Here is a 144,179-nt window from a genome sequence, read left to right as displayed (position 1 = left end):
TGGAGAAAAGGGAACCCTCATACACTGTTGGTGGGAATGTAAATTACTACAGCCACTATGGAGAACATTATGGAAGTTTCTCAAAAAACTAAAAATAAAACTAAGATACAGTCCAGCAGCCCACTGCTAGGTATGTACCCAGAATAAATAAATTCAGTATATCCTTTGCTGTACTCTCATGTTTATTGCAGAACTATTCATGGAAGCCAATATTTGGAATAAACCTAAGTGTCCATCAACTAATGCATGTATTACGAAAATATGATATGTATACACAGCAGAGTTCTATGCACCCTCCCCAAAAATAAAAATGAGATCGTGTCATTTACAACATAGATATGGAGCACCCTATCTTAAGTGAAATAAACCAGGCACTGAAAGACAAACTTTGCATGTTCTCAGTCATGTGCGGGAACTAAAAATTAAAACATTTGAATTCAAGGCCATAGAGAATTCAAAAAGGATGTGAGAAGGCTAGTGGGAAGGGGGCAGGAGGTGGTGATGATTAATGTGTACAAGAATATAATTAGATAGAATGAATAAGATCTAGTACTTGATAGCACAACAAGGTGACCACAGTCAACAACGATTTATTACAGGGTTAAAAATAATTAAAAGTATAATTAAAATGCTCATAACACAAAGAAATGAAAGTTGCTTGAGGTGATGGATACGCCATTTACCCTGATATAATTATTATACATTGATGCCCGTATTAAAGTATCTCATGTACCCCATAAATATATATGCCTACTATGTACCCATAAAAAAGAACCAAAAAAACAAAATAACCAGATTATTATTTGGTTCAGAGAACATTATTAGTTGGAAAATACTTCAACAAATGGTAATTTCAAAGGCTTAAATGGGTTGAATAGGTAGTTTAGAGAACTTTTTGAAAACAGACGAAGCAAAAATATTTATAACATTGATTAAGTCATCTTTCATGATACTATGATCACATAATTGCTAATATATGTAGGTATAATAAAACATTAATATTCAAATAATAATAAATAAAAAGTGGTAGATAAGTTCTATTTCTGAGAAAGATACAGCAAATCCTAGCAGGCTATCTAAAAAAAAATTATCTTTAAAGACATTGGAGAGCTGTGAAAAAAAATGAGGAAAATAAGTAAATTTAATGAAAAAAATGACTGTTCTGAGATAAGCTTTTTAGTGCAAGCCACTTTTCCCTACAGACACTGTCTTTTGTCTCTGCAGGCTTGGGAGAGGATTTGGTCTAGAAAGGGTAAATAGAAATCATTAGCACGAGCAGTTTTCTCCACTGAATATCTGCTATGTGTTAGTGCTTCATAGGAAATAAGTGGGCTCAGTCAAGAGATTCTACAGGAAGAGTGAAATATCCTTTAGGTTCATATGCATCAAAAATAGCACATACATACATGTCTTTTATTGAACCTTAAGAACATTTAAAAATATATAGGACAGTCGGGAGCAGTGGCTCATGCCTGTAATCCCAGCACTTTGGGAGGCCGAGGCAGGCGGATCACCTGACAGGCTGGTTTGACAGACTAGCCTGTCAAACATGGAGAAACCCCATCTCTACTAAAAGTGCAAAATTAGCTGGGTGTGGTGGTGCATGCCTTTAATCCCCACTATTTGGGAGGCTGAGGCAGGACAATAGCTTGAACCTGGAAAGTGGAGGTTGCAGTGAGCCAAGATTGCACCATTACACTCCAGCTGGGCAACAAGAGCAAAATTCCATCTCTCTCTCTCTCTCTCTCTCTCTCTCTATATATATATATAATTTATTTATTTATATTTGTATACACACATATATAACAATATCTTAAATGATTTTGAGTAAGTACAATTTCTAAATATTTTAGTGAATTAAAAGTTAGGTGTGGGAATAAATATAATGAGTCTTTATCTACGTATATTATTAAAAATAGTTTTCATATCTAGAGAAAAAATGTTTAGTTTTAAATTCTGTATCCAGTCAAAATTTATCGACTGAAGACATTTTAAGATCTACAAGAACTCAGAAAATTTGTTAACAGAAGCCTCCTAGATCATAAGTAAAAGATGTATTCTTGTAAAGACAAAATTAAACCCAAAAGGAATTTGTTAGAGCAAAAGCAAGACTCAGAAGAGGTTAAATTTCCGTATGTGAAGGAATAAAGAAGTCGGCAATCCTATCACACACAAAAACGGGGGTGGGGAAGGAGAGAAAAACATACACACAAAAGAAAACAGAAGTGTAAAATGGAACAGAATTTCTGATTACAACAATTTCAAGTTTCTAAAAATTAATGAAAGGCAAACAATAAACTTAGAAGTATTTTTAAATAAACTGGTAATTCTTAGGGTAAGAGAAAATGGGAATCTGCTCATTCATTGCTTGGGCTTGTTACTATTCTTGATCCTTACACCAAATTGTGAAGAACTACAGTTTTACCAGAGCAGATTTGGCTGCAAAAGCAAGCAGCTGTGCCGCCAGAGTGTGCAGATTCAATTTGGCATGAGGGTTGTAGGCAAAAGCCCAAGGTTTAGTCAACTAAAAGTGGTAGAAAGTATATGGGGAAAACACCTTGCTTCTAGTATCCAGAGTTATGACCTTGATTAGGATAAACAGTGGACTAACCTGGACAGACAGAGATCTTGGAAAAAAGAAAGAGCCATAGTGTATCAGATTGAATTGTATCCTCCCAAAATTTATATTTTAAAGTCCTGACTTTTAATACATCTCAGAATGTGATTGTATTTGAATATACGGTCTTTAAAGAGATGATCACTGTTAAATAAGGTCATACAGGTGGGCCGTGATTCAATAAGATTAATGTCCATATAAAGGGGAGAGAGACATAGAGGATGTGTTCACACAGAGAAAGGGCCATGTGAGCACACAGCAAGAAGGCAGCAACCTGCAAGCCAAGGAGAAAGGCCTCAGGAGGCAATAAACAAACAAACATAACAATACTTTGACTTTGGACTTCTAGCCCCCAGAACTGTGAGAAAATAAATGTCTGATCTTTAAGCCACTCGGTGTATTATTTCTCTATGGTAGCTCTAAAAAACTAATATATACTGAATTAAATAAGCTCTAAGACATCTCTGGTTTTTTGAAAACTATACTGCTACAAAGGGAAGACACTAAAGAGAACAGTGAACACTGAAGTCAAATAAGTTTTAAAGAACTGGATGAATTTTGAATATGTTTCTCAACCCACAGATATATCAATCAGCATTGGATAGAAGCCTCTCAGGTTTGATGAGCTTGAACAAAACTTCAGCTGAAAGCATTAGCTGACAACTAAGTAATGTGATATATTGGGTGCTGCTTCACAAGTTGGGCTAAGAGATAAAAATAAAAAGCAATAATAATAATAAATAGCAGGGGCTATCTTTTTTGGAGAGGAGGAAGAGTTTGCAGCTTAAGTCCAGGCAAATTACTTAAGAAATAAAAATAACTGAAAAAACAATTTAAAATACGGAGTTGCTTTAATGGATTATCTAAAATGTCCAGTTTATGAGAAATGGGCAGTATGGTTGAATGGGAGATTTTAGCCTCATATCCCAAAGGAATCAATTTTGACAACCAGCCATTGAGAAGAATAACTTTGTGGACTCTGGGTTCTAGCTTAGAGGTTTTAAGCACCACAGTGGAATCAAAAATCTGAGTAAATACATAACAAAGGTATTAACAGAGCAGTTTCATTTTACTCACATTACTCCTCCCCCAAGGTGGTAGAGTTTGATGCTGAGAGAGACCCCTCTGGCCTGCAATTTCTCCCACAGGCAAAGATGAGTGCAAAATGAGCACCCAGCTCACCCAGTCTTTTGGGAAACTGTCCAGGAGGCCCACTTCTGTCTCTTCCCCACATGGAACACTGAGAGAATCAGCAAAGTTGAATGTCTAAGGGATGGCAATTTCCTGAGGTTAGGAAGAGACAGAATGGGTGGGAGTACACAGCAGGCAGTGTGCAGTTGTAAACAGCAGGCCACAGATTCTGCTAACTGGGTCACAGACACCAAGAGGTGTCACCTACAGTGGACTGTTCTCCACATATTCCTGTGTACAACCTATATGAAGTTCCACAGATAGCACATAAATATCAGGAGCAGAAAGGAGAAGATTCACCACCTTAAACATTTCAGGGCACTGACTCAGGAAAAATAAACGGAAGACTGACAGCACTGGGCCTAATATTGTGTTCCAGAGAGCCACACAATCCTAAAACTTCCCCCTAGAAGAAAACAAGAAAAGTAGGGTGGGTGCAACCATAGAAAAGATCTAAGAGACCTCAAGAATCTCTTGCTGGGATCACTAGTGAAGACCTTTCTCTCTCAAAGTCAGTCAGTAAAAACTGCAGGATGTGACTGCTTTTTCAAATACAAAGACAGAAATGAAAGGAACGTGAAGTAGCAAGAAAATATTACACCAACAAATGAACAAGATAAAGCTCCAGTGGTTGGTTTCAAATAGGTGGGAGTCTACAAATTGCCTAAGCATGAATTTAAAATAGTAGTCTTAAGGAAACTCATATAGACAACTAAATATATCAGAAAAAAAAAGAGATAAAAAGAGATGCTCAATGAAGAGATAGAAACCATAAGAAAAAAATGAAACATATATTCTATAGATAAGGAATATAATGTTTCAACAGAAAATTTAATAGAGAGCTTCAACATTAGATTTGACTAAGCAAAAGAAAAATATCAGAGACAGACTGTGTGAAATAAACCAGTGAGAGGAACCAAAAGAGACCAAAAACAGTGAAGCAAACATGCAGGAATGATGAGATATCATCAAGCAAATCAATATGCGCATTATGTGAATCTCAGAAGGAACAGAGACAGTCAAAGGGCAAGAATGCTTACGTAAAGAAATACATAAGGCAGAAAACTTTCCAAATATGAGAAAAGATATGAATATATAGTTACATAAAGCTTGTAAGTTTCAAATGGTCAAACTAAAAGTGGCTTTCACTAAGACACATTATAATCAAATTATCAAATTCAAAGTCAAAGAGAATTTTGAGAACGGCAATTGAACAGTGATTCATCATATAAAAGTGAACCCATGTGGCCAGGTGAGGTGGCTCATGCCTGTAATCCCAGCACTTTGGGAGGCCGAGAGGTGTATCACAAGGTCAGGAGTTCGACACCAGCCTGGCCAACATGGTGAAACCCCGTCTTTACTAAAAAATACAGAAATTAGCTGGGCATGGTGGTACGTGCCTGTAATCCCAGCTACTCGGGAGGCTGAGGCAGGAGATTTGCTAGAACTAGGATCTGGGAGATTGAGGTAGCAGTGAGTGAGATCATGCCACTGCACTCCACTGTTCTCCAGCCTAGGCTACAGAGCGAGACTCTGTCTCTCAAAAAAAAAAAAAAGAAAAAAAGTCAACCCATGCAACAAAAACTTTGCAGGCCAGGAGAAAATGAAATGCTTCATTCAAAGTTCTGTAAACCCAAGAATACAAAAAACAAAACTGTCAAACAAGAACACTATACCTAGCAGAGCTGTTTTTCAGAAATGAAAGAAAAAAAATATTCCAAGGCAAACAAAAGATGAGGCAATTCATCACTACTAGATCTACCTTACAAGAAATAAGGAAGACAATTCTTCAAGTAGAAACCAAAGGACACTGATTATAAATAGATATATGATGAGCCGGGCATGGTGGCTCATGCCTGTAATCCCAGCACTTTGGGAAGCCAAGGTGGGTGGATCACCTGAGAACAGGAGTTTGAGACTAGCCTGGCCAACATGATAAAACCCAGTCTCCACAAAAAATACAAAAATTAGCCAGGCATGGTGGCACACACTTGTAATCCCAGCTACTTAGGAGGCTTAGGCAGGAGAATTGCTTGAACCGAGGAAGCAGAGGTTGCAGTGAGCTGTGATCATGCCATTGCACTCCAGCCTGGGCAACAAGAGTGAGAGTGAGAGTGAGAGAGAGAGAGAGAGAGAGAGAGAGAGAGAGAGAGAGAGAGACTCACGGATAAAGTGAGAAAAAACTCACTGATAAAGGTAAATATATAATTAAATTTAGAATATTTGAAGAGACTCATGCAGGTGGGTTCTCAAATGGTGCTCTTTTATCCAGGCCTCTGATGGCTGCTGGGAACAGTAGCTACTAGCTAATTTGGTAGTTTCATTAAAAACAAAAATCAGTAAGAAAACATTGGGCTTAAACAACACTTTAAATCAAATGGACCTAAAAAACATATATAGAACAATCCACTCAACAGCAGCAGAATATAGATTCTTCTCAAGCACACATGGAACATTTTCATGGATGGGTTTTATGTTAGGCCACAAAAGTAGTCTCAGCAAACTTAAGAATATTGAAAACATATCAGGTATTTTTTCCAATCACAACAAACAAAAGTAAAAATCAATAACAGGAAGAAAGTTAAATAAATCATAAATATATGAAAATTAAGCAACATATCTCTAAGCAGTCATTAGGCCAAGAAGAAAATCAAAAGGGAAATTACAGAATATGCTGAAGCAAATGAAAATGTAAACACATAATACCTAAACTTATGGGATGCAGCAAAAGTAATTATAGGAGGAAAGTTCATAGCAATAAACACCTACATTAAGAAAAATAAGATCTCAAATAAACCAGCAGTCTCCAACCGTTTTAGCACCAGGGACCAGTTTCATGGAAGACAGTTTTTCCACGATCTGCGGGGATGGTTTTGGGATGAAACTGTTCCACCTCAGGCATTAGATTCTCATAGGAGTATGCAACCTAGATCCCTTGCATGCACAGTTCACAACAGAGTTTGCCCTCCTATGAGAATCTAATGCTGGTCCATGGCCCAGGTGTTCAGGACCCCTGAATAAACAACCTATATTCGTAACTCAAGGAACTAGAAAAGGAAAAAAAAAAAAAAAAAAAAAAAAAACTAAGCTTTGTGTTAGCAGAAAAAAGGAAACAACAAAAGTTAAAGCAGAATTAAATGAAGTACAGACTAGGAAAACAATAAAAGAGATAAAATTAAGTATTTTTTGAAATCAAATGGATCAGTTAAGAAAAAATAGAGAAGATTCAAATAAATAAAATCAGAAATGAAAGAGGAGATATTGCCACAGTACCATAGAACTACAAAGGATCATAAGAAATGATTATAAACAATTATACACCAAAAAATTGTATAACCTAAAAGAAATAAATAAACTTCTAGAAACAAACAACTTACCAAGATTGAAATATGAAGAAACTGATCATCTGAATAGACAAATAATGATTAAGGATATTGAACCACTAATCAAAACCCTCCCAACAAAGAAGAGTTCAGACTAAAATTTTAAAAATAAAAATTTTATTTTTCTAATGAAAATTTTAAAAATTAACACAAATCTTTTTGAAAGTCTTCCAAAAACTTAAAGAGGAAAAAATACTTTCACACTCATTTTATAAAGCCAGCATTACCCTAATTATAAAGCCAGATGAAGACACTATAAGAAAAAAAAAGTGCTATAAGTCAATATCCCAGATGAACATAAATGCAAAAATCACTAACAAAATACTAGCAAACCAAATTCAAAGCATGTGAAAAAGGGTCATTTACCACAGTTAAGTGTGATTTATCTCTGAAATGCAAGGATGGTTCAACATAAATCAATAAATGTGTTATACCACATAAACAGAAATAATAGCCTGAGTACAGTGGCTTATATCTGTAATTCCAGCTACTCAGGAGACTGAAGTGGAAGGACACTGCACTGCAGCCTGGGCAACAAAGTGAGACCCTGTCTCAAAAAACAAAGAAAAATGAAGAAGAAATATCATATAGTCATCTCTTTAGATCAGAAAAAGCATTTGAAAAAATCAACATTCTTTCATAAAAGAAAAAACTTTAAAAATTAGGTATAAAAGAAATGTATCCCAACCCAATAAAAGTTATATGAGTCAAACCCATAGCTAATGTACTCAGCAGTGATTGGGAACAAGGTAAGGAGGGTAACTCTTGGCACTTCTATTTGACATATGACTCATAGTGTTAGTGCTTACAGTTAGAGCAATTAGGCAAGAGAAATAAATAAAAGGCATTCATATCTGAAAGGAAAAGTTAAAATGTCTCTGTTTGCAGATGACATGATCTGCTATATTGAAATCCTAAAAACTCCACCAAAAAATATCTTGGAACTAATTAACTAACTCATTAAGGGAACAGAACACAAAATGAACACGTAAAAATCAGTTATATATCTATATCCTATTAATGAACCATAAAAAAAAAGAAACTAAGTAAGCAATTCCATTTACAACAGCTATGAAAACATAAAATAAAATATTTGAAAATATGTTTATACAAGGAAGTGAAAGATTTATAAACAGAAAACTGTAAAACATTAATTTTAGAAATTAAAGATGGCATAAATAAGTGGAAATATATTCTGTGTTCATGGATTAAAAGAATGAATATTATCAAAGTAGCCATATTACCTAAAGCAATCTACATATTGAATGCAATTCCTATCAAAATTCCAATGATAGTTTTCTAAGAAATAGAAAAATCAATCCTACATTTTTTATGGAATCAGAATGACTAAATACCTGAAGAACTAAATAATTAAGCAATCTTGAGCAAGAAGAACCAAGCTGGAGAAATATTGCTTTCTGATTTCAAACTACATTACAAAGCTATAGTAATCATTTCAGTATGGTATTGGCATAAAAATGGACACATAGACCAACAGAACACAGTAGAAAGCCAAGAAATAAGCCCACCATATTGGGAAAGTAATATTTGATAAAGTTGCCACAAATACTTAATGGAGAAATAATAATTTCTTCAATAAATGGTTTTAGGAAAACTGGATATCCAAATGCCAAAAAATATATAATTAGATCCTTATCTTGCACCATAAAATATTAACTACAAAAGGATTGAAGAATTGAATATAAGAATTGAAAATTATATTTAATAAAAATTTTATATATTTATTGTGGACAATTGTGTTTTGAAATATGTACACATTGTGGAATGGCTAGATTGAGTTAATTAACATAGGTATCACCTCACATATTTATTGTTTCAGTAAGATCATTTAAAATATACTCTATTTGTGACTTTCAAGAATACATTGTTATTAAATATAGTTGCCATGTTGAAATAAAACCGATAAGATTAAAAAATAGTAACAGCATTACATATCTTTTAAGTTTATTCCTCCTATCTGACTAAAATTTTCTGGGTTTTCTCATTAATCTCCCTAACACCACAGTCTACACCTAGGAACAATCATTATACTCTGTTTCTCAGTTTAAGTTTTTACGTTCCACATGTAAGAGAGATCATACCATATTTGTCTTTCTGTGCCTGAATCATTTCAATTAAAATGATATCCTACAGGCTCATACATATTGTAAATGACATAATTTCCTTCTTTTTTAAGGCTATAATTTTTCTATTAGTATATGTACCACATTTTCTTCATTTATTCACTAATGAATACTTGGGTTGATTATTTAACTTTTTGCTGCAATGAACATAAGAATGCAAAACCCTCTAACATAGTAATTTAAGCTCCTCTAGGTTAATAAACATTAGTGGGATTTCCAGATCCTGTGGTGGTATTTTTAATTTTTTTTGAAAAACCTCATACCATTTTCCACGATAGCTGTATCAATTTTCATTCTCAAGAACAGTGTGAAAGGATTTACATTTCTCCACATCCTCAACAACACGTGTTACCTTTTATCTGTTTGATAATAGCAGTTTCAGCAGGTGCAAAGTGCTATCTCATTGTGGTTTTCATTTGCATTTCCCTCATAATTAGTGATGTTGAGCATTTTTTCATATACCAGTTGGCCTTTTGTGTTTTCTTTAGAGAAATATCTGTTAGGTACTTTGCCCATTTCTTTTAATTAGGTTGTTTTCTTATTATTGACTTGTCTGGGTTTCTTATGTTTTTTGGATATTAACTCTTCATCAGATGTATGGCTTGCAAACATTTTTTTCTATTCTGTAACTTGCTTCTTAACTCTGGTCATTGTTTTCTTTGCTGTGCAGAAACCTTTTAGTGTGATGTAACCCCTTGGTTTGTTTTCACTTTTGTTCCCTATGCTTTGAGATTCACATAAAATTTTTTCCTCAGATTTATCTGATGGAGCTTTGCCCCTATGTTTTGTTCTAGTAATTTTACAGTTTCAAATCTTACCCTTAAGTCTTTAATCCATTTTGAGTTAATTTTTGTAAGTGGTATGAGATAAGAACAAGATCTGAAACTTTCAAACTCTTAGAAGGAAACATAGAGGAAATACTACATAAAAATGTTCTTGGCAATGACTTTTTGAATATGACATCAAAGGCATAGGCAGCAAAAGCTACAATAAACAGTAGTACTATATGAAATTAAAATGATTTTGCACAGCAAATAATTTAAAAAATGAAAAGGCAACCTACGGAATAGAAGAAAATATTTGCAAATGATATACCTGATAAGGAGTTAATATCCAAAATACATAGCCAAAAATCTCAATAGCTAAAAAAAGAAACAAAACAAAATGAAAGCCTATCACCTAATTAAAAATGTGAAGAGGACCTGAAGAGACTTTTTTCAAAGCCAGCATACGAATAGTCAGCAGGGCAATAAACAAGTGGTCGGCACCGCTAATCATCAGGAAAACGACCACGTAGCTCACAATGAGACATCACTGCGCAGCTGTTATGATGGTTACTATCAGAAAGTCAAAAGATAACAAGTGTTGTCAAGGATGTGGAGAAAAGGAAATCCTTCTGTACTGTGGATTGGGAGTGGCTGTTGGTACATCCATTATGGAAGAACAAGATAGAGGTTCCTCAAAAAATTAAAAACTACCATATGACCTACTACTGGGTATATATCAAAAGGAAATGAAATAAGTATGTCAAAGAGAAATCTTCATTCTCTTGTTTATTGCAGTATTATTCATAATAGCCTAGATATGAAGTCAACTTTTGTCCACTGGCAGATAAATGCATAGAGAAAATGTAAAAAAAAATGTATCATGCATACATAGCATATTATACAGCTACAAAAAGGGCAAAAAATTCTGCCTGTTGCAACAACACAGAGAAGCCAGGAGAATGTTAAGCTAAGTGAAATTAGCAAGACACAGAAAGACAAATATTACATTATCTCACTTGTATGTGGAATCTAAAAAAAAAAAAAAGAAAAAAAAAGAAAAGAAAACCTCAAACCCACAGAAACAGAGAGTATAAGGTGCTTACCAGAAGTCACGGGTTGAGGTAAATGAGTAGATGTTGGTAAATAGTTTTAGACTACCATTTCTAAAATGAGTAAGTTCTGGAGAGCTAATTTATAGCATGGTGACTATAGTTAAAAATAATGTGTTTTATACTTTTAATTTGATGAGAGCAAATCGTTGTTTTGTTTTGTTTTTGTTTTTGTTTGTTTGTTTGTTTTTTTCTTTTGAGATGGAGTTTCATTCTTGTTGCCCAGGCTGGAGTTCAGAGGCACGATCATGGCTCACCGCAAACTCTGCCTCCTGGGTTCAAGCGATTCTCCTGCTTCAGCCTCCTGAGTAGCTGGGATTACAGGCGTGTGCCACCACATTCAGCTAATTTTGTATTTTTAGTAGAGACGGGGTTTCTCCATGTTGGTCAGGCTGTTCTCAAACTTCTGACCTCAGGTGATCTGCTTGCCTTGGCCTCCCAAAGTGCTGGGATTACAGGATTGAGCCACTGCGCCCAGCCCTGAGAGCAAATCTTAAGCATACTCACCACAAAAAAAGTAACTAAATGAGTTAATGGATATGTTTCTTAGCTTGATTTTGGTAATTATATTTCAGTGTTAAAGTATATCAAGACAGTAAGATGTATACCTAAACTATGTATATTTTTAATTTTTCAATTATATCTCAATAAAGCTGGGGGGAAATCTTTGCTTTTGCTAAAAAAATTTCAACAATCAAGAAATATATAATAGGAAAGAATAGTCAATTTACAATAACAACCAAAACCTGAAGAAACTATGAATTAACTTAATACCTTTGAAGAACTTGTAAAAATATACTGAAAGATGTAATAAAGTTCCTCAGGTACATTTACAGCTTGTCCATGGATCCGCTCAATTCTGTGAATCTTTCAGTACTATTATATTGTAAATTTTGCCCCAATTAATCAGCCAGTGCAATGTTATTTCCATAAAAATCTAGGTTGAATTTTCTTTTTTTCTGAGACAGAGTCTAGCTCTGTCACCCAGGCTGGAGTGCCGTGGCACAATCTCGGCTAACTGCACCCTCCGCCTCATGGGTTCAAGCAATTCTCCTGCTTCAGCCTCCCAAGTAGGTGGGATTACAGGCATGTATCACCACACCTGGCTAATTTTGTATTTTTAGTAGAGATGGGGTACTCCATGTTGGTCAGGCTGGTCTCGAACTCCTGACCTCAGGTGATCTGCCTGACTTGGCCTCCGAAAGTGCTGGGATAACAGGCATGAGTCACCATGCCAAGTCCATGTTGAATATTTTTGTATCTTACCAAGTTAATGCTAAAATGTATATGAAAAACATATTCAAGAATCATAATAATTTAGAAAAACAAGAATAAAGATACGGGAGTTGTTTTTCTATTGAGATGCCAAAGCATCTATTAATCTATGAAAATAATACAGTGTATATTGGTACAGGACTAGATAAATGAGCAGAACATAAAAACAAGAGTTTAGAGAGTTCAAAAATAGGTACTTATGAGAGGTGAAGCCAGCTGGACTTCCTGGATTGTGTGGGGACTTGGAGAGCTTTTCTGTCTAGCTAGAGGATTGCAAATGCACCAGTCAACACTCTGTGTCTAGCTAAAGGATTGTAAATACACCAATCAGCACTCTGTAAAAATGCACCAATCAGGACTCTGTGTCTAGCTAAAGGATTGTAAATGTATCAATCAGCACTCTGTAAAAACTCACAAATCAGCGCTCTGTATCTACTTAAAGGATTATAAAATGGACCAATCACCACTCTGTAAAATGGACCAATCAGTGCTCTGTAAAATGGATAAATCAGCAGGACATGGGCTGGAACAAATAAGGAAATAAAAGCTTGCCACCCCAGCCAGCAACGGCAACCTGCTCTGGTTCCCTTCCATGCTGTGGAAGCTTTGTTCTTTGGCTCTTCACAGTATATCTTGCTGCTGCTCATTCTGTGGGTCTGCCCCACCTTTAAGAGCTGTAACACTCACTGCAAAGGTCTCTGGTTTCATTCTTCAAGTCAGTGAGACCATGAACCCACTGGAAGGAAGAAACTCCAGACACATCTGAACATCTGCAGGAATAAACTCCGGACACACCATCTTAAAGAGCTGTAACACTCACTGCGAAGATCCGCAACTTCATTCTTAAACTCAGCAAAACCAAGAACCCACCAGAAGGAATAAATTCTGGACAGATTTTGGTGACCACGAAGGGACTATCACCTATTGCCAAGCAGTGAGTACCACTGGACACCTTTCGCTCACTATTCTGCCCTATTTTTCCTTAGAATTCAGGGGCTAAATATCGGGCACCTGTCGGATAGTTAAAAGTGACTAGTGTGGCCACCATACTAAAGACACAGGTGTCAGGCTTTCTGGGAAAGGGTTCTCAAACAACCCCCGACTTTGGAGTTAGGAGTGTTGGTTTGCCTGGAACCACCTTCCACTTTCCCCGTACTTCCGGGCTGAGCTGAGGGTGGACAGAGAGAAAAGCCATTCAGCTCCGGGGTCCTGACAACAAGTTGGTTAACTCGGCGGCCATGAGTGGAACTCTCAAAGTCACGTCACCCAAGCAAGACTCACCTATCTATCCTATCTGTCCTGACCCTTGCCCCCTGTGTCATAACGCCTGTCAGAAAAACTTCATCTCACCTCTCTTCTCTGAGGCTAGTCCCACTTCTAGAAACCACTCCCTGTCTCTCGTACTTTTCTAGCTTCTCCTATAAGGGAATTCTTGTAGAAGCAGTTAGGACAATTGCCTAATAATTGGTCTGCTCAAACGTGGGAGCTGTTTGCACTCAGCCAAGCCTTAAAGTACTTACAGAATCAGGGAGGAGCCACCTATTACCAATTCTAAGTTAATATGGACTGAACGAAGTCTTATTAATAGCAAATAATAATTAAAATCCCAAATTTACAAGGTTTTCAACAAAAGTAAAGTTTGCTAAAAGCTAACAGTGTAACGTGTATTATCCTACTACCACACACTCTCAAAGCATTTCTCAGTTTGTAAGAAACAACAAAATCTATCCTTACTCTACAATCCTGAATAGACTCTTTGGCAGCAATGACTCTCCAAAACCACGGAGACCTAGACCTCCTCACTGCTGAGAAAGGAGGACTTTGCACCTTCTTAGGGGATGAGTGTTGCTTTTACATTAACCAGTCAAGGATAGTATGAGACACTGTCTGACATTTACAGGAAAAGGCTTCTGAAATCAGACAATGCCTTTTAAACTCTTATACCAACCTCTGGAGTTGGGCGACATGGGTTCTCGCCTTTCTAGGTCCTGTGACGGTCATCTTGCTATTACTTGCCTTTGGGCCCTGTATTTTTAACCTCCTTGTCAAATTTCTTTCCTCTAGGATCGAGGCCATCAAGCTACAGATGCTCTTACAAATGGAATCCCAAATGAGCTCAACTAACAACCTCTACTGAGGAGCCCTGGACCAACCCACTGGCCCTTTGACTGGCCTAAAGAGTTCCCCACTGGAGGACACTACAACTGCAGGGCCCCTTCTTCACCCCTATCCAGCAGGAAGTAGCTAGAGCGGTCATCACTCAATTCCCAACAGCAGTTGGGGTGTCCTGTTTAGAGGGGGAATTGAGAGGTGAAACCAGCTGGACTTCCTGGGTCAAGTGGGGACTTAGGGAACTTTTCTGTCTAGCTAGAGGATTGTAAACACACCAATCAGCACTCGGTAAAAACGCACCAATCATCTATCTGTGTCGAGCTAAAGGATTGTGAAATGGACTAATCAGCACTCTGTAAAATGGACCAAAGAGCACTGTGTAAAATGGACCAATCAGCAGGACGTGGGTGGGGACAAATAAGGGAATAAAAGCTGGCCAACCCCAGCCATCAGCGGCAACCTGCTCAGGTCCCTTTCCATGCTATGGAAGCTTTGTTCTTTCACTCTTCACAAGAAATCTTGCTGCTGCTCACTATTTGGGTCTGCACCACCTTAAAGAGCTGTAACACTCACCGCGAAAGTTCACAGCTTCATTCTTGAAGTTAGCGAGACCAAAAACCCACCGGAAGGAAGAAACTCTAGACACATCTGAACATCTGAAGGAATAAACTCTGGACACAACAAATTTAACAGCTGTAACACTCACCACAAAGTTCCACAGCTTCATTCTTGAAGTCAGCAAGAGCAAGAACCCACCGGAAGGAATAAATTCCAGATACACATATACATATTGATATGCAGTGTATTGTAAAAATTTGCATACATAGCACAAAGATGAATTCTTTATTTTGATATTTTGAGAAAAACTAAATTATTTCAATTTATTACTATTTATACAACAACTAAACTTCAAATGTATTATAAGACACAAAAATGTGTTTATAACCCTCTGATTGATAGAACATACCCAGTTGACCTTGACATGAATCTTTTGTCATGTGCTGACCTTGTATCAACACAACACAGTTTCCAGAAACACAGAGTAACTTTAAAGGCATTGGAAAATAAAAATAACATCTGATCTTTAAAAACATAAAATGGGAATAGGAACAGCTCCAGTCTCCAACTCCCAGCGCGAGTAACACAGAAGACCGGTGATTTCTGCATTTTCAACTGAGGTACTGGGGTCATCTCTCTAGGGAGTGCCGGACAATCGGTGCTGGTCAGCTGCTGCAGCCTGACCAGCGTGAGCTGAAGCAGGGCAAGGCATCGCCTCACCTGGAAGCGCAAGGGGAAGGAAATCCGTTTTCCTAGCCAGGGGACTGAGACACATAACACCTGGAAAATTGCGTAACTCCACCCCAATACTGCGCTTTAAGGAAACAGGCACACCAGGAGAATATATCCCACACCTGGCCGGGAGGGTCCCACGCCCAGGGAGCCTCCCTCACTGCTAACACAGCCGTCTGCGGCGATCTATACGCAAGGCAGCAGCGAGGCTGGGGGAGGGGCGCCCACCATTGCTGAGGCTTAAGTAGGTAAACAAAGCCGCTGGGAAGCTCGAACTGGGTGGAGCTCACAGCAGCTCAAGGAACCTGCCTGTCTCTGTAGACTCCACCTCTGGGGACAGCCCACAGCTGAGGTCCAATAGGGAAAGCAGCGGGGGCGGTGCAGGCGAAGGACTCTGTCTGACAGCTTTGGGGAGAGCCGGATCTCCCAACGCGGAGGTTGAGATCCGAGAACGGACAGACTGCCTGCTCAGGTGGGTCCCTGACCCCTGAGTAGCCTAACTGGGAGACATCCCCCACTAGGGGCAGTCTGACACCCCACACCTCACAGGGTGGTCATCCCTGAGAGGAAACTTCCAAAGGAAGAATCAGACAGGTACACTCGCTGCTCAGCAATATTCTATCTGGCAACCTCTGCTGCTGATACCCAGGCAAACAGGGTCTGGAGTGGACCTCAAGCAATCTCCAACAGACCAACAGACAGTCCTTCTGACTGTCAGACGAAAACTATCAAACAGGAAGGACACCTATACCAAAACCCCATCAGTACGTCACCATCATCAAAGACCAGAGACAGATAAAACCACAAAGATGGGGAAAAAGCAGGGCAGAAAAGCTGGAAATTCAAAAATAAGAGCGCATCTCCCCCTGCAAAGGAGCGCAGCCCATCGCCAGCAACGGATCAAAGCTGGTCAGAGAATGACTTTGACGAGATGAGAGAAGAAGGCTTCAGTCCATCAAACTTCTCAGAGCTAAAGGAGGAATTACGTACCCAGCGCAAAGAAACTAAAAATCTTGAAAAAAAAGTGGAAGAATTGACAGCTAGACTAATTAATGCAGAGAAGATCATAAACGAAATGACAGAGATGAAAACCATGACACGAGAAATACGTGACAAATGCACAAGCTTCAGTAACCGACTCGATCAACTGGAAGAAAGAGTATCAGCGATTGAGGATCAAATGAATGAAATGAACGAGAAGAGAACCAAAAGAAAAAAGAAGAAAAGAAATGAACAAAGCCTGCAAGAAGTATGGGATTATGTAAAAAGACAAATCTACGTCTGATTGGGGTGCCTGAAAGTGAGGGGGAAAATGGAACCAAGTTGGAAAACACTCTTCAGGATATCATCCAGGAGAACTTCCCCAACCTAGTAGGGCAGGCCAACATTCAAATTCAGGAATACAGAGAACGCCACAAAGATACTCCTCCAGAAGAGCAACTCCAAGACACATAATTGCCAGATTCACCAAGTTGAAATGAAGGAAAAAATCTTAAGGGCAGCCAGAGAGAAAGGTCGGGTTACCCACAAAGGGAAGCCCATCAGACTAACAGCAGATCTCTCGGCAGAAACTCTACAAGCCAGAAGAGAGTGGGGGCCAATATTCAACGTTCTTAAAGAAAAGAATTTTCAACCCAGAATTTCATATCCAGCCAAACTAAGTTTCATCAGTGAAGGAGAAATAAAATCCTTTACAGATAAGCAAATGCTTAGAGATTTTGTCACCACCAGGCCTGCCTTACAAGAGACCCTGAAGGAAGCCCTAACATGGAAAGGAACAACCGGTAACCGCCATTGCAAAAACATGCCAAAATGTAAAGACCATCGAGGCTAGGAAGAAACTGCATCAACTAATGAGCAAAATAACCAGTTAATATCATAATGACAGGATCAAGTTCACACATAACAATATTAACCTTAAATGTAAATGGACTAAATGCTCCAATGAAAAGACACAGACTGGCAAACTGGATAAAGAGTCAAGACCCATCAGTCTGCTGTATTCAGGAGACCCATCTCACATGCAGAGACATACATAGGCTCAAAATAAGAGATGGAGAAAGATCTACCAAGCAAATGGAGAACAAAAAAAAGCAGGGGTTGCAATCCTAGTCTCTGATAAAACAGACTTTAAACATCAAAGATCAAAAGAGACAAAGAAGGCCATTACATAATGGTAAAGGGATCAATTCAACAGGAAGAGCTAACTCTCCTAAATATATATGCACCCAATACAGGAGCACCCAGATTCATAAAGCAAGTCCTTAGAGACCTACAAGAGACTTAGACTCCCATACAATAATAATGGGAGATTCAACACTCCACTGTCAACATTAGACAGATCAACGAGACAGAAAGTTAACAAGGATATCCAGGAATTGAACTCAGCTCTGCACCAAGCGGACCTAATAGACATCTATAGAACTCTCCACCCCAAATCAACAGAATATACATTCTTCTCAGCACCACATCGCACTTATTCCAAAATTGACCACATAATTGGAAGTAAAGCACTCCTCAGCAAATGTACAAGAACAGAAATTATAACAAACTGTCTCTCAGACCACAGTGCAATCAAACTAGAACTCAGGACTAAGAAACTCAATCAAAACCGCTCAACTACATGGAAACTGAATAACCTGCTCCTGAATGACTACTGGGTACATAACGAAATGAAAGCAGAAATAAAGATGTTCTTTGAAACCAATGAGAACAAAGATACAACATACCAGAATCTCTGGGACACATTTAAAGCAGTGTGTAGAGGGAAATTTATAGCACTAAATGCCCACAAGAGAAAGCAGGAAAGATCTAAAATTGACACTTTAACATCACAATTAAAAGAACTAGAGAGGCAAGAGCAAACACATTCAAAAGCTAGCAGAAGGCAAGAAATAACTAAGATCAGAGCAGAACTGAAGGAGATAGAGTCACAAAAAACCTCCAAAAAATCAATGAATCCAGGAGTTGGTTTTTTGAAAAGATCAACAAAATTGACAGACCGCTAGCAAGACTAATAAAGAAGAAAGAGAGAGGAATCAAATAGATGCAATAAAAAATGATAAAGGGGATATCACCACCAACCCCACAGAAATACAAACAACTATCAGAGAATACTATAAATGCCTCTACGCAAATCGACTAGAAAATCTAGAAGAAATGGATAATTTCCTGGACACTTACACTCTCCCAAGACTGAACCAGGAAGAAGTTGAATCCCTGAATAGACCAATAACAGGCTCTGAAATTGAGGCAACAATTAATAGCCTACCCATGAAAAAAAGTCCAGGACCAGATGGATTCACAGCTGAATTCTACCAGAGGTACAAGGAGGAGCTGGTACCATTCCTTCTGAAACTATTCCAATCAATAGAAAAAGAGGGAATCCTCCCTAACTCATTTTATGAGGCCAACATCATCCTGATACCAAAGCCTGGCAGAGACACAACAAAAAAAGAGAATTTTAGACCAATATCCTGATGAACATCGATGCAAAAATTCTCAATAAAATACTGGCAAACCGGATTCAGCAGCACATCAAAAAGCTTATCCACCATGATCAAGTGGGCTTCATCCTGGGATGCAAGGCTGGTTCAACATTCGCAAATCAATAAACGTAATCCAGCATATAAACAGAACCAAAGACAAGAACCACATGATTATCTCAATAGATGCAGAAAAGGCTTTTGACAAAATTCAACAGCCCTTTATGCTAAAAACGCTCAATAAATTCGGTATTGATGGAACGTACCTCAAAATAATAAGAGCTATTTACGACAAACCACAGCTAATATCATACTGAATGGGCAAAAATTGGAAAATTCCTTTGAAAACTGGCACAAGACAGGGATGCCCTCTCTCACCACTCCTATTCAACATAGTGTTGGAAGTTCTGGCTAGGGCAATCAGGCAAGAGAAAGAAATCAAGGGTATCCAGTTAGGAAAAGAAGAAGTCAAATTGTCCCTGTTTGCAGATGACATGATTTTATATTAGAAAACCCCATCGTCTCAGCCAAAATCTCCTTAAGCTGATAAGCAACTTCAGCAAAGTCTCAGGATACAAAATTAATGTGCAAAAATCCCAAGCATTCTTATACACCAGTAACAGACAAGCGAGAGCCAAATCAGGAATGAACTTCCATTCACAATTGCTTCAAAGAGAATAAAATACCTAGGAATCCAGCTTACAAGGGATGTAAAGGACCTCTTCAAGGAGAACTACAAACCACTGCTCAGTGAAATCAAAGAGGACACAAACAAATGGAAGAACATACCATGCTCATGGATAGGAAGAATCAATATCGTGAAAATGGCCATACTGCCCAAGGTTATTTATAGATTCAATGCCATCCCCATCAAGCTACCAATGACTTTCTTCACAGAATTGGAAAAAACTGCTTTAAAGTTCATATGGAACCAAAAAAGAGCCCGCATTGCCAAGACAATCCTAGGTCAAAAAGACAAAGCTGGAGGCGTCACGCTACCTGACTTCAAACTATACTACAAGGCTACAGTAACCAAAACAGCATGGTACTGGTACCACAACAGAGAAATAGACCAGTGGAACAGAACAGAGTCCTCAGAAATAATACCACACATCTACAGCCATCTGATCTTTGACAAACCTGACAAAAACAAGAAATGGGGAAAGGGTTCCCTATTTAATAAATGGTGCTGGGAAAATTGGCTAGCCACAAGTAGAAAGCTGAAACTGGATCCTTTCCTTACCCCTTATACGAAAATTAATTCAAGATGGATTAGAGACTTAAATGTTAGACCTAATACCATAAAAACCCTAGAAGAAAATCTAGGTAGTACCATTCAGGACATAGGCATGGGCAAGGACTTCATGTCTAAAACACCAAAAGCAACGGCAGCAAAAGCCAAAATTGACAATTGGATCTCATTAAACTAAAGAGCTTTTGCACAGCAAAAGAAACTACCATCAGAGTGAACAGGCAACCTACAGAATGGGAGAAAATTTTTGCAACCTACTCATCTGACAAAGGGCTAATATCCAGAATCTACAAAGAACTCAAACAAATATACAAGAAAAAAACAAACAACCCCATCAAAAAGTGGGAAAGGATATGAACAGACATTTCTCAAAAGAAGACATCCATACAGCCAACAGACACATGAAAAAATGCTCGTCATCACTCGCCATCAGAGAAATGCAAATCAAAACCACAATGAGATACCATCTCACACCAGTTAGAATGGCAATCATTAAGAAGTCAGGAAACAATAGATGTTGGAGAGGATGTGGAGAAATAGGAACACTTTTACACTGTTGGTGGGATTGTAAACTAGTTCAACCATTATGGAAAACAGTATGGCGATTCCTCAAGGATCTAGAACTAGATGTACCATATGACCCAGCCATCCCACTACTGGGTATATACCCAAAGGATTATAAATTACTCTACTACAAAGACACATGCACACGTATGTTTATTGTGGCACTATTCACAATAGCAAAGACTTGGAATCAACCCAAATGTCCATCTGTGACAGACTGGATTAAGAAAATGTGGCACATATACACCATGGAATACTATGCAGCCATCAAAAAGGATGAGTTTGCGTCCTTTGTAGGGACATGGATGCAGCTGGAAACCATCATTCTTAGCAAACTATCACAAGAGAGAAAACCAAACACCGCATGTTCTCACTCATAGGTGGGAACTGAACAATGAGATCACTTGGACTTGGGAAGGGGAACATCACACACTGGGGCCTATCATGGGGAGGGGGAGGAGGGGGGGATTGCTTTGGGGAGTTATACATGATATAAACGTTATGCACATGTACCCTAGAACTTAAAGTATAATAAAAATAAAAATAAAAAAAAAATAAAAAAAAACAGAGGCTTACTCTGTTGCCACGCTGGAGTGCAGTGGTGTGATCATGGCTCACTGCAGCCTTGAACTCATGGCAAAAGCGATATTCTACCTTAGCCTCCCAAGTAGCTGAGACTACGGTGCATGCTGCACACGTAGCTAATTTTAAATTATTTGTAGAGATGGGGTCTCACTTTTCTGCCCAGGATGGTCTTGAACTCTTGACCTCAAGTGATCCTCCTACCTCAGCCTACCAAACTACTGAGGTTACAAGCATAAACCACAGCCCCAACCTTGCTTGTAATTTTTAATCATGGTTAGGTTTAGTGTTAGATTAGATGCATGAAAAAAAAAAAAAAAAAACATAAAATGAAATTGAAAAAATAATAACAAAATAAGAATTAATTAGCTGTGGTCTTGATACCAAATATGAATTAAATATTTTACATGAGTTGTTAAGATTGTTTTATTTTTATTTTATTTAATTTGATCAAAATAAAAACAAGACATGCATAATGCATAGAAATTTGTCATGTGGTAAATCTAAGCTTTGTCAATCTAAATAACACAGAGAGACTCTCTAACAGAAAATGGCATTTACCTGCGAATGGTCATTGCAATGGAAATATATGTGCCATAGTAAACTATGTGCATTTCAAAGAGGTAAAGGAAAACTAAGATGTTTAAAAGAAAAATGAGCAGGATTTCAAAATTATTGAAGTTATTGTCATTGGATACAGTGGTCAGTAGCAAGGCTGGTATGAGTCCAAGGTTGAACAGGTAGTTGCTGGGAAGATGTTCCTGTAGAAATATAATTTTTGGCCGGGCGCGGGGCTCAAGCCTGTAATCCAGCACTTTGGGAGGCCGAGACGGGCGGATCACGAGGTCAGGAGATCGAGACCATCCTGGCTAACACTGTGAACCCCGTCTTACTAAAAAAAAAAAAATACAAAAAACTAGCCGGGCGAGGTGGCGGGCGCCTGTAGTCCCAGCTACTCGGGAGGCTGAGGCAGGAGAATGGCGTGAACCGGGAGGCGGAGCTTGCAGTGAGCTGAGATCCGGCCACTGCACTCCAGCCGGGCGACAGAGCGAGACCCGTCTCATAAAAAAAAAAAAAAAAAAAAAAAAAAAAAAAAAAAAAAAAAAAAAAAAAAAAAAAAGAAAATATATTTTTATGTAATGTTGTGTGGCCTTTGTACAACGTTGTGATTTTTGCAGAGATTTTAGTGATAGTTGTTATCAGGCATTTGTGCATGAGAACCCCGCCTTCACATCCTTCCCTTGCTTTATTTGTCAGGGTCTTTTACACAGTTAATTCTGAAAACCTTCACAGTCTCTTATATGTTCTCTTAATTATTTTGGAATAAGTAAAAGTATTGTGTTATAGTTTTTTTGTTGTTGATAGTTTTTATTTGTTTCTGCTACTTTTTCTACTAAGAGAATTATCTTTTAAAAAAAAAAAAAAAAGGAATATTTGAGATAGTTTTATAAGCTCAGGCCAGCTTTTGCCAAACCATGTTTACATCATCTCTCAATAGGTTAATTTGGAAAACATACTCAATGGTAAAAGGTTGAGAACCTTGGGGTTAAATGTAGTTTAAATCAATGTTAATGAGCATTGTAAATCTTTTTAATTATTTTTTTTTAGGGTTTCCCAAACTTACTTACCATTGAAACTTATTTTATAAAATGTATTTTATGGAGCATATTTTGAGAATATGCAATTTATTGCTAAACACTGTTAGTGTGTTTAATAGTGTAAAATAATTAGATGCTCAAAACACAATTTGTAAAAACAATCAGGAGCCCCAGGAATTAGTTATTAAGTAGATATGAATTATTTATTCTAGAACTAGAAAGGATTTCAAAGTTTACTTCTTTAGATACTATTTCCCTCTCTTTTAAGTTCTATATAGTCATTCATTTTCATTTCTATAATGAATCTTCTCAAGTAAATAACAGGCATTATTAGATGAAAGAAATCTAGTTTTAAGAAGCTATGGCTCTTCAGTTTATCAAATTAATGAACATTAATTTCAGCATTTCCAATTAACCTTCTCTATCCCCAATGTCCCCTAGAGTTCCCAGTTGTCACTACATATTAATCTTCCCCAGCTATGACTAGAATCATACTTTTGGTAATGCGCCATCCTCTGTGACAGTGATTAGTTGGAAAGGGGCATCTCATTAAGAGGTTGAATTTCAAAGTACCACCAGATATAACAGTCATCTGTCAGTTCATCTGGCAAAAAATTATATCCTTGAATCCACAGAAAAATAACGCAGGCTCACCAACACCAAGAACTCCACTTCGCTTGTTGTATTCATTACAGATCAAACTTTCTGCATAGATGGAAAGTACTTTATTCCCTAGTTCCTGACATCTCTCCATAAAATTAAAATAAGTATAAGATAACATCATATTAGAGGATGAAATCTTAATGTAAGATACAATTTCATTTGAAAATAAATGATAAAGTACAGTGTAGTCATTAATATCAAACCTGAATTTTTTTAAAAATTAATAATGTCAAATATGAAAAATAATAATTAAATATTGCATGCAGGTACAAAAACTCCTTTCATAGGAAAAAAACTCATAAAACCCATAATTTTGATTTCCATGATGAAATGCTGTGTATTGACACCTAATTATCTTTTAAACAGATGAAAGTGATAATAGTAGTAAAACTTCATCAGTAAAAATTGATTCATTAAGTATGATCACTATAGTTCTTACTTCTTAAAAAAATATGATTTTGTCTGTAATCCCAGCACTTTGGGAGGCTGAGGCGAGCTGATCATCTGAGGTCAAGAGTTCAAGACCAGCCTAGCCAACATGATGAAATCCTGCCTCTACTAAAAATACAAAAATTAGCTGAGTGTGGTGGTGCACCACTGTAATCCCAGCTACTCGGGAAGCTGAGGCATGAGAATTGCTTGAACCCAGCAGGTGGACGTTACAGTGAGTCAAGATCATGCCACTGTACTCCAACTTGGGCTACAGAGCAAGACTTGGTCTCCAAGGGAAAAAAAATAATATTTGCAATGATTGTTCACATTTAAATCATACTACCATATTAAATGATGAATTACATCATTGATAAATTATTTTTGCTTAATATATCTTTATTTCAAAACCTTAGTAAAGATAATATTGTGCTTTTTTTTTTTTTGAGACAGAGTCTCACCTTGTTGGCCCAGGCTGGAGTACAGTGGCATGATCTCAACTCACTGCAAGCTCCGCCTCCCAGGTTCACACCATTCTCCTGCCTCAGCCTCCCGAGTAGCTGGGACTACAGGCACCTGCCACCACGCCTGTTTTTTTTTTTTTTTATTTTTGTATTTTTTGTATTTTTAGTAGAGACGGGGTTTCACCGTGTTAGAACTCCTAACTTCACGATCTGCCTGTCTCGGCCTCCCAAAGTTGTGCTGTCTTTTTAATGAGGAAAAATCCCTACTGACTGTCCAACTGTCCTTTCTTTTAATAGGAATACTAAACATTATTTCAACTTTTTGATATCTACTAAATCCATGTGGCTCTCTAGAATGGAAAATGGCAGACTGTGTTATATTCTGTTGTGAAAACTTTTAGTATAGATATCCATGGCATACCAAGGAGTTTTCATACAACTGCTCAGTACTTAGTGGCTTCCTAAAAATATTTCAAGGCTTGCCACTGCACATATGATCAAAAAAGGATCATTTCCACAAACTGTCTCACGGAAAGTAAAAATGGTGACTTTGAACCTTCTTATTTTCTTTTGTAAAAACAGCATTTGGTCCCTCTCATTTAAGACTGAATAGAAGGCTCAGGGACACAGAAAAATACGACACTTTTTTTTGTTTGTTTGTTTGTTTGTTTTTGAATTGGAGTCTTGCTCTGTTACCCAGGCTGGAGTGCAGTGGCGCGATCTGGACTCACTGTAAGCTCCGCCTCCTGGGTTCACGCCATTCTCCCGCCTCAGCCTCCGGAGTAGCTGGGACTACAGGCGCCTGCCACCATGCTGGGCTAAGTTTTTTGTATCTTTAGTAGAGACGGGGTTTCACAGTGTTATTCAGGATGGTCTTAATCTCCTGACCTCGTGATCCACCTGCCTTGGCTTCCCAAAGTGCTGGGATTACAGGCGTGAGCCACTGTGCCTGGCCATGATGCTGTTTTAAAGAAGTCTGTGCTCAATATTTACTAAAGATGAATTTTATGAAACTGTTTTTAGAATCTAATAAAATAACAAGTAATTTCAAAAATATGTCTTGTTCTGTTAAGATTCACAAGGCAGTTATATTTTAATGTTAAAAAAATGTACTAATGCAGCTATACAAATGTTGAAATCTCAAGCAGATATTTGTTTCATGGTTATTATATACTACTTATTTAAACAGAACAATATATTCCTTTATCTGTTTCTAATCAAATTAAAAATCAACTAATCAAAAATATAAATTATGCCCTAGATTAGAGCAACCTGCATCCAAATACTCAAATAATCCCATTACAAAGTTGGAATGGACATCAGTCTGTCCATAGCCAGTGAAAATAATGTAATGTAGAATTTCGTTAGAATAGGAAATGTTTTACTTTCAACTTGCATAACTACAAATCAGTTACCTAACTTTTCCGAAGCTTAGTTGTCTTATCTGTAAATTGTAGTTCCAGTGTGACTGATGAGAGTTCATGTTTTCTTCAAAGCATTTAGAATGGGACTTAGAGAGAAAAGAAAGCAGTATTTGAAAGCATGAACTTTGGAGGCTGATTGCCTTGTTTGACTCCAGCTCTACCAGTTATTGACTATGTAACTTAGGGCAAGTTACTCAATGTGCCTCAGTTTCCTAATCTATATAATGGTGATAATATTTGTACATATCACATAAGGTAATTGCAAAGAATGAATGTCAATATATGTAAAGCATTTAAAATCAAGGTTAGTGCACAAGAAATGCATGTGCTTTTTTATGAATAGTGGCTATATTCTGACATATGTAACAAGTGAATATCACTTTTGACAATCTAGATACTAATGGGGATCAATAATATAGTGTTAGTAACTAAAGAATTTCGTGTATCTTTTTCTTTAAAATATTGAACCATTTCGTTTTGTATTTAGGAAATATGGCAGTGCACTAATTGTTAACACAAAGATTATCTAAAGAGGCCCGAGAGACAGCGAGAGAGAGCGAGAGAGAGAATTATGCAAGATTTCTTCCACAACAAAATTCTAATCAAACCAATTTGATTAGTGTTGAGTTGGAAAAATGAAGGGACAAAAATTATTTGTACAATTTTTCTCAAACTGTTATTCATTGTTAAATTAAGGACTAATTTAACAGTTTGGGCACGGTGGCATTGTTAAATTAAGGACTAATTTAACAGTTTGGGCACGGTGGCTCATGCCTGTAATCCCAGCATTTTGGGAACCCGAGGCGGGCAGATCATGAGGTCAGGAGGTCAAGATCATCCTGGCTAGCACGGTTAAAACCCGTCTCTACTAAAAATAAAAAAAAAGAAAAAAGAGAAAATTACCCGGGAGTGTTGGTGGGCATCTACAGTCCCAGCTACTCGGGAGGCTGAGGCAGGAGAATGACGTGAACCCGGGAAGCGGAGCTTGCAGTGAGACAAGATCTCGCCACTGCACTCCAGGTTGGGCCACAGAGTGAGACTCTGTCTCAAAAAAAAAAAAAAAAAAAAAAAAAAAAAAAAACTATCTTCCACTTTAAAATACATTTCTCTTTAGTCAAATTTTTTGTTGGGTGGGAGTAAATAAGGAAAAAAGAATTCTGATTAGGGTAGCTAATTACCTAAGTATATGTGGTTATCGGACCTTCACATGTAACTAAATTCATAGGCGTGTCTTGAAGCTGTACAGCTTCTAGTTTAATTTGTCAAATATAAAATAGATTTTTTTTAATCTATCAGAACTCACCTCAGAACAACAAAGAGAAAAAGAACCAGAAAAGCAACTGCCATTGTCCACAAAAGTAAGCAGCTTCTGTAACACAAAAAGGGATAGAAAAAAAAAAAATTCTAAATGCAGCGAAGCTCAAACACAGGGGAGAAAAGATATTCAGAAAAAATGATTGTAGTGCAGACCTCAGACCAAGTCAGTTCTTCAGAAAAGATGCTGGTCCTTTGTTTATAACAAAAAGAAAGGGATTCACAGGCTGGCAATGGATCCTCCTCTTGAGTTTGTTTTGAAAGCAAGGTTGAACAAAAAACCATGAAGACGTATAATCTTGGAAGCTAATAAAGAGCAGGTATGTTACTAGTGCAGAAAGGGGTTATGAAGCAATACACTCTCTATAAAACAGATATTTAAAGATATCATTATTGGAGTAGTGTTTATAATAGAAGAAAATCTAGAATCACAAAAACATTCTTCCAAAGAGCATTTGATAAATGAATTTGATACATCATAGGAGGAAAATTTTATTCAGCTCTTAATGAACAAAGAGAAGCTTTATAAATAATGATATAGATAATGCTTTAAATATAGAGTTAATTGATATAGCATTGCCCAGTTATCGTTTTAAAAATTACTGATAATGAGGTGGGCGCTGTGCTCATGCCTGTAATCCAGCACTTTGAGAGGCCAAGGTGGGTGGATCAACTGAGGTCAGGAGTTTGAGACTAGCCTGGCCAAGATGGCAAAATCCAGTCTCTACTAAAAGTAGAAAAATTAGCTGGGCATGGTGGTGGACATCTCTAATCCTAGCTACTCGGGAGACTGAGACAGGAGAATCGCTTGAACCCGGGAGGTGGAGGTTTCAGTGAGTTGAGATAGTGCCACTGCACTCCAGCCTGGGCAACAGAGCGAGACTCCGCCTCAGAAAAAAAAAAAAAAAATTACTGATAATGACAAAAATTAAGATGAACATTAAACCTGGGAGTCATACCTAGGCTTACAGCATAACACTGAGGAAGGGCTCTCAAATTGAGTGAAGGTAAAGAAGGAGTGCAGGGAGATATTAAGCCAGGGCAGAAAAAGAGCATAAGTTGATTTGGGGTCTCAGACAAATAGCATAGCATATGCATTTAAAGTAGGGGCAAATAAACTCTTTTTTGTAATAATAGGAGCAACCAACAAAGCTTACCTACAAAGCAGGAATTTTAGTAAACACAACGGGCATCATAGGGAAATACAAAAGACAGAAACACACACGCGCGTGTGCACACACACACACAGTCTTTCAAGCATGTTGGAGGGAAAGAGGAGGCTCTGTATTTTGAAAAGACCTGAAGTTTCTAATCTCTGTAGAGTAGGAAGATGCAAAATAACTTAGATGCTCATAAAATTCATTGTGAATCAGAGATAATTATTTCTAACACAAACAACAGCTGGTAAAAGAAGTATCAGCCTCATTAAAAGTCAGTTATTAATGTAAAAATAATCAAAATTTATAAAAGAAGCCAGTGGATGGAGGGGAAAAAAAAAGATAAATCAACAAGTCAGTTATCCAAATGTTTTCATAAAGCTGGTGAAAATTGTTAACAAAATTTTCGCAATAATTTAATGTAACAAAAAACATGCATTATCTCATAGTTTCTGTGGGTCAGGTGTTCAGAAGCTTAGCTGGGTGGTCTGGCTCGAGGTTTCACTTAGGATTGTTATCATTATGTCTGCCTGTAGCACAGTCTTCTGAAGGCCTGACAGGAGTTGCGGATCCACTTCCCTGTGCATTCATGTGACAGATGTCAGATTGTCTCAGTTGCTCACCACTTGGGCTGCTTCACAGGGCTGCTCGCCAGGCAGCTTACATCCCCCAGAGTGAGTGATGTGAGAGAGTTAGAGAGTTCAAGAGAGAAATGCTAATAATAGTGCCTGTTGTGATCTAGTGTTTAGAGTTGCATGCTGTCACTTCCACTTTATTGTATTTGTTAAAAACAAGTCACTAAGTTTAGCAAATTGCCAAAAAGAGGGGGTTAGGTCCACCTTTTGAAGAAAGAAGTATCAAAAATGTGTGACTATATTTACAAAACCAGCACATTACCTATTTTAAATCTAAACTCAAAACACAATGTAAGAGTCCAGAAAAGATACAGGGAGATAAAGATTAACATGGTAAATCTCAAAAAATTTGAGAGAAAAATTTTATAGAAATAAAAGCTAAATTGAAAACAAGACAGAAGTGCTAGGTACTGATAAATACATAGTAAAAGCCCATGGAGGACCTGGTACTGAGAAAAATAAAATGCAAATTATTAGATATTTTATAGTATTAAAGAGGAAATGATTTTGATTTTCATTAAAGATGTTTAAAACTATTGGCATTCTCACTCTGTGTAAATCATAGGCTTCATTTCTCCTCAAATAAAACTCAGGTATGAGCCTGTTACTTCCTGTCGTCAGCGAAATATGAACCAAAGTGATACATACCCTTCTGTATACATGCCATCTTCAAAAAGATAAAGATTTTTTGGGGCAGCAAGGTGAAAAAATACATATATATATATATATATAGTTTTAAGATATGAGAAATATCTGAATGCTGATGGGAAAATCTATTAGAGAAAATTTAATCAAAAAGAGAGAGAAAACCTATAGGGGCAATGATCTCTATTAACCTAAATATTTGAAATCTAGGCACCAGTGAAAGAGAAAGAGTTTAGCAAAAGGGCAAAATACACAACTATATATGCCAGGAGGTGGGAGCATGGTGAATGCAGTATATGCAGATTCTCTACTCATTGTTCTAAGTTTTTCATAAGAAAGTAAGAAAAGTCCTTAACTAAGAGTGAAGATAGATGAGGGGTTCTTGCAAGTTTTAGGATTAAGGAGAAAAAATGAGTGGTCATCAAGGAACATAAGAAAGTGAGTGAATTAGAGAAATATAGTGTAATTGCTAAGTAGACTTAAGAGTCAATCTGAGGCAATATTAAGAGCTCATTTGACATTTAGATTGGAAGTTTCTGGCTTATCTTCTATAATGCCTGTCCACATCTCTCCTAGACATCATCTGTTTTGCCTTTTAAGGTCCATTTCTCACCCTTCTCTACCACCCTTCTCCACTCTACTCTTTTCCCTGGAAAGGTGACCAGTACCAGCTCCATCAAAAGGCTTCCTTGCCTTCAGATTTGTGGTTCGCATTCAACAGTAGGAGGCATAGCCAGGAAATAGGAGGCATAGCCAGGTATAGCCAGGTATATAAATACATATATATATTTATACACACACACACACACACACACACACATATGTTTTTTTCCTCTGTCCGTAGTAACTTTCTGCTCATTCCCTTTCAATCCTAGAAATCCAAACAGTGTCTCTGCCATTTCTAGTCTCAAGATACGGCAATAAACCTTGGTATTTTTCCTAAACCCTGTCCACAACTTTGTAAATAGACCCTTTATTGAACAATCTTTAATTACTCAGTGTGAGTGTTTTATCTGTTTCTGACAGGGACTCTGCCTGAAGCACTTTTAATGACCTGCTTTTCTTTTGAAATTTCTATTACTTTTCTTAATTTGTAGGACTTCCTGTCATATTTTAGACATTAATGCCTTGTGAATTTTAGATATCACAAAGATAGTTTTTAGTTTCTGATTTTCTGTTAGTGTTATCTATGAAGTCCTTCACTGAAGAGAAGTACATAATTTTATGTTGATTTTTCAAAGTGATAACTTCTGTAAATAATGACACTATTATTTTCTCCTCACCAATTCCTAAAACTCTTGTGAACATTTTCTTCCCTGTGTTCTTGACTATACCATCCAGTATCAAGTCAAAACGTTGGGCTTCCCTGAATGTACTGGTTCTTGCAATTGGACATGCCCCATACTGGAAGGCTAAAATTTATGCTCATGGGCTGTTATAATAAATAATGGTTCCGTTTTTAAAATGTATGACTTTTGAGCAGGGTGGCTTTCATAGCCACGTTGTAATATAGTTGCTATACTAGTGAGTATGTTACTGAGTTTCCCGAGGTATAAGTGTGTGGAAAAGGGCAAGAAATTCGCCCCTTGACTGAAATGGGAACTCCCATTTTGGAGATGCACCTGATGCAATCTTGCTGGCAAGCAGTTTTTCTGCCCTGATTCTTGGGGCCTGCTATGACTTCTTGAGCATCTCTTGAATGTCTCATTAATGCTAATACTTCAAAGTTTGTATAGTGCAGTGTCCAAAATGGGATGCTCTTCATAACCTGTAACTCAAGAATATGCAGTAAAAAGCACAAGTAAAGAGATGTCAAAGGGAAATCAATGCCACAGTGAGAGATTAAACCTACCTCTGATTGATAGTGAAAGGTGTCTATAGCAAATAACAGAGGATAAATCTCCTTCGTCTCAGTAAATAAAGTCTGTAGGGAGGCAGGATCATTGTGGAGGAATACTGCCTTCTGCCTTCACTGACCAGATATAAACTTGCTCAAACACTCAGGTGTAACTAGGTGGTTTATAATGAGCTTGTCCTTAGTGTGATTAATGTCTTTGTACTAAATGCCATTTGTAGAGGTGATGATGTTATTGGTTATGGTGGAGAAAGGCCAACACAGGTACTGATATATTGCTGAGTGGTGAATGCAGGCACATGAGCCAATACACTCCATGTTTGTGACTTGGAAAGCACTTGTCAGAGGAAAATATATTGGTTCCAACCTGACAGGGCTCCTATCTTCTCTGGGAGATGTGTGTAAGGTACTTATACAATAGCCTGCAGGAATAAACAGGTCTACATTGCTGCAACAACTTGGCATATACCAGGGCTTCGGGGAAATAATTTGCGGAGACTCCTAAGTTTCAAATGTAACGCATTATAGACAGATAATAGATAGATGGATAGATTGATAATCATATATCTGAGTCTTAGCAGTGATGTGACCAGAGTCTCAGAGGGGCAGTGAAGTCAGTGTTAGTGATCTGGCTGTGAACCTGTAACTGAGTAGAAATTTCCATCTCCACCAATGCAAGGACCAGTTTAAACCTATATTAGAATATGAATATTGGTATTGCAAACTCAAAACCTCTCTGAATTTCAAATTAAAGTTAAGACATAGCAGAAGATGGAGCCTGTGTGTTTAACAGTTTAACCCAGAAAGATTCTCATTTTCAGTTCTGTCTGTGGTATAAATATATATTCAGATTAGATAAAGCCCCAGATTAACTGATGCTATATAAAAAAGATTTTTTTTCTAAAAGGACTAGATAATATTATAGTACTATGTTTGATATGCTAAACATATTCTATATTTTCAGTGTCCAGTACAGTAACTACTAGCTTCATGCAACTACCAAGCACTTGAAAAGTTATTAACAAAGTTGAAAAGCTGGTTTTCAGATTTTATTTAATTTTAAATGCATTTATTTCTTTAATTTATACATTTAAATTTAAATGTCAGTAGTCATGTGGCTAGTGGCTAACTACACTAAGAAACTGATAGGATAGAATATTTCGAAGTACCTAAATTTTTGTTTTGTTTTGTTTTGTTTTGTTTTGTTTTTTCGAGGTGAAGTCTTGCATTGTTGCCCAGGCTGGAGTGCAGTGGTGCGATCTTGGCTCAATGCAAGCTCCGCCTCCCGAGTTCACGCCATTCTCCTGCCTCAGCCTCCCGAGTAGGTGGGACTACAGGCGCCTGCCACCATGCCGGGCTAATTTTTTGTATTTTTAGTAGAGATGGGGTTTCATGGTGTTATCCAGGATGGTCTGAATCTCCTGACTTTGTGATCCGCCCATCTCGGCCTCCCAAAGTGCTAGGATCACACGAGTGAGCCACCACGCCCAGCCATACCTAAATATTTTTTAATGCTGCATTAGCAGTATGTCACCATTTCACAATTGATATATTCATTTTTATTTTATTTAGTAATTTAGTAATTACTTATTTAGTAATTTAGTAATCTTTTAATACTTGGTTTATAATCAATAGGTTTTTTAGTAACATAGCATTTCTAGTTTGTGATAATTTTATATTTAGAGTGTTATTTTCTTATTTTATAGCACTGCTTTAGATCATAAAATGCACCATAGGTTATGATTAGTTTCACTTGTATTCTGAAAAAGATGAAAGCTATTAAATCTTTGATCAGCAGGTAGTGACATGGACACCTATATTTTATTAGGTCATTTTGACAATATACTTATTGGACAAAGCTAAGGATAGAGTCAAGTAATCTAGTTAGAAAACTGTTTCAGTTTTCAAAGCAGGAGAAACTGAGTGCATAAAGTCTGAGCAGTGAGGCCGGGTGCGGAGGCTCACGCCTGTAATCCTAGCAATTTGGGAGGCTGAGGTGGGTGGATCACCTGAGGTAAGGAGTTTGAGAACAGCCTGGCCAACATGGCAAAACCCTGTCCCGACTAAAAAATGCAAAAATTAGCGTGGCATGGTGGCGTGTACCTGTAATCCCAGCTACTTGGGAGGCTGAGACAGGAGAATCTCTTGAACCCAGGAGATGGAGGTTGCAGTGAACTGAGACCATGTCACTGCACTCCAGCCTGGGCAACAGAGAAAGACCCTATCAAAAAAAAAAAAAAAAGTCTGGGCACTGATATTGATTAAAAAGAGATGGATTTGAAAGATTTTTCTGAAGATAAATACCAATATTAGTGACCACTTGAGTAGTCTTCTAAAAATTTACATCCAGATATGATGTACCTCTTAGTCTATGAATATAGCATTGCAAATCTTTCAAATGGAGGCAACTCTAGTTTCACATTTTAAAAAGTTGAAAATGATTGCTGTGTATGATTCCCTTTGCTGCCCCACTGGCTCACGTAAACAATACTATTATTATAATTAGTCATCCTTAAAAGCAAACAGCTCTGAGCATCAAAGTATCTTTTGGGAGGCTTATTATTTTAAGTGACATAAAATCTACCTCACTGCCTGTTAGATAGTAAGAGGAAGTTTTATCTGTCACAACCAAAAATTCCAGAAGTAAAGCTAGATCAATTAAGGTTTGGTCTATCATCTCAAATATTTTCAACAGGGATGATGATAATTTTGGTCTGTTTTGCACTGCCTTCTCTGTGAGAAAAAAAAAAAAAAAAGGTTTTCTTCACATCCATTTGCCAGCTTTACTTTGCAGTTGGAAATAAGGTGCAATTTCAGATTTTATACCTTCAATAAGAAGGTTGATAAGAGTCTATCTATGTCGTAACTGAGGAAAAGACAAAGAAGTTTGCTTTGCCGGAATCCATAGAAAATGTATTTTTTTTCATGGGCCAGCACTAGTTTCTGTCTCTAATTTTGAAAAACAAAAAACAAAAATCTATTTTGCTTAGGGTCATCAAATAAGCTTATTGAATTAAGTCTTTAGTGTCCACTTATGAAGAGGAGGGGAATTGGCATAAATAACAACTAACTCACATTCCCGAGATTAGGTAGTAATTAACAATCATTTCAAAATTCCAGATACTATTATTTTTAAAAGAGGTTGAAAAATGCTGAGTGTCAATATCATTGTTACCTGGCCATGGAATAGTTATAATTTCAGAAATCTTTAGGAGATGTATTTTCTGCCAAAAGCAACACTGATGATATTCTTATAACTGTTGCCAAATATCAGGGGTTAATATACTGAAACAGATTTATCTCGAGGGTTTCAGCACACTAAAAAATTCTTTCATTCTGATTATTAAAGATCTATCAGTTAAAACAATAAAAACACACAGTAGAAGATGGCCGAATAGGAGCAGCTCCAGTCTCCAACTCCCAGCGCGAGCGACACAGAAGACCGGTGATTTCTGCGTTTTCAACTGAGGTACTGGGGTCATCTCGCTAGGGAGTGCCGGACAATCGGTGCTGGTCAGCTGCTGCAGCCTGACCAGCGTGAGCTGAAGCAGGGCGAGGCATCGCCTCACCTGGAAGCGCAAGGGGGAAAGGAATCCCTTTTTCCTAGCCAGGGGAACTGAGACACACAACACCTGGAAAATCGGGTAACTCCCACCCCAATACTGCGCTTTAAGAAACAGGCACACCAGGAGAATATATCCCACACCTGGCCGGGAGGGTCCCACGCCCACGGAGCCTCCCCCACTGCTAACACAGCCGTCTGCGGCGATCTATCCGCAAGGCAGCAGCGAGGCTGGGGGAGGGGGCCCGCCATTGCTGAGGCTTAAGTAGGTAAACAAAGCCGCTGGGAAGCTCGAACTGGGTGGAGCTCACAGCAGCTCAAGGAAGCCTGCCTGTCTCTGTAGACTCTACCTCTGCGGACAGCGCACAGCTGCAGCCCATTAGGGGAAAGAGCAGGGGCGGTGCAGACGCGAACGACTCTGTCTGACAGCTTTGGGGAGAGCCGTGGATCTCCTAACGCGGAGGTTGAGATCCGAGAACGGACAGACTGCCTGCTCAGGTGGGTCCCTGACCCCTGAGTAGCCTAGCTGGGAGACATCCCCCACTAGGGGCAGTCTGACACCCCACACCTCACAGGGTGACGTCACCCCTGAGAGGAAACTTCCAAAGAAAGAATCAGACAGGTACACTCGCTGTTCAGCAATATTCTATCTTCGGCAACCTCTGCTGCTGATACCCAGGCAAACAGGGTCTGGAGTGGACCTCAAGCAATCTCCAACAGACCAACAGACAGTCCTTCTGACTGTCAGACGGAAAACTATCAAACAGGAAGGACACCTATACCAAAACCCCATCCGTACGTCACCATCATCAAAGTCCAGAGACAGATAAAACCACAAAGATGGGGAAGAAGCAGGGCAGAAAAGCTGGAAATTCAAAAAATAAGAGCGCATCTCCCCCTGCAAAGGAGCGCAGCCCATCGCCAGCAACAGATCAAAGCTGGTCAGAGAATGACTTTGACGAGATGAGAGAAGAAGGCTTCACTCCATCAAACCTCTCAGAGCTAAAGGAGGAATTACGTACCCAGCGCAAAGAAACTAAAAATCTTGAAAAAAAAGTGGAAGAATTGACAGCTAGATTAATTAATGCAGAGAAGATCATAAACGAAATGACAGAGATGAAAACCATGACACGAGAAATACGTGACAAATGCACAAGCTTCAGTAACCGACTCGATCAACTGGAAGAAGAGTATCAGCGATTGAGGATCAAATGAATGAAATGAAGCGAGAGAGAAACCAAAAGAAAAAGAAGAAAAAGAAATGAACAAAGCCTGCAAGAAGTATGGGATTATGTAAAAAGACCAAATCTACGTCTGATTGGGGTGCCTGAAAGTGAGGGGGAAAATGGAACCAAGTTGGAAAACACTCTTCAGGATATCATCCAGGAGAACTTCCCCAACCTAGTAGGGCAGGCCAACATTCAAATTCAGGAAATACAGAGAACGCCACAAAGATACTCCTCCAGAAGAGCAACTCCAAGACACATAATTGCCAGATTCACCAAAGTTGAAATGAAGGAAAAAATCTTAAGGGCAGCCAGAGAGAAAGGTCGGGTTACCCACAAAGGGAAGCCCATCAGAATAACAGCAGACCTCTCGGCAGAAACTCTACAAGCCAGAAGAGAGTGGGGGCCAATATTCAACGTTCTTAAAGAAAAGAATTTTCAACCCAGAATTTCATATCCAGCCAAACTAAGCTTCATCAGTGAAGGAGAAATAAAATCCTTTACAGATAAGCAAATGCTTAGAGATTTTGTCACCACCAGGCCTGCCTTACAAGAGACCCTGAAGGAAGCCCTAAACATGGAAAGGAGCAACCGGTACCAGCCATTGCAAAAACATGCCAAAATGTAAAGATCATCGAGGCTAGGAAGAAACTGCATCAACTAACGAGCAAAATAACCAGTTAATATCATAATGACAGGATCAAGTTCACACATAACAATATTAACCTTAAATGTCAATGGACTAAATGCTCCAATTAAAAGACACAGACTGGCAAACTGGATCAAGAGTCAAGACCCATCAGTCTGCTGTATTCAGGAGACCCATCTCACATGCAGAGACATACATAGGCTCAAAATAAAGGGATGGAGGAAGATCTACCAAGCAAATGGAGAACAAAAAAAAGCAGGGGTTGCAATCCTAGTCTCTGATAAAACAGACTTTAAACCATCAAAGATCAAAAGAGACAAAGAAGGCCATTACATCATGGTAAAGGGATCAATTCAACAGGAAGAGCTAACTCTCCTAAATATATATGCACCCAATACAGGAGCACCCAGATTCATAAAGCAAGTCCTTAGAGACCTACAAAGAGACTTAGACTCCCATACAATAATAATGGGAGACTTCAACACTCCACTGTCAACATTAGACAGATCAACGAGACAGAAAGTTAACAAGGATATCCAGGAATTGAACTCATCTCTGCACCAAGCGGACCTAATAGACATCTATAGAACTCTCCACCCCAAATCAACAGAATATACATTCTTCTCAGCACCACATCACACTTATTCCAAAATTGACCACATAATTGGAAGTAAAGCACTCCTCAGCAAATGTACAAGAACAGAAATTATAACAAACTGTCTCTCAGACCACAGTGCAATCAAACTAGAACTCAGGACTAAGAAACTCAATCAAAACCGCTCAACTACATGGAAACTGAACAACCTGCTCCTGAATGACTACTGGGTACATAACGAAATGAAAGCAGAAATAAAGATGTTCTTTGAAACCAATGAGAACAAAGATACAACATACCAGAATCTCTGGGACACATTTAAAGCAGTGTGTAGAGGGAAATTTATAGCACTAAATGCCCACAAGAGAAAGCAGGAGAGATCTAAAATTGACACTCTAACATCACAATTAAAAGAACTAGAGAGGCAAGAGCAAACACATTCAAAAGCTAGCAGAAGGCAAGAAATAACTAAGATCAGAGCAGAACTGAAGGAGATAGAGACACAAAAAACCCTCCAAAAAATCAATGAATCCAGGAGTTGGTTTTTTGAAAAGATCAACAAAATTGACAGACCGCTAGCTAGACTAATAAAGAAGAAAAGAGAGAGGAATCAAATAGACGCAATAAAAAATGATAAAGGGGATATCACCACCGACCCCACAGAAATACAAACTACCATCAGAGATTACTATAAACACCTCTACGCAAATCAACTAGAAAATCTAGAAGAAATGGATAATTTCCTGGACACTTACACTCTCCCAAGACTAAACCAGGAAGAAGTTGAATCCCTGAATAGACCAATAGCAGGCTCTAAAATTGAGGCAACAATTAATAGCCTATCCACCAAAAAAAGTCCAGGACCAGATGGATTCACAGCTGAATTCTACCAGAGGTACAAGGTGGAGCTGGTACCATTCCTTCTGAAACTATTTCAATCAATAGAAAAAGAGGGAATCCTCCCTAACTCTTTTTATGAGGCCAACATCATCATGATACCAAAGCCTGGCAGAGACACAACAAAAAGAGAGAATTTTAGACCAATATCCCTGATGAACATCGATGCAAAAATCCTCAATAAAATACTGGCAAACCGGATTCAGCAGCACATCAAAAAGCTTATCCACCATGATCAAGTGGGCTTCATCCCTGGGATGCAAGGCTGGTTCAACATTCGCAAATCAATAAACGTAATCCAGCATATCAACAGAACCAAAGACAAGAACCACATGATTATCTCAATAGATGCAGAAAAGGCTTTTGACAAAATTCAACAGCCCTTTATGCTAAAAACGCTCAATAAATTGGTATTGATGGAACGTACCTCAAAATAATAAGAGCTATTTATGACAAACCCACAGCTAATATCATACTGAATGGGCAAAAACTGGAAAAATTCCTTTGAAAACTGGCACAAGACAGGGATGCCCTCTCTCACCACTCTTATTCAACATAGTGTTGGAAGTTCTGGCTAGGGCAATCAGGCAAGAGAAAGAAATCAAGGGTATCCAGTTAGGAAAAGAAGAAGTCAAATTGTCCCTGTTTGCAGATGACATGATTGTATATTTAGAAAACCCCATTGTCTCAGCCCAAAATCTGCTTAAGCTGATAAGCAACTTCAGCAAAGTCTCAGGATACAAAATTAATGTGCAAAAATCACAAGCATTCTTATACACCAGTAACAGACAAGCAGAGAGCCAAATCAGGAATCAACTTCCATTCACAATTGCTTCAAAGAGAATCAAATACCTAGGAATCCAGCTTACAAGGGATGTAAAGGACCTCTTCAAGGAGAACTACAAAACACTGCTCAGTGAAATCAAAGAGGACACAAACAAATGGAAGAACATACCATGCTCATGGATAGGAAGAATCAATATCGTGAAAATGGCCATACTGCCCAAGGTGATTTATAGATTCAATGCCATCCCCATCAAGCTACCAGTGACTTTCTTCACAGAATTGGAAAAAACGGCTTTGAAGTTCATATGGAACCAAAAAAGAGCCCGCATTGCCAAGACAATCCTAAGTCAAAAGGACAAAGCTGGAGGCGTCACGCTACCTGACTTCAAACTATACTACAAGGCTACAGTAACCAAAACAGCATGGTACTGGTACCACAACAGAGAAATAGACCAATGGAACAGAACAGAGTCCTCAGAAATAATACCACACATCTACAGCCATCTGATCTTTGACAAACCTGAGAGAAACAAGAAATGGGGAAAGGATTCCCTCTTTAATAAATGGTGCTGGGAAAATTGGCTAGCCATAAGTAGAAAGCTGAAACTGGATCCTTTCCTTACCCCTTATATGAAAATTAATTCAAGATGGATTAGAGACTTAAATGTTAGACCTAATACCATAAAAACCCTAGAAGAAAATCTAGGTAGTACCATTCAGGACATAGGCATGGGCAAGGACTTCATGTCTAAAACACCAAAAGCAACGGCAGCAAAAGCAAAAATTGACACATGGGATCTAATTAAACTAAAGAGCTTTTGCACAGCCAAAGAAACTACCATCAGAGTGAACAGGCAACCTACAGAATGGGAAAAAATTTTTGCAACCTACTCATCTGACAAAGGGCTAATATCCAGAATCTACCAAGAACTCAAACAAATATACAAGAAAAAAACAAACAACCCCATCAAAAAGTGGGGAAAGGATATGAACAGACATTTCTCAAAAGAAGACATCCATACAGCCAACAGACACATGAAAAAATGCTCATCATCACTGGCCATCAGAGAAATGCGAATCAAAACCACAATGAGATACCATCTCACACCAGTTAGAATGGCAATCATTAAGAAGTCAGGAAACAACAGGTGTTGGAGAGGATGTGGAGAAATAGGAACACTTTTACACTGTTGGTGGGATTGTAAACTAGTTCAACCATTATGGAAAACAGTATGGCGATTCCTCAAGGATCTAGAACTAGATGTACCATATGACCCAGCCATCCCACTACTGGGTATATACCCAAAGGATTATAAATTACTCTACTACAAAGACACATGCACACGTATGTTTATTGCGGCACTATTCACAATAGCAAAGACTTGGAATCAACCCAAATGTCCATCTGTGACAGACTGGATTAAGAAAATGTGGCACATATACACCATGGAATACTATGCAGCCATCAAAAAGGATGAGTTTGCGTCCTTTGTAGGGACATGGATGCAGCTGGAAACCATCATTCTTAGCAAACTATCACAAGAAGAGAAAACCAAACACCGCATGTTCTCACTCATAGGTGGGAACTGAACAATGAGATCACTTGGACTCGGGAAGGGGAACATCACACACTGGGGCCTATCATGGGGAGGGGGGAGGAGGGAGGGATTGCATTGGGGAGTTATACATGATATAAACGTCATGCACATGTACCCTAGAACTTAAAGTATAATAAAAAAAAAAAAAAAGATAAATGTTTTTTCTCAGTTTTTCCCAACATTTTGTACAGTAGCAGGTATGATTAGCTGACTACTTGGTTTTCAACCAATAGATATTTAATAATAATAAATGGTAGCAGTAGCAGCTAACACTTTTATAGCAAGCAATATGTGCCAGGCACTGTTTAGAAAGAATTAACAAGTACAATAATGTTCAAAGCAGAAAAACCTAGTAATTGGTTTCACAGCTTTGCTCATTTGTATTAGAAATATAAAAAAGCAGGTATTACAAAATACTATCTTGCCATTATACAGCATCATCAATGGTCCCTTGGCACAAATAAGAACATTCCCTTACTAGCTACACTTCTTGGCAAGACAAAAACAAACAAGAACTAAAGAAAGGGGAGAGGGAGAGAAAGTAAGAGTCTAAAATGTAATTTTTGGGGGCTAAAACATGTTGAGACAGAATTTGATATTTTAAAAAATGCTAGCTATATATAATTTTTCACATTAATAGTCGGTGGTGGAAGGGAACATTTGCATGATACTAATAAAATTCAACTTAACAATGTTTCTGTGTCTTCTAAAGAAAAAAAAAAAAAAAAAACACACAGTAGTTCACGCCCGTAACCCCAGCACTTTGGGAAGCCGAGGTTGGTGGATCATTTGAGGTCAGGAGTTCAAGACCAGCCTGGCCAACATGGTGAAACCCTGTCTGTACTAAAAATACGAAAAAATTAGCTGGGGGTGATGGTGGGCGCCTGTGATCCCAGCTGTTTGGAAGGCTAAGGCAGGAGAATTGCATGAACCCAGAAGGTGGAAGTTGCAGTGAGCTGAGATCACGCCATTGCACTCCAGCCTTGGCAACAGAGTGAGACTCCATCTCATAAAAACAAAAAGCCAAAAAAAAAAAACAGAAAATAAAAAATAAAAACATCAACAATGAAATGATTGACATAAAAATGTGTCTAATATTTTTAATTAGGAAATTAATTTTGGTATGCTTCATAAATAAAACATAATGGATTAGCATTACAATGGGCAACTTCATTTTTAATCGTAAGCACTTGAATACATTTCAAGGGTTTATCTGTGATGTTGTATCAGTGAAGCATTAGCAAAATGTTTCTGTAATTTGTGTCATCTGAGAAAAATTAATTTAAAGCAAGGTGTTGGGTTAAGAGGTCAATCTAAACTTAAATTGAAATGTTAAGGACCCACACAAAGCTTATACCCAGAAGACCAACTTCTACTACATTATGTCTTCAAATTGTAACAGATTCTATTCTGAGACAATGAATGCTGACCTTATATTAATTGAGAAACCAAAGTTTTGTTTTGTTTTTCTTTAACAATATCAAAAGAGAATAAAGAGAACAATGTACTGAAGTAATAGAGAATATATATATATATATGTATATATACTTATAGAAACAAGCACACACATAGACACATGTATCATAGACTATATAAAGATACAGATATCTATATAGAGAGAAATACATACATTATATCTACATCTATCTATATATCTATATCTGTAAGTCTATCTATATCTCGAAAGAGAGAGAGAGAGAAATGTGTGTGTGGGGGGGACGGGGGAGCTGTCCTTATCCAGGCTGTTGTTTCGATGTGGGTCAGAAGTAATTAACTTAAATCCTTTTTGGTGAAAATTATTGTTATTCCTTAAAACCAAGAAAGAATCTCTAGAAATGTGAAGGTTCACATAATTGATAAAAAATACATAAAACCACAAATAAGATAATACATAAATATGGTGACTTCTTAGACAATAATATCTTGCAAATTTAAGTAAGTATAATTCTTCATGGTAGTCACCATGAGAGTTTGTATAGTCTACCAACGCCATTATTAAAATGGAAAAATTTCTACTTTGAATGAATTTGTATTTGACTTCTGCCTTTGAATATTCTCGATTATTATTTCTATCTTTTGAAAGCATTCATCTACTAATTCATCCATGCATTAATGTCCAGGGCAGGCTCTGATGAAATAGCTGGGAAAGTTCTTTTTTTTTGTTTTCTCAAGACAGAGTCTTGCTCTGTCGCCCAGGCTGGAGTGCAGTGGCACGATCTTAGCTCACTGCAAACTCTGCCTCCTGCGTTGAAGCAATTCTCCTGCCTCAGCCTCCCAAGTAGCTGGGATTACAGGTGCTCGCCACCATGCCTGGTTAACTTTTTGTATTTCTAGTAGAGATGTGGTTTCACCACATTGGCCAGGCTGGTCTTGAACTCCTGACCTCAGGTGATCTGCCTGCCTTGGCCTCCCAAAGTGCATATTACCTGTAGTAAAGCTGATTTATGCTGAGGAATGTTTATTTTTTCTAAAATGGTGGTCATGACAATCATTGCATCATAGTAAATCTTTTAACAATTCTATATTATGATGTTATTTGGCACCAGGTCAGGTAAAAGGATAGGCAGGTTAGAAATCTGTCATACATTATCAGTATGAGCCTGACTGAAATATACCTTGGACCTTTGTGTTTTCAAACTTAAAATTCTCTGGATAAATCATTGTATGCAGTATTTATGTAGTAGAACAAAAGTATCAAATGTATTCAATAAAATACATGATGATTTTTACCATTTGCTTTATTCAATCTTATTGTATTATTAATGTGTGGTGTTGGTTATACATACTGTGGTTTACCTGTCTAAATTACTTTCGGAGGTAGTTACACAATTTGTTAAAAGTATTGCCTACCACTTATTTGCCCATATCTATATTCTGAAATAAAAAATGAAATATAGTATGTTTACACATGTGTGTACACCATACACACACACATGCACACATAGAACATATATATTAACTATTTTTATTAAGAAATCATGGTTCTTATAAAACACTTTGGAGTACCATAATGGCCAGATATTGATACAGATGTAGATATATTTGTAAAGAAAAGTTATTTAGGAAATTGATCATTTAAAAGTGCACAAGGGACTAAATTGGCCCTAAGATAATGGTGGCTGGCTGTATTTGACTCTATGCAAACATTAAAAATTAAAATAAAAAACTCTACAGTTTATATGATGGATAAAAATTGCATATAAATCACAACTTCAGCACCATGTGGATGAAGACAATACTATAGTCCTCAAATTACCTATCAGTAGACAGCAGGCCTAGAACAGCAAAATGTCCAGTAGAATTATAGTTCTGTTGTAAGCTTGTGGGAAGAAGAAGTCTAAAGATATTCCACAGAAAAGAAAAATGATGAAGTCACAGATGAAGCACAAACAACACCACTCACAGAAAGAGAATGTCAATGCTAAGTGTTAAAATAGAGAAGACATGTATGACGTTTGCCAGTTTACAGAATTAAGTGTAGAGAAGAGTTTCAAAGCAAATAGACTGAAAACGGTAACCTAAAGAAAACATTATTTTGAGAAGATAAGAGAATAAATAAAGAAGGGAAGAGGTTTTTGTTGTTGTTGTTCTTGTTGTTTTCAGGTTTGGCAATGAGGTAAAAAATAAGTAAACATAAGATAAGATGAAAAAGTTACGGATCACACACAAACAAGAGGAAGTACAATACAGCCCCAAATCTCTCCCTTCCCACCAGTCCACCATAAAGTAAGCCACTACAGAAATTTAAAAAAAAAAAAAAAAATTCTCAAGCTAAGCACACTACCTGTACAAATGCCTAAAACTAGGAAAAAAGAGACAAACTTCATGAATCATTAATGGAGGAAAAATTAGAAAATGGGAATTGAAATAATTAAGTTGAACCCTATTTGAGAGACAATATTGCAGCAGAAGAAAACTGTTACACAGCATACCAAACATTATTTAATATTTTCAAACTTAAATTTAGAGTTATATGTTAAAAACAGAATCTTAAATTCAGAAACTAAGAAGAGATATAAATAATAAGTAAGAAGAAATAAGAGAGTAGATAATATTCAAACCAGAAAATCTTGTTTAAAAAAAAAAGTAGTCTCAGAAATGAGGATTAAATTACAAAGTTTCCATTGGAAAATATTTTAGAATCAATATCTAAGAAGTCATATTGAAGAGAGCTTGGGAAGTTATTAAGAAAATAAAAATGTGCTACAGAAATTAGAAAGGGTCAGAGGGAAAGTAGTTATGATGGAATATAGGCAAAGATGGTCCAACATATATAAAACTGAATTCTTTTTGAAAAAGCACAAAACCATGGAAGAGAATTAATATTTAAAACTAAAATTCAAGAAATTGAAATATAAGTGAAATCCTAAATCCACATACTGAAAATTTTCACTATACATAAGAAAATTGAGAAAGAATTATGAACTCTGATAAAAAGCCTCACAAAAATATTAGATGTTAAAAATAAGATAAAAATCTTCAAGGCCCCTGTAATTAGGCTGCTGTCACATTTCTCACATGTAATACATGAAGCAAGCTTACTGTTGAAGAAGCATGAAAAAATACAAGAAAGTATAAGTTAAATATTTTATATTCTAGTCTCACTACTCTTTAAGTGTCAAGTATATATATATATTTTTAAATGTTTAAATATGGAAGAACTCAGGTAAAACTGTACTGATGAGCTCTTCTCAAGGAATTAATTGTGGGATGAATGCCAATGAACTAAGAGATGACTAGGGTAACCTTAACAAAAGAGTTGATAATGAGCATTTATATTTAATTATTTATCTAAGACTTTTGAAAAAGGTACAGAAAATGGTGGAAAAATAGTAGGTCAAATATTAATGTTCTGCTAAACTGGAAAGTACACATAAATCTTATTAGAGAAGAAAGAGGTGAAGAGAAAAGTAAAATAAGAATAATGATAGCTCTACACATAATAGGCAGATGTAAAATATAATAGTTTTAGATAAACATAATAAAATAAAATGATAATAAATGATTACATTAGCCAAAAAGAGGATTATAGGCACTAAAAATGTGAATACACAAAAGATGTGATGGGACATCTGGGTGAATATTCCTAAGTATTTTGCCAAGCAGTCCCCCTTAAGCCCTAAAAACTCACTGGAGTAGACCACCAACCCCAAATAACAGCACTTCTGCTGACTGAATTGATGGCTAACCCTGTCAAGGCCTATCCATTAAAAAGTAAAGATAGCTTGTATTGTATTAGGTATTAGTCTCCTAGTCTGAGTTTTCCAGAAGACTAGAACCAATACAATAGATGGATGAATAGATAGATCTAGATAGACAGATACAAAAAGATAGATACAGATAAATAGATATAGATAGGTAGACATCTATATTATTATATTTATTACATGGATACATATTACATAAACATATAAATATTACTCTCTCTCTCTCTCTCTCTCTCTCTATATATATATATATATATAGCTATAAGGGATTACCTCATGCAATCATAGAGTCTAAGTCTAAGATCTGCCATTGGGAAGCTAAGCTGGGTGTACTGGAGACCCACGATAACTGACAGTGTCTGTTCCAGTGTAAGTCCAAAGACCTGAGAACCAGTACAGCTAATAGTATAAGTTCTAGTTCAAGTCTCAGCCCAAAAGCAGAAGAGCAATACCCTCACTCTGAAGACAGTAGGACAAATATATAACATTTTCTTACTAACCTTTTTTTTTTCTATTCAGTCCTTCAGCAGATTGGATGATGTCTTCCCAACTTGGGGAGGGCAATAGGCTTTACTCAGTGTACCAATTCAAATGGTAACCTCATCCAGAAACATCCTCACAGACGTACCCAGAAAAAAAATGTGTCAAATATCTGGGCACACAGGCCGGGCGCGGTGGCTCAAGCCTGTAATCCCAGCACTTTGGGAGGCCGAGACGGGCGGATCACGAGGTCAGGAGATCGAGACCATCCTGGCGAACACTGTGAAACTCCGTCTCTACTAAAAAATACAAAAAACTAGCCGGGCGAGGTGGCGGGCGTCTGTAGTCCAGCTACTCGGGAGGCTGAGGCAGGAGAATGGCGTGAACCCGGGAGGCGGAGCTTGCAGTGAGCTGAGATCCGGCCACTGCACTCCAGCCCCGGCGACAGAGCAAGACTCCGTCTCAAAAAAAAAAAAAAAAAAAAAAATATCTGGGCACACAGACACCAAATCCAATTGACACACAAAAAAAACCATCTGATACTCTTCCTTAAGAGCTACCCCTATCTTCTCTTTTCTGCCAAACTGATAACCAGGTCTAGATTTCAGAATTTAAAAACCACCTGGATACATGTTAAAATAGAGAAGAACATACACACTACAGGTGCTACAAGAATTTGCCAGCATGTAGCAACATAAGCTAGGGAGTTCCATTGGAACTGGATTTTGCCAATAACTTGATCAAGTGGCCAAACAATAAGAGTGGAAAAACAAAATTTTGTTAAATTGTGATCATTTTCTTAGGAAAAATAATTCCTTGGTAAAGACCCAGAGCATGGGGTGAACTAACTGTTAGGGTACTTTTAAGAAGCCTAAAGCAAACTATTTAGTTTGGGCTACTATAATAAAGCATGATAGACTGGGTAGTTTATTAGACACAGGAATTTATTTCCTACAGTTCTGATGATTGGAAGTGCAAGATCATTGTGTCAGCATGGTCAAATTCTGTTGTGGGCCCTCTTCTAGGTTTGCTGATAGCTTTTGTCCTGTTTCCTCATATGCAGGAAAGAAGGTGAGATAGCTCTCTGGGGTTCCTGTTATAGGGACACTAATTCCAGTCATAAAGGCTCCATGCTCATGAGCTAATTATCTTCCAGAGGCCCCACCTCCTAATACCATCACACTGGGGGGTTAGAAGTTCAACATAAGAATTGTGTGTATGGTGCGGGGCGGATACCAGCATCGAGTCCATTGTAAAAGTTATGGTCTGTGCTGAGTGAGGTGAAAATACCTGAAATTCCCTAGCAGATTATAGAGGAATGAATACAAAAGTCAGGGAGTGAGCAATTTTGAACCATATTTGTTATGTGAGGCCAGAAGACACACCAGATGTTCACAGAAGAGTTCAGAGGACACATTGTTCACCAAGACCACTGAGAACATTCTAGTGAGAGGCTCTAGACAGCTAAGCAGTTCAGTGCTGACTGTTTTCTGCAGCAGAGCTGATGATGGTAGAAGAGGTCACACAAATGTGTCCATTAATATCCATGGGGATGATGGAGCCCTGAACTACAAAGGTTAGGTAGTGATCCCTATCTACCAGAGACAATAGGACCACTTTTACTATAATGACTGGCAAGGGTACAGTGGCAACCTAGGAGATTTGACCCACAAATAGTTATGGAGATGGTTAATAAAACACGGTCTCATGACGTATGGCCTAGTAACAACAGATGAGTAACAAAAAGTTTTTATGTTTGTTTGCTTGTTTGTTTTTAACATGTTGTTAGATATGAGTTCTACATTTCTTTTCAAAGAATCAATATGTCAGTATGTTCAATTCTTTGCCTTCTACTTTTAAACTTAACTTCCTCATAAAGCAACCTTTTTGGATTACCTGCTCCACCCTGACTCATTTCAATTACCTGCTCCACCCTGACTCATTCCAATTACCTACTCCACCCTGAATCATTCCGATTACCTGCTCTGTCGCAACCACTCACCCCATCACTCTCTTTAAATTTGCCAATCCAAATTAGTTTAGCCTGTGTGGTCTAATCCCAGCTAATAGGGGAAGAACACAGCAGCAAGGATAAGTGTGTCAGGGATAAGAACCCCTTTCCTTCCCTTGTCCAAGTGGGCTCTCACCATGGCTCCATCTGTAAGGGCACACCCTTCTATAGAAGTAACTTGCCTTGCTAAGAATTAAAAAGAAAATTTTATATTCAAGTTCTATTTCTTTTGCAGCACTGAAACTTTATTTATAACAATTTGGGGGCTCACCTGTGATTACATTCCCCTCCGGGGGCAGTCTCTGGTTCTCTCTAATGAGAAGGCATGTCCTGCCCCTTTGTGGTAGCCTCAGGGGTAAGAAATCAACACACATCCAGTGCGAGAATAACCCAAGTTCTCAGCAACGTGGAAGAAAAAAAAAAAAAAAAGATCAGCAACCTAGTTTAAAGGATCCTCACATACTGTGGCAATGACTCTGTGCACAGACCAAGGAAGGAGAAGCCATGGGAGCTGGTAAAGTATTTTCTTGGTGGTCGGGACTAAGGAAAAAACTGCAAGGCAGTAAACCATTCCTTGGTTAGGACATACCAAAAAGAGAGAAACCACAGGGGTGGTAAAGCATTCCTTAGTTGGAGCTAGGGAAAGAAAGCTGTAGGGGGTGGTTACATATTCCTTAGTCAGGATGTCTTGGAGGTTAAAAAGAGGTGAGAAATCCCCATGGGGGGAGGCGATTGAACCCCAGAAAGAAGTGAGAAATCCCCATGAGCAGGGGTTGAACCTTAGAAAGAGGTGAGAAATCCCCATAAGGGGGAGTTGAACCTCAAAAAGAGGTGAGAATTCCCCATGAGGGGGACTGAACCTCAGAAAGAGGTGAGACATTCCCATGGGGGGGTTGAACCTCAAAAAGAGGTGAGAATTCCCCAAGAGGGGGGTTGAACCTCAGAAAGAGGTGAGACATCCCCATGATGGGGGATTGAACCTCAAAAAGAGATGAGACATCCCCATGGGGGTGGTTGAACCTCACACAAACCTCTGGTAGTAAGAATAATATTAAGAACTCCCCTTTCCTTTCTTCTCAGGGGAAGAAAGAGTAGCTGCACTCCTGCTGGCCCCTCTAGGGGAAGAGGAAGGAAAGGGGAGAACAACAACATAAGTGGTGGCAGAGGCAGGGAAAGAACAGCAGAGAGGAGAGAAAGAGAGAGGAGAGAGAGAAAGAGAGGCAGAAAGAGTGAGGAAGGGACAGAGAGACAAAAAGAGAGTCAAAGAGAAAAAGAGAGAAAGAGAGGCAGAGAGAGAGGAAGAGACAGGCAATGAGGTAGTCAAAGAGAGAGACAAAAAATTTAAGAGAGAAAGAAAGACAAAGAAGTAGTAAAGAGAAAACAGTGTACCCTATTCCTTTAAAAGCCAAATTTAAAACCTATAATTGATAATTGAAGGTCTTCTCCATTGACCCTATAACACTTCAATACCGCCTTGTTGTCAGTGTAAACAAGGGTGGAGCCAGAAAGCACTGAGGCCACTGACAACCCGTAGCCTTTCTATCAAAAATCCTTAACCCAGTAACCCATGGATGGCCCAAGTGCATTCAGTCTGTAGTGCCAACTGCTTGGCTAGCAGAAGAAGGTAGAAAAATGGCTTTTAGAGGAAACCTCATTGTGAGCACACCTCACCAGTATGGGTGAGGTAAAGTATGGGACTATTCTGTTTGAAGAAGATGATTTAACATTAACCACTGATAATTCCCTTAACCTAGCAAGTTTCCTAACAGGGGATCTAAATCTTAATTAATTACCATACAAAGGTCCCACCAGACCTAGGAGGAACTCCCTTCAGGACAGGAGATAGATGGTTCCTCCTGGGTGATTGAGGGAAAAAAGACACAATGGGTATTCACGAAGTGATAAGGAAACTCTTGCAGAAGCAAAGTTAGGAAAATTGCCTAATAATTGGTCTACTCAAACGTGCAAGCTATTTGCACTCAGTCAAGCCTTAAAGTACTTAAAGAATCAGGAAAGAGCCATCCATACCAATTCTAAGTTAACATGGACTGAACAACGTCCTAGTAATAGCAAAAAATAATTGAAATCCCAAACTTACAAGGTTTTCAACAAAAGTAAAGTTTGCTAAAAGTTAACAGTGTAACATGTATTATTCTTGTGGCCTTAGACAATCTAGTCCACAGACATGAAGGAAGTTCGTTTTGGAAAAGAATGGTTATCATCTTTGGAAAAAAAAATATTAAAGTGGGGGAGAATTTATGTAAAAAGAAATGTTATATGGTACTTTCTTGTCCTAAAATAAATGAACTGATTGTTAAAGAAAGGGATGTTTGCAACAAGTCAGAAAGTTGAGGCATGTCGAAGAATTGTCTGTAAAAGTCATGAAAAAAATGTTATAAAAGGGAATTTATGCAAGAAATATTGTATAATTTAAAAGTAATTAGGCCTCCTGAATGTAAAACTATTGAAGAAATAGTTTATGTGCAAGGTCTATAAGGAAAGTAAAATATACCTTTAATAAAAGGATTATAAGGAGGCATAAGAATGTGGGTTTTTACTACATTAAAAGGTTTAAAATATATATTTTTTAAGGTTTAAGCAAGTTTTGAAACGTTAATTGTAAAGGAAATTCTGTGTGTAAACATACTGGGTAAAATTAAAGGGGTATCATCCAGTTCTTCTGTGAACTGGACATTGAAATAAAAGCACAACAGTTTTTTTTTTTTTTTTTTTTTTAAAGCACTAATCTGCTCTTTAACAAAAATTATAAAAGGTAAAAATAGTCTATAAAAAATCTTACCTTATGGTCAGACATTAAAAATTGAATAAATATGCCTACAAGGTTTTATTAAAATTAAGTTTAACATTAATAACACACTAATATAAAGATTAAATTTAACTTATCCAGTATAAAAATCATACAGGAAGCATTGTCAAATATAAAATGATGTTTCAGTTTTTTGATCTAAAAACTAATGAAAATAGGGCTAAAAGAAATTCCTTAATAAGAAGGCACCAAGGACTGTAAAGTTTACTGCTGATGTCCCTACATTTAAAACAAAAGATCAGTTTATTAGAAATTATATACTTGGTTTATCGTCCACTTTCCTTTCCCTCAAAACTAGAAGTCTTTTAACACAGGTACCATCCCTAGAATTTCTGGTAAACCAGAACCAGCCTGAGGATCATGTTCTCATCGAAGGATAGAAAGAAGGAAAACTCAAGCCATCCTGGGAAGGACCCTATCTTATCCTGCTAACCACCAAGACTGCTGTTTGTACAGCAGAATGGGGATAGACTCATCACATCTGAGTCAAGAAAGCACCGCCCCCTCCAGAGTTGTGGGCCATGGTCCCAGGGAAAAACCCTACCAAACTAAAGCCAAGAAAAATTTAACTCTTTTCATCTATTCTATTACTCTTTCTTCTTTCCTCGTTCTATTGTTGATCATCTAGTTATAACATAACCAAGTCAATTTTGGCTAAAACTATTGCATTTGATGCTTGCCTTGTTATACTCTGTGGGGACTTGCCAAGTCAAAGACAGCTCTCTACTTCAGAAAAGTACCTCTGTCCCTCCTGACTCTCCTCAGACTGGGCCTTAGCAAATTGGGGCCATGTAATCTGGGAAGAATTCAGCAAAGACCCCAGTGTCAACCAGGAGTCTTCCCCCAGACGTAGAGCTTTTATGCCTTAATTGGTCCAATGTTCTGTGGACCACTAAAGAGCAAGGATGGGCTGCCCCACCCAGTTTTTGTAATTTCCTAAAACCATACATCAATTTTACTAGAAGTTAAAGACTTAAAACAAACTTTGGCAATTAAGACAGGATACCAAGATGGCAAATGCCCGGTTGAAGTGAATCAAATATTGTGTCCACACGTTAAGCAAAAGCAATTGCTATGCTTGTGCATATGGCAGGTCAGAGGGCCAGATTGCCCCCTTTCCACTAGGGTGGTCCTCCAGTCAACCAGGCGTGGGATGCATGGTAGCTCTTTTCCAGGATTCTATAACCTAGAGTCATAAGTTGTGCCAAACTCTCTCTCTGCTATATCCTGAAGTCCAGCACCCTACAGGTCTGCCCTCAAGGGCCATCCAGCTTCTGTCTCCCAACACTAAGTTCACTTCGTGTCACTCACAACAGGGAGGAAACTTAGTATTTCTTGGATACCTGAAGGGATGCGATAAGCTTAAGAATTTTCAAGAGCTTATCAATCAGTCAGCCCTTGTTCATCCCTGAGTGGATATTTGATGGTATTGTGGTGGACCTTTACTGGACACTCTGCCAAATAACTGGAGTGGCACTTGTGCTTTAGTCCAATCGGCTATCCCTTTCACCCTGGCATTTCATCAACCAGAGGAAGGAAAAATAAGACGTCATAAAGCAAGAGAAGCTCCTTATGGGTCTTTTGACTCTCATATTTATTTAGACACAATTAGAGTACCATGGGGAATATCAGATCAATTTAAAGCCAGAAATCAGATAGCTGCAGGATTTGAGTCAATATTTTGGTAGGTGACGATTAATAAAAATGTAGATTAGATAAACTACATCTACTACAACCAAGAGTAATTTATTAACTACCTTAGAGATGCTGTTACAGGAATAGCTGAGCAATTAAGGGCTACCAGCCAGATGGATTGAGAAAACATAACATCCTTAGACATGATATTAGCAGAAAGAGGAGGAGTTTGCGTTATGATTAAATGTTGTACAACACTGCCCCTGATGGAAGTATAACAGGCATTGCAAGTTCAGACTGCTCTGTCCAATGAGTTAGCCAACAACTCAGGGGTAAATGAGTCCTTTACAGGGTGGTTAGAAAAGTGGTTTGGTAAATGGAAAGGAATAATAGCCTACATTCTTACTTCCCTCACAGCCATAATGGGTGTACTTATTCTTGTTGGGTGCTGTGTCATACCATGCATCTGTGGGTTGGTGCACAGGCTCATAAAAATGGCACTTACTAAAACCTCCCTTAACTATCCTCCACCTTATCCAGAGAAGCTTATTTTGGAAATCAAGCAAAACGACTAAGCCAAGATGTGTTTAAAAAAAAAAAAAAAAGTTTGAAAAGAAAGCTGCAAGGAAATGCAAGAGGAGGGGTTGTTAGATACGAGTTCTAAATTTCTTTTCAAAGAACCAATATGTTAGTATGTTCAATTTTTTTGCCTTCTACTTTTAAATTTAACTTCCTCATAAGGCAACCTTTTTCGATTACTTCCTCTACCCTATCTCATTTCAATCACCTGCTCCACCCTGACTCATTCAGATTACCTACTCCACCCTGCCTTATTCTGATTACCTGTTCTGTCATAACTATTTTTCCCACCAAACCACTCACCCTGACACTCACTTTAAATTAGCCAGTTGTAATTAGCTTAGCCCATGCTGTCTAACCCTAGCCAATAGGGAAATGGTACAGCAGCAGGGGCCACGTGTGTCAGGGATAAGAACCCCTTCCCCTCCCTTGTCCAAGTGTACTCTCACCATTGCTCCATCTGTAAGGGCGCATCTTTCTGTAGGACTAACTTGCCTTGCTGAAAATTTAAAGGAAAATTTTATATTCAAGTGCTACTTCTTTTGTGGCACTGAAACTTTATTTATAACAATGTACAATCAAAGGAAAACAGAAAAGAAAGCAGAAAGCTATGGCAGTTGTTATAAGAAAAAGTCATATTCTTTACTCAGTTCCTGAATCTGAGCCACTTTTCTAACTCGGACCCTTTGGCTAATGGAATGGTCAAGGCTAGAGGAGGAAGGACCGTGCCACATCATCATCAGCATATATTGTAATTATATCCCTGGTAATTTTCCCAAAAGTATTTGGAGTCATTCATAAGAGTGAATATATACTTGGAAATTTGAATACTCAGACATTTGGAAGACTCTGAGACATAGGATCTGAGTTGAAAATGATATACCAACATATAAAATATGATTTCTTATAAAGAGTGGGTAATACATATAATTCTGGCTAAAATCCAATTTGTAGTGAGTCCTGTAAGTCCGCAGAGATACTCAATGGTTATTGTCTCATTGAGTGTACAATTTGGATTAACATACTTGGCAGTAAATGGAACCCTACATGGTCTATGGCTTACGGAGTAAGCACTATTATACTGGAGAACGCCAAGTGGAAGCCTCTGAAACTGTTGTACACTTAGCTAAGAAAAAAACAGCTATATATATATATATATTTAAATTATACTGATTTCTTGAAGTTGTAGAGATCAATGTTCTGGGATATATGGGCAGAATGTGCATGTTTGTTACATAGGTATACATATGCCATGGTGGTTTGCTGCACCTATCAACCCATCATCTAGGTTTTAAGCCCTACGTGCATTAGGTATTTGTCCTAATGCTCTCCCTCCCCTTACCCCTCAACCCCTTACAGGCCCCAGTACGTGATGTTCCTCTCCCTGTGTCCATGTGTTCTCATTGTTCAACTCCCACTTATGAGTGACAACATGTGATGTTTGGTTTTCTGTCCTGTGTTAGTTTGCCAAGAATGATGGCTTCCAGTTTTATCCATGCCCCTGCAGAGGACAAGAACTCATTCTCTTTTATGGCTCTATAGTATTTCATGGTGTATATGTGCCACATTTTCTTTATCCAGTCTATCATTGATGAGCATTTGGGTTGGTTCCAAGTCTTTGCTATTGTAAACAGTGCTGCAATAAACATATATGAGCATGTGTCTTCATAGTAGAATGATTTATAATCATTTGGTTGTATACCCCGTAATGAGACTGCTGGGTCAAACGGTATTTCTGGTTCTAGATCCTTGAGGAATCACCACACTGTCTTCCATAATGGTTGAACTAATTCACACTCCCACCAACAGTGTAAAAGTATTCCTATTTCTCCACATCCTCTTCAGCATCTGTTGTTTCCTGACTTTTTAATGATTGCCATTATAACTGGCATGAGATGGTGTCTATCTCATTGTGGTTTTGATTTGCATTTCTTCAATAACCAGTGATGATGAGCTTTTTTTTCAAGTATGTTGGCCACATAAATGTCTTCTTTTGAGAAGTGTCTGTTCATATCCTTTGCCCACTTTTTGAAGGGGTTGTTTGTTTTTTTCTTGTAAATTTGTTTAAGTTCTTTGTAGATTCTGGATATTAGCCCTTTGTCAGATGAATAGATTGTAAAAATTTTCTCCCATTCTGTAGGTTGCCTATTCACTCAGATGATAGATTATTTTTGCTGTGCAGGAGCTCTTTAGTTTGATTAGAGCCTATTTGTCAATTTCGGCTTTTGTTGCTATGCTTTTGGTGTTTCAGCCATGAAGTCTTTGTCCATGAGGCTTTCATTGCTATTTAATTTGTGAGAATGGCCATAAACTGACCCAAGTTTAACTATTTAGTCCCAGTTGTGGTTGTTTTGCCAGATGTAGTATTATTACTAGAATAGATCTGAGAAAGTATTTTCCTCTAGTCCAAAAAAAAAAAAAAAAAAAAACCTAACTCATATTCATGGGGCAAATAAAAATATTCCTTCACAAATTTGCTCAAGGCTAGATGAACTCTTCTACTCTCTATCACAATATAATATGAAGAGGCCTAGACTATCTGAAGTCTGCAAAATATCTTATTGATTTATTACATTGATGACAGAGATGATTGGACAGGATGAATACAAACTGGCTAGTTCTTTGAAAGCACTGTACTTGAAGTAACACCATAGCCATCATAGATAGGGAGGTAAATCTTCATAGATAGGGAGATAGTTTCTTTAACCTCTCACTTCAGGGTATTTCAGCAAGCTCCGGGACCAATAGTCAGGAACTTGCTGAATATCCCTTTTAGAGGGTAAGAATAATTGCTACATTGTAATTTTCCTACCACAAAGAAGAAAGTGAAGTTTCTGGTGATAATATGGAGGCTGGATGCAACACATTTCACGTGTAGAAATATTGCACTGATCCATGTACCACCTGGCATAAAAGGCTGCCATTACTGATTGCCACCTAGAACAGGAAAAGATTCTAGGGTATGTTGATAACACTTCTGGTACCAAATCTTGATGAATAAGCACAAAGCATAATAGAATTACTCCCAGAAGCCTTTACAATATATGGAGATTACTAACAATATCTTAATTATATACAGCAGTGACTGTGTAGCATGTAAAGTCTTAATTAAATCTGTCTTTCAACCTTCTTCTCCTTAGCCAGATCCTCAAAATCCTTCTGGTAGTCAATATTACCTAACACAGAGAAAACTGTGATAAAGAGGAAGTTAGAATGAAAATAGAAGTTGAAATATCTTACATTTTGTAAGATCTTACATTTTGTAATGAAAAGTCATTAAAATATGTATTTTAAAACACTCTGCTAGCACCCCTTTCAGAGACTCAGATGGCATCCATTTAAGTTAGCTGCCTTGAAGTTTAAGCCTCACTAGTTTCACGGAAAATCTGCCTCTGCCATTGTTTTTTATTATTTAAAGCAAGCTATTATCCTCTGAAATGATTTGATTTGTTGTTTAAAGAAAGGAAAAAAGAAATGTGACCTTGAGGAATATTCCTGTTTATAAGATTCACAAACAAAAAGCTGCAGTTCTTATTTTGAGATCAATATTTTAATTAACTTTAATTTTCATCTATGAATAATATAGTTTGAGGCAGATAACTTACTAGTCTCCCACAAATGTATATCTTATATTATTAGTGTGGCTTTTTATTTTAATTTGATCTATCATTATAAGTACAAATTAATCAAAATTCAATAGGTCAAGCAATTCATAGAGAACTACCACTATAAACAAAATAAATCCTCAAAATAAATTAACATGCAACTAATAAATATATATCTCAAACTTGTGTCCAATGCATAGCACTGTGAAACATCAAATATAAAAAATGCATGCCAACTTTAACCCCAATAGAGAAATAACTAATGAAGTACTGTAGGTAATAACCTACATAACATAGCATTCCAAACATGCTAACGTAACCAATCAAGAATAATTTTCAAATCTATCTAAATGATGAAAGGATTCTAAAATGAAACACAATTCATATAGTGCTTTAGCCAAGTAGTAATGAGTAACTGTCATGCTAGTAAGAGATCTGTGTTTGGGACAGCCACTCTCTTACACATTCTAATAAATTAAAGGCAAAATTGGAAGCAGATATTTTGGTGCATCAAATTTAGAATTAGTCTTACACACAGAAAATATATAATACACATGCTAAAATTGCATACCACTGGTCTCAGTCAGCCAGAATTCACAATGTTAGCTACTTACCAATCATTTAAAAAGATGATGTATAAGAAAAGCATACTGTCTCACATCTCCAAAAAAACAAGATGGTCTAGTCAAAACATATCCTTATTGTAGCTGTAGGACATATTTTCTTCATCACTGGCTAGCTGACAAATATATTCTAACCTACTTTGGAAAAACAGATGAAGTTTAAATGGATTGAATGATGTATTTCTGTATACTTTACGCCTCTACATATCTCCAAAAAATTTTTTTGGATCTAATTTTCAAGAAAAGATTGTTGCCTTATTTCCATGGGCAATTTAAATTTTATGTAGAATTATGATTTATTTTTCATTTAAAACAAGAGAAACAGCATCAAGTTTATATTTAATTTTAGTAGAATATTTCTCGTGATTTCCTAGATTAAGAGCAATTAAGAGATTCTCAGTTTATCTCCCGAGGGCATTTTCTTGTTAGAAAAGTGTTTCTTGTAACTATTACTCAACTATTTCTGACATCTGCTTTTCCATTGGTAAGACTGCAGACAGGTTCTGGAATTCCAAGTTATTTTTGTAAATGTGCCTTCTCCCCTAACATTCAAAGCCATTCGTATGCTTGAAGGGCACCAGGACTAATTACTTTTAGTGAATGCTGTTGAGTACTTCCCAGATACTATTTAAGGGCGTAATTACTGCAGCTGCTTGGAGTATTGCCTGCTGAATTCTCATAGTCAACTTCTCCAGCAATAGTGTCAAGCTGAAGGGAGCTGCTTCACCTAACATCTTGCCCTTACCATATGGGAATCCCATCTTCAGTGATTGTGTGACGAAGGTGTACAGAGGTCCACGCCGCTCACATATATTCAGGGTATCCCTGAAAACCCATCTCATTTCCAAAGTCCAACTGACTGATGCCTCAGTTACAAGTGAATCATAATTCAACTTCTCTCTATACCCAATCCTGATTGATTCACTCTCTTACAAATAGTATTCTCAGTCGCACCCATCAACAAAATCTCTGTAAGCAAATCTTTATTTCCTGGGCAAAGTGACTTATGTCTGTTGGTATTGGACGCATTCCTAGGAAACTAATCCTAAAATAAAGCAGAATAAACCACCAGCAACATGCTAATGAGTACTCAGTCACTGGTCAGGTTTAGTAGTAAATGTCTCTTACATGCTATAGAGATGCAATTCTTAAAATTTCATCCAGTAGGCCAGGCACAGGGGCTCATGCCTGTAATCTCAGCACTTTGGGAGGCCAAGGCAAGTGGATTACCTCAGTTCAGGAGTTCGAGACCAGCCTGGCCAATATGGTGAAACCCCCATCTCTACCCCTGTCTTAAAAATACAAAAATTAGCCTGGCGTGGTGATGCATGCCTGTAATCCCAGCTATTAGGGAGGCTGAGACAGGAGAATTGCTTGATCTCAGGAGGCAGAGGCTGCAGTGAGATAAGATGGCACCACTGCACTCCAGCCTGGGTGACAGTGACACACGGTCTCAAAAAAAAAAAAAAAAAAAAATCATCCAGTAGTGAATTGTGAAGGGATTGTGAAGGGATAACATAAAATGGAATGGGTGGACAGTATAGTATTTCTAGCATTTGGGAGTTCCAGAAGAAGTGGTTATAGTAAGTAATATGGAATTGATGACACTTACTAGATGCTATTGATTCATTAAAGAAATGCAATACAGGTTTATGAATGATTAATAAATGAGAAAGTCTAGTTAGCATTATATAAAGAGTGTTACCTCATTTAGCTGGATGCCAGAAAAGCTTTGGCAAAGGTTAAATTCTCAACCCAGAAAATGTGCTCTATGAAAATTAGAAACTTAATTAGGAATTTCTGGGACCATTAGAATTCTTAAGGACACGTATGGGACCGTACACTTCAGAAATCTTGAATTCTTAGGTTAGTTAAAATCCTTAGACCTGCAAAAGTGACTCACTCTTCCCTGTTTAAGGCAGTTCACTCTACTGCTTGAAGACTCTTCCCTGTTTAAGGCAGTTCACTCTACTGCTTGAAGACCATACAGGAGTGCCTTCCTTGAAATAACACATACAGCCTCCTCAGGATCTACCATTATCATTCCCTCTCGGTCACTGAACTAATAAGTAGGGTCAAGTCATAATTTTGCTGAGAAAACGATAGGTCTTCTATGTGTGTACAAAGATTTGATACCAAAGGAGCTGTAGGCCCTAGTTTAGCTACACCAGCACTTCAATCCTACTCTCAAATGCATTAACACTCTGATATTCTAGGTTGGCATGAATTTCGAGGGGACACTATACAACTCAGTATCTCCCTCATTTTGCCTCCCCCCATAATGCACATGTCTTCCATACAATATAAAGTGATATCATCCAAATGTCCTCCAAAGAATTAAAAACTAACCTACTTCATTACCACCTTCAAGTCTCCAGTATCCCCTAAATATAAATTCAAATAGTTTCAAATCTCATCATCTTAATCAAGTAAGCATACGATCAGGCATGATCCTTCCTGGAGTGAAATGCCTCCCCATTCACGGACCTCTGAAACTAGGAAATAATGTACTTCTTCCAAAATACAATGGTAGGGCAGGTATAAGAAAAAATTCCCATTCTTAAATAGAGAAAATGGTACTGGTCCAAAGCAACTTTGTAACACAACAAGACATATTTTATTAGGTTTCAAGACCTAAGAAACCTCTGTGTTTGGTTAGAAATGTCTATCACCTGTGGTTTGGTGCTCACCCCGTTAGTCCTCCAGGGCTGCAACTATTCTCTCACTGATGACCTATTTCTCTATAGCCCTGCTCTCAGAGTCAATCTTCTATTTTCTACATCCATGTCCCTTTCAGTCTAGGCTAGCAGTGTTTCGGCTGGGATAAGTTGTCTAACCTTTGTGAGTGTTAATGGAATCCATGCCTTAGACATAAAAGTTGTCCACAGATCCATCTGTGATAACCCCATCTCTATTCCTGGCATCTGCTAAGATGGTTGTTTAGATGCAAAAGGTCACAAGACTAATCTCTTTAGCAAAAGATTGTCCAGCCATATCTTTGACAATTTTTCAAGAGTATGCATGAACATCTTTTGTAATATTGACAGGCTGAGAATTTTCTGCATCAACAAGCTCTGTTTTTTTTTTTTGTTTGTTTGTTTGTTTAGCAGTTCTTTCCTTAATGTATCTCTTTTCTCTCACATTTGACCATAAGAAGCAAACAGACATCAGGTGACAACTTCAGCATTATGCTTGAAAATCTCCTCAGCTTCATGCTCAGGTTTTTCACTTAAAAATTCTACTTTTTATACAATAAAACCTAATTTGGCAAATTTTTGCCTTTTTTTTTTTTTTAATAAGGATCACTTTTTCTCCAGGTTCCAACATGATGTTTCTTTTTTCAGTCTGAGACCTTACCAGAAGCACTTTTGCCATTCATATTTCTGGAAACATTCTGTTCATGGTGATATGTATGTTTCCTAAGAAACATAGAAGCTTTATCTTGCAGCTCCCTTTCTTTCTGAGCCCTCACTCAAATCACCTTTAACAGTCATATTTCTACCAGCAGTTTCTTCAAAGAAATCTAGGTTCTTTCTCTACCATATACTTCAAAACTTTTCCAGTCTTTATGCACTACCCAATTCCAAAGCCACCTCTACATTTTTATGTATGGAGTACACTAGGACCCAGTTTCCCATATTTAAATCTAAATATTAGTTTCCTAGGTCTGCTATAACAAATTACCACAACCTAGTGGCTTAAAATAACAAGGATTTTATAACAAAGAATAATGTATAACAACATGTACTGTAAACACTGCACCACATTCCAATTAGCTTTGCTTTAAATTAGCAATTGTATGATAGAAATAGGCTGCCATTAACAGAACCTGGATGTCTAATTGTTGATTTGATATAATAACACATTTATGGGAATATTCTAGTAATAGTGGTTACTTTTTTACTATATTCACCAATTGTTTACATTTGGTCTTATTTGCTTTCTTTTCATTTTTTTCTGTCTACTACTTTTTTTTTTCCTGTGTGCTCTTGGTATATCATCATCACTTGATGAGCACTTCATTACTTTGTGTCACAATGGTGTGTTTAAGACACATCCATTCTGTATCCCTGACATAAATTCAACTTCTTCAAGGAATCTTGGTTTGGTTTGGTATTTTCTATTGAGAATGATATTTAGAAACCAAGATATTGGCACTTCATATTACTTTACTAGTAGTGTGACATGGATTTGAAGGCCTCTAGGAAATAAAGATTGACAGATAGAGACTGTTTGAGGTTAGAGATCTGTATACAGATTCTCTGTTAAAAATCATGACTACATTAATTTCCAATTATATTTCAATGCTTAAAGGTAAATTTTAGTCTTCCTCTACATTATTATAATACTTTTTTCAGCAGTGAGAAATATTACTCATTTCATCCTCTTTTACTAATTTATTTAAATGTGGAAAACACAAACATTAATTTGCATTTAGCATATGACTACTGCAGTTATCAAATTCAATAACTAGAGTTCAATATTTGTTTAACTTTTTTAGGCAAATTGTGCTTACCGTAGAGACTAGACGTCAGAAAAGATTGGTTGTTTATGAGACCTGAGCCTCAATTTCTTCAACTAAAATTTATCATACCAACCACACCTGACTATCTCTTTCACCTTTGCTGTAATGAAAATTTGTAAACTGAAGATAATGGTTTTGATAATAACAATCAAAGAAATAACAAAATACCCATTTAAGTATTACAAAGGAAATTCATGTCTATCATCTTTTGATACCATGTCCAAAGAAGTCTCTGTCTAGAGGTGATATCATCTGTGTGGTTTACTTAATTTTTTTTTTTTTACTTCAATTTGATATCTTATAGGACCCTATTTATGGAATCTATACGAAAAATACTGCTGAAAATATTTTTTTTAATATCACAGGAGCAGCAGTTGGAAAAAGAAAAATAACCTTCACTCTTAACATTCTCTGAATGTCTGCATTAATTCCCATCTTCCAGCAAGTCAGTGACCTCCGTCACTAAGTAGTTTAGTGATGAAGAGCACATCAAAAAGACAAAAAATTTAATGATCAATGTTAGTGAAGCAGAGGAATGAAAGATAAAGGAAGGCAAGTTGGGAAAGAAAAAGTAGTAAAAAATCACACTGGATATAAAGGTTATCAATGAAGAGTAGACATTAAGGAAAGAACAGACAGATTCTACTAAAAGAAAATAAAAATCTTTAAAATAAAAGCAATCAATACAAATTTTGAAATCATTTCTAAATCGGTAAAATCCTTTATGGCCATCCTTCTGAATAATCAATATTATAATCAATAGTACTGTTTCCTGAACACAGGCTAGCTAAAATGGATATTTTATGACAAATTTCATACACATATTTTTCTTAAATTATATTTAAAATTAATAAATATTCTGGCTGGGTGCCTGTAATCCCAGCACTTTGGAAGGCCAAGATGGCCCAATTGCTTGAGATCAGGAGTTTGAGACCAGCCTGGCCAACATGGAGAAAACCCATCTCTACTAAAAACACAAAAATTAGCTGAGTATAGTGGAGAGCACCTGTAGTCCCAGTTACTCAGGAAGCTGAGGCATGAGAATCGCCTCCACCTGGTAGATGGAGGTTGCAGTGAGCTGAGACCATACCACTGCACTCCAGCCTGGGTGACAGAGTGAGTCCCCCTGTCTCAAATAAATAAATAAATACACAAACAAGAAAATTAGTAAATATTTCAAGTATATTTCAAACATTGAAATGTAATTGAAAGTATCTGTTGATATTTTAGTGTTATAAACAATCGCACTTAAATTTTCAAATGCTATACCCAAATGCTTCTTTTTACCCAATAAAAAAATTAAATATACATTGTAATAGCTATGAGGGCCAGGATATTATATATTTTTTTAACAATTAAGATATTTTTGTTTCCACATTTTATTTTTACTGTATGTGAATTAAAAAAAAAAATTCTAATATATGACCTGTTCACATTCTTGAGCCAGTAATTGAAAAATAAATAGTTAAATTTCCTTTCTTAATTGCTTAATTTCATTTCTTTGGTAGCTGTGGTATATTTCAATTTCACTGAAAGATTTGTTCATGTTAAGACAGATGAGAGGCTGAAATTCTATGTACATAATAAATGCTAAAATTCTAAATAGAATACATAATAATTCTTCCTTTGATTGCCATCAAAGAAGGAAGTTGACTGTTAACAATTTCCTTTTTATCATAACCCTATCACTGTTTCCCTTTACTTGTCCAGATACTTAATCATTGTCAATCCTACATAAAGTGACTCCCTTTGAAAATATAATGAGCCTGTGAGATTTTATTCCTGAGTCAAACAGAATTCTTCTGTCATCACCCTCCTTGATTTTCTTCCTTTGTTTGTATGTTCATGCTAATAGACTACCTAGAAATGAAGTTCAATATAGTTCCACTGTGATAGACACACAAACAAGAGCAGAAAAGAATACTAAAAGGGGGAAGGTATTTTTGACTTTGGGAAAAGGAAAGGACAAGGAGCAGCCATTTTCAGTTGTAGCATATGTCAATAATTTATACATACTTGCAAAGTATCAGAGTAAGAAACAAGCTTCCTTTTTTGCAATAAAAACATTCTACATTAAAGTTTTACAATACCATTTATTCTCCGCAATCTTCTCTCCTGACTCCTCCCTCTCCCCTATTTTGTCTCCTATTACAACAAACATAGTACATTTTTAGTGTGTATGTTTGTGTTTATATTGGTGTGTAGAAAAATGACAACACAGGTTTTTATATATGTAGTCCATGGGTTGGATAAATTGGAAAAATGTAAAAGACCAGGAATTATTTAGAAACGTACTTCAGTATCCGAAGAAAATAAAATGAGGCTGATTTAGTAGTAGAGAAGACTAGGAAAACAACCACAGTGAAAAAATATTATAGAGGATGAATTAAGATTAGAAATTTAATGTGAGAATGTGGGAGCAAAGGGAAAGGAGGAAGAAGGAGCTAAATATTACTCTGAAGAAGAGATCAAAGAAAACAAAGGGACCAAAACGTACTGCCTCTACTGTGATTCAGAACGGCAAATCACAGTGTTATGTCTTCCAGCTTTCTGTTTGTTGTACATTGGTCTACCTCATCTACGCTAAGCCTCATTTGCATTATCTGTAAAATGTTGATGTAGTATTTACCTACTATCTACCTACCAAGGTTGACTGCAGTAGGGATTATATGAGATAATGTACTTAAAATACACATTAAAACATATGCTGATTAATCATTGTTTCACAACTAGCAGTTATAAAATTCCAGATTATTATGGTGAAAAATTGAATTTAAAGCAAACATTAATTTCCAAAAGGTGATGACATTCACCTTAAGACAGTGCCTTATTCATCTCATTCACTGTAAAGAGCACGTACCTTTCTTGATTTAATAATACAGTAGTTAATAGAGTTTACTTCACATGCGGTTAACAGTTTATATCACTGTGTTTTTATTTTAATGCCATAGATTAGTGTTCATTTCACATGATATTGTAGATATTTTTAAAATGGCTTTTAAATACAGCAAAATATATAATCAAACAAAATTAACAAAATATAAAATCAAACAAAAATGGCTTTTAATTACAGCAAAATATAAGATCAAAACAAAATTAAGAAGCAGTATATACTTGTCTGAAGAGCAGTATATGCTTTTGACAGCAAATATTTACATTATGTTGGCTTACTTAAAGTAAAACTAAAATGCATATAAAATAACTATTCTATTATTACAAAATAAGGACAAAAGTAAAGATACCAATGGACCCAAGGTAATCAAGCTTAGCTTGTCATTAGTAACTATTATATGCCCAGTTTAAAACCATTTGATGTGAATCATAAAATGATGAAAATAAAAATGGCCTTTCCAAATGTGGTTAAAGTAACAAACTGAAGTAACTGATACCTTGGCGACTGTGGACTCTTCCAAGTCTTCTATTTCTCTAGTAGTTAAAAAGTTACAATAACCAGCTGGGCCCAGTGGCTCATACCTGTAATCTCAAAACTTTGGGAGGCTGAAGTGGGCAGCGAGCGGATCACGAGGTCTGGAGTTTGGGACCAGCCTGGCCAACATGATGAAATTCTGTTTCTACTTAAAATACAAAAAAAAATTAGCTGGGCATGGTGACGTGCCTCTGTAGTCCCAGCTACTCAGGAGGCTGAGGCAGGATAATTGCTTGAACCCGGGAGGCAGAGGTTACAATAAGCAGAGATTATGCCACTGCACTCCACCCTGGTGACACAGAAAGACTGTCTCAAAAAAAAAAAAGAAAAGAAAAGAAAAAAAAAGTTGCAATAACCAAGGAGGAAGCAGCACTTCCTTTTGCAATTAAGAATGCGCACACATTTTCCAAAGATTAAATATATAATTTTAATTCCTTTTTCTGTTCGTTTTTAATTTAACTTAATTTTAAATTCTGAGATACATGTGCAAGACATGCAGGTTTGTTACATAGGTAAACATGTGCCATGGTGGTTTGCTGCACCTATCAACCCATCACCTAGGGATTAAGCCCCACATTCATTAATTATTTATCCTGATGCTCTCCCCACCCCCGACCCCAGTATATGTTGTTCCCCATCCTGTGTCCAAACTGCTTTTCCTCTATAGTCTGAAGCAGTAATATAATAGGCCTAGAATCTGGAGCCTGTCTCTTCTAGCAGGTACTCAGCAGCTGAAATCTGCAAGTGGGATTTCTTCCTTTCAATACTGTCAGCATTTGGTTACTTACCTGTGACATTTCTGACCTGGTTTCTAAAGAAACCCAAAACAAGGTTTTTATACTTAGCTCTGAAATTTCATACAACGGTCAGTGTATTTTTAAACATATAAGTATAAAAAGGAAACAATAAAATAAATAAATGCTATCAATTTATTTAATATGTTTTTCTCTGTTCTCCCTTTCCTAAGATAGTTCAATTTCTACATATATTTTTAGAATTTTATAATTTTTATTTAGACTTCGAAATTGAAGCAGATATTTGGCAGTATCTATAAGCCAATCAAAGATGAGGAAATCTACATCTGTATTTAAATGGCTTATGGTTGATGGATCGCACGCACAATTTCAAAAAGTTTTTAAGTACATAATAATGGATATCAAGTTTAATAGCTTTACTAATTATACTACTTCAGACTAGAAAAAATATAGGAGTAAAATAGAACAATGCTTGGAAATAACTGGTACTTAGACACATACTTTTTATGACATATTATAACATATGTATGTCATATTATAAAAATTTAGAAATGTGTTATAGATAAAATTATATCAATTATATAATATTTTAGCTAATATATTCAAAACACATTTGTTGTTAGTGATAAATATATGTGTATATATATTTATATTACCTACTATATTGGTTAGAATCTCCAGTGAAACATTGCATAGAAGTCAATGTCCTTTCCTTGATCCTGACCTTAGCAGCAAAGAGTCCAGTATTTTTTTTAACCATTAAATGTGAGATATATATCTCACATTTACATACATATACATATAGAGATATATACATATATATCTATATATTATATATGTGTATATATAGATATATGTAGATATATATGTGTGTATATATAGATAGATCTATCTATATCTATACAGATATAGATATTTTTAAACAGCGTCTTGCTCTGTCATCCAGGCTGGAATGCAGTGGCGCGATCTCAGCTCACTGGAACCTCTGTCTCCAGGGTTCAAGTGATTCTCCTGCCCCAATCTCTTGAGTAGCTGGGACTACAGGTGCCCGCCACCACACCTGGCTAATTTTTGTATTTTTTATTTAATTAATTTTTTTTTTTATTTATTTATTTTGATATGGAGTCTCACTCTGTTGCCATGCAGGAGTGCAGGGGTGCGATCTCGGCTCACTGCAATCTCCGCCTCCCAGGTTCAAGTGATTTTCCTTCCTCAGCCTCCTGAGTAACTGGGATTACAGGCGTGTGCCACACACCCAGCTAATTTTTGTATTTTTTTGTAGAGACAGGGTTTCACCATATTGGCCAGCATGGTCTCGATCTCAATCTCCTGACCTCATGATCCGCCCACCTTGGCCTCCTAAAATGCTAGGATTATAGGCGTGATCCACCATGTCCAGCCCATTAAATGTGATATTAGCTCTAGGGTTTTTAGTAAATGACATTTATCAGATTGAAGCAGTTGACTTATATTTCTAGTTTCCTTAGTTTTTTAAATTCAAAATATGCTGAATATTATTAAATGATATTCTTTGAAATTTACTTTGACTGATATTCTAACATTAAATCAATTTTGCCCCTGCAATGAACACTTGCTTATGATTAATTATTATTTTGTTATATTGTTAGATTCAATTTGTTGCAGTTCTGCTACAAATTTTAGAGTGTGTTTTTGAGGAATATTAATTTGTCATTTTATTTTTCTTTTAACATGTTATGTCACTTGGTTACACAGTCATATCAGCTGGGCACAGTGACTATAATCTCAGCACTCTGGGAGGCCAAAGCAGGCAGATAACCTGAGGTCAGGAGTTCGAGACCAGCCTGGCTAACATGGTGAAACCCCATCTCTACTAAAAATACAAAAATTAGCCAGGCATGGTGGCAGGCATCTGTAATCCCAGCTACTTGGGACGCTGAGGCAGGAGAATTGCTTGAACCCAGGAGGCAGAGGTTGCAGTGAGCCAAGATTACACCACTGCACTCCATCCTGTGCAACAGAGCAAGACTCCATCTCAAAAAAAGAAAAAAATAGTCATGTTGACCCTGTGGAATGAATTGAAAAGTAGATTAATATGTGTAGTACTATTTTCCACAGCTGCTCTGATCCTTTTCATTTCCTTCTGTTTGTTTCTTCTTAAGATAGAAACTGATCTCTAATATAAGCATTTGGTGCCATAATTTTCCTTTACTGGTTTAGTCAAATCCCAAAAGCATTCATCTATTGGAGGGGGAAGAGGAAGACTGGCGCTTGTCTAGAGCGAGGATTTCTAGGAGGGGCAAGTGAGAGGCTGCAGACAGATAGGGAGGTCATGGTGGACTCAGAAGAGCAGGGCTTGAGGGAGCGGGTTCCTCTGCTGGGGTGCCCCTTGCAGCCTTCCCTGAGATGGCAAACAGGAGGGCTGGATCAATCCTACATTATTGGCAAAGGTCTGGACTGCCTTGCAAAGTACAGAAAACTTGCAAATGTGGGGCCTCAGATTATCTATCCTTATGTGTACAGAAAAGTTACAATTGCCAGATGGTGTAGAAATGAATGATTCCTTCCTGAAACCAAACTAGTCCTTCCTGTAAATCATAAAAATCATAATATGGCCAAACCTTTGTGCAGAGGGCTATGAGGCACTTTTCCTCCAGATTCTGAGGGTCAAATCAGTCCCAATGGTTCAGGATACATTCCAGAGTATTATAAGCTGAAGGTGGTGAAGAGAACTGGTTGCCCATCCTGAAAGACAGGGAATAGAGTCATCCCTCATTCCCTTCCTTCTTTCAGTGAAAACTCAGAGTGTGACAGAGAGAGAAAGTGAGCATCCTCCCTTCACTCTCCACCCCTTATCCCTGAGTCCTGGTGACCTTGCCATGTGCCGGCCATAGGTACTAATATGCTATGCACTCATGAAGCAGGGAAAACCTGGGAGGTTTCTGTCTGTGTAGCTCTTATCTCGGAATGCTTCTTTATTAAAATCTAGTCTTCTTGGCCTCACCATACATCTGGCTTTCTCAGCATTTCAGCGAAAAGACCAGACTCCTCCTTGGTTTTCTTATACCACAGCCTAGAAACTCTCTCTAGGCAATCATAAGGCTTGTTTCTGTTTCTTTATTTGTGTGTTTCCTATCTATCAAGGATCACTGCCCTCTATGCCTAATATCCAGTGTCTGGAAAACATTTGTTATGTATCATCTCATTCATTTTTTAATTTTGTTTGGATAAGATGGTAAATCTGGCTCCTGCTACTCCATGTTTTTTCAACGTCTGAGTTATTTATATTCATCCAAATAATGTATATGTTTGTTTACATTAGACAATTGACAGGCACAACAAACTATAAATTATTTCAAATTAAATTTTAATCTTGGCTTTTTAGGACTATACACAGTTAAATCTAATTCTAATAAAGCCAAATATACTGGTTATCTTCCTCTACAGTCCTTTGGTGGAGAACTCAGCATTAGAATGGGAGAGAGATTAATTTGATCTTCCATCCTGCTGATATCCAAATATGCCTCCTAATCCCATACTATTTATTATATGAAATTCTAACTCCGTGTCATTTAGGGTTGGAAAATGTTCTACTAATGAAATATATTAATTCCTCCTCATTTATTCTCAAATTTAATTTTTTAACATGGCCATGTGACAATCACCAAATGCTACACACACACACACACACACACACACACACACACACACACACATTATATGTATACATATATATACATAAAATATATGTATATATTGAGTTTTCACTGAGTTTTCACTGAAAGAAGGAAGGGAATGAGGGATGCTTCTATTCCCTGTCTTTCAGGATGGGCAACCAGTTCTCTTCACCGTCCTCAGCTTATAATCCTCTGGAATGTATCCTGAACCATTGGTACGGATTTGACCCTCAGAATCTGGAGGAAAAGCACCTCATAGTCTTCTGCACATATATACACATATAATATATATATAATACACATAATATATGCAATATATACATGTAATATACATATATTTATATATTATGTATAATATATGTATATTACATGTATATATATATATATTACATATATAATAGCATTTTAATAATTCTGGACAAGATACACTTTCCAAATATCTAATCTTCCAGAGAGCCATAAGAAAAGTCTTACATTTCTATGTTAAATTATCCTGATTCTCATGGGGAGATATAAGGGAATGGCACTGTTATGATAATTTGTTTTGTTTTTAGACACTGCTCATTTTTGCTTCCTAATAGTTTGTCAAGAATTTTACATCTATTTCCAACTCTGAAATTACTCTTACTTAGTTTGGTATCAGTACCATGTTCAACTTATAAAAGATTGTGTAAACTTTGATATGGTTGATACTTCATTTAGCTTCAATGTTAGAAAGAATTTGCTTGGAAACCCTTTTGTTTGGATTTATTTTTATCTATTCTGTTGAGGTTCATTGTGTTAATTATAAGATACTTTTTTATCTCAAAAATAGATCTCATCCATTTTTTAGGTTGTTATTTATCTTTTTCAATTGCACTCTTTCTCTATATACATGCAATATATATATCCAGTTAAAGATAGCTCAATATCTTCACTTTGATCTCATGTATTATTAAATTAATATGATAATTACTAAACTTCAGGTACTCTCATTACTTATGACATGCTGATTTACATCTCAGAATAATGTAGCACTTAATTGTTCAACACAGAAATATGAACATTCCTATCTCTTTCTTCACTCTTTTCCTCACATTTATGCCACAGCCAAATTTTATAAATCTCTGAAATATTTTTCAAATTACTACTTATACAAAATCCCTATAATTTTGTTCATCATCACTGTCACTGCTTATGACTTGTTTTCTAATTACCAACTCATCTTTAAGACTACAGTTAGAGAACTCTCCCAAACTATAAACATCATCAAATCATTCACTTCACTAAATTGTTCAGAGTTCGCAAATTGCCCTTTATATCAAATCATATCACTCTGAGTTGCCTCTCCAGCCACATTCATGTTCCTGCTACTCTTCTCATCTTATAATTCCTCACATTTGTCATAATCCCTCCCAAACCTCAGCCTTCTACCAGGTTCCTTCTCCTTCCTGGTACACTATCTATTCAAACACTACCTTATTCATTTTTTTTTTTCTTTAAACTGTCTTATTTCTTAAATGTCTCTATAGAAGTCTAGCTTATGCTTTACATATTTATGTTTATGTTTACATAATTTAAATTAATCCCCTTAACATAATATCAATCATACTTCAGCATTATTACTTGCTCCACATCCATCTGTTATGCTGTGAGGTGAGGTCTATAACAACATGGAGCATATGCATCTTACTTAACAATCTATCTTCTATGCCTACATTTTATCGTACCTAGACTATAAAATGTAGGGATTCTTGAATTAATAGTATATAATTAGTGGCCGGGCGCGGTGGCTCAAGCCTGTAATCCCAGCACTTTGGGAGGCCAAGACGGGCGGATCACGAGGTCAGGAGATCGAGACCATCCTGGCTAACACGGTGAAACCCCATCTCTACTAAAAATACAAAAACTAGCCGGGCGAGGTGGCGGGCGCCTGTAGTCCCAGCTACTAGGGAGGCTGAGGCAGGAGAATGGCGTAAACCCAGGAGGCGGAGCTTGCAGTGAGCTGAGATCCAGCCACTGCACTCCAGTCCGGGCGACAGAGCGAGACTCCGCCTCAAAAAAAAAAAAAAAAGTATATAATTAGTAACATAATAGAATCACAGTTAAATTGATATAACAGTAGAGGAAAAGTATTTATTAGGAGATAAGGTTTTAGGAAGGACTTCATGTAGAATGTGTTATTTTTATTTGCATGTTGGTACTTGAAAGATCAGTAAATTATAAAAATGAGGACATGGAAATCTGAGAAGAGAATTTATGAAGGTATGAAGTCTGTATAATGTATTTCATAAATGGAAATAAAAAACGGAATATGGAAGTTTATTGGGGGAACCTATCCCAAGTATTTCCATGTAGGTTCTTTCTATTTTCCACAAGTATTGGCCAGCTGAGAAATAAAGAGAGTACAAAGAGAGGAATTTTACAGCTGGGCCTCTGGGAGTGACATCACATATTAGTAGGACCATAATGCCCACCTGAGCCTTAAAGCCAGCAAGTTTTATTAACGATTTCAAAAGGGGAAGTGTTGCAAGAACAGGGAGTAGTTCACAAGATCATATGCTTCAAAGGTCAAAAAGGAGAACAAAGATTACATACTTCTGAGGAAACAGGACAAGGGCAAATTCAGAATTACTGATAAGGGTCTATGATCAGCTGTGCATATATTGTCTGGATAAACATCTTAAACAACAGAAAACAGGGTTCAAGAGCAGAGAACTGGTTTGACCTCAAATTTGCCAGAGTGGGGTTTCCCAATCCTAGTAAGCCTGAGGGTACTGCAGGAGACCAGGGTGTTTTTCAGTCCTTATCTCAACCGCATAAGACAGACACTTCCAGAGCAGCCATTTATAGACCTCCCTCCAGGAATGCATTGCTTTCCCAGGGTCTTAATTATTAATATTCCTTGCTGGGAAGATAATTTAGTGATATCTTCCCTACTTGCACATCCATTTATAGGCTCTTTGCAAGAAGAAAAATATGGCTGTATTCTGCCCAACCCCACAGGCAGTCAGACCTTATGGTTGTCTTCCCTTGTTCCCTGAAAATTGCTGTTATTCTGTTCTTTTTCAAGGTGCACTGATTTCATATTGTTCAAACACACGTTTTACAATCAATTTGTACAGTTAACACAATAGTGGTCCCAAGGTGACATACATTCTCAGCTTATGAAGATAACAGGATTAAGAGATTAAAGTAAAGACAGGCATAAGAAATTATAAAAGTATTAATTTTGGTAACTGATAAATGTCTGTATTAAAATGAAATCTTCACAATTTCTCTTTGGAGATTGAAGTAAAGACAGCCATAAGAAATTATAAAAGTATTATTTGGGAACTGATATATGTCCATATTAAAATGAAATCTTCACAGTTTATGTTCCTCTGTTGAGGCTCCAGCTGGTCCCTCTGTTCAGGGTCCCTGACTTCCTGCAACAGAAGTTTTAAAAGGAAGTAGTGGACAGTAAATTTGAAAAAGAAAGATTTTCTTTCCACATCTTGAAGATTATTATATAATTAATAGAAGGGGGTATTGGTAGGAGCAAGCTGAAATTTTCGGCACTGGGATGAATTATATCAGTATCAATTTAATGCTACAAAATAGTAACATAAGACTATAAAAATGCATATATGTATATATATACATACATACACACAGTAGGTTACAAAAATTATTTTTAGGAAGTAATATTTATGGGCAAGCACAGTGGCTCACCCTTATAATCCCAGCATTTTGGGAAGCTGAGGTGGGTGTATTACTTGAGGTCAACAAGGTGGAACCCTGTCTCTAACAAACATACAAAAATTAGCCAGGCATGGTGCCAGGTGCCTGTAATCACAGCTACTTGGGAGACTGATGCAGGAGAATCACCTGAACCCAGGAGTGGGAGGTTGCAGTGAGCTGAGATTGCCCCACTGCACTCCAACCTGGGTGACAGAGCGAGACTCTGTCTCAAGAAAAAAAAAGAGGTAATATAGGCAATGCTATATGATGTATAATGATTCTTTACCTATCTTAAGCTGAAATGAACTATTTACTTCTATCTCCTATCTTCCCAAATTTCTGTCCAAACATTAGACAATTAGTGTACATGTCTTCTGGCTAAAGGAGATGTCATATTTAAAAAGAATCTAGTAATCCTCCAAGCTTAAAATATAATAAAGAAGTTTGATATAAACTATAAAAATAATTGGCGAATTCCTCACTGTAAGAAATCTCTAGTAAACTACGAAGTCAGAAATTTCAAATTGTTTGAACTGTAATGAATAACTAATAAGCATTGTACAGATAAATCCAAAAAAGGAAGCTACTCTAATGATTTCTATTTTCCTTGGCCAAGGAATCTTTGGAAAAAGAATTATCTTAATTAGCTCAAATGATGCTTTGCAGGTGTCAGAACCTAAGGCAGGAGGGATGTATTGGGAACACTCAGTGGAGGCAGCAGTGCATATTTTAACTAAAGCATATTTTAACTAACAGCAGGTGTAATATGCAGAACAATGTTGACCAAACAATTGGGCAAGATGAACTAGAAGGCGTGAGATACATCCTTCAAGCTGAACATTGATATATTTAAATAATGATATTAAAAATTGACTTACATGAAAGCTTCTATATAATCCAACTTCTGAAGTGTTTTGATGAAATTTTTTAGAAATAGTAAACAATAATGCTTTCTCTTTAACAAAACTTTTGTAAGGCACTCATTTGGAGTTCTTTAGAGAAATTAGAATTTCAGATTGGAGGAATGGTATGTAATATATAAATAGCTTGAGATAGAAAAATTATCAATATATAGATATATGAAAGAACATTAAGTACAAAATACTGAACTATCACTCTAAGACATAGAAATATAAATCAGATATTATCCTCTCAAAAATCATTCAGTAAAGAGCAAATAGAAGGCTATAAATTCATGAAAAAGCAAACCTCAATAAAAATTATTTCAAGACTACAGCACGTCTTACAATATAGCATCTGATTAGTTGGGGTTAATACACAAGTGTAAAAGGAAGCATTTTAAGATTTGGGAAAAGTATGCTTTAATTATTTGTTTAACGTAATATTTCTTTTACTATCTATGAGTTACTATAAGTTAACAACACTTTTCCAAAAACATATTTTGTATTTATGCCTAGAAACACCTGAAGTGCCTGGCATATACACATTAAACGAAGATGACATATAATACTCATTTTCTTTTTTTTCATATTTGTTGGTATCTATTTTGTACTAGTGACTAAAACAGATTACATACTCACTATATGGATATGCTGTGTGAATTAAAGAAGCAGCAGCTAGGACAAATCAAAAAATTTCTTTCATCTTTATATCCCCAGCACCTCGTGCTTCCCATATTGTCATAATACTTTTCTTTTTGGAGAAAGTAAGGTTCTTGACATCAAGCAGCGTATCTAGCTTTGTAAAAACTGTATTCTCAATTCTGAGCATACAGCCTGGCATATCATTGGAGTGCAATTAATATTTGTCAAATGAGTGAAATGTAGCAGTTTAGGTGTGTATGTATTTAAAAAACCTAATTAAGGCTGGTAACAAACTAACAAGAGAAACTGGGCAGGCTTAATAATGATGTTTGACCTGATGTTATAGGAGACTTGAATGAAATACATTTGCTAAGGAAAAGGCAATATTTAAAATATGCAGAAGTACAAGGATTATGATGTTACTCACATAAATACAGTAATAATGGTAAAATGATTATATGGTATGATATGATATTAATTAAGTGTAAAGACAAGTTTTGGGCATCTTGTTAGATATAGTAGTGAGATATTTAGTGGAAATGCCCTAGAAGCATGAAGATAGGAGTGAAAATACAAATTTAGATTTATGAGTTTTATTTTTTAATGTACTAAAGAATGTGTGAAGTTTAAGGACAAAGTGATGTCTTAAAAGAGAATGGGAATATAGCAATACAGGGCTCAGCATCGAGAAAGTCAATGCCTGGGAGGCAAAGGGAAGAAAGTGAAGGAGACTGAAATGCTGATGTGAAAGGAATGGGGCAGATGCAGAAAGCACTGAATGATTCTACTTGGCTCCTGTGGAAAAAGAGGTCAGTTATATAAAAAGACACCAGGTAGAAGGATTTGGATTAAAAATTTCAAATATGATGATTCTAATCATTTTTGCTCTGGGCATGAAATATTTACTGTCAGTATGTGTGACCTCACAGTCTGCCAGCACTTTTGTTTTTTTCAAGGCCTAGAAAGAGCTAAAACAGATGAAAGAAAAAAAAAAGGTACCATTTTGTGAACTAGGCAAAATGATTTTGTTGTGACTGAATTTGGCATGGAATTTGCATTACTTTTGTCTCATTCAATTGCATATCTTTAATCTTCAAATCAATGTGATTTTCAGCCCCCCTGCAGCTCTGATTGCCTTTTTCTCTTTTGTACTTCTAAGCTCTTTGACTGTGGGGATTTTGTTTTAGATAAGCCCCAATTCCTTTAAAATACACAGTGAATCAACAAAGTATTATAAATAATGACATTGTAATTTCTTTGAGCGTCATTGGAGGAAATGTTTACTTGTGGAATTTTATTTTTTAAAAAAATTCACCTTCCTGCAAACACTTACAATGGACTACCATTCAATCCCAAGTTATAACTTTCAGTAAATTTATACTTTTTATAGAAATATTATAAGAATAATAAAAAAATAGAATGCATTAAATTTCAAATAGAGCTTTCTTGTTATTAATTTTATTAACACATCAAAGATAGAAGCATACAAAACTATGCCAGATATTTTGCATAAAAAAACAAATAATAAACATCTATGTGTTATAATTTATAGATTGCTTTATAGCCATTTACCATACATTTAAAAAGCATCATATGTTGATTCTCCAGGAAACACTAATGCAGTTTTGTGTGAGGAGATTTTTTTTAGAGTACTCTCAAAAACAATAGCAGTGAGAAAAAGAAGGAAGCTAGTGTAGACAGAGGGAGAAGTTGAGTGTTTAGATCCTCAAGGAACTGTAGAGCTGGAACAGCAACTCAGTATTGTCCCAAATTGAGCTGAAAGGCAGCAGGTCCAGGTACACCATATTGACTAGTCACTGGATGCAATTGATCTCATGGAAGAATGGAATTTTGAGTAAGGAAGCTTCCTTTGACTGAGAGCAATTCACAAACAGGGATTCATCTATAAGCAGGTAACATTTCCTGAAGTACAAAAAAGTCCCTCAATCTTAAAGGGGAGATCTGGATGATACATCACAGAATCTCCTACAGAGGAAGGTTGATAACTCTGTATTACATGGGGATACTCCTTGTTATTTTCAAAATTCTGGCTGTCAAGACTATTTTTAAAGAAAATTTTCTCTTCATTTTTCCTTCTGTGATAAATTAAAAAGACTGGCAATTTTTCGATACATCTTCCATCAGGAAGTGAGGCTCTTTTCCCGATCCTTTGAATGTAGACTACGCTGTAAGTACATTGACAAATCAAACACAGTGGGTGTGACAACATGCCAATTCCAGGCCCAGCCTTTAATAAGATGGGCAGTTTCTATCTTGTTTTTCAAAGGCCTGAGCTGCCATGTGAGAAGTCTAACTTACTGAGGAAACCACATGGGGTGGCCCTGGTACCTCAAGGGGAAGATGAAGATGACAAGCCCAGTTGAGGCCAAATTCCAACTGCTTCCACCAAAAATCTAGACATTTGAGCTTGGGATCCAACTTGGAAATGAATCTCCTGGCCCCTCCCAGCTAGAGGTAAATTGCCCAGCGGAGCCCTTCCTGAACTCCTAACTAACAATATTGTAAGGAAAAGAAAATTATTGAGTTTTTCAATCACTGTTTTGGGGTAGTTGGTAGTCAATAGATAATGAAACACTTCCTCTTTCTTCAATCATTATAGCCAATTGTTAGCATTGCCTTTATGACCATCAGCTATTGAGAGACTGCGGTAGGCCAAGCTTGATAACTTAATGCAAGCCTTTTCAAACTATATGGGCTTGGTGAGTATATATTTACTGATGCATTGTCAACCTTAAGGCCTTTGGCACAAATTAATGCATTCATGCTATTTTGGCAATCTCACTCATTGAAAAATATTTACAATTTACTAATTTCATAAATCATTTTTAACTTTAAAGAATCGATTTATCTTATGGCTTTAATTGTACAATGCTAAAATTACTTAAAATTGCTTGCTGAATCAATTTCTACCTACTTTCTACTAGTTCTAAGCAAATGAAGTATGTTTGAGTATATGTGTTTATATGCCTACATACATATTTGGAAATTTTGCATAGTCAGTTGAGGAATGAGAAAAAACAAACAAACAAAAAACCCCTCTAATTTTATTACCCTTGTGTAGACAAGGCAACTTGGTGACTTTCTTTCTACTTCTGAATGTTGACACCACATTCTCTAAACATAGTGTTAGGCACAAATGTGTTTTATCCACCATGTTCTCATGAATTTTCTTTCCCATATTAATTCAGAACCCAGTAAATAATTTCTGATCAAGAATTATAAAGGTATGCCAAGAAGAATACATTATGATTATGCCTCTCTACCCTACTCCTGGCCTTTCTTCACATCTACCCAATAAAAGACATTGCTAAGGTGTGCACTTAGTTTTGACAACAATTAAATTCAACAAACCTTTAACAAGAAGGTTTCTTTAGGTGGCTATCTAATAATGAAGTAATCAAAAGTTATTCAAAATTTTATTATACAAATTAAGCCTCTGTAGAAATTATTTTAATGTAAAATAAATAATAAGTATAATTAAAATGCTTGGATAATGATTGATACTGAACTGTTGGCTCAGAATCAGTGACATATTGAAAATCAAAGGCTAAAATGAGGTAGGAGGTACATCTAACTCTTCCTAATTGCAGTGTAAGCAAGTATACCAGTTGTTTCAACCAATTAGTATTTACAGAATTCTTATGTACATAATGAGCTAGTATAGGATTAAAGTTGTGTATAATGTCAATACTTGATATAATTTACAACCTGTTATAGCATGTTTTATGCAATGAATATGTTTGCAAATTAATGAGAAAAATATGTTACTGATAGTTGATTTACAAAATGTTAAGAAAGATGGAAAGATTTGAATTACGAATGGGATAAAATTTTAGGTAGCAGGAAATTTATGAGGTTGGCAGTAGATGCAATGCATGCAAGGAAAAAGGGCTCTGATCAGCTTTGATTTAAAAGGAGTAAAAGTTAAATAGTGGGCCGGGCATGGTGGCTCATCCCTGTAATCCTAGCACTTTGGGAGACCAAGTCAGGCAGATCACCTGAGGTCAGGAGTTCAACACCAGTCTGGCCAACATGGCGAAACCCCCGTCTCTACTAAAAGTACAAAAATTAGCTGGGCGTGGTGGTGGGTGCCTGTAATTCCAGCTACTCGGGAGGCTGAGGCAGTAGAATTGCTTGAACCTGGGAGGAGAAGGCTGCAGGGGGCCGAGATCGCGCGGTTGCACTCCAGCCCGGGCAACAAGGGCAAAACTCCATCTTAAAAAAAAAAAAAAAAAAAAAAAAAAAACATTAAATATAAATAGTAAGTGAGAGAGGCACAAATAATACACACACACACACACACACACACACCACACACACACACACACACACACAGAGTAGGGAGAATGGAAATTATAGTTGAGGATAATTTATTTGTCAAACGATATACTCAGAAAGAATGAAGAACCACTATAGGTTCATGAACAAGACACCCAGTGCACTAAAGAGTAATCAATATTAAATTCAGAAATAGAGAAAACCTAGATGTAAATCTCCACTTGCAGATCAATGTTAAAGCCTCTGAGCTTTTCGTAAGATTTTCATAAGACTTTAAAGATAAATAAAGTAAGTTTGTGAGATCAATCTAATGTATTTGAAAATACTTTATAAATAAAAGAAAATAAAATATAATTAATTGTTAGTAATGTAATATAAGAACATTTTAAAAAGAATTATGAGACCATACTGTTAGGTCTTCTGTGGATATGGAAAAACTTAGATACAAGAAAATTAATGAAGAGACTGTAATTTCAGTCTAAGAGCCTAGGATTTGGACTAGGCAATGGCAGTAAAAATGGAAATTAATTATGAAAGAATCAAGAGATGTTGTTGAGCAATTTGGAAACAAGAGTAGAAGTGAAAACATCCATGTTTTTAAGATTTTACCTTAGGTAAGTAGAACTAGTTGGGGAATGTGGAAGTTAAGAAAGAAAAAAGCTGATTTGAGATTGGGAGTCAAACAGAATAAAAAAATACATTTTCTGTTATGGAAGAAAATTGGGCTTCAAGTCATCATATGCTGAAATTTACAGAAACTTAACTTTGAACCATACAAAGAATTCAATGATTTTTGATGAATTTTATTAATGAAAATGATTAATTTGGAATAAAATGCCTATTGTATCATGATTATATCCTTAGCTTCATTCCTATCAAAATCCTAAGAGTAATTAGATTAGCTATGAAGGCCCAGTAAGGGTGGTAGGGGGAGAAATACAGAGAGAAATAAATTTTATTCAGTTTCTCGATTTATTTTCTGATTTTTATTCATTCTGTCCCAACTCATTTTATGTGCTAGATACATGGCCTCGCTTTGCACAGTCATGAGTTCAAGATTCACATTGAAGTTAATTTATTTTCAAGTTTTCAATTTACATAATGTTGCCATAAACCTTAATGTGCAAGAAGAGTGATATTTCAAGTAAGATACAAAAAGTCATTATCTCAATTTCAATTTATAGTAGTATAATGTCCTAATTATTTTTTGTTTTTTCAGACGGAGTCGCACTCTGTCGCCCAGGCTGGAGTGCAGCGGTGTGATCTCGGCTCACTGCAAGCTCTGCCTCTCGAGTTCATGCCATTCTCCTGCTTCAGCCTCCCAAGTAGCTGACACTACAGGCGCCTGCCACCACACCTGGCTAATTGTTTTGTATTTTTAGTACAGACGGGGTTTCATCGTATTAGCAGGATGCTCTCGATATCCTGACCTGGTGATCCGCCCGCCTCAGCCTCCCAAAGTGCTGGGATCGCAGGCATGAGCCACCGTGCCCAGCTATGTCCTAATTCTTATAGTCACTGCAGACCTATTTGTCACTGCTCGGGATTGATATGAATTGGAGCTATGTCAGTGTCTTTGGGTTGAAAGCCAACAATAATGTGTCACAGAGACAGGGTAAAGGAAAACTCACTTTTTAGAAGTATATATATAATCCTTTTATTGGAGATGAAATATTTGGTAGCAGAAATTGATGTATAATAATCACCATTGTATTGTATTAAAAAATACATCGGCTGGGTGTGGTGGCTCAATCCCAACACTTTGGGAGGCCGAGGCGGGAGGATCACCTGAGGTCAAGAGTTTGGTGAAACCCCTATCTCTACTAAAACTACCAAAAGTAGCCAGGTAGGCACCTGTAATTCCAGCTACTCTGGAGGCTGAGGCAGGAGAATCACTTGAACCTGGGAGGCAGAGGCTGCAGTGAGCCAAGATTGCACCACTGCACTCCAGCCTGGGTGACAGAGTCAGACTCTGTCTCAAAGAAAAAAAGGATATATCACTAATACTACCAACTGTTTAAATGCATATCAAGTTTTTTGAAAGATTATTTGAATAGTTACATTAGAAAATATACTTTTTAACATTTTATTATAGAAAATTCTGATCATATATAAAAGTATTAATAGGATAAATAGGTTAATAAACTTATATCCATCACAAAGATTCAAAAATCATCCATTTCAGCCATTCTTTCTAATTTATATTCCTATGTACTCCTGCCCCAGATTATTTTGAAGCAAATCCAAGACTTCATGTAATTTCATGCATACATATTTCAGTCTGCATCTCTTCAATAGCTTCTTCTTAAAATGATAGTTAACATCATCATTATATGTGAAATAACTATATTGTCTAAAACTAAGTTCCCTAACTCATGGACCACAACTGCTCAGTGGCCTATTAGGAACCGGGCTGCACAGCAGAAGGTAAGGGGCAAGTGAGCAAGCATTACCACCTAAGCTCCACCTCCTGTCAGATCAGTAATAGCATTAGATTCTCCTAGGACTGCCAGCTCTATTGTGAACTGTGCATGTGAGGGATCTATACTGCACACTTCTTATGAGAATCTAATGATAAATGTAGTGTACTTGAAGCATCCAGAAACCACCTCCGCCCCCAGCTCCCCATCCCCAACCCCTAACCCTCGTCTGTGGAAAAATTGTCTTCCACAAAACTGGTCTGTGGTGCCAAGAAGTTAGGAATTGCTAATCTACTATTTAGGTAGTGTTCGTATTTTCTGATTATTACATAAATGTTAGAGTTTTTTAAAGTTTAGTTGGATCATAATTCAAGTAGTTTAAACGTATCTTAAGTCTTTTAAATCTGCAAGTCTTCCCCACCTCTTTCTCATGTTATTTGTTGATGATGGATCATTTTCTCATAAGAATGACACTTTTGCCTTAGGATCAAATGAAAATGACTTCTTAGGTCTATAATTCATCCATCTATGTATTATACAAACACACACATATTGTAATGTGTATCAGTTACTATGTTAGTATCTGCACAGAAAAAATAATTACACAAAACTAAGAGCAATAGTACATTTAAGTGACATGATGAGGTTTGTATTTGTGAAAGCAAACAAATTATTGCAGTACAAATATTCCTAGGTTTTCCTTTAATTTAGTCAACCGAGAATCTATCTTTGACATGGTATTTTTCTTATTTCTCAAATGCTGAGAATAGTTACTCTTGACAATATTTCTGAAGAAAATCTTTCTAAGGTAGAATCTAGAAAAAGTTATATACTGTAAAAAAAAGTTCAAGTCTAAGGATAGAAAAAATGTAATCTATGTGATGGATTATAGGGTCTCGAGTAAGTTAGAAAATTATTGAATACAGTAGGGCAGTTTATATAAGCCAGTATATATTGATTAATTGGAGAATATCAAGTAACTGCTTTATGTGATGAATTTTAAGGACATATTTAATGGAAGTAAAGAAATGAAAAAAATATGTTTTTATAGTCTGAAAAATATATGTTTATAGAAGGGAATGCTTTTTCTTGTATAAGAGGAAGAGCAATTTTCTAAGAGAAAATAAAGATTCAAGTGGAATCTTTACCTGAAGCTAAAAGATTGGTTCCAGCTCCTTAGGTTTTGAAATTTCAAGAAATGCATATTGATTGGAACTGAGCTTGCCAGATAAATTATTTGTTCAGCTTCAATCCAGAATCTAAGCTATAGAGTCCTAACTCAGATGCTGCTCATCAGAATAACTCTGGTATAATTATTTTCCAGATTCCATGAATTATGAAACTTACACATATATAAAGTCTGGAATACAAATAATTTAGATTAAAACACATTGGATACTTAGCAAAATCACTAAGAAATGGATTATGATGCTGTTTATTTCTTTTATTATATAATTTACAATTTTCTATATTGTAAATGCTACCAGGATTCTAGATCGTTGATCTTACATATTCTTCAGATAATATCTACTCTTACAATTACCACTTATCTCTAAAAGTAGTTTGATCTATGCCTTTAACTTTTAGAATTTATCTTTTGCCTTGTTTGCTATTGTAGAGTTTTCAGTTTTCTCTTTAGATACAGTGTGACAAAAAGGGAGTACATAATTTGTGACCATTTAAGATGTTAAGATTTTCTAGAAAAGGATATAGATTATTGTGACCAGCAGGACCCTCACAATAATGTCTAAAGATATAAACACTGAGTAGATCCCTTAGTACTCTTCTCTAAATTACAAAATGCATTACCTAGGCTTTAATACTTAAAAGCTGGGATTTACTGACCTTCATCTACTTGATTTCAAAACACACATTGATTTCAGTATATTGCTGTTCTGTTATCTTAACCAACTCTGGAGTCAGAGTGGGGATATACTTGGAGTTCTGGACCAAAAAAAAAAAAAAATCAACAAATCTAAGTTTAAATTCAGCATGTCACTTCTAGGTGAAAACATATTTATCTCATGTTTATCTTATCTGAGTCTTTGTTCCTTGCTTGTAAAATGACAATATAAATACATTTTTATATGATTGCTGTTAAAAATAAATGCTATAACATATGTAACATAAAGTAATATTGTGCTTAGCATTTATTAAATGTTTGATGTTAAATATATATGCAGAAGTGAAAAAAGGGCTAAGTTAGAAGGAAGGGTGAGCAATGTAGAATCAGAGAAATGTTTGCCAAAAGGTTGTTAACTTAGAAAATATTTATAAAATGTTTATACAAAGAACCCTGTTCTCATGAAATTAAGCTCTAGTAAAAACAGAAAATGATCATGCAATCATGCAAGCAAATATATAATTGTAAACTCAAGGAAAGTATTATACAGTGAAGCAAAGGTTTCTATAACAAAATAACAAAGGAAATTGAAATTGCACTATGTGTGGTGAATCAGAACTCTTCCGTAAGGAGGCGACTCTTGAATGACACCTAAAGATGAGTAAGTTCAGTAGACAAAGGATTCTGTGTGTGTCTGACAATGTATGTGTATGTGTGTGTGTGTGTGTGTGTGTTTGATAGTGGTTTCCCCAAACAAACTTGTTTTGACTGGAAAAGAATGGAGAACACTAACAAGGGCAGGACCCTGATGTAAGTAAGTGTAAATATAAGAAATATGAACAGAGAAAAGCAAAATGACATTCATAATGAGAAAATACAAGCTAATCGTATATAAAGTGAAACCATTTTAAATGTGCATGCAATGAATTTCTTGCAAATTGATGGAAACAAAAATCTAAATACTTGGCAAAACTTACAACTCTAATTTTACATGACTTGAGGTTGCATATCTATACCTTTCATGACATGGGCCTAGGTATCATTTTCTTCTAAAATTTATCTCCATTTCAAAACACTTTGTTCAATTCCTCCTACTCATTGTCTTCAAATAAACATATTGTCATTGCATGTTATTCAGGAAAATTACTTATTATTTTAAAACTTGATTGTTAAATGGATTAGGTCATGCAGGTTCTGTACAAAAAGATTGTACAATATGTATAAGATGTTTATTCAAGCTCCTGAGTTTTATTAAATTCAATTAAATAAAGAAATGAGCCATTTCCTTCATCACCAAATTGCACTTATCACTGTGATAACATGTGGCAGCTGTTTAACAGCTCTGCAGACTAAAACCTACAGGGAGAAGTTTGGCAGGTGGAATATAATTACCCAAACTGGTCCTTATCAAGGTCTATAGGGCAAACAGCCCCTACCCCACTTATATATTGCTTTCACATATTGATGATCACAAAAAGATCAGTGGTCTATTTTTTATATCATTCAAAATATATGTAGCTTAGCATATTGAAAGAAAACTATAATTTTCTACTTAAAAAATAACTATAATAATAGTATTTCACTATTAAAAGACATTCATATGACAAAGAACAGATGTATTTTATGCTTTTAATAAAATACTGAACCTTGTTACACATATATAGTGCATGTATAATTACATGTATACTCTACATAAATAGTTTATAATGAATTAAATTTCCCTTCCTTTTTCCAGGTTCTAATATAAAATATTCATTGAAGGCATTGCCTCAAGAGGTATATTTATTTACCTGAAATAAATATAAAATATGTTTAAAATTATATGGTGCATATATTTACTTTATAGTGGAAATTTATTTAGGTTTTTATTAATGGTTTGATAGACTGTTCATTCTGTATAATCAATTTTTTCTTCATCTATACTAATTACTAATATAATTCTAATTCAGAGAATAAATCTCTGATGTCTGGATTTTGAAAGAAAATAGGCCCTGGCTTTGGTCCAGCTTCTGCCACAATAAGGTTAGGGCAGATTTTTTAGATTTCATTTCCATTTTACCATGCCACTTCCTATAAAAACTTTCAGACTCTCTCATTTTGTATTCTAAAGCCAATATTTTGCTTAATTCCAGTGTCAGAGTATTACTGCTATTGGTTTATTTTTGATTTATGGTAAATACACAAATAACTATTTGTGTTTAACAAAATTTTAAATTATTCTTGGAAATTATTACAATTAAGGATTTCATACAGGTACTGGGTTCCAGATGGAGTTTAAGTCAAGTTGCTGTTCTTTTTTTTTTTCCTGTGTAATATCTAATTGGTCTAACCGTATTTCACTTAGGTTTCTTTGGACATTGTTTTACACAGTTTTCTGTCCTTAATTTTATATTAATTAAAAATTATATTTAATCTGATATGTTATCTCTTACTTTCTCAATGTGAATTTAATTTTGTTTTCTCTGCTCACATTTTTATCTTTAGACTTACATCATATCTCTATCTTTCTCAGTTTCTTAATTTTTCTCAATTTAATATTATCTGAAATTTGAGACAGGCTTTTTATTCTTCCAGTTTAGTACAGAGGTTATAATTAAGTTCAAATTTGATATTACTGCATCAGCAACTTCCCAAAAGTTTCCTAAGATGACTTCATTTATAGAGATTATTATTTGCTGTTTTTATTCTGATTCTACATTGATTACATATAGCTAGTCATATCACTTAATCTTCTACATAACTATATATAAATAGAGGCTATTTTAATATTTGAATGATGATGGTACTGTGCATAGTAATTGCATTACAGTGCAAAAACTAAGGGAATAGATGAACTGGTGTTTTCCTATCAAAATCTATTTTGAGTTTGCTCCTGATGGCATTTTCCTACCTCACTATTTTCATATCTATTAATATCAACATCACACAGAATTTTTTCTATTAAAAAAGAAACTGATTGCATATTTATATTTTCTCAACGTTATGCTGTTTTTAAAAAATTTTGACCAGTTTGCTTTTTGTTTGAAATAATTTTAAGTGGCCCAGAATGTTTATCTCTTCCCTTAATAGCCTAAGGTGTCTGTCATCTGGACCTGCTGATTTGCATATGTTGAATTTCCCAAGTATTATCTTTGCCTTTTTGTCAATAGCTGTTTTGTAAAGTCATGATTACTTTCATGTTTTCTTAGTTATTGTCAGAAAATCACACAGTCATAAATAAGACCATCATGCCTTCCAATCCTAAAATAATCACAGTGAGTTTCATAAATAAATATTCTGGCTGATTTATAAATAATTGTAAACAACAAAATTTGTTTCTTAAGTGAGGACCTTGAACAATGGTAAAGGAAATAGATCTTCACACCATGTATGTCTTAGAACATGTTACAAAATACTGGCCAGATCACTTTGAAATGGATATTTTTATTCAGTGCTATATGAAATTATGTCAGATACAAACAAATATCTCTTTGTATGGATGTTTTTTTTTTTGAGATGGAGTCTCACTCTGTTGCCCAGGCTGTAGTGCAGTGGTGTGATCTCTGCTCACTCTAATCTCCATCTCCTGAGTTAAAGTGATTCTCCTGACTCAGCCTCCCAAGTAGCTGGGATTACAGGTGCACGCCACCTCTCCCGGCTAATTTTTTCCACCTCAGCCTCCCAAAATGCTGGGATTTACAGGCATGAGCCACCACTCCTGACCTATTATGGCATTTTTAAAAAACAGTTGAATTAGGATTATTAAAAATAATTCTAAACTGTTTCTTATCTGGAAGGAATTATATTGCCGAACAAAGGTTTAGGGAAGCTTACTGCTTATGAATCATCCATGAGTCAGTATTTATTATTAACTCTTTAGTGTATGATAGATTTTCTACTAGGCAATAAAGATTCAATGAAAAACACATACATTTTAACAATTATTCTCTTGGATAAGACAGATAATTAATAAGTAAATAAAATGATAATATATAATTTATCTGTCTATCATCATTTATGCATGTGTCATTATTACACAGATGCTGCATTTGAAGGATAATGTTTAAAAGAGTGACTGCTGCACATGATTTTACTCTTTTGGGTAGGATATCAACAATGACCTCTCTAAAAAGATGATATTTGTATTATTTTAAAAGAAAGAAGGAGGTTTTGAGGTGGTGGGAGCATATTGGGTATCCTTAAAATAAGAAACAGCTTGATGTATTCTAGGAACAAAGGGACTCTCAGATGTGGATGGACTTTAGAGTGATTAAAACAACCAAAATTTGTAGAAAGAGGCAGAGATGGATCCATCACTTGAATTACATTTTAAAGACAGTTCTGACTGCTCTTAGAAGAAAATACTAAGCAGCAATAACTGCAGGAAGAAAAAAAAAAAAGTTTTAAAAAGGTTAGTGTAATCCAGACGAAAATTTAACCAGGCTTGGGCTAGGGTAAAAAACATTTGGACCTTAGTAAAACTGACAATTTTGTCTGATGAACTTGATGTGGCAGAATAAGGTAAAGCAATGACTGAGAAGAAGGCCAGCTTTAAGCAAAAATTGAGCAAATGAGAAAACAGTGCCATAGTTTTGCCTTTTCTTGGCTTTATTTTAATAGTGAAAAAAATTAAGACAGAGATCATTTTATGACATGAATCAAGAATTCCAGAATTCTGCTTTGGCTATGGTAAATTTGAGATGTCTGAAACACAGCTCAGCTTCACTGGAGCTCTGGAAAGCAGTCTGAAATATAGATGTAAATTTGCGAGTCTTTTAGCATATAGATTCTGTTTTCCATCATGATATTGAATAACCCATTTAAATTAGACATTTTAACAAAAGATAAATGGATATAGATGGAATCCAAAGATTAATATGAATGGAAATGTTTGCATTTTATATTTTACCAAGCTTAATTAACTAGCATTTTCTTTAATTATTACCAAAAGCAAATAATAATAATAATAATCACCAACAGGAATTACAGCTATCTTTTTAGTGTTTGCTGATATATCAAAACGTGGTTTACACTAAATTGATTTCAAATTTATTGCAGTAGTAGGCATACCATGAGATTTTCCTATTTAATATATAAAGAAGCACATATATCACTTGAATACAAACCTTTTAAAATATATTTTGATGCTTGATTTTCTTTTCACTATTACATATCTTACACATAAAAACAATATTCTAAGAATGAGTCCTGATGTTTTACCAGGCTACCAAAGAGATCCATGTCATACACACACACAAAAAATCTTAAATTACCTTGAAAGGGGAGATTGTAGAGCCTGGTAGGCTTGTCAAAAAAGAGAAAGTAGATCAAAGACAAGGAGTCAGCAAATGAGAAGAGGAATGAGTGATGAATGAGGGAGAAGAGAAATCAGAAGTGGCTGGCATTATTAAAGGGAAGATTAATTACATAAATAAGAATATTCTTTATTTCCATTATGAATGCATCATCTAGTAACTTATTTATTAAGTTAGGCCATTGTAGGCCAAACGTAGTACTAAACATCTGGGATTAAAAGACGTGAAGTGCATGTTGATTGCTTCCAAGTTGCTCATAATCTGCCTGATTTGGACTCAACTATACCCTCATTTATGTTGGCTTAAAAATGCATCCTTAATGTTATTGTGTAGTATAAGACAATAAATAGGTTGACTGTTTTTTTGTTTGTTTGTTTGTTTGTTTTTTGATACAGAGTCTCGCTCTTTCCCAGGCTGCAGTGCAGTGGCACAATCTTGGCTCACTGCAACCTCTGCCTCCTGGATTCAAGCGATTGCTCCTGCCTCAGCCTCCCGAGTAGCTGGGACTACAGGTGTGTGCCAGCACACCTAGCTAATTTTTGTATTGTTTTTTTTTTAGTAGAGATGGGTTTCACCATGTTGGTCAGGATGGTCTCCATCTCTTGACCTTGTAATTCACCCGCCTCAGCCTCCCAAAATGCTGAGATTACAAGCGTAAGCCATCACGCTTGGCCGGTTGACTCGTTCCAGGAGACATAAGTAGATGCCCCAGTAGAGTCACATTTATTTAAAAAGTTGCATGGAGCTATGAACAATCTAGGAATGCTGGCTAAGATAGATAAGTTAGCTTACATGGGGTTGGAAACAATGAAAACAAACCTACTTACTGAATTGTGTGAATCTGGTCCTAGAACAAAATCTGTAATAAATGCCTTCAAGCAATTATGTCACTATTTATTTTTGGGGGAATACAAATTTTATTAAATAGATGATCATCCTAAAATAATGAAAACAGTTACTAATTGAAGGGTTTAAAATAAACATAACTGTCAGGCCAATGGTCCTTAAAAATAATCTCCCAGTCTGGGTGAAGTGGTTCCCGCCTGTAATCCCAGCACTTTTGGAGATCAAAGTGGGCAGATCACTTGAGGTCAGGAGTTCAAGACCAGTCTGACCAACATGGTGAAACCCTGTCTCTACTAAAAAATACAAAATTAGCTGGGTGCGGTGGTGCATCCCTGTAACCCCAGCTACTTGGGAGACCGAGGCAAGAGAATCGCTTGAACCCAGAGGCAGAGGTTGCAGTGAGCTGAGATCGCGCCATTGCACTCCAGTCTGAGCAACAAGAGTTAAACTCTTGTCTCAATAATAACAATAATAATAATTTCCAAATAGGTTGTTGGCTGGTAAGAAAAAAAAAAAAATTCTAGGTTTTATAGGCAAACCTGGGTTTAAATCTTGGCTTTGTCAACTAGTAGATGAATTCTAATAGAAAGTGACTTCACATTGGTATGAGTTAATTGAAGAGACGATAAGAACAAGTTTTTTCTTTTTTTTTTTCCAAAAAAGGTAGGGACCATATCAAGAAAAAAAAGTGGGGGAGGGGTTGGGCGCGGTGGCTCACGCCTGGAATCCCAGTACGGTGGAAAGCGGAGGCGGGCGGATCAGGAGGTCAGGAGATCAAGACCATCCTGGCTAACACGGTGAAACCTTGTCTCTACTAAAAATATAAAAAACAAAATTAGCTGGGCGTGGTGGCGGGGGCTTGTAGTCCCAGCTACGCGGGAGGCTGAGGTGGAAGAAGGGCATGAACCCGGGAAACAGAGCTTGCAGTGAGCTGAGATCTCGCCACTGCACTCCAGCCTGGGTGACAGGCTGGGTAACAGAGCGAGACTCTGTCAAAAAAAAAAAAAAAGAAAGAAAGAAAGAAAAAGAAAAAGAAAAAAATAATAACAAACATTGTGTAGCTCTCTAAAGGTTAGAAATACTGGAGAACTTTTGTCACTGCTAGGCCTGATAAAGTGGGAGCGGGAGTATAACGTAATCCAGATAGGGGGATATAGCTGTAGAAGGAGCTGAAAGGTAGGAAATGCGGCTTTAGGTATCAGAAAGCACACTTAGAAGAAAGCAGCCAAGCAGAGAGAGCACTGGAGGACCATTTACTCCGTCCTCTCTTTCTTATTGTTTACTGATCTTCCTCTGTTATCTTCCTTTGGCTGAACCCAAACAGAAATCAAAGTGCGAGAGATCCCTTTGAAGTAGTCCATAGAGATTAGCCATCTGGAGAGCAAAGTATCTTGAATGAAAGGTTGATAATGGACAAGAGGGATTAATGGTGATTACTGAGAATACAAACCAAAGAGGGCGACGTCTTGGAGACATTTTTTTCTTGTCTAAAAAAGGCAAATAAAACCTCTCATAGTTTATAGAGTGTGAAACAGAATAAACCCAGTTGCCACATCATAGGTTATTAGCACTGCTTCCTCACCTTTACCTTCTCTGTGCAGCACATAGCAGCACAGAAAGAAGATTCCATAGTAAGAAGCTCTACAAATATTATCCATTTGATGAATTCTATCTTACTCTAGTTATCTAATGTTTCATTTTTTCTTGTTACTATATCAATTTTATTTCACCAGTCATTTCTCATTCCAAGAATGTCTGTAAGTTGTTGGTGGACACTGAAAACTACCACAAACCACGTCACTTTTACCTGTGTTATTACCTCTTATATTTATTTCTCAGCAGTCAGAGACATCCTTCCCTACTTTTTCCCTTCATCTCTTTTATCTCTTCCTCTACACTCCTCCTTTCCCTTTTATTCCTGTACCCACACCTTTTCTCTCTCTCCTCATCTCTGTTTTATTTTTGTTTTTCCAGGTGTGAGAATAATGCTAACCGTTAAGGAGTGATTGAAAAAGTTTGAATATTATCAGGCTGTGAAGAAAAAAAAATGATTTTTTTCTGTAAGTTTGCCAAATGATAGCCATGGGAGTAACAGACTCCAAGCCTTCATTTTATTTTATTTTTTCACTGTAAAGCCATTTTCTGATTGAGCTAATGGAAACTTTAGAGTGATGGCTTGTCAGGTGAGCATATTCCTGCTATGTGTCAAGTCATTTTTCTTCTCTAAAAATGCTATGGATTAGTTATGCAGTTTCATTTGTAAAATCAGTGAGAAGAGGAATGATGATAATTTTGATTCATATGAAGAAAAAAGGATATAAATATTTTATATGGCAGACTGTGAAGCCCTCCCAAAAAGACAAATATTGTGACTATGAATCAGTCAGATTAAAGTTGAGAATAAATTAATTTCAGCCATGTAAAATAAACTACTATATATATAGTAGTTTATATATAGTAATATATATGTATATATATGGATCTTTTAACATGGCTTCTAAGTTTCTGTGTACCTAATACTTTTATAGACCTGTGTTGTCATTTAAATTCTACCTCACTGTGTAAGCTTTTTGAGATTAACGCTGAGGTTAAAGCAAGTATAAAGGATGATTTCACTTTATGGGGCCTCAGTAATGGAAAAGTCCCCTTAAAATATCTTAGTATAACAATTTGAAATTTCTATTTTTGTGAGTTGAATCCAAGATATAAAGTAGGATTCCTTTATGTTATGTTTATAATCTAAGCTAGAGCTCAATGTACTATTGTAGATATAGATAATTAGTATTAGTAAATCCACATATAACTATTAAATGTCTCACTGCTCTCTCTCCTTCCTTGACTTTCCATAAACACTGCCCCAAGTACATCTCTCTGTTTTCACATACACTGTCAATCCAGATTGGCTTCATAAATTTTACTAAATACACAAAGTCAGTTTCACAAATTAAAAATAAATAAATAAATAAAAATTACCAGTTAACTCTAAGGAACTTCCTCAAAAATACACAACTGATTTTGAATCCATGTAATGTTATAACATGGACTGATGCTTATAGTTAACTTTTAACTTTTAGATTAGATCAATTCATTATATGTATGCTATAATATAGACCTCCTGGTAGATATTTGTTACACTTATTGAAAAGAATACCCAACTGTATAACAAATGGATCAAATGGATCTCTTCTTTTCTCATTTTCTTCTTAGCTGATGAGCTGAACTTGAAGGCTAACAAAAACTTTTACTTGTATCGCCATTTTGTAAAAATAAAAAAGATGAACATAAATACTAGATTAATAAATTTGTATATAAATATTTAATTATTATTTAATAATTCATTATTATTGTTCAACAATCGTTGTTAAATAATTTAGTTGGATTATTCTACCCTTAATATATACATGAAAATGACTAGAGGGGCCAGGCGCAGTGGCTCACACCTGTAATCCCAGCACTTTGGGAGGCCGAGAAGGCGGATCACAAGGTCAGGAGATCGAGACCATCCTGGCTGACATGGTAAAACCCTGTCTCTACTAAAAATACAAAAAAATGAGCCATGCGTGGTGGCGGGCACCTGTAGTCCCAGCTACTCGGGAGGCTGGGCAGGAGAATGGCTTGAACCCAGGAGATGGAGCTTGCAGTGAGCCGAGATTGCACCACTGCACTCCAGCCTGGGCGACAGAGAGAGATTCCGTCTCAAAAACAAACAAACAAACAAAAAAGACTAGAAATTCAACTGTACAATTTTAGAATATCTCTTAATTTCTCACAATATCTCTGATTTATGCGACTATGGGCAGCTATCTTATAGCCCCTTCTGGACCGTAAGTTCCAGCTTGGTCTAAATTAATTCTATCAATCTTCCAATACTACTAGATTTACTGCCATTATTCTGCATTGGGTAGATCCAGTGCCTTTCTTTAATTAACCTTTTTTATTAATAAAATTCAATGTATATGAAGTATTAAATATATACAATGGCTTTGAACTATAGAAATAAAGTAAACTTCAAATTCAGGATCAGATATATCTGTTCTAAATGATCACTGAACAGTCCCATCCACAGTGTTCACTAGCTTGCCATTCTATACCATATCGCTACTGTTTTTGGATTCTCTCATTTACCCTCTTACCTTACCCACCCATGGCACCTCTCAGTAGCTCTATTCTGACTTATGCCAAGGAACTCAAGGTCCATCTAACTCCACTTTGAAAATCCAGTTTTCTGAAGACTTGAATCTGAAACACAGATCCAGATCCCCATTCCCATATCTGAAACCTACCAACATGTATATCTGATATCTACTTAGCAACCAAAAGGAGCAGCAGAAAACAAAAAATTTACTAATAGCATTTTTGCATTATATATAATAAAGCAGCCATAATAACTTAAAAAGACTCAGAATAATAACTTTAAAGATCAATGCCTATTATCTGTCTTGTAAATCCTGTTTTTTACAGAGTTTGCCTTTTCCACGATTGAAACCCTGTGAAATGAGTCATTTCCGGCTTATTCATGTAGCAAATGTTAAAGCCTACCACGACCCAGTTACTAAATCAGGAACCAATGAGTATAAGATAGACATAATACCATACACGTTCATTGAACCTAAAGTGGAAAAAAGTTATCAAATCAATAATGAGAAACTGGATGAGGTTTCTGAGAGTAAAGTACAGAGTGATGATTGTGAATAGGGACTTCACGTGGTCTAGAGGTCATGGGTATCAAGAGATGTACAGTGCAGGAATGTTTTGATTTGGTGGAAAAAGATGGGTAAACATAACAGCTGATTTTTACAATTGTCAATTATTTGAGCAGCATATTCATAATTTTGTTATATGATTCAACAACTTTTATTATTATTTAACATTTTATTTAAATCAACACATTTTTAAATTTTGCTTTATCCAAAACTGTATTATCCATTAAGTCATGGTAATCATGCAATAATTATATTATGCAATAGAATATCTACATAGCCATTAAAAGTAGTTCATCCATGCAGCTACTAAAAGTATTTTTATTGGCTAGGCGCAGTGGCTCACGCTGTAATCCCAGCACTTTGGGAAGCTGAGGCAGGCAAATCACAAGGTCAGGAGATGGAGACCATCCTAGCTAATACGGTGAAACCCTGTCTCTACTAAAAATACAAAAAAAATTAGCCGGGCGTAGTGGCAGGCGCTTGTAATCCCAGCTACTGGGGAGGCTGAGGAAGGAGAATGGTGTGAACCCAGGAGGCGGAGCTTGCAGTGAGCTGAGATTGCGCCACTGCACTCCAGCCTAGACGACAGAGTGAGACTCCGTCTCAAAAAAAAAAAAAAAAAAAAGTATTTGTATTATCACCAATTCAGGATAAGAGTGGAGTGTGTTATAGAAGATTATAAGAGCATGTGCTCAGGGTCTAGCTGGGCTAACCTCTTGCCCTTGAACCAAGTCAGGAACCAAACAAAAGATAAGTCAGTAAATGTGCAGAATGAGCCATGTTGTTATTCCTCCATTTAAAATTTTCCCCCACTAAATTGATGCAATTGTATACTTCTGATAGGTCATGAGATAGGGCATTCTTCTTCAACACAGAAAATAATAGGGTCACTTGGATACCTGAATACAATAATTTGCCTTTCCTGGTGATCTAATGAAAGAGTTCAAAACGCATCATATGTGAGGTTTGTATTAAGACTACCAATAGAACAATTCTTAAAAGTGGATGCTTAAGACAATCTGAAAAGAGTCCAAATACTTAATAGCCACTAAGTAATAAAACTTGATCAACTGCTAGGGAATAAGGCCAACCAACATATCAGCAGTGGAGATGGAATGGAAAAAAACATTAATCTACAATATTGAAAGCATATTGAGAACATGCAGAGAAAGAAGAGAATATGGGTGAGTTCATCAGTGATTGGTGGAAAAGTAGAGTTATGCTGCTCCTTCCTATTTATAGTCAGTTTGAATTCTAGATTTTAGGTTGTAAAGTTGCCATGAAATAATGTAAGCAGGAGAAAAGAAGGCAATTGTTGCACATCTGGAGTAATCAAGCAAGCCAACGCTGTGAGGTTTGCAAACCAAGATTATAATTTTCAAAGCAGCTTAATAAATTTCACGTGAGGCATAAGATTTTGGCGAGTGGTTCAGGAACACTCAGTGGGCAGAAAAGGATTAGTAGGATGGAACATTTCTGCCTACTAAAATTTTTCTTTTTGCAACCTCTCAAAGTTACCAAAATAGGAATAGACAATATAACAAAAGGCATAATGAGTGGCCTTGGAAATGATGCCATTTACCTACACCTGACTATTCTCCCATCATTGCATATGGTTTCCTATTCCATCTCTCCTTTATTGAGACTAATTGCATATGTTTCATTGTCCACGAGATGCTGGACTTTCAACACCTAGGCCAGTACCAACTGTTTTCTGCCCCAATCAGATTGCAAGTTACATCACAATATGGTGTTTTTGTATTCATATTTTTATGCCTAGTGCCAAGCACATTAGCCTAATTGTATTAAATGCGGATATATATAAAATAATGATCTTCAATGCATTAAATAATCAAATGCTAATTCTACCAATGTTACAGATAAATCTGCCATTACATCTTGTGTACTTGTTTTTCTAAATTTAGAAGAAATAAACAACATCTTAAGTAAGTTAAAGACAAAACTTGTGCCTTATTTACTTGTTTTTGTCTAGGAAAAAAGAGGGGTTTAGCCATAAATATGAATTTATAGCATTAAAGAAAAAATACTGACTTGGGAAAACTTTCCACATGAATCATAATTTAATTTTTACAGTCATATATTATAGATGAGGTCTAATGTTATTTGTATGAAACTTGACTAGAGTGGCTTAGTGTTCTCAAGGTCACATAAAAGAAACCAAGATTTAGATCCAGGTGTGTCTCATTTCAGTCTATGGCCTGATACTTTCCTCACATATGTAGAGTGGCTCAGATGTAGTAATCAACAATCACATGAAAACAAAGACATGCTCTTATTTAGATGGCTTCATATATTGAATAACATTAATTATACCTTGTCAGAACTCTCCTGTGTTTAGGTCTAAGCCCTCTTCTCAACTTATTTAATGACTTTAGCACTATAGATTCATATAGAGCTACCAGCTACAATAACTTTGTCAAATGCATTTAATTTGTCCCTTAATTTCTTTAATAAAAAAGAAGAGAAACACTCATAAGGGATATATTATTCTTGTAAGTGCTTCAGACTGTTAACAACAATATCCGTGCTTAGATAGCCTTTGGCATGTAGAAGATGTCATATACATGTGTGTGTGTGTGTGTGTGTGTGTGTGTGTGTGTTCATTTTCTAATTTCTGCTCTTTATGGTGCATTTCCTCTTTATATTTAAAGAAGTTTATTTTTCTTATTTTCATTATTCCATCTCAATGATATACAGCAGTTAGGAAAACAAGATTCATTACAATTTATCAGTTGAAATTAGCATAGTTATTTTAGTGTGTGCTTATGGCAGGGGCTAATATTTGTGAGTGATTGAATCACAGCTAGTATGACTCTGGGGACTGCCTTCATCTCACTTAAATAGTGGGTCATAACTCCATGAATCTGGCAAAAGAGTGATACAAATTTGTAGAAAACATGTACAAAATAAATATCATTCTATATTTAAAGACAAGCATTCTGATATTTTTACTACTATTATTATTCTACTTTAAAAGTTTAAATAGCAGCTTTTTAAAAATCACAGATGACAAAATTCTCAGAAAATATGAATAATATATATATTATATGTTTTATAAAATACCAAGAAGGAGCCTGGTAGCGTACTTGGTTGTGTTTCTGTAGAACTAACCATTTTCAAGTGAAAATATATAATAATTTATTTTCAGAAAATGATATAAAATAAGAATAGTTCAAGGAAGAAGGCAAATATTACATGAAATCTCACCACACAGATATAGTCACTATTAGCAGGTTATTGGTAATTCTCACATTTCTATGATACACACATAGACACTGAATAGTGGTTTATTGTTGGTGTTTCCTTTTGAAAATTAGAATTGATATTTCCTATCTCTCCCTTCTTTTCTCCTCCACCCTTTTACCCCTCACAGCTATATTAGTGGATGAATATCTTTCCCAAATTTGCTACTTATGTGTGTGTGTGTGTGTGTGTATGTGTGTGTTTCCAACAAATTATAACTTAAAATATCAGACATTTATAAATATATGTTTAACACACAGTGTAATATGGAATATATGCTATGATCTTTCTGGTACATCTTTTAGGATTAGTAGCTGTGAGGTTTTAGAAAAGTTTAAAGTCCTCATGAAAGCTCTGTAACATAATGTTGCTTGATTTGATGGAAAGATACAGGACTCAAAATATACTCCTGACAAAAATTATATTCATGATCAATTATATTCATATGTAAAAATTAGAAAAAAATAAAGAGATCATGGCCTATGGAAAATAAAAATGTAAGAGCAGTAAGACTTAGTCAGGAAACTTCATGAATTTTGATGTATCTGAAGCTCAGGCTTGTACTAAAATGGAAAAGAGCATCTCATAGAACTAGAACGGGCCGGGCGCGGTGGCTCAAGCCTGTAATCCCAGCACTTTGGGAGGCTGAGACGGGCGGATCACGAGGTCAGGAGATCGAGACCATCCTGGCTAACACGGTGAAACCCCGTCTCTACTAAAAAAATACAAAAAAACTAGCCGGGCGAGGTGGCGGGCGCCTGTAGTCCCAGCTACTCCGGAGGCTGAGGCAGGAGAATAGCGGGAACCCGGGAGGCGGAGCTTGCAGTGAGCTGAGATCCGGCCACTGCACTCCAGCCTGGGCCACAGAGCAAGACTCCGTCTCAGAAAAAAAAAAAAAAAAAAAAAAAAAAAAAAAAAAAAAAAAAAAAAAAAACTTGAACGAAAATATTGTTACATTTCCAGATGCACTACTTCAACTGTTCTGTCTTCCCCTTGGAGGGAAGGCAGCACTGAAAATCATAATGGGTAATACACAAATACACACACACATACACACACACACTCAACAATGAAAAAAAAACAAATATTAACAAAATGTTGGGTGGAAATTAGATGTGTAATAGTAAATTGAATATTGGCAAACAGATGAAACATGCAAGTAATAAAGGGATCCTAGAAGTTGGTTCATCCATACCACAGGACTTCAAACAGCTTTAGTAATTTTGGAAACCAGAACCATTGAAAGTATAAAAAATAGGATTATATTTTTTATAATAAAAAAAATAGAGTGATAAAAAATAGGATTATTTGTAAATCCATAAAAGAAGCATCAGAAGGGGCCAGGCACAGTGGCTCATACTTGTAATTCCAGCACTTTGGGAGGCCGAGGTGGGCAGGTCACTTCAGGCCAGGAGTTTGAGACTAGCCTGGCCAACATGGCAAAACCTGTCTCTACTGAAAATACAAAAAAATAGCCAGGCATGGTGGTACACACCTGTAATTCCAGCTACTTGGGATGCTAAGGCACAAGCATTGCTTGAACCTGGGAGACAGAGGTTGCAATGAACAGAGATAATGCCATTGATGACAGCAGCAGCATGGCTGCTGCAAAGATGCCAGCTGCAGCATAGGAGGTGTGGCCAGGGCTGCAAGCTCCATGGAGCCAGAGGCAGCTGGGAATAGGCAGGAGCCTCATCCCCTTCTGAGTTGGTAGGGCAGGAGCCTCATGCTCCTGTGCACAGCTGAAGTCACCCAATCTTGACTATGAACCTGGGCATCCCTGTGCTCTTGGGGTCCAGGAAGCCCCTTGGCCCTGTAGGCTTCAAAATGCATGCTCCCACTGCCTAGTCTCTACACGCGCCTGGCACCTGCTCAGATTTTGGAGGAAAGTTGTGGGCGAGCCCAAGTGCTGTCACAACCCGGCCAGGTGTGTGTGCACTGAGGCCAGTGCTGACTCTCCAGCCCTCTGGTGGCATCAGCCCCATGCTTCCTCAGCTCTCTCTGGACTTTGGGCACTGATGAGCATGGGAGTGAGATTGAGGGAGGGCTGAGGGCAGCTTGGCACAGGCCTGCAAGCTTCCATTGGCACAAAGAGCCTGGGCACTGTGAATGGCAGGTTAATGGCAGCAGATGGCAGACAGGCTCCTGGGTGGAAAGGAGCAGGTTCCCGGGGATGACCTGAAGTCTGGGGGCTGAGCTACCAGTTCTGTAGACTAGTGTAAGAACTTATGGTGCTTTTCCTCTGCTCGCCCATGGCTGCCCATGGACCAATCAGCATGCACTTCCTCTCCCTCTGAAAGCCAAAAAAACCCTGGACTCAGCCAGACTCTGGCAGATGTCAGGAAAACCTGCCTGCAGAGAGGAGCTACCCACTGTGGGTCTCCTCTCAGCTGAGACCTGTACACTTGTTGAGATGACCTACCTGTGGATAGGAGCTACATACTCTGGGTCTCCTCCGTGCTCAGAGCTGAACTCGTTGGGTGACCTGCCTATGGAAAGGAGCTACCTACTTCAGGTCTCCTAAAAGCTATTCTGTCACTCAATAAAGCACATTTTAGCCTTACTCACCCTCCAGTTGTCTGCATATCTCATTCTTTCAGGACACAGGACAAGAACTCAGGACCCACCAAATGGCAGGACTCAAAGAGCTGCCACACAAACAGGGCTGAAATACTGTCCTCGCTCACCACATTGTGGGTGATGAGAAAAACAGGAGAGAAGAAGAGAGGCTTCCCCTCGGGGAGCCCCAACCTAGGAGCTCCCTGAGCCAGGGCTGTGACGCCCTCTTTGGTGCTCTGCAGTTGCTGGCATCTCCAAGCTTCTGGATGCCACTGTGTTCCCCAGTGCTAGCAGTGGAAGCTGCCTGTAGTATGCCTGGTCTAGCTGCAGCCTCACAGGGACCCAGCACTGATGCCAGCACCTGGAGCTGCCTGCTGAGCCACAGCCAGCATGCCTGGCTGTGTGCAGGGGTTTGACCCCATGCCTGCTTGCTCATACATCCCTCATCACTCTGCACCTGGCTCGCCCTTGGCAGTCATGGGATCTGGGCTGGTAGCATGAGCTGAGTGCAGTCTGCTAGGCCAAGTGCACAGAACAAACCTAGCATGCCCAAGCAAACTTGGGTAAAAGTGCCACTGGCCACTAAGATTTCTGGCTGGCTAAGTGACACCCTAAGGATCCTGTGACTCCACTGTGCTCCAGCTTGGGTGATGGAGTGAGACTCTGCCTCAAAAAAAAAAAAAAAAATTAAAAACTAGCATCAGAATCCAGGCAAATTCCTTGCCACCTGTGTCTAGATGACTACTCCGACCCATCCTGCAATAAACAAGGAGTTTATTCTCTGAAGAGGTTGATCCTAAAAGATTGGAGGTAGGTGGGGATTACACCTGCAGGGTACATCTGAAAGCCAAGTAACTTTCTGAAATGAAATCCAACCAAATGATGGGGTCTTAGCCTGTGTTCCTTTGTCCTTTAAACTCATGGGTCATTTACTCATCTAAGACAAAATGATAGTCTGCTGCCCTAAAACTATCAGAATTTCTTTTTATTTGAAATACATGGCATAGTCCTTATAGAAAAGTTTACAGTATTGAATTTATGAATTTATATAAGCTACATTAGCAACCCATATAGGCAATATTTTGTAAAAGGAAACATGGTAGATTATACATATATATGTCTGTGTGTGATAGGACGTAATTTTTGCCCTTGTGATTCTTAAAAGTTAGATGAGGCATTAGAAAATAAGTGTCACAAGTTGGAAACAGATTTCAGAAGAAATTTCAGAACAATATTTGATGTTTTCCAAGGGGCGTAATCAGGATTTTGCCTTAAATACCCAGTTAAAATCACCTTTAAAATGAAAAAGATATAAAGAAGTAAAAAATGCTGGTATTTTATGAACAGAAAGAATAATATGCAGAAAAAGAAATAATTATAGCAGAATGAATTATTGATTTAGTTTAGTCCAAAGCCACTTTCTTACATATTTTATGTTCAGCCTATGGATTTCTCCATACATAGTAAATGGTAAGCTAACAGGATATGTAAAGAGACTGCTCATACCAATCATGGAGTTGTAGCATTCACAAGTGGCCAATTGTTCAAACTGTTTTAAAATAAAGCAAATACAATAAATAACTAAAATAAATAAATAAATAAAATACAAAATATAATACAAAATACAATACAAAAACAAATACAATAAATAAATAAAATAAAGTCCTAACCAATTCAATTGTTTCTGTACTTTGCTTCTGCTTTCTGTAAGTATTTTTTTTTGTTTTATCTGTCCATAAATATTATTCAATCATGTGGCAATCCAGGAGTTGCTCTGAATGTATTCTGGTTTGGGAACATCCTGATTTGCAAATCATTCTCTGCTCCGTTAAACTTTGTTAAGCTTAATTTGTCTAAAGTTTTTTGACTAAGCACTGACATTATGTTGAGAAATACAGAAACTTAAAGGAGACTTCTTCTCTGGAATATCACTTATTATGATGTAAAACCAATGCTTTATTAGCAATCTGTTTTCTTCAAAAAAAAAAAAAAAAGATCTCATGTTTACCAAAGGGCTATATATGGGCTATATATGTAACTTTACACCCAACAATGTACTAATAATGTCAGATTCAAAATTCATAAAAGTACTTGGAAATAACCATTAAAAATAATGTTATCAACAATAATGTTATTATATTGGTCTAGTAATTGCTTATGGAGCCAATTTATTTTTTCCCTTTTAGGACATTATATGAAAAATAAGAACAGTACTTACTGAAGATGGGCAGAAAATATAAACCATAATCATGTATAATCTGTCTATTCTGCTGTGGAAGTATGTGAATTATTTCACTTCTGTACCTTCAACAACCTCAATATAACTGTGCACATATGCACTTTCAGAAACAAGTTTTCAATTTAGGAGATGTATGGTACTTCAAAATCATCTAGAAAATGCTCTAATATTTTAGGTCTTAGGGTTAGAAGTTTTATGTTATAACTGGAGGACAAAAACATAATAATGGTGATTATTTTTATTTTTATTTATTTCTTTGTGACAGTCTCGATCTGTCACCCACATTGGAGTGCAGTGGCATGATCTCAGCTTACTGCAACCTCCACTACCCAGGTTCAAGTGATTCTCCTGCCTCAGCCTCCCAAGTAGCTGGGATTACAGGTGTGCACCACCACGCCTGGCTAATTTTTGCACTTTTTGTAGAGACCGGGTCTCACCACTTTGGCCAGAATGGTCTCAAACTCCTGGCCTCAGGTGATCTGCCCACCTTGGCCTCCCAAAGTGCTGGGATTACAGGCTTGAGCCACCTCTCCTTGTCTGGTAATTATTTTTAATACAGAGCCTAAGAACATGTAATCCCAAAGAAAGAGGGAATTGGGCTTGGTCTAAATTATGTCATATCACTTAAACACTACTGAAAAATACCGAGTTAGCACCTCCTAGAAGGATATTGAAGAATTCCAGCATGTACAAACTAATGAGCCCAAGAATAAAAACCTAAAGATATTGACAGTTGTGATTCCTTCAATTAAATGGTTTAGTTGCATGACAGACAATGCAATCAGGCTTAATACTTGTTGAGCCTGCCACATGAACACAAAGCTTTTATCTAAGGATCATGGGACATCTGATGAATGTCATAACTTGAAAAAGAGAGAAAAGGAAACAATTGTAATGAAAATAACTTAGAATAAATTGAAACATTGAAACAAGAAGGGTTGGGGAAACCATGTGTCTTCTTGACAACTGGAGATGCTGAAAAATCCCTCCCTCCAAAAGAAGCCTAAATGTTTAAAATAAAATAACAAGAAATACCCATTTTGGAAAATTAAATGACCTTCAAAAACGTAAACAGAACTCTTTGTGGTCAGGAAAACAGCAAGAGTAAGAAATCCAGAAGAAGTGAGAATATTAAGGTCTTCAGCTGTTTTAGGGACAACTTGGTAATTCTGTGCCTGGAGGTTGCTAATAAATTGTGTCTTAGGTTTATGTGTGAGCAGATACAGAGAAGAAAGGCACATTTGAGAAATACTCTCAAAATACAAGATTTAGAATGGGAAGATGGACTTCAAAGAAAATGCATTCTCTTGGGCTTAGCTCTGAGAGGTTACAACAGATGTTTTTCATGTTAATTTGTGAACACTGGGGAGTATGTGGGTGGGTTTGAAATTGTCTACAAAATTTAAAAAGGGTCAAGAAGTGAATATATGACTCAGTTAATATGGAAATAAATCAATAATTGAGCACAAAAAGAAAAATAAACTTAGGATCTGATCAAATTCAAAACCAATTCTTGCCAAAAATTCTTAGCAAACTAGCAACAGGAGAAAATGTAATCTGTTAAAGCTTTATCCTAAAATAAACAAGTGAACAAAAACAAAAACAGAAACAGAAAAAAAAAGTAATAATGAAATATCAAAAGCTTTCTTTCTGAGATCATAATGAGGCAATCATGCCAGCTATCACAGCTTCTTATTAACAACATGCTCGAGGACTGAGTCAGTGAAATAACCTCCTTTGTGATTTTAAGGTAGAGAATGATTGCTTAAATGTGACATATGTATTCCTTTACGTCCAAATAAATCTGTATGGAGATTAGAAAAGAAGAAATGAAATTCTAATTGTTTAAAGATAACATTATTATGTATGTTAAAATTCAAAGATAATATGTAGAAAATCAATTCAAATTAATAAATATATTTAGCACAGCTGATGAGACAAGTTGTTTTTTAGAAATGATTTATACTTCTACACCTCAGCAACTAACATTTATATAGCTTTCTACAAAATTGTACCACTTGTGATAGATAGCATTAAGAATATTACATGCCTAGGAATAAATGAGATACCTAGGAGAAATATGTTAAAGATTTGTATGAAAGTATAAAATGGCCATGTGTTATTAGATACTTTTCCCAGCAAGAAGTTTTGTCTATTCCTCTTCATGCTTTGAGCAAGACATTGTGGCAAAAGTAACATTTTATCAGCTTGGGGACTCAGACATTAAGAGACTAGCAGCTTCTACTTCTCCTCTCAAGGAACACTTGCTACTGGAATTTAACATTCATGCTAGGAGAAAAAGCAAGCATCTCCATGGAGAGGTGCAGATACAACATCATCAACAGATTCGCCTGCCTGACAGTCATCAACCAACTTTTCAGCCATATGAACCAGCCATTTTGGAAGTGGCCCCAGCTGAAGCCACACTGAAGAAAAACAAGCTGTCTTCACAAAGTCTTACTCTAAATGAATTCACGAGCTAGATAAAGTGTTGTCTTAAGCCACTAAAGTTGAATAGATTGATATGACACAATAGATAACTGGGAAAATGTTAATGGTTTGAAACAGTCAACATGGTAACAAAATCAGTTCTCTTCCATTAATTATTTTGATTTGTTACAATATCAGTTAAAATTCAAGACACAAAAATAGTACATATGAGATGAGTATATTCATTTAATGTTTAAAATGAGTCAAAACAAACCTATGGTGTTAGAAACATGATATTGGTTACTGTTGACAAGGAGTGACATGGAAAAAATTTGGAGAACACAGAAATATAGCTCCTTTGTGGATGACAATATTGTATTCATTGATTTGGGTGCTGTTTACATGGGTGTATTTGCTGTGAGAAAAATCAAGCTAAACCTGTACAATTGGTGCAAATTTCTGTGTTCTTAATACTTACGGAAATGTTTACCAACTTTAAAAAAGGATTAAAAGTAGCATTTACGAAACAGAAAATATCCATACAGGATGACAATGATTACATAAAGCTTTAGTTAGGAAAAATAATTGTATATATAATCTTATTTTGGAATATATAGGCATGTAATAAAATTATATTTTTGTGTGGGTACAATAAAAAGCAAATTTGTTGTAATAATACTTAAAAGCAACATTGGGGTGCATAAATTAGTTTTCAATGGTTTTATTAATATTTTATTTCTTGAAAATGACCTAAAATATGAAAGAATTACCAGAATTAATAAAGTTGAATAATGGTTAAACAAATGTTAGACTATTATACAGTATAATTTTCTATAAGATGCATGAGCTGGGTGTGGTGACTCACGCCTGTAATCCCAGCAATTTGGGAGGCTGAGGTGGGTGGATCACAAGGTCAGGAGATAGAGACCATCCTGGCCAACATGGTAAAACTCTGTCTCTACTAAAAAAAAAAAAAAAAAAAAGAGTAGCCAGTCATGGTGGCACATGCCTGTGGTCCTAGCTACTCTGGAGGCTGAGGCATGAGAATTGCTTGAACCCAGGAAGCAGAGTTTGCTGTGAGCCAAGATCATGCCACAGCACTCTAGCCTGGGTGACAGAGTGACCATCTGTCTCAAAAAAAAAAAAAATTCTATAAGATGAATAATAATTCATAATTTAAGAAAACGTGATATATGACTGGGATCTCCATCTTTTAATTATCAACTAATTCCAACTGAGAAACTTGAATCCTACTTCTGAATTCTCGCATTAGAGTGAATTATGAATCCTAGCTCCAAATTTCAGTCTCAATTACTATCCTGCACATAAATATTTATGTACCAATGTGCTATATGGCTTACAATATTACTATAGTAGATCTCATAGATCTTGTATTTTCACATTTCACCACTACAACTGAAAGACAAAGGGAGAAAAGACCAAAAATAAAAGATGTTTAGGCAGTTTTCTTCTTGCCTGCTTCAATAAATTATTTCCATTGTCTTTTATTCTGTTGAAAATGAGAGCCCGTCACGGTGGCTTACACCTGTAATCCCAGCACTTTGGGAGGCCGAGGCAGGTGGATCACTTGAGGCCAGGAGTTTGAGACCAGCCTAGCCAACATGGTGACACCCTGTCTGTACTAAAAATATAAAAATTAGCTGGGTGTGGTGGCAGGAGCCTGTAATCCCAGCTACTCAGGAGGCTGAGGCAGGAGAATTGCTTGAACCAGGGAGGTGGAGGTTGCAGTGAGCTGAGATTGTGCCACTCCATCCTGGGTGACAAAGTGAGACTCCATCTCAAAAAAAAAAAAAAAAAAAAAACCACCAGAAAGAGGAGACTCTCCAGAAGTACTTTTTAAAAAATGGCATAGTCTTAATTCTTATTACACTAGTATCAAGGGAAAAAATTCCCATGCAAGATGATGTCAAAAATTCTAGTAGAAGAAAAGTTCAAACGTACAATTCCTTTGGTCCTTCTTTAGAAATTCTAGGCCTACGTTTCCGTTGTGTCCTATACTTTCCTTACCTGATCAAGCCTAATGTTCTCCAGGGATGAAATATGAGGTGGGAGAGGAAAAGTAGGAGGGGGTGAGACTTATAGTGTTACTAGGATTGGAACATGTATCTAACATGTTAGTAATTTCTCAGTACATATTTAATAAGCTAGACAGAGATAATTTCTCTGTCATAGGCATTGCCACTTATCATGGAACATTAATTCTACATATACCAATCCCATAGATTTGTTTTGTAGAATTCATATATTTATTGTTAAACTGATTTCCAAGAATATTTGGTAATAAATTAATAAGCTAACAATAATATTGTTTAAATTTTATTAGTTCTGTAAACATATTTCTGAGAAATATGTTTTTGTTAGACTGATTTTAAAAATACTTTTCTTTTTATTATTATCAAATTAGTTTTAATAATGGTTTTATGTCAGCTTAACTACACCTTTTAAAATGTTGTAATTATGCATTTTGCTAAGTACACTTGATATATAAAACTGCATTGATGTAAAAGACAGTCTTTTTTTTTTTTTTTTTTTTTTTGAGACTGAATCTCGCTCTGTCGCCCGGGCTGGAGTGCAGTGGCCAGATCTCAGCTCACTGCAAGCTCCGCCTCCCGGGTTTATGCCATTCTCCTGCTTCAGCCTCCGGAGTAGCTGGGACTACAGGCACCCGCCACCTCGCCTGGCTAGTTCTTTGTATTTTTTAGTAGAGACGGGGTTTCACCGTGTTAGCCAGGATGGTCTCGATCTCCTGACCTCGTGATCCGCCCGTCTCGGCCTCCCAAAGTGCTGGGATTACAGGCTTGAGCCACCGCGCCTGGCCAAAAGACAGTCTTATAGTCCACAATAATATTCAGTAGAAATATTTTAACTGGCAATTTTCAAAACATATTTTATTTAAAAATTATCCAGAGTAGGCTGTAAAGATGATGGAGTAGGAAGACCCAGGAATCTGTACCACCATGTAGTCAATTGCATTGGCATAATGTGTCTTATGTAACAATTTTGGAACTCTGGAGTCTATTGAAGCCCTCTAACTTTCGGGGCAGGGCCTGGATGGTAAGTTGCAGTTATTTATTTATTTATTTATTTTCAATTTCAGCTCTTAGCACAGTAACAGTTACTCATCCCCAACCTCTGCCCTATGACAGGCAGTTTTACACTTGTCCCTAGGGCTGCCTGAACACAGTTTTCAAGAGCCAGGACTGGCAAAAGAAGGGACTCTGTCCTCCAAATATTAGAGATCTTTGCTCTAATAATTGGTTGCCATGTCTTATCACAGAGATGCAGATAAAGGGGCTGGCAGCCGTTGTTGTTTTATCTTCCTCCATTGTTGCAAACATGGCCCCCTTTTTCAAAGGTGACTTCCGGAGAATTTAATGACTCAGTGACCATTTTTTCACTCTTGTGTTTTCTCTTTCACCCTTTTGGTAACCGGACGTTAAAGAACAAGAATTTAAGTATAGTTTTATATAAGGAAATTAAAAAGTGATTGTGTGTGCCCAGAGAAAAGTGCAGGTTCTTAAAAGACCTACAAAGAACTTAAATTTATAATTCAGACACATTATTGGCACAGACAATCTAGAAAATATTTTTTAAAACAACAACAACAATAAATAAGTAAAAACAATTACAAAGAACAACATACCCTAGGTAAGGGGGAGAATCCAATTTCTACAGTACAAATTTATTAGGCTCAAATATTCATTTTTTGAGAAAAAATTACAAGGCATACAAAGAGAATAGAAAGCATGGCCCATTAAAATGAAAAAAAAAAAATCAATAAAAACTGCCTCTGAAAATGATAGATCTACCAAACAAAGACTTTAAAATAACATTCTTAAAGATGCTTGAAGAACTAAAGAAAAATATGGAGATCACATTTATAACAATAAACAAGAAACAATAAACAATTAGAGATATTAATAAAAAGATAGAAATTTTAAAAAGAAACCAAAAAGAAATTCTGAAACTTAAAATTGCAATATTTGAAATAAAAACATTCACTAAAGGAATTCAAAGGCAGTTTTGAGCAAGCCTAAAAAAGAATTAGTGAACTTGAAGATAAGATAATGTAAATTATTGGGTCTGAGGAACAGAAAAAAAAAGATTGAAGAAAAGTTAACAGAGACTAAATGACCTAAGGGACACCATGAAGCTGACTAACATATGTATTTTGGGAGTCTTAGAAGAGAAATAAAAAGAGAAATGATAAGAGAGAATATAAAAATAATGGCTGGAAACTTTCCAAATTGATGAAAAACATGAATATAAACCTCCTAAAAATAAGATGAACTCCAAGAGACCCACGAAAAGACAAATTATAATTGAACTTTGAAAAGATAAAGATATAATCTTGAAAGTTGCAAGAGAGAAGTGATTTTTTACATATGAATACTCTTCAGTAATATTATCAACCGATTTCTTTCCTTCCTTTCCTTCCTTCCTCTCTCTCTCTCTCTCTCTTTTCTTTCTTTTCTTTCTCTCTTTCTTTCTCTCTCTCTTTCTCTCTTTCTTTCTTTCGAGTTTTGCTCTTGTTGCCCGGGGGGGAGTACAATGCCATAATCTCAGCTCACTAAAATCTCTGCCTCCCAGGTTCAAATTATCCTCCTGCCTCACCCTCCTGAGTAGCTGGGATTACAGGTTCCCACCACCACGCTCAGCTAATTTTTGTATTTTTAGTTGAGACAGGGTTTCACCATGTTGGCCAGGCTGGTTTTGAACTTCTGACCTCAGGTGATCCACCCACTTTGGCCTCTCAAAGTGCTGGGATTACAGGCATGAGCCACTGCACCTGGCCTATCAAGAGGTTTCTTAGTAACTTTGGAGACTAGAAGACAGTGGGCTAATATACTCCAAGTTAATAATAATAATAATAATAATAAAAGAACTGTCAACCAATAATCCTATATATAGCAAATCTGTTCTTCAAAATTAAGGAAGAGATTAGGATATTCTCAGATAAACAAATGCTGAGGAAGCTTGTTACCACTAGACCTGTCATTCAAGAGATGCTTAAGGGATTTCTACAAGGCAAAAATGAAATCACAGTTGATAGTAACTTGAAACCACATGAAAAACTTTAGATCTTAATAAAGATAAATACATGGGCAATTATAAAAGCTAGAAATCTTATAACTTTGGCTTGTAACTCAACATTTTTTTGGTATATAATTTAATAGACAAATGTATTTAAAATAATCATTAGTATATATTTTGGAGCACACAATGTATAAACTTAATGTTTTATATCAATTTTCAAAAAGGGTGGAGATGAAGCTTTTAAAAGAGCGGAGTTTTTGTATATTATTAAAGTTAACATGAATTCTAATTAGAATATTATAATTTTAAGATTTTAAACTTAATTTCATGGTAACTACAAAAAAAAACTATACAAAAAGACCTGATACATGAATTTAAATATTTTACTCCTCAATACAAATAAACACAATAGCTGACAGTAATGCAAGAAATGCGGATCCAAAAAGCAACAGGCATATAAATAACAAAAAGAAAAGTAACAAACTTTATCAGCAATTACTTGGTGGAAAATGTATTACACTCTTCAAACGAAAGACACAAATTGGCCGACTGGATTTTAAAAAACCCTTTATCCGGCAGGGCACGGTGACTCTCTTTGGGAGGCTAAGGCAGGTGGATCACGATGTCAGGAGATCAAGACCAGCCTGGCTAACACACGGTGAAACCCCGTCTCTACAAAAAATACAAAAAATTAGCCAGGCGTGGTCATGGGCACCTGTAGTCCCGGCTACTCCAGAGGCTGAGGCAGGAGAAAGGATTGAACCCGGGAGGTGGAGCTTGCAGTGAGCTGAGATCACACCACTGCACTCCAGCCTGGGCAACAGAGCGAGATACTATCTCAAAAAAATAAAAATTAAAATTAAAAAATAAAAGATAAAAAAAAAAACCCTTTATCCAACTATACACTGTTTATAGGTGACTCACTTTATATTCAGTGATACAAATAGAATGAAAGTGAAAGAATGCAAAATTATGTAACATACAAATAGTAAATAAAAGGGAGCAGGAGTGGCTATATTAACATAAGACAAAACAGACTTTCACCAAAAAAGCATACAGGATACAAAGAAGGATACTATGTAATAATAAAAAGTTCAATATAGCAAGAAAATAGAATAATTATAAACATTTATATACCTAATATATACTGTGAAAATATATGAAGCTAAAATTGACAAAATTAAATGGAGAAACTTCAAACAGTTGTTCAACGATAGTTGGAAATTGCAAAACCCCACTTTCAATAATGGGTAGAACCAGCAGACATAAGTAAGCAAGTAGAGTACTAAAACCAGCAGATCTAACAGACACATACAAATTATTTAGTCAACAACAGCATACACTGTTACATCAGGCATATGGAACATTTTCCAGGATTGACCATATGTTAGGCCAAATATGAAGTCTCAATGGTTATTATACAGTATCTTTTCTAACCAAAATGGGGTTAAGTTAGAAACCAATAGCAGTAGTAAAACTTAAAAATTTGCAAAATTTAAGAAACATACTCTTACACATTGCCAATGGATCAAAGAATTCACAAGGGAAATTAGAAAATACTTAGAGATGAATTAAAATGAAAACACAGCACACCAAAACATGGAACAGAGCAAAAACAGTATGCAGGGTGAAATTTATAGTTATACATGCTTACATTAAAAAACAAGAAAGATCCAAAATCGAAAACCTGATTTACAAGTTGAAAAATTAAAAAAAAAAATTTAAAAAAGAATTCCAATAGAAAGAAGGAAATAAGTAAGATTAGAATAGAGAGAAATGAAATTGAGAATAGAGAAACGATAGAGAAAATCAATGAAACCGAAAGGTAGTTCTTTAAAAGGTTCAACAAAATTGCTAAACCTTTAGCTAGATAAGTTAAGAAAAAAAGAATGACTATTCGAGTTACTAAAATCAGAAATCAGAGTGAGTATATTACTACCTATTCTACAGAAATATTAAAGATTATAAGAGAGTACTGTGAAAAAATTGTACCCTAACAAATTGGATAACCTAGATAAAATAGACAAATTTCTGGAAACATGAAAGCTACAAAGACTAATTCAGAAAAAAATGAAATATCTGAATAAAGCTAAAACTAGTAAGGAGATTGAATCAGTAATCAAAACTCTCCCAACAAAGAAAGGGCCAGGACCTATTGGTTTTACTGGTGAGTTCTACCAAATATTTAAAGATAATTGAACACCAATTTTTCTTAAACATTTGCCAAAAAAAAAAAAAAAGAAGAAGGAGGAGGAAAGAAGAAGCAGTAGCAAAGAGCAAAGGAAACACTTCCTTATTCTATGAAGTCTGCATTACCTCAATACCAAAATCAGACCTAGACACTACAAGAAAAGTATAGATTAATATCTCTTCTGAACATTGATGGAAAAATTCCCAGCAAAATACTAGCAGTCTGAATTTAGCATTACATTAAAATGATTATAAACCACGACTAGGCTGGATGCGGTGGCTCACTCCCATATTCCTAGCAGTTTGGGAGGCCAAGGTAGGTGGATCACTTGAGGTCAGGGGTTCGAAACCAGCCTGGCCAACATGGTGAAACGTCATCTCTACTAAAAATACAAAAAATTAGCTGGGCATGGTGGCGGGTGTCTGTGATCCCAGCTACCTGGGAGGCTGAGGTAGGAGGATTGCTTGAACCCAGGAGGCAGAGGTTGCAGTGAGCCGAGATCGCACCACTGCACTCCAGCCTGGACAACCGAGTGAGACTCTGTCTCACAACACAACACACCAAAACCAAACAAAATGACTAAATGGTATTTATTTCTGGAGTGCAACAAGGACTTAATGTATGAAAATCAATCAATATAATACACCATATTGATTAAACAGTGGGAAAAACCCACATGATTATCTCAATTGATGCAGAAAATGCATTTGACAAAATTCAGCATGCTTCCATGACAAAAACCCTCATCAAATAAGGAACAAATGGAAAGTACCTCAATCTAATAAAAGAGCTATATAAAAAATCCATAGCAAACATCATGCTACAGGAACTGACAGTTTTTTTTTCTAAGTTCAAAAACAAAGCAAACATTTAACTTTTACCACTTTGGTTCAACAGAGTACTATAAATTCTAGCCAGAGATATTAGGCAAGAAAAAAAAATAAAAGGCAGTTAATTTGGAAGTAGAAAGTACAATTATCTCTTCACAGATGGTATGATTATCTACATGGAAAATACTAAAGATTACACACACACACACACACACACACACACTAAGAAATAATAAATGAATTCACCAAAGTAGCAGGATACAAAGTCAATGCGCAAAATTCAGTTTCGTTTCTATACACTATGGACATACAACCTGGAAAGAAATCAAGAAAAAACTTCTATGTATAATAGCATCAAAAAGAATAAAATACTTAGGAATTAATCAATGAGATGAAAGCTTGTTTAATGAAAACTACAAAACATTGGTGACATAAATTAAAGAAGGCACAGATGAATAGAAACTCATCCCATCTTTATGGATTGGAAGGCTTAATATCATTATATCAATGCTACCCAAATCAACTTACAGATTAAATGTCATTCCTATTAAAATCCAAATGACTTTGCAGAAACAGAAAAACCCATCTTCAAATTCATGTGGGATCTCAGGGGATGTTGAATAGCAAAATCATTTTGAAACACGAAGAAACTAATAAGACCCACCCTTCTTGATTTCAAAATTTACTACAAAGCTAAGTATTCAGAAATGTGTGGTACTGGCATAAAGACAGCCACATAAATCAGTGAAATATAAAAGAAAGTCCTGAAAGAAACCCTTACATATATGGTCAAATGATTTTTCACAAGGATGCTAAGATCATTTCATGAAGAAAGGACAATCTTTTTAACAGAGTGTGGCAAAAACTTAATATCCATAAGCAAAAGAATGAAGTTGTTCTTTACCTGATACTATATACAAGAATTAACTCAAATGGAATCAAAAGCATAAATGCAAAATCTAAAACTATAAAACAGAATGAAATACAGAGCAAAAATGTATGACATTGGATTTGCCAGTTTCTTGGACATGACACCAAAGACACAGGCAACAAAAGAAGAAATAGTCAAATTTTAACCCCGTAATTTTTTAAAAAAATATGTATATCAAAGGACAATATCAACAGAGTTAAACAACACCCCACAGAATGGTAAAACATATTTGTAAATCATATATCTAGTAAGTGATTAATATCCAGAATACATAGAGGACTCCTGAAACTCAGGAACAACAAAAGCCAAACAACTCAATTCAAAAATAGGAAAATGACTTGAACAGACATTTCTCCAAAAACATTTTACAAATGGCCAACAAGTACATAACAAGATGCTCAAATCACTAGTCATTAGGGAAATACAAGTCAAAACTACAAAGAGATACCATGTCACACCCATTAGAATACCTACTATGAAAAAAAAAAAAACAGAAAATAACAAGTTTTGGTGAGGACGAGGATGTAGAGAAATTGGAACCCTTTTGCACTGTGTGTGAGAATGTAAAACATTAAAGCCACAGGGGAAAACAATATGATAGTTCTTTATACAATTAGAAATGCTATTATCATATAATTGATCAATTTCACTGCTAGATGTACATCCACAAGAATCAGAATTAGAGTCTTAAAGAGATATTTGTATTCCCATGTTCTAAGCAGCATTATTCACATAACCAAAATGTGGAAATAATTGAAGTGTCCATCGATGGATGGATGGATAAACAAAATATTGTATATACACAGTGAAATATTATTCAGCTTTAAAAAGGGATAAAATTCTGACATAATGCTACAACAAGAATAAACCTTGAGGACATTATGCTAAGTGAAATAAGTCAGTCACAAAAAGACAAATAACTTGTGATACCACTTACATGAGGTACTGAGAGTAGTCAAAATAAAAAAGACAGAAAATAGAATGATGGTTGCCAGGCACTGGCAGGAGTCATGGGGAGAACAGGGATTTATTGTTTAATGGGTATAGAGTTTCAGTTTTACAAGATGAATACAGATATGAAACTGATGGTGGTCATGGTTGCACAATATTATGAATATATTTAATACCACTGAGCTGTACAATTAGAAATGGCTAAAATGATAAATTTTGTTATATGCATTTTACCACAATAGAAAAAGAAAGAAAAAAATTGTCAACAGTAGACTTCCATATGCATATTAAATAAGGTGAGCTATAACTACACTGAGATTATTAGAAATATTCTGGGTTTGCTTTCGGTGCATTTTTGTAAAATTCCCACCATTACAATCTATCAATTGGAAAAATATCTTATTTAATCTGATTTACTGTTACATAGCTAAAAAAAATATGTTATGAGACTTTTTTGGTTTGCCTCAAAATATGAAGGATTGGTCAGTGCTGCAGGCAGCAAAGCAGACTAAGAGGACTAAAGATTTTTCAAAGGAAAATAATAATGTATCTTAAACTCAGTACAGGAACTCAGTGTCTGAGGTATAAAATGTAGTTATTGTTCAAAGGAAACATAGTTTATTGGGTTAGATAAAAGCAAAATATTTAACAATAAAGCACCAAGCATTCAACTAAGAATACTTAGGGGAAGAAGACAACTCAATGCAAAAATTTATGCATTTGTTAAATTATATAGAACTTTGTAACTCAGAGTGAAACTTAATGTAGTAAAGTAAAATATCATAATAATTTAGAGGGTCAAGGATTCTAGCATGGCATGCAGAATGTGACAAACAATATAACTGTATTGCAAATATATGAAGTAGTATCACTGAAGGAAGTGGGGAAAAGATGCTGCCATAAATAAATTCTGAATTGTGGGGTGTCTGAGAGACCACAGGAAAAAGTGAGTATAGATAAGCATTGTGTATATACTATATGACATGTTCTTTACTACAGGATTGTGTGTTAATTCAGACACCAACACTCATGCATACTAAATCTGAGCAATTAAGTAAAAGAATGGTGGAAGCCTGTTCTCCCTGCTGTAGTGGGAGTTTGTAGTTAAGCAAGAGGAGGAAGTTAGAATGATCGATGTGGTCATTGATTACAGTTAAGGACATCAGTATGTGCTACGGTTTAACTTACTATAGATACATAATATTGAATTTGAAATATTTACAGATATTTGTATATTGCTACATGCATTTTCTTGCTCTGTCAGCTGAGAGACTCTAGATAAAATAACACCCCAGCAAGTTACAAATAATGACTTCCAAGGAGTACAGTAGGGGAAGAGAAAAAAAGAATAATTTTACAACAGAAAGACCCAATGAACAGCGCCTCAATCAAATTGATCAGGTTTCACATCAGCAGTGATGTCATGTTAAGAGTATGTACCCTTAATATGATGTGATGAAAATGACAGTGTCTCTCACATCTTCCTCCCCAAAACACATAACCTCACTTTAAACAAGAGAGGAACACCAGACAAATCCCAATTAAGGCACATTCTGCAAATACCTGAGAAGCACGCCTCAAAACTATATCATTAAAAATAGGGAACGACTGAGAAGCTGTCACAGCCAAGAAGAGCCTAAGGAGATACAATTAGTAAATTGTATCATGGTGACTCGCATGGGATCCTGGATAAATGTAAGATCTTAGGTATAGAGGAAATTCGGTGTAGTATAAATGGAACTCTCTAAACTATCTTGGCAATTCAAAACTTTAAAAAAGTTTTTTTAAAAAATCTATAAGGCTTTTTTTTTTTATTTTTTGAGATGGAGTCTCACTCTGTCTCCAGTTTGGAGTGCAGTGGCATGATCTCGGCTCACTGCAACCTCTGCCTCCCGGGTTGAAGCAATTCTCCTGCCACAGCCTCCCTAGTAGCTAGGACTACAGGCACGTGCCACCATGCCCAGCTAAATTTTGTATTTTTAGTAGAGACGGGGTTGGCCAGGATGTTCTTGATCTCTTGACCTCATGATCCACCCACCTCAGCCTCTCAAAGTGCTGGGATTACAGGCATGAGCCACTTTGGCCGGCCAAGGCTTAAAGTACATAATGCTTTAGAGCTTGATCCGTGATCACCAAATACTTGATCACACAAATGTGAATAAAATAGAACAAAAATAGAATCCATTAACTAAAAACATACTATAAACTAAGCTATGTTCTGGGAACATTATAAGCAGAAATCAATTCTTCAAAACAACTTTTCAAAAATAAAATTATCAAAAAACAATGTATTGATATTTTAATGTATTTGAAGAACTGTTGTAAGTGCTCTGTATACATTATCTCACTTATTCGTCACAGCATTTTGAAGTATATATTATACTTTTATTAAATGAAGATATTAATACTCTGGAAGCTTTCATATCCTAACATTGTGCAATGTGCAAGTAGATGCACATAATTCAAATGAAGCTGCTTGATTTTACTTTATTCTTAAAAATTATACAATACTATTTATCTCATGTAATCTTCATGGAAGTACTTTTACATAGATGTCAATATTAACCTCAACCTATAGATGAGTAAAATTAGGTACACTTAAAAGTTAATAACCCAATAACACATCCAGTAAAAGACCCACTGTATCTGGTTCTGGAATCCTTATTTTTACTTTTGATGTTCGGATCTTGCATCATGATGCAAAAGCCAAATAACTCTAATCAACAAACATTCTGCATGTACTTTGAGGGATACAAAGATTTGGCCCTCATAAAACATGTATATTGATGTAAATGTATGTGTTTATATACTTAGATATATGTATGTATATATACATATGTTTAAATATTTTAAATACTATATATGTGCATGTGCATTTATTGTGTATATACAGTATGTATATATATAGTGGGTGTGTATACTATGTATAAATATATCTGTTAGAACAAGGTCCACCTGACATCTCTTAAAATAATAGCACCATAAACAAGATAGATGTATAATGTCTCTCAAGTGGAAGAAATATAGGAATAAACAGTCAAGGGCTAAATAACTCTCAGTAGTGTGACAGTTAAACCTTCCTTTCATTTCGCTTTTTTCTCATCTTCAGCTAATATCCCAGTAAAAACATTTTGGCTCAAGTCTTCACATTCCATATTCCAATAAATTGAAATTGGGCACAATAATAGAAAGGCACAATGCTGTAATTTAAACATATGTGTGTTGAGTTTCAGATGATTACGGTGCATTCATGTGGGAGGAGTCAGTGCTTAGTGGAACTCAGGAAACAGTTTAGGATTAGTAACATAGACGTAGAGATGGGCCTAAGTCTCAGGCATTCGCAAAAACCCTGTTTAACAGTGTTGACTATAAACTAAACTTAGAAAAACTAAAATGAACAAAGGCAAGTAAAAGAGATGCGGCAAGGCAAGATTTCTTCAAAAAATATGCAGTGTAGCTTTTGAAACTTTAGGACTTCGGGTTTTCTGTGGTTTCAAGATTTCCGTCAAGAATGAGGGGACACAGCTTAATAAATCTGATATAACAAAACTGACCCTGATATCTAATTTATCCAGCCATTTTCATCTCTCATTTATCCAACAAAAATTACTTTTTTGCCTCCTATGTGCTAAGAAATATAAAAATAAATTAGAGAAATTAACCTCTAGTTTTTAATGTTCTTATTCTTAAGGATATATAAACATTAAATAAATAAAAGATAACTTCTAATATAAATTCAAGGTAGAATATAAGACATGGTAATTGGACAGAAAGTGATTAAGGATACTAACATTAAATAAGATAAACACACATCAGTGAAAGTGCATGCAACTGCAAGAAATGAAAAAAATATACAAGTAAAATAATGACACTAATTCTAAGGTCAAGGTGGACCTCAGGACTACTTCGAATCAACAGCTTAATGATAACTTCAGGGGGCTCAGATTTAGTATTACTTTATTTATTTTTATTTTTTAGACAGAGTCTTGCTCTGTTGCCCAGGCTGGAGTGCAATGGCACGATCTCGGCTCACTGCAATCTCTGTCTCCCAGGTTCAAGCTATTCTCCTGCCTCAGCCTCCCGAGTAGCTGGGATTACAGGCATCTGTCACTATGCCAGGCTAATTTTTGTATTTTTACTAGAGAGGGGGTTTCACCACGTTAGTCAGGCTGGTCTAGAACTCCTGACCTTAGGTGATCTGCCCACCTTAGCCTCCAAAGTGCTGGGATTGCAGGTGTGAGCCACTACTCTTGGTCTACTTTCATTTTAAAGTAGATTTTCTATTACTATGGGTCTGTCAAACACTTCCCACACTGTATGTTTCCTTGATCTTGACTAAGTTGAGAGACAGAGAAAGAACAAGATAATTAAAGTCTTGTGTTTAAAATATTTAAAAACTTATTTTTGTGAAGACCCTAGCATATGTTTGCCTGGATCACATGGATCTGAAATGGGGCATTCTGAAAAAGAATGACTGTGATGAGAATTTAGTGTAATTATGATGAAGGTAGAAAGAAAAATCATCATCTTTAGCCCAGAGTGAAGTCAAATTTCCACAAAGTAGAGATGGGTACTGGAAATTATATTTAAGTTAAAAGCAAAATGGGAATTGCTATTGTGACAGCAACTGCGATGCTCACGGTCAATGGTGGTCAAGGTTATAGGAAGAGGTGACATATAAATTAAGATCTGAATTACAAAAAGGGAATCAGTATGTAAATATGAGTTAAAAGGGGCAGAAAGAAGAGTTATTCTCATCAATAAGGTAAGAAAATGTCTGGTGGTTTGAGTAACCCAGCAAAAAGCAGTATAGTGAGTGAGAGAGAGAACAAAGTCAGAGGAATAAAATGAAATTGGAAATGCAGGAAAGGCATAGGTCAAAGGAGCCAGAGCAAGTTGGGATTTTTATCCTCTTTGTAAGAAGAAGTCACTGGAGAGTTTTAAGTGAACAATAATAGGAGCTAACAGGTACTTTTAATAGATCACTTTGGCTGTTCTATGGAAATAGTGACAAATCCCAAAAGCCACACACCGCTTGAGAGGTGAAATAATCATCTGAGGAGTGACCATATTCAGAAAACAAGAATTAAAAAGAAAAAAGCTCTTCTGAAATTAATTTTTCTATTAATTTTAGCTTTTAAAAATAATATTGATTTTTTAAATTGTAAACTAACAGCCTCTCTGATTCCATACAAAATCATTGTTAACTAAGTATTAAAAAAACTTGTGTTGAAAATCTAAGTATACTTAGAAAGTCATGACTTACTTTCTGCATGAGTCCAGGTTTTTTTTAATAGAGACCTGTAAAAATCTAACTTTTCCATGTTTCAGCATGTGGTTACATATAATTAATACAATATAATATAATGAAAGTACGAGAAACTACCTCTCATTTTTATGCATTGGAATTCATTTTAGATTTTTCCCCTGTAAACACCTTGCAACAAGAATCAAACTGGGAATTAAAATCAACAGAGACTGCTTTGAAGTCATCTTGTCATTAAAGAACAAATATAAACAGCCTACCAATTAGAGATTTACCATACACTTACCAGTGATACTAAAAGGATTAGCTTGATGTAATTTGATTTTTCTAAAGTCTCACAACCAGATATCTATTCTAGATAAATTATCAACCAGAAATTAGTTTCCTTCTAAAAAATACATGGATGCTTACTTCTCTAGGGGCTGAAAATGAATATAATGGAAGCTAGGTCACTTTGAGGACTTTTGTGTGTCTTTTCAAAACAGATTTAAGATTTAGACTTTGCAGAATTTTGTTGTAAAAATGTAGCACTCTCAAGATTATTTTATAGTACTTAAATTGATTCACACAAAATATTTTGTTAGTATAAAACATAAATTCAGATTATATACCCACATAATTTTGAAACTTGTATTAATTGGTTATATAAAAGATTCCTTTTTAGTCAAAAACAAATAATTTATAATTTGAAATTATGTGATTGTTAGTACTAAAAATACATTATTAAAGATACAATACCCTTTAATGATAATACAATTTTTAGATTTCCAAAATAAAAAGAATCATAAATCAAACTAGTAATAACTAAGTAAGCAAGGCAATAATGTTTTAGCTTCTATTAATTTAATACAATAGTTTACATATAATAAAATATTTAAATTAAACATTTATCAAAGTAATATTTTTATGTATAAAATAATCGGCACAGATGTTAGAATGAATATGTTGTACAAATCTGAAGTCCCCACGCTGTTCACACAACATAACTTATCCTGTCACTGAAGTTGTCTTCAACACAGACTTCCACATTTTGCTGTTTTTGACCCAAGGACTTTCTTTTGTTTCCACATGCAGTTAATGTGTAGTAATAAAATGTGATGAGGGAAAAGCATGGCGATTAAGAATGAGTTGATACTCATTAAGGTAGTTGACAAACCTACTAACTGCACATATATTTGCATGGAGTACAATCAAACATACAGTAATAGAAACAGAATGACTCCTAAACAACTCTTCATAGATATCTCATACTTCTTTGGCTACTTTAAAACTACTCAATTTTTGACGCTTACAATTAATTTACGAAGACCATCAGATGCCTTCATTTTACTTCATTATGATCATTTTGATTAAAGTTATGCTTCACTTTTTACCAGTCTTATACCAAGTTGGTAAAAAGTGGTGAAATCTAAGGATTCAGTTAATCTTGAATCATTGTAAACATTGTTTAAATGTTTGCAAACTATATAGGAACAATGTATCATTAGTATAATAATTTTGCAACGCTATCTCGATATATTTGTAACTTGAGAATAGCATTGAAATAGTAACTGATTCTACATTGGTTGTGTGGTTAAATGTCAGAAGTTTGTGTCTGACAGACCTGAGTTCAAATTCCCAATGCTTCATGTAGCCACATACTCTTTAGCCACTCACGTAACTTATGTTATCTCAATGTTTTCATGAGTGAAATGGGGGTGAATTCTAGATACTACAAAAAGTAATGAAAAAGAACATAAGGCATTCATATTGAAATGGAAAAATAAAATTATCTCTATTTGCAGATCTCACTGTATAAGACCCAAATAATTTACTAAAAAAAAATAAATAAATAAGTAAGTTTAGCATCAATAATTGAGTTTGGTAAGATTGTGGGATTCAGTTAATAAAATAAATCCAAATTTATTTATATGCACTGACAATGAACAATAGGAAACTACTTCTTTTAAGTGACATCAAAAATAGCAACCAAAACCCAATAATGCTTATTCATAAATATAACATAATAACTGAAATATCAGTTTGCTGAAAACCAAAAGTCATTGGTAAGAGTAATCAAAAGATCTAAATAAGTGAAGAGGTTTATTGTGTTCATGGTCTGGAAAACTCAGTATTATTGCTTTGGCACAAATTGACATATAAATTATATTAATTCGCAATGAAAATACCAGGAAAATTTTTCTGTGGACTTCCATTAGATAGTTTTAAACTTGTTTGGAAAGTTAAATGAACTATAATTGCTAAACTATGTCTAAAAAAAAAATAAAGTTGAAGGCCACTCTTACTGATTTCAATAAATACTATAAATATAATTAGTAATGACAATATTGCATTGGAAAATGGAGAAACACATAGCTCAACAGAAGAGAATAGTCAATTGATTTTTGGCAATGGTGCATTGGTAATTTAGTGGAGAAACACAACATTCCACAAATGCTACAGAAACAATTGGACGCCTATTTGCAAGAAATATAATTTCACATCTTCCATTCATACCTTGCACCTTGCATTATACATTATGGTCAAAAATGTTTTCCAATGTTATAACACCAAAAAAGTGTAGATTTTAAATTTTGTTTACATGGTTATTATTCATCAAATACTATAAATATCTTGAAGGTAGGTAAGTAATTATTCACTTTAAACTTTTTTTAGAGATACTTAAAACTTTGGAAATAAAATGAATGCATGAAGCAATAAACATTATTTTTTAATTTGTATTAGTATAATTTGCTTCTAAGTATCATTAGTTTCAACATAGCGGTAAATATACTACAGTTTTTAAAAGTGAAGTTTATTGAAGTTTACTTTGTATAGAGTAAAATGCACAGTTTTCAATATAGAGTTCAATGACTTCATACAATTGAGTGAAGTTGCATAGTTATTGACATTATCAAGATGAAGAATCATTTTATAAACAAAATAGATGCCCTTTTGCCTCTTTGTATTCAACCCTTACACATACCAGCTGAAAAGAACTAATAAGTTTCCTGTTTCTATTGTTTTTCCTTTTCCAAACCAAATAGAACAAAATTCAATTTGCATAAACTTTTCAGTCCGATATTCATAATTTCTCCTAAAGCATTTGAGTTTCATGTAGTCACAGATGTCAGCAATATTTCCCATATCATCAATGAGTAATATTCCATTGAATACTTTACATTATTTGTTTATCCATTCAACAGTTTAGATTACTTCTGTTTTTTTGTCAAATATAAGTAAAACCATTAAAAACCTTTGTACACTTAATGTATGTCAATGTAAGTTTTAATTTATCTTAGATATATAACTACAAGTGGGACACAGCAGGATCATATAATAAGTGCATATTTAAATTAAAAGAGATTGCCAAAAGTGTTTTTCAAAATGCCTACCATCTTTTCTGGCACATGTGAAAATTCCAGGAATATAAAAAATTTCTTGTTAATTTGCATTTTCAACAGCATTTGGTACTGTCAGTATTTCTTTGTTGTTGTTTTGTTTTTCCATGCTTATAGATATGAGGTGGTATATCATTGTGGTTTCAATTTGTGCTTCCTTGATGACTAATTGTGTATAGCAGCTTTTCATTTGTTTATTTGATTTCCGCACATCCTCTTCAGTGAACTCCTATTGAAACATTTTGTTCATTATTTGGCAGTTTTTATAGATATTTTAAAAATAAATGTAAAAAATATGTTGTCTAAGATTACGATCTATTTTGAATTAATTTATTCATATATTCCAAAATTTTATTTAAAATCTTACTAATTTCTAGATGAAATTATATTGTACTAAGTGATTTGGCAGTTGTTAAATTTCTTTGGCAGACACGTCTATGGACATACCTCATAGGACACCATTGGTCCTTCAATAAGGATTTTGTTTAAAAACATTAAATTAATTTTATTTATATTTACTGTAGATATTAGAAGGAGCAGAGTGGAATGGACAAAGAGGTATGTCATTTGTAAACTTTGACATTCAGAAAGTCACTTAACCTGAGCCTTAAATTTTTGTGTATGAAATGAATATAATATTTTAATGGCATCATTATAAACGTTTAATATTGTATTTGTACCCAAATAATGGTGGATCACGTTATTACTTACTGAGCATGTATATTAATATTACACTTTCAATTGTAATAGCATTTTCATTGCTTTTCTTGTATTTTTGTTTTTAATAAAAATGTAATTAAACAAAGTCAGAAACTTCCACTAAAATACCTGAAACGATTAATAGTGTACACTACACTCAGATATTTTTGCTAGCAAAACAATAATAGTCATACTCACAATATTTTACTGTGTAATTCCATGAAAGGGAGTTATTGCAAATATATTTAAGTGTAAAAACTTACAGCCATTTTAAGAAAAATATATCTAAATAATCACAGATATTTCAGTGAAGTTGCTCTTCTTACTATTATTCTCCTGTTCTTCAGGGCCCTCTGCTGCTTTCACTTCTAAGATGCTCAGGTCCTTCCATTTCTTACATCTGTATGGAAGCTTCACTCTCACGTTGTGCCACAACAAAATAATTTTTTTCCTTTCCATCTCCTTTTCTTCCACATTGTGATGGTAATTGAGTAGGTAAAGGGTAGCTATTGCTTAAGAAAGTCTATTTTTTTTAAACTATGTATTTTCCTAGAAAGTTATCTAGTTATCTATGGTAAACACCAATTCTGTCTTTAAAACATCAACTGGAGGCAAAATAATAATAATAATAATATGCTTCTCTGTGTGTGTGCATATGTGTGTATGAACATTAAGAGAGTTATAAAAATACATTTGAACATGAATTTCTATATCTATATGAGCTCTCTAAGCACCTATGGACTATAAGGTTTTACTTACACATAAAATATCTTTACTTACACATTAAATATCTGAGTTTCTAAACAACTATCAGCTAATCACTCACTTTTTTCAGAAATACTTGACCTGTATCTTCCATATTTTAGAATATATCATATATTTGTTAACCTGCATAAAACAAATTTTATCTACACTGGAGTGCTTTAGTAAATAGATAGAATATTTCAGTGGGAAAAAGATTATAATAATAGGACAATGAAAGTTTTCTGAAAAAAAAGAAAATGACCTGGAAAGAGATTCCAGCTGAAGGAGGAACTTGTGAGGAAAACACAGAAAGATAGCAATCCATATTCAGATAATTTGTTTAAAAATCAGATTTGAAAGGAACAAGCAAATGGCAAATAGTGGGAGTTAGATATAAAAATAATGTGTCTTTAACACATGATAAATGGTTTCAGATGCTAAATGAAGGAATTTATGATCCACTTTATTAGGCATTTAAAAGTTTTTGAGCTGGGGAAGACAATTGAGCATTGACATACACTATTACAAAGTCTTTGGAAAATTAGAATACACTATGCTTCAGAGCATCCTATAGCGGAAGGAGAAGTTGACAGGCTGAATATTTAGTAATTATGATTATAACCATAAACAGCAACAAGTAGCTTTGCCTTGTACTTACAATCTGCAAAACGTTTTCTCACAAGTTGTCCCAGTGCAAATTCATATTGGAGGTATATTTCTCATGTATTTTAAAAAAGACATGAAGTAATTTGCTCAAGGTCAAAGAAACTGAATATGGCAAAATTAGGATGGACACATGGTTTCTCCTAACTTTACCCCTAACTTATTCCCCATATCCATAGATTCTTCCACCATACTTATATTTTTAAAAGAAGAGAGTAAGTCTTGATTTTTTTGGTCTCAAAATCTATATTTGCTTTTCTGAAAAATGTTTCCAGAATGGAACTCTTGCTTTAGTCATTATAGCGGTAGAAGAATTTGTATCCTTGGGAGAACATGGATAGCCAAGCATTTTAGCCAAAAGTCCCACAGAACAGCTGCCTCTCACAGGCTGGATGGTGGTAACGTTTGTAGAAAAGTAACGTGTATAGATGAAACAATACAAATATTGTCAGGAACACCGTATGTTGCAATTATGATGGCAATCAGCCTTCTCCATGGACAGTTCTTGCACCTACAGAGTTTTATTCCTGTAACATAATTTTAAAAGCACTAGAACATATAAAATTCTCTGTAGAACTATGGAAAAAAGGGAAGCCACATTTATCTAAATATTTTTCCTGACAGTGGTAACACATCTTTGAAAGTACCTTTGGTTGTATTTGACTTGATATTTGCAGAATTTTAACTTAAAAGCCAGTTGAAGTTCAAAGGTAGTTTTTAAAAACCAGTATCTGTTGAAAACATTAGGTATAACTTCATTTGCTTGGATTTTTCTCCTGGAAAATATCACCTCATAATTTTATTATTTCTTATGACAAATGTTTTGAAGGCATTTTCCCTAATCTATTGTGAAAAACACTGTGATTCAATATTACCTTGGTGTATATATATATATATATATATTTATTCAATATTACCTTGGCACATATATATATATATGAATATATGGATAGATATAATCAATATTACACTGGTCCATATAAATATATATATATATATATATATATATATATATATATTCAATATTACCTTGGTGCACATGTATATATATTCATTATTACCTTGGTGCATATATATATATATATATATATATATATTCAAGAAAGGAAATTAAAAGACAGAGTCAGAACACCTGCCAGATCTCAATGAAGACAGTGAAAATGATTTAGCATGACTTAGTACTTTTTACTTAGGCCTACACAAATCATAGCTAGTCAACCTACTTACATATAATTTGAATAGTCAGCCAAATTTGGTGGATAGTTTGATAAATTCAGATTTCTATTGTATACAAAACTACTAGTTTTCAGAAGTTTAAGTTTACTTAGATTGTATATTCTGCTAGCAATACATATGCAAGTGACTGCTGAAGTCCAAAAACTTTTTAAGGGATTATCTATCATTTGGTATAATTACTAGAAATAAGTCTACTTTTCTCCTTTGTAGGAGGTATTACCTCTTTCCTAAAGGTGACAGAGTTATAATTTGGAAATACAAATTTTGAATGCAGTAAAAGATTTTGAATGTAGTAACAGTTCCAATTTCTGTGTGTGTGTATACACACATTTTGACTCTTAGATAAAAGCTATGTGCCCAGTACTCAGTTTTGTGCTTTATAATTTCATAGAGTATTGATCAAATTGAGAAAAGTGGGAGGAGAGTAATGGGAGTGAATGAATTTTAAGTCTCACACTGAATTTCTTCAGTGTCGTATCGTAAATGTGATCAACACAAGAAGTGTCACTGGGACAGAGGAAAATGATCTGATTGAATACAATTTTTATACTCTGAAAATCTGAACATTTGTAGAATTTTTGGTTACATGGGAGAAAGATTAATAGAGCTTTATGGTTGGAAATAGCTGAAAATGTGGAGTACTTGGTTTTAAGAATTTTACTTGTTTTGCTCTCAAACAAACTGAAAGTGGGGAGTACAGGTCATAAGATTTCCGGTGTGTCTCAACCATTTTAGATATAATGCAACTGCAAGGGAACAATTGGGGGGGTTAAATACGTAGTTTCTGAATTATAGCCCCCCACCCTGCATTTTGTTCCCTCAGGACAAATGTGATCCAGTCTCAGCAACGGTCCTGGATTGTATATGCAGACTTTCCGTTTTAGCTAGAATCTTGAGAACTACCTAGGAAGACAGATGATGGTCCAGTCAATAACCTAATGTGGAAATTTTAGTAAAAGTATCCAGATAGAGAATTGATGCTTCCTAAAAATATTGAAACAGCAAAGTGCTATAAATGTTCATAGCAAAATGAGGAGATCAATAAAAACTTAAAATAACTTGAAAGGATCAAATCATAAAACAACCACTTCAAATTCTAATTTTCATCACTAAACAATATGATTTAAGCAATACACTTTCTTCATTTATGTAAGTTATTAGACTACTTGAACTTCACAATCATAGAAAAGTGGACCACAAATGTATATATGAATTGAGACAATCTGCCAATCATTTTTCAGTTTTAATATTTTGCAAAAATCCCCAAGAGTAGTATTAGAATAGAATAAATTCAGGTCCAAATTATAAAGTTGGCTTTTCCCATATGGAGGTGAAAACACTGTAACTAATGGTTTTATCTCTCACAAACTATTACAAACTAGTAGCAAGTCACAATTGGGCAAATATACATGACACAAACATACACACAGTGTGAAGCATAAGCGTAAGTATCATATAGAGATGTGGATCATAAAGGCTAGTAAAAATACCCTGGTGAGTCAGAAGAAAGTAGCATATAGATTAATTCCTCTCAGTTTGAATATAGTCTCCAACAGAAGCTCAAAATGTTGTACCAACAAGCATTTATTAATTCCCAAATCATTAGGTATTGGTAGCATGTTTTCTTCTCTGTATTTTTTTCTATGTTGAAAAAAATGGGCTATTAAGAGACAATTTGCTGGTAAAACTAGGAAAGAGGAATGTGTTTTTTGAGTATTTGCTGAGTACAGAATGATGAAGATTTTGTACCATTATATTATCATGGCTATCTGAACAACATCATGTTTCTCACTTCGGTATCATTCACTGGTCTTAATGGAACACTACCCTCTTCCTTACTTCTGAGGCTCCTCACTAATTATCTCATGTCTATTCAATCAACAAAAAGCAATTAACGGGCCATCTGCACTAAGATGGCTCCTCACATCCCATATCCCCAGCTCCTTCTTTAGTTGGCTATCTACAAGTACCAGCACAGTGGCCCACACTAGTAATCCCAGCACTTTGGGAGGTCAAGACGGGCAGATCACTTGAGGTCAGGAGTTCGAGACCAGCCTGGCCAATATGGAGAAACCCTGTCTCTATTAAAAATATGAAAATTAGCTGAGTGTAGTGGCATGCACCTGTAATCCCAGCTACTCGGGAGGCTGAGGCACGAGAATTGCTTGAACCTGGGAGGTGGAGGTTGCACTGAGCCTAGATCGTCACCAAGGGGATAGTGTTCACCAATTGCATTAAAATGATCAAGAACAATGTTAGTATTATTAGATGGAGAAATGTGTCCCCGGAAGGGAGACTTGCTTGTAACAGGTTTTAAATCCATTTGTGTAAAATGTCCCAGCATTGGTTAGACCTGATGTACTGTTCTCTTTGCTGTCTCCTTTATCTATGGCATTTGTAACTCTCTGCTTCGAAATATACCCCTCTGATGTTAGAAAATCCTAATGAGAGTGATTTCTTTGTCAAATAAAGACGCTCAAATACAATGAACTGTCTTTTTCACGTGATGATTAATAGTTTTCCATTAAAGCCCTTTTTAATTACATTGCTTTTGTGATGTGTAAATGTTTTCCATGAAGTCCACCTTTGCCTTATGCTTTTATATTAAAGCAAATTTATATTAAATTTATTATATAAATATATAAATATAGTCAATTAGTCAATATTCTTTGTAGTATTTGCTTGCAACATCTACTAGCTTGGGCCAAAAAAAAAATACTCACATATTTTTGCCATTTTATGCTGATTCTCCAAAGATAAATAATAGAGTTGGTTGCATTTGTATTATCTTTTCAAAAAATCAATAGCCATTTAAATGTTGATACAGAAATTTATTTCACTAATGTTTTTCAACTAACTACTCTTTCAAATACTGTGCTAGGCACTTAGCATAGCAGTGAACAAACTGAAAAACTTTTTTCTTCTGTATTAGCTTACATCCAGGGGAAGACAGAGACAGTAAATAATCAGCACAAATAATAAATTCTCCTTGACCCACCTGTACTAAACAGAGGCTTAGAAACTCAGTTTGTAAAAACAAAACAAAACAAAAACCTATTAGCCAGTTGTTGACCGTAGATGCTTTTTGTTTAAGTCTTAGGTTTACTTTTTCTTATTTTCCTAACTATATTTTCTTGATGAACAACAATAATGTTTTCCACATGATCACAGACACATACACAACACACACGCACGCACACACGTAATATTCTCTAGTCTGAGACTAGATCTGTTTTCTAATAGAGTTTAGTAACTACTTATATCAAAAAGCATATAAACATATTTAAAGCTATAATAAGTTGAAGTCATGTGCTTTTGAGTGGCTCCTAAAGTATCCTAAATATTAAGAGAAAATGTATTTCAAATGTGTGGTGTATTTGTGTGTGTTTAGCTCCAAGAAACATTACCATTTAAAAAGCAGCTTCCTGGTATAAAAGAACTATAGATATTTTCCCAACAATGGAAAATTAATAATATATTGTATTTATATTGTTTATTCCCTTTCTTCATGCAGAGAGACCCCCATTCTCAAAAAAGTGCCTAAGTAATTAATCTGATAAGATGAAGAATGTAGTATCCATTTACTTCTGTGTTAGGTTTACCTTCGGACTTTGAAAACCCTTTGGTAGCCTTTTGGGTTTTGCACATTTTGCCATGTTTGCCATAGCATTATGCCCTATTATGATCTCCGTCACCAAGGGGCAAGATAGCAATGCTAAAAGTAGCATTTAGTTTCCGAACAAATGGGTTATTAGAGAAGATCATGACCATCAACACATGGTAGAAATGTTAACAGGCCTTACTAAAGTCATGAAATAGAGATAACTGCAAAAATGCAATTCCTATCTGAATGAAGAATTGACAATGGAAAAAAAAAACAGCTGGAAGTTATGAATTTGCTAATAATTCTGCACTTGTCCACAACAGAAATGAAAATAGATTGTAGAATTTCAGAACTCAGAAAAAGAGAACTAAAACTATTTCAAAGCAAATTTTTACAGTTAGATTTTAATGTGAGAGAGAAGCAAAAGAACATGTGTATATTTCTTTAACGTTATCCAGTGTTTTAAACAGAAATGTAATTTATTATTTAGTTTTCATTAAAGAATTTTTGCCATGGTAGAGTTATAATATAATAAAACAACATTTTAAGGGATTTCATGTCAGATTTAAAGAGATTGAGAAGAGATTGAGTATTATAATTGTCAGAATGTTGGCGCTCACATGCTAGGAAAAACTAAAAGAATGGCCCTATTATTTCTGAAACAACTCTATGATCTTTTATTTAATTATTTATGAACAGTGAAGGCGACTCTCCCGAAAAAGCAAAATATTTGACATGATGGTTGAAATTGATTCAGCTAGAGAATTAATTAAATTATTGGAATTTCATTGATTGATAAGATAATAAAACCAAAGATTCTTTTTTTTTCTATTTCTAACTCTTAAGAAATTTTATTTTCTGGAGGGCTATCAGAAAAAAATATTCCATCAATCTCATTTAAAAATAAGAGCTTTCTAATGTGTTTCTTTTTGGTTTTTTGTTTTTGTTTTGAGATGGAGTCTCACTCTGTCGGCCAGGCTGGAATATAGTGGCACGATCTTGGCTGGATGCAACCTCTGCCTTCTGCGTTCAAGTGATTCTCCTGCCTCAGCCTCCCAAGTAGCTGGGATTACAGGCACGCATCATCATGCCTGGCAAATTTTTGTATTTTTGTAGAGACAGGGTTTCACTCTGTTGGCCAGGCTAGTCTCGAACTCCTGACCTCAGGGGATCTGCCCGCCTCAGGCTCCCAAAGTGCTGGGCTTCCAAGCATGAGCCACTGCGACAGGCCTCTAATATTTTAAGACACAAGGTTTGAGGGTAGTTTGTTAACAATAATAGATAATCACAACACATGGCAGGGAATGGAAAAGAACATGTAATGGAAACATAAAACTTGCTGACAATAATTACAAATTAAAATACAGGACGTTCTAGCTTTGCTTTTATAAGGGAAGAACTGGTTATTAGGTGAAGATATAAAATTGACAGGGAGAAAAACTACATTTTAGAACTCAAACATAAAAAAATTATAATAATTAACTTATATTGAGAACTTTGATTTCATAACAGAGCTAAGTTTTTTAATCTGTTATCTCATTTAATTCTCACAAACTCTGAAATATTCCTATTTTACAGATGAAGTAGTTGAACATGGAGGAACTGGCAGATAAGAATGGCAGAGCTGGGGTCATTCCAGCCCAGATATTTTGAGCACAGAGCCTTTCCTCTTTAACCAATATACTGTAACAGTTTTATATGATACGATTAAAATTGTTAAATATGTATATATCTATACATATACACACACACATGCACATGCAAACACATATACACATACATACATATATAGGCTGAGTGATCATGGTCTTATTTTCCAAATTCTCTACCTAATAAATGTATCAAAATATTTATAGAGCATTTAATATGATAGAAAGTCAGTGGTGAAGTAAACAGACAAGGTCTGGAATGCTATCGTAACAATCACATCAGGGAGACACTTGCAGAAAGGCACTAAATTAGTTTAGGCATTGAGCTCTCACTTAGAACACAGAATATTACAAGGTTGTCAGTCTAGTGTTGTATACATGAAAGCAATTTTAATATGCTAATTTTCAAGGAAAAGTTTTAATAAGTATGAAGAGCGACAGTGAATATCAAATCTGCAGCAGACATGTAATATCCTACAACTTCTTCCACCTTAATCACTAGCAAGACAAAAAATTGTCAGTATCTTCAACATTACAGTGGAATCCATTCCCTTCCTAACTCTGGCCTTGTTTTTTGCTCATTATTCTTAAGGACTTTCCATAGAAAAAAGAAAAGAAAGAGACAATCCATTTAAAGTGTTATGTCCTGTAACTCCTCCTTTTATGGTTCTCATTTTTGCTGTGTTTCATACACCCCACCCTAAGTGTTACAATTGTCTCTTTCTATGTGTCAAATTAGCCTAAAACTAGTGATGACTTAGGAAACAAAGATGATGTTTTTTGCTCAAGAGTTTGCAATTTGAGCAGCACATGATAAGGAAGGTTATTAGCTTGGCAGCAAAACTGGAATTGGAAGATCCATTTTTAAGATTTTTCAGTCACATGGCTGGCAAGAATGTGCTGGCTCTTCAGTACAGTGGCCCCCCTTCCTCACAAACACTTTTCTCTTCAACTACCTAGATTTCGTTGTAGCATTGTGACTGAGTTCTAAAACACAGGAACAGGAACGTAAACATGTGACGTTATTCAGAGCCAGTGGTAGCTCCCAGTTTTTTGAGGCCTGGGGTCAAAAACTGGCAGTGGGCTGGGCACAATGGCTCATGCCTCTAATCCCAGCACTTTGGGAGGCCAAGGTAGGCAGATCGCCTGAGGTCAGGAGTTCAAGACGAGCCTGGCAAACATGGCGAAATCCTGTCTCTACTGAAAATATAAAAACTTAGCCAGGCATGGTGGCAGGCTGTAATCCCAGCTATTCGGGACGCTGAGGCAGGAGAATCACTTGAACCCGGGAGGCGGAGGCTGCAGTGAGCTGAGATCGTGCCATTGCACTCCAGCCCAGGCAACAAGAGTGAAACTCTGTCTCAAAAAAAAAAAAGAAAAGAAAAGAAAAAGGCAGTGGATTGCTTTTATCACATTCTAATGATTAAGTAGTCATGGAGTCCACCCAGATTTACCTGTAGAGTACACAGACCACTCATTTTGAGGAAAAAAATATCAAACCATTTGGACTCTAATCTATTTCAGTCCACACTGGGGTCACAAAGTATCTACTTTTTTGTTTGTTTATTTTACACTGACCCTTGCCAAGGCCCACCCACATTGCATTTCATTAAATCTAGGATATTGTTGTCTAAATCAAATTCAGATATGGATGAGCCTTCTTGGGTGCAGTTCATATTAATATAAAAATAGGTGAGTTAATGTAAACTGTTGTCTGCCATTCCCACACCCAACACAAAGTGTTGAAATCCTGGGGAAGTAAGTTAATCATGATATTTACTACTATTCCAAAAAGGAGTAGGGAGGGAAGACAAAAGCATATAGTACTCATGGGTCCAGACAAATTTCTAAATTTGTATGGCTGCATGTTGCCAGTTCTTTCAGTAGGGCCCAGTACTGCTGTCTATGATTGTTTGTAAGTATTCACTTGGCCGTAGAAGATTTTCCTTCCTGCTCCTAAGTTATATTTCCTTTCCCACAAGAAATGGCCCGCCTGTTTGCAACTGAATAGCCATTTTAGTCAGCTCTCTGCCCACAGAAGGTAGGGAATCCAAAGGCCTTTTGTTTATTTATTAAGTTATTTATCTATTTATTTAAATTTTATAATCTCTTTTTCCCATCCAGTCCAAGAAGTTACAATTCAAAGGTTTTAGGTTTTTCTTATGGCAACACATCACATTCAGGGACAAAAAAAAAAAGAATTCTATTTATCTATTGCCATGTAAAAACAATGAATCTGCAGCGTGGGCAGGTTTTCCTAGAGATGACAGCAGTTTGCTTGATGGGGTGTCATCTGGGACAGGTTGCTTTAAAGATAGCTCAATCACAAGGGCAGGAGATATAAGCTGGCTGTTTTCTGGGAACTCAGCCAGGTATGTGGGCTTGAGGCCCTCCCTCATCCTCTACATGAGCCTCTCCATGTGAAGCATTTGGTATCTTTTTAGAGTATGGTAACTCATTTCCAAAAGTGAATTTTCTGAGACACAAGAAGTAGAAACTCAGCTCCTAGAGCTCCTAAAACTACTCTGGCAACAGTTCTGAAACTGACCTGTGAATAGTAAATAGCATCACTTCCATCATACTCTATTAGTCAAGGAGTCACAGAGCTGACTCTGCTATAAAATGATGGTACCTAGACTCTGCCTCTTGGAAGAGTATCCAAAAATTTGTGGTTATCTTATTTTATGCCATTAGTTGAGATTATTTCAACTTTCTTGTAAAACTTATATATCTGTAGGTTTCTACAACTTTAATACATTCCATCGTTTCATCATTATAATTCTATCTGCTTAGTTGTAGAGCTAAAGCCTCAATGAAGTGAGCTTGTATTCTAGTTTGGACAATTGCAACACTGTATCTCTTCACTGGGATTGAATCCAGCCTGGGCATATGAATCCGTCAAAGCCAAAGTAAATAATACTAAAAAAAATGTTAATCAAATACTGGAAAACATGTTCAATGCAGTATAATCTGTGTGTAGGATTTCTTTTCCTTCCTTCCTTCCTTCCTTCCTTCCTTCCTTCCTTCCTTCTGTCCGTCCTTCCTTCCCTCTTTCCTTTCTTTCTTCTTCTTTTTTTAAATTTTATTTTTGAGACAGAGTCTCACTCTATCATACAGGCTGGAGTGCCATTCTCTTGCCTCAGCCTCCTGAGTAGCTGGGATTACAAGTACACACAACTACGCCCAGCTAATTTTTGTATTTTTAGTGGAGACAGGTTTCACCATGTTGGCCAGGCTGGTCTCTGAACTCCTAACCTCAAGTGATTTGCCTGCCATGGCCTCCCAAAATCCTGGGATTACAGGCGCGATCCATCACGCCTGGCCTTTGTGTAAGGTTGTTAAAAAATATTTGTGTAACTATTTGTGGTGTCCATCTGAAAATTAGAGCAACACAGAGCAAAGTTGAGGCTAGAATTTAAATTATTGTATCAGCGTCTAGATCCAACCATGCCTGAAATAAAACTTCACTGTAGATCCTTTCATTCTATATATTTACATTGTGATAGTTTGTTAAGTTTGCTTCAGTTAGATTTTCTTTCACTTTCAAGAAATGAGCCATGACTGTAGATTTTTTCTTCTCGCTCTCTATCTCCAACATGTTTATTTACAATAATATTTTCTTTTTTCTTTCTTTCTTTCTTTCTTTTTTCTTTTTTCTTTTTTCTTTCTTTCTTTCTTTTTTTTTTTTTTTTTTTTTTTTTTGAGACAGAGGCTGTGGCCCAGGCTGGAGCACAGTGGCATGATCTCGGCTCACTGCAAGCTGCGGCTCCCGGGTTCACGCCACTCTCCTGTCTCAGCCTCCTGAGTAGCTGGGACTACAGGCGCCAGTCACCACGACCGGCTAATTTTTTTGTATTTTCAGTTGACTCGGGGTTTCACCGTGTTAGCCAGGATGGTCTCCATCTCCTGACCTCGTGATCTGCCCGCCTCGGCCTCCCAAAGTGCTGGGATTACAGGCGTGAGCCACTGCGCCTAGCTTACAATAACATTTTCAAAAGTGTTTCAGAAGATTTATAAAACTTGTCTAAGTTTCACTGCAGCCTACATCTTCAGCCTCATTTTTTCCTGTACCCATTCCTTGCCCCTAAAGTACAGCTATGTTGAATTGCATGAAGTTTTAATTATTCAATGAATTTTCCCAAATTTCACCTTTCACTCAGACAGCTCTATTCTTCCTACACATATAACAAAAATTTACTAACTCATTTTTCAAATTTTGGCTCAAATATCAGTTGCCTGTGAAGCAGTTAATATCCCACAAAGGGGAATGGAGCATTTCATCTATGTCATTTTATTATAATTCTGTATGTAAACTACACTTTAGATAGCACATCTTAAGTGTTTTTATTACTATCATTTCTTCATGTATATATTCCTTTACTAGATTCCATTCTTCTCCTAGAGAAAGAGACAATATGTAATTAGTTTGTTCTTCCCCTATACTAAGCATATAAATTCAACATATTAATGCAAACTAAAATGTTTTAAATGAATAAAAGATTAGTTGGTGAAAATTAAGGTAACCATAAGGTTTTAAATATTTATTTTTTAAACTTTGATTTGTTGACATCTTGGAAGACAACTTTCTTTCTTATTTTTTGTTTCCAATTGCAATAATAAGGAATAAATTCAAGGTTAAAAATAGAGTTAGCAATGTTGGACAATACTTTATATATATATATATATGCTATATATATACTATATATACCCACTATGTGTATATACACATACACTATATACACACTAGGAAATTGTAGGAATAAAATAATGTTTTAAAAATGTAAGTGTGTCATAAAAAACTGAAAATTATTGGTTTAATATTAATAGAGGTGTGGAATATTGGCTCATAAACCAAATTATTGTCTCCCTTTCTTATCAAGAGAGTCTCTAAAAATTATATTACCTTATATGCCCCATTTTTCTTTCTAATCTCAATAATTTCAGTTGCTATATCTTTTATTTTTATATTTTTAAAGTTTAGTATTTTTGCAGTCTTACACATATCAAATTTTTTACAGTCATTATAAAGTTAAGTACTTCAGATAATATATCTCAAATACTAGTATGACTAATATTCATTACAGTGGGAACATAATAAAACTACATTCATGCCACTTTTTGATTTATATATTTACATGACAATGTTAAACAAGTAAAGTTATTGCTTTAAGACTAATACAAATACTACAGATTTTTGTGAGGTGATTGAAAACATTTGCACATGCACTGTTGTATGTCTGGGATTAGTTTTATAAGTCTGCATTTAAATATTACAAAATGTTTTAACTTCAACAGAGAGAGAAAAGCAGAGGACAGGGCTTCAGTAAAAGAATAAACATTCTGTCTTTGTCATAGAGCATAGAAAGACACTTAAGTAGAGATGTCTGGGAGACAAAGAGAGATAAGAGACTAGACAGAAAGAGATCAGAAACCAGAAAGATTGTTCTATCAGGATAGATAGAAAGCTGTGGGGAAATGAAAGCTCTAACTACTATGATTACAGAGAGGTAAGAAACCTGAGAAAGTACATAAAACATAAAAGAAATTACCAGTGGCGCCCATCAAAGCAGACTTTTTGCTACTAATATCATTTGTATAGCTTTTTGTGATTTATGAAAAGCCTTCACATGCATTATATAATTGTGATAATGTTTGTAAGAATGACAACTACCATACTTTTGTAGACACCAGTGGTCTGGTCTATTGATTTAGTGGCTATATTTTTAATAAGGTAGAAGTGTCTCTTAAGAGGTCCTAGACTTATCTATTCAATAAACATTATGATAGGCAATATATTCGAATAAAGGCAGTACAACTTTTTCTTTCTTTAACATCCTCCTCCCTCAGCCAAATAATTAGCCAAATTCCCTCATTTTGTCTATCTGACAGCCTAAGTTTCTTGGTCCATCTCCATTGTAAACAGCAATTGTCAAATTTTCCCCACATTTCTGAGCAAACTTAATTTTCACTCATCCAAACCTCCCAGCTACAATAATAACAGCAAGCAATTACATAACAATTAAATTCCCTAGGACTACTCTGTATTTTTTAAAATGATGAATTATTTAAAATTCACAGCAACTAATGAGTAAGAAGTATTATTCATATTTAACAGATGAAGAAACTGAGGAACAGAGAGGACAAGTGATTTTCCAAAGATATATAGCCAGTAAATGTCAGAAATGAAAATTGAATCTAGGTTTTTTGAGTGTATGTGTCCATTGTGTTGAAAGATGGTAGTTCTTGAAAAACAGGGAGTAGGCAATTTACTGTTCAATAGCTTAAAATGTTTGTTTTATGTATATACTGATTTAGTCTAGAGGTAACTAGTAAGCATGTATTATGTGACAGATATTCTTCCACACATAGTGGATATGTTCATAAATAAGACAAAGGTTCATATCTGTGTAGGCCTAACCTGATCTTCAGAAATACTCTGAAGGGAAATTATATATTTTAGCAAATAATTTATATATAATATAAATTATATATATATATCTAGTAATGAATTAATTGCCTAGCATAGAATATATATTTGCTTGACCATAGTAATGTCCACTAAACATTTGTTAATTTTACATTGACATCAAAAATGTATGAGAGCTCTTTCTTCCTCCGTACCCTTGCCAACTTGTGACAAGTACGTGTGAAATATTTGATAATATATCAGTTCATTAATAAATACTCAAAATATCAAAAGATTGAATTACAAAATGTCATATCACTAATATAAAATTATGTTACAGATGATTAACAAATAGATCACTTAAAAATCCACTTAGATCCAGAAAGTTAAGAAACACATTTTAAATAATCCTGCATAAAGCAATACATCATGATGGAAATTATTAAAAATACAGACTTGAATGACAGTTAAAATGCTACATATTAAAATTTGTGAAATGCAGATAAGAAAAAATGTAGAGCTTCCAATGCATATATTGTAAGTGGTTCAACCTCAGAAATAAATAACTGAATCATGCATGATAAGAAGGTTGAAAAGAAAAGAAAAACCAAAGGAATTTGGAGAATTAAAGTTATTCTTAAAGGACAGTATATTATTAAAATAAATAAAAGCAGTTATTCAATTGATAGTATCAATAAATTCTAGAAGTCTCTAGAAAAGCTAATGTAATTTATAAAACTCTATGGAGCCCAATCAAGTAATCAAGAGAACAACACAAAGAATGTGGACAAAGGCCATGAAGAGACACTTCTCAATAGAAGATATATACACAACTAACAAGCATATGAAAAAATCCTCTACATCGCTAATCATTAGAGAAATGCAAATAAAACCATCCATGAGACACCATCTCACACAAGTCAGAATGACTATTATTAAAAATTTTTTAAATAACAGATGCTGGCAAAGTTGTGGAGAAAAATGAACACTGTACACTGCTGGTGGGAGTGTAAGCCACTGTGGAAATCTATTTGGAGATTTCTCAGAGAACTTAAAACTACTATTTGGAGATTTCTCGGAGAACTTAAAACTACTATTCAACACAGCAATCCCATTACCGGGTATATGTCTAAAGGAATATGAATGAACACATGCATGTCTATGTTCATTGCAGCACATTTCACAATAGCAATGACATGGAATTAGCCTAGATCTCTGTCAATGGTAGACTGGATAAAGAAAATGTACATATACACCATGGAATACTATACAGCCATAAAAAGAATGAGGTCATGTTCTTTGTGCAACATGGATGGAGCTGGAGGCCATTACCTTAATCAAGAGAGTCCAATATTTTGGGTTCCCTGGGCTACATTGGAAGAAGAATTGTTGTGGGCCACACATAAAATACACTAACACTAACTGACGAGCTAAAAAAACATGCAAAAATATCTCATAATGTTTTAAGAAAGTTTATGAATTCGTGTTGGGCTATATTCAAAGACATCCTGGGCTGCCTGCAGCTGGTGGACCACGAGTTGGACAAGCTTGTCCTAAGTAAACTAATGCAGGACCAGAAAACCAAATGCCACCCACATGTTCTCACATGTAAGTGGGAGCTAAACGTTGAGTACACATGGACACAAAGAAGGGAGCAATAGACACTGAGATCTACTTTAGGGTGGACAATAAGAGAAGGATAAGGATTGAAAAACTATCTGTCAGATACTATGCCTAGTAGATAGGTGATAAAATAATCTGTGTGCTAAGCTCCTGTGACATGCAATTGCCTATACAGAAAACCTGCACATGTATGCATGAAAGTAAAATAAAAGTTAAAAAAAGAAACAACTGTATATAGTTATAGAAATATATGTGTATGTAGACAAATATATCCTAAGTAACTCTTCTAATAAAGAAAAAGAGTGTCAGTAATAAAAAAGAATACCACTGCAGGTCTCAGAGCTGTTAAAAATGACAAAAGAATACTGTATAACTTGTTTTTGAGAATTATACTGCTTTTGAAAAATGTAATTTAAAGGGACAACTTTTTGTAAATAATTCAAATTATCAAAGTAATACTCAAGACACAGCTACAAAACAAAAAAGGGGTGCTTATTTTCACCACTTTTATTCTACACCACACTACATCATTAATGCAAGAAGCAAACAACAACAAAGTATTCAGATTTCAAAAGAGCAAACTAAAACTGTCATTACTTTAAAAAATACGATTATATAGGTGAAGATAAAGTAATAAAACTAATAGGAGAATTTAGTAAATATGTTAAATGTGAAGTCAATTTGCATAAATTTCAGTCATAATACTCTACAGTTGCAATAGTTTTAATAGAAAAAATAAAATGTAAAACAATTTTAAATTGCTTGAAAATTATAAAATACCCAGAAATAATTTTAATCGGGCCTGGACACATCCTCTACATGATTCCAAAACATAGAAACCCTGAATAATTCTATTACCATTAAAATTATTAGATCAGTTACTAAAAATATTAGGAAAAAAGTCTATAGCCAAAATCATTTTATGTCAAGTTCCAAAAAATAATTCATCCAGAAAAGTATAAAATATTCTAGAAAAAGCTAAATAATATCAAATTTAATGAAGACATGAACCATGCTCATGCACTGAACAACTCGATATTATTATTATGCTTATTTTCTACAAATTGATCTATAATTCCAATGCAATGCCAATAAAAATCTCAACCGTTTCTATGTGGTTTTACTTGTTTATATGCATATGTATGCCAGTATAACTGAAAATTCTGATTCTAAAGCTTCATGGAAATGCGAAAGACCAAAGTGTTACATTTTGAGAGAGAGCAAGATTGGAGGAGTCACTCTACTCTATAATGACACTTGTGAAGCTGCATAAATCAAGGGAGTGTAGTATTCATTCAAGTAGAAACATAGAACAAAGGGACTCAACAAAAACCCACAGGCAGCCCTATACATATGGACACTATATGAAAATAAAGTGTATAAAATATTTTTAAAGTAAGTATCAGCATAACTCGTTGGTCGTATTAAAAGAAGAAAAAGGAGGAGGAAGAAGAACAAAAAAAGAGGAGAAGAAATAAGAGAATAAGGAATTAAGAAAAAGAAAAATGACTCCAAATTTTACTAAACAAATAAGCAAACAATAAAAATGAATCATATACTTAAAGATAAACAATGACACTTTTACCACATAATATAGAAAATATCTTTATGTCCTCAGAATACAAGAAGCTTTCTGTCGTGGACCTTTAAAACAGAAACCATGAAGTAAGAAGCTTCATGAAAAATAAGTATTTTAGAAAAGCCCTTGTGTTTGCAGAAAGGCACCTTGACAGAAATGGCCAATAAAGCTGTAAAAATATTTCCAACTTGTTTAGCAATGAGAGAAATGTAAAATAAAGCCAAAATGTAAAGCTATTACACACCCAACAGATTAGCAGACATTTAAAAATCTGCAAATTCCAGGGATTGGCTATTGTTGGAGTAAAAGGACCTTTCATAAACTGCCAGCAGGGGTGAAAATAGGAACCACCACATTAGAAAATGATTTATCATTACCAGTAAATATGAAGATGTGAATGTTGTATTATCCAGCCATTCCAATCTTAAATATACACAAAATATTGGTACATTCATATATATGAATGTATATATATGTACACAAACACACTATATATATATACACACACACATATATGTATACAAACACACACATACAAGATTCTTATAAAAAATATTAATGGTATGTGCATAGAAAATGATTTGTCATTACCAGTAAATGTGAAGATATAAATGTATTATCCAGTCATTCCAATCTTAAATATACATAAAATACTGATACACACACTATACACTATACACACACTATATATACACACACATATATATGTATACACACACACACACATACCAGATACTTACATGGCATGTGCATTAAATACTCATTATTTACTTTGTGTTTGATTTTTTAAGGGACTCATGTTGCTCAGTTTATACTCATGAAAAACTGTTTCAGGCAAATGCAGGAGAAATATATACATTGAAAAGGGTCTGGGGATCTTAGGAGAAAACTTTTTTTTCTCCCACTGTTGCATTACACAGGAAATGCTTGGTCTCTAGGTCATCATGTGCCATAACATGCATCAGGATATTTTGGTACCAAGAAGTCAGCAGTCTGTTCATGGTGATTCTTATGGTGAGCTGGTCATGTAGTCAAATTCCAACTACATGCCCAAACTTAATTCTCAAAATCCTGCACAATCTACCAAATCCAGGTACAAATCATTTACAACAATGCTGACAAGCTGGTATTTCATACTTTCTGAAATATCTCACAGACCAACGGTTAGAGAACATTTATCTTTGGTTAACATATTTTATTGCATTAGCGGAGTCAAGATCATGTTCTACACAGCCCTGAGGATAAACAAGAAGTAAATCTAGATGAGCTGAGATGAATAATGCTTTGCAGGAAGATTGGTGATAGTACAATGAAACTGGAAGCAACCCAAATGTTCAACAGTGGAATATCTGGCACATTTGTACAACAGAACAGTTGCAACAGAAGTAGATGAATGACAAACGTGCGATGTGGTTGTATCCTAAAAATTATGTAAAGTTAGCCAGATACAATAAAATATTTACTATGTATATTTACATTTATTAAATTCCAAATAAATAAATAAAACTTTACCTCGGCGATGATTATTCAAGGTCATATGTTGTACGTATTCTTTATGTTTGTGTTTGTTGTAATCCATAATAATGTTTCAGAAAGTCAATATGCAGAACTATACATCCTATCTTCTG

At 35.8% G+C, this 144,179-nt stretch overlaps 1 long non-coding RNA gene across 1 annotated transcript; it reads left to right on the top strand.

The window, feature by feature from the left end:
* Positions 1-66,360: 66,360 nt before the first annotated feature.
* On the top strand, positions 66,361-80,106 carry LOC117080739. Its single transcript, XR_004435936.1, has 2 exons — positions 66,361-66,439; positions 80,019-80,106. It is a non-coding gene; the product is annotated as an uncharacterized LOC117080739 (long non-coding RNA).
* Positions 80,107-144,179: the final 64,073 nt, after the last annotated feature.

Source organism: Trachypithecus francoisi, unplaced genomic scaffold (genome assembly GCF_009764315.1).
Source record: "Trachypithecus francoisi isolate TF-2019V2 unplaced genomic scaffold, Tfra_2.0 Lachesis_group8, whole genome shotgun sequence".
In the NCBI taxonomy this organism is placed as follows: Eukaryota; Metazoa; Chordata; class Mammalia; order Primates; family Cercopithecidae; genus Trachypithecus; species Trachypithecus francoisi.
Note: the sequence above shows the minus strand (reverse complement) of the source record. Positions and strands in the feature narration are given on the sequence as shown.